Below are 144,179 nucleotides of genomic sequence, written 5' to 3'. Positions count from 1 at the left end.
AACACATAAAAAAACATCAATAACAAGTTTTTCATAAAGAAACACAAAAAACATGCATCTACCGATTTTAGATTCTTCATAAACACATCATATACATGCATATACACATCTAAGCATGCTAAAACACATAGATAAAGTTCATAACATAAATCAAACACAAGATCCAACATATTTATATAAGAAAACATGTTTTTCTTAAAAACCGATTTTCAAAAAAGATTTTGGGTTTATATAAATCTTTCTATGTAACATAATATCAGATCTAGCCTAATATGCATATGAGAATCACCATAGTGCATGTACATGTAGTCTATATGAGTTTTCAGCGATGGACTAGACCCAAGTCTCCAGGAAGGAGGCGTTGGAGAGGGTGAGAGCTCCATCATGTTTGAACCTTGTCACACCACGAGGCTCTGTCAATGAGTCGGGTTGTTTGGAATGCAACCCTAATCGGGCGATAAATTTCGTCCAAGGCTAAATACAGGCGGGAGATCGATAGAGAACACGTACTGTGAGAGAAATATGAAAATGACTTTGAAAAGAGAGTCAAAGAGTGCTTGAAATTGCTGGGAGGGAAGTGGATGGGGGCCAGTGATGCGCCTCGATAGTATGCAGAATGACTCTCAGCCGGTCTGCCAGTCAGCTCATGGTGTGGATCAGTGTGGGTTTCTATGGTGGCTGAAGCCCGGGCGATTGTTACACTCATAGACCATCATCGTTGTGACTGAGGATGCACGACATGCGCCCTTATGGCAGGCTATTTGCAACACCTACGTGCCTGTGGCACCAACCTGCGGGCTCCCCATCCAAACCATCTTGAAACACGAGCCAAGGAGTCTGACATGTGTGTGAGTCAATGGGTGTGGAAACCAGGAAGGTGAAAGGAAGCTGAGTGGCAGGATCCCTTTCGGGGGTGCACCGACCAACCTTGATCTTCTGAGAAGGGTTCGAGTGGGAGCATGCCTGTCGGGACCCGAAAGATGGTGAGCTATGCCTGAGCTTGGTGAAGTCAGAGGAAATTCTGGTGGAGGCCTGCAATGATACTGACGTGAAGATCGTTCGTCTGACTTGGGTATAAGAGCGAAAGACTAATCAAGCTGTCTATTAGCTAGTTTCCTTCGAAGTTTCTCTTAGGGTAGCTGGAGCTCACGAGAGTTCTATCAAGTCAAGCCAATGATTAGAGGCATCGGGTTGCACCGCCCTTGACCTATTCTCAAACTTTAAATAGGTAGGGCGACATGACTGCGTTGTTGAGCCACGCCACAAAATCAAGAGCTCCAAGTGGGACATTTTTGGTAAGTAGAACTGACGATGCAGGATGAATCAGAAGTCGGGTTATGGTGCTGTCTAACTACGCGCTAACCTAGATCCCACAAAGGGTGTTGGTCGATTAAAACAGCAAGACAATGGTCATGAAAGTTGAAATCAGCTAAGGAGTGTGTAACAACTCACCTGCTGAATCAACTAGCCCTGAAAATAGATGGCGCTTAAGCGTGTGACACACACCTGACCGTTGATATGATTGCCAGGCCTCGATGAGTAGGAGGGCGTGACCGTTGTTGCAAAACCCAGGCCATGAGGCTGGGCAGAACGACTGTAGTCTGGGATAAAATTTCAGAAAGTATACCCAGGTGCATGTATTAATCGGACCTTCGGGTCCAGACCCAGGTCTTAATTGTGATTTCTTATTTGATACCTGGACCCTAGGGTTTGGTTCGTTGACACCCCCGAACAGTTTACTACGGTTTATGATGGCCATGTCACCTTCAAAGGCTAAAATTACCAAGTCTCAATGTGTGACAAGGCACCAACCAACTTGGTATCTCTCACCTTCACCACCAGTGTCTGCCTAAAGCTTTGCCATGTTGACAGTAACACATTAATAATCATGTGATTTTCAAATGACATCGATCATTTAGTTTGTTATAGGAATGTTATTTACAACTCTTTTTCTTCCTGAGAGAAAGTTATTAACATCATTATAAGCAATTAATATGCAAAAAAGGGGTTTGAAAACAAGCTCATTATCAGATCAGATAGATTTAATCTGGTTCTCTTATCTTTTTTAATATCTTGTGCGTGCATGAATGCCTTTTCTTTTCTCTATTAGCACGTCGGACACGCGATGACAAAAGCTTTGACACAAAAGCACATTGTTTTAAAACTATTTCCTATTATTTTAATAAAAAACATATTTATTAATATAAAAATATAAAAACTAGTTTTATTTTTACGTGTCACTGTATCCTTGTTTTCAAAGGGCAAGCTCAAAGAGTTTTATGTTGACATGATCATAAATACGTCAGGCAGAGCCAGAGCGGTTAGTTCTATGATCTTAAGGGGCAGTTTCTCCATGTAAATATCAAAAAAAAAAAAATTCCAACTAGCATGTCGGATCATACCCATGTCTTTGTGATGTAGCTTTTGATTGAGACATTCAACCTAGTTTGTTCAAGACATGAGAGTTTTTTTTTGAAAGGCAAGCTGGGGTTAGTCGGACCCCTACCAGAAGCTCCATGTGGCAGAGGGATTCGACCTTGGGCCTTCAGCTTGACACAGGACCCCGCTTACCGCATGTGATACCACCTCGGTGCAAGACATACGACTTGTTTATGCTAAATGAGCTGCTCGTAGCTTGGCTCGCAAAAGCCCTTGCGAACCGAGCTGAACCTAACAGAACCAAAAGCAACACCGTTCTTTTCCCAACTCTAAAAGTTTGTGCCCTGACTTGTTTGTCCTTGTCCAAACCAAACACCCGACTTCCGCGTGACATTTGATGCATGTGGTTCACCCGAAGTTTAATTTTTAAACACGCGCACAATTTAAAAGGAAAAGATAAATGTTTTTTTTTTTTACCCACACAATGATACTGTAGTGATGCCTTGATTGCCGTCCATCTCGCCTATCGCTTTCTTTGGATTGTTCTTAGTAGCGTGAGATGGACGACTGTTGTGTCATCTCTGCAAAAACATGTACCTGTACGAAAGAATTTCTTGATGAATGTTTTGATCTCTCTCTCTCAAGCTTTTCTCATGGATGTCAATATGGCCGGGTCTGGTTGGATCTGATTAGCTCATTACTGATTATCCACATCCAGTGAAGCCTTCCAATATCATGCTTGTATCGTACCTCAAAAATTCAAATAATCTAGGGATCCAAATTCGTTTATAAATGAATATGAAAACCAAATAGAGCAAGAGACCGCAAGGCTTCTCCTCTTCTGGCAGGGGTGACAAGTTGACAGACGTTACAGGGGGCATCCTTTGCCTTAAGGTCGAAGCTGGCTCTACTTCATGATGTCCCAGGGATCAGGACCTCAAGGGTTTTACCAACCAGAGGCCAGCCAATGTGATGGACCATAGGCCAAATTCTTGGACATTCCCTTTAGTGCATCAGTCTGCACATTAACTGAACTGTTGAACAAGGATGATACAGTGGTAGGTTCCTGAAAGGCCCACACCCCTCACTCATGTTTTTGTCTGATGGACTCAATGATGAATCCAAGTGGGGATCCGTAATACATGTGAATGAATGTACATCACATGCATTATTGATTGACCAATTTTATCTTTAAAGGACATGATTGATTGGGTGAAATTTGGAACCTATAGCTCCACAGAAATTGTGGTTCTTAATCACTACAGTGGGGGTACAATCTTTTGAGCTTTTGTGAGAGCAATGTCAGTAAAGTTTTGAAGTGAATTTCAAGCATTTTGCTTAAATTTTATGTCATTTTATTTATAGTTTTCACTGTGTAGGACAATCTGAAATCAAAAGAAATCTAAGAAGATTTTTAATTCCAGATTAGGGTAAAATTTTGTGAATGACAAGGGGCCCTAGAGATACCAGCATCATTAGCACTAAAACACTTGACAGGACAAAAGGGTTGGACTTTCTTAAAATATTTTATATTAATTACAACTTTTGCCTTCATTAAATTAAATAACTTATAGAATGATCTGGGGGTGAATAAGATAGCTAGACCAGTTGGAGCTGCACTATATTAACTATGAGATCTCGGGTTCAAATCCCACTGGAACCAACCCTTAGCCTGAGTATAAAAAAAAATTATTTTAAAAAAAGCGCATAAACTATTGAGAATAATAAATAAACGACCTAAGTTTCTGGAATTGTTGAAAACACACACAATAATTAAGATAACATTTTTGTCATCTTCACTTAGGTTAACCAAGCTGAATTTTGAAGACAAGATAAATATTTTTGCTTTCAAAATTTCTTTGTTAGGCTTCTTTTTTAGGGTGAATTGGTAATTTCACCAGAATTCTAACGATAACTTTGATGGAAGTAAACTTTAGAATCTTTTTAATTAACCATAAAAAAGATTAGACACATTTTTAACAATTTCCAAATTCTAGGTGAGTTATTCATTATCGAATAGGTTAGGTCCATTTCTTTTTTAATTTTTCCAAAAAAAAGAAAAAGAAAGAAAGAAAGAAAGAAAGAAAGAAAGAGTGCAACAAGAGATAAAAGCTTGACACCTTTTTATTTGGATCTAGGTATATGATGTGTGAATTTTCAAGTATGGTGTTCCATATGGAGGGAGTCATATTGAGCTAGTGAATGAGCCTAGACAAGCTCGGATCCACCAGAAGCTCGGTTTCTTCATGAGCCCGACTTCATTACCTTTGTGTAGAGTTTCATTATATGTCACATTTCAATCAACAACTGATCGCCATTAAGTTATAATGAATTGAAAAATGTAAAATTTTACTAAAAGGCTTTTGGGCCATGCAATTATGATGTGCAAGGTTTTACCAACGGCTTAAAAAACCAAATGTCTGCAATGTAAAAAAAAATTGCAGCTCAAAAAAACATATTTCTTTAGCAAATAAGCCATCTGAATGCATCTGTGAGGTCAGATTGGATGAATTGGACGGGTATTCATGGTCTCTAGCTAGATTTAATGGTCACATCCATACTAGAGAGAGATGAAAACCTACAAAATGGTAATGGTACTAAATGAAATATGCTATTGAATTTCTGGTGTGTTTTTTCGAAATTCTGACTATATGTATGTGATCTATATGCTTATTTTTATAGGAATCACTTCATGGAGCATTCGAGTATGCATAGATAGATTTTTATAAGGTTTCAAAAATCAATAACCTAAAATTTTCATAAATTTTCTAGGCTCAAAATACCAAATTTTTAAAAATCCAAAATGCATAATCCTAGCTGAACACATTTATGGGCTTGAAATTTCTGAAAAAAAAACACTGAAAATCCAATAGCATACTCTCTCTCTCTCTCTCTCTCTCTATATATATATATATATATATATATATATATATATAGGATTCATATTTGCTATAATCGAGTTGGAATCTCATGATGCAAATTGTTTTGACACAATCTAACCTCATAGATGTGTTCATCATACTCAAGTTAGTGAGAATCGACTCTTAGATCATGTTTTCGAAAAAAAAACATGTTTTTGTGAGTTGAAAAAATCAATGCATTCATAGCCATTGATTTTTGGATTGCCGAAAAAAACTGTGTACATGTTGGATTCCGGCAATTCAAAAGCTACTTCCCACTAATTAAACTTGTAGATTACATATGTGGTGTTAGATGTGAAAAAAAAAACAAAAAGGGGTTTCAGCCCATTTGTTAGGTTGATTGTATTTACAATTGATTATATATATATATATATATATATATATATATGTCTACTTTCTCGTTTTGAACCCTCAAAAACCATCATTTTTTATATTTTTCTCACATCTAACACCATAGATGTGATCTATAGGTTTGCTTAGTGGGAATCCGCTTTTGGATCACCAGAATTCGACTTGTATTTTCCGGTGATCCAAAATCAATGGCCATGAAGATATTCATTTTTTTGGGCTTATAAAAACATGTTTTTTCGTCGAAAAAACATAATCCAAGAGACGATTCTCACTAAATCGAGCATGCTAAACACATCTAACAGTTCAGTTCTGTCATAAAACACTTTCAAACTATAGGACAGAGCAAGGCAGAACGAGAAATGAGACATAATATGTTCAGTTCTCTCTCTCTCTCTCTCTCTCTCTCTCTCTCTATATATATATATATATATATATATATATATATATATATATAGTAATGCGGTCCTTTTGCCCACTTTCTTGTTTTGCTCATTTCTGCCCCCCCTAAAATATTACAGTTTTTTGTATTTTTCTCACATCTAAGACCATAGATGTGATCTATAGTTTTTGTTTAGTGGAAACGGGCTTTTGGATCAGTGGAATTTGACTTGTATATAGGTTTTTCTGGTGATCCAAAATCAATGGCTACGAAGGTATCACTTTTTCCTGGCTCATAAAAATATATTTTTTTGTTAAAAAAACATGATCCAAGAGTCGATTCTCACTAAATTGAGTGTGCTAAACACATCTAACAGTTCAGATCTATCATTAAACAGTTCAAATGAGGCAGAATGGGACATAACTAGAAATGGGTCATAATATGTTTAGTTCTCATTATATTTATATATATAAGAAAATGCGTAGGTGCACGACCAGTTTCAAACATGACCAAAACAAACTTACGGTGAGCGCGTACATCACCCACGCGATGGATGCTCAGTGCAAGTTTGTATCAAAATACACCTTTAACGGTAACAAAAGTCATTGTTAATTAAAGGTCTCCATTGAGACATTTAGGGGCGACAAAAGTGGCTGCTAAAGCAACGAATTTTGTCACCTAAAAGTCTTTTTGAGGAAACAATGGCTCTGAGCATCCATTACGTATGCGATGGATGCTCATCGCAAGTTTGTTTTGGTCATGTATGCACCTACACATTATTCTCTCTCTCTCTCTATCTATCTATCTATCTATCTATCTATATATATATATATATATATATATATATATATATATATATATATATATATATATATATATATATATATATATATATATATAACAAGCTTATCTGCCTAAGCACTCCCTGTTTGCAGTTGGTTCTTTGTAATTAGGGAATAAACAGTTTGGATTTGAGTCAGCCGTGGCTAATACTGTGTCTAACTAGTCAGATATTGGCTAATTGGAGTCTGAGTCAGATTCAGATTTAGATGGAGAAAAATCTCATGCTGTAATTGAACATAGATATCCATCAAATCGAGATATCCATTACATTCGGTAGTAAAGTCAAAAATTGGATCTGAATTTAGTTATAATTGAACGAAAAATGATAATAATGTATAACAAATATGACACATTTTTTAAAATACCCCATAATTTCCGCTATTCTCCCCATATCCAAAATTGCAAATATCTAGTTTTAAAAAAAAAACTTTTTACCCTTCACACATGTGATTTCCTAAATACATGAAATTTTTCTCTTAAAATATGTGACTATTTTTTTCATCTCTATTCTTAGATCTGTATCTCTCTGATCCGACGTAAAAAAAACTTTCATTTTTATAGTCGTTGGAAAGCTGAGACATAGGTTTGTAACTTTTCTCTTTTGAGTAAGAACCGAAAACCCTTCTAGGGTTTCACTTTATGCATTCCAAGACCGGAATAAGAGCATACTCTGCATTTTCTGTCTATTTTATGTTTTTCTTAGCTAAATACGCTAAAAATTGAGAAAAATAAAAAAGGATAGAGATGTATTAGAACGTCATCTTTTCATTGCTACCAAGATCACCTTGATCTGATGATCGGTTGGGGATAAATGTTCTTTGGAAGATAGACAATTCGATCATTTCAATCTGTAGATCATGCCTTTGTCTAAACTTTCCAATGACTATAAAAATGCAGATTTTCAAAGTCAGAGCGGAGAGATACAAACATGAGAACATAGATTGTTCTGCAGAAAATATATATGCGATTTTTGCATTTATTTTCTCTTAAATATATGCGAAGTTTTCTCCTATATATGTGATTTTCTCCTAAATATATGTGGTTTCTTCTTATATATACGATTTTTCTCCTAAACATGTGATTTTTACATATATTTTATGTGATTTTATATTAAATATATGCAAAGTTTCTCTTATATATGAGTTTTTTTCCAAAATATATACGATTTTCTCTTAAATATATGCAAAGTTTATCTTATATATACTATTTTTTGTTCATAAAATATATATATATATATATATATAAGAAGAAAATCACATATTTAGAGAAAAAATCACATATAAAAGAAAAAAATCTTATATATTTAAGAGAAAAATCACATATATGAGAGAAAAATCACATGTTTATGAGAAGAATCACATATATAGGAGGAAATCACATATATTTAGGAGAAAATCACATATAAAGAAGAAAAATCGCACATATTTAAGAGAAAAATCACATATATAGGAAAAAAATTGCCTATATTTAGAAAAAAATTACATGTTTAAGAAAAACTCATATATATAAGAGGAAATCATATATATTTATGAGAGAATCACATATATAGGAAGAACTTTGCATATATTTAAGAGAAATTTACAAAATATATATATAAAAATCATATTTATATTTTCTACATAGCAATCTATGTTCTTAAGTCTGCTTTGACGTTGAAACCTGCTCTTTTATAGTCATTGTAAAGCTGAGACATAGGTCTATAACTTTTCTGTTTTGAGTGAGATACGAAAACCCCTCCAGGGCTTTCATTTTTTTAGCTTCAAAATCGTAATAAAAGCATACTTTGCAGATTGAAATAACCAAACAGTCTATCTTTCAGAAGATGCTTTTCATCGACTACTCATGAGATCAAGTTGATCTTGGTAGGATTGAAAAGTTAACGTACTGATCTGTTTTTTTTCTTTATTTTTCTCAATTTTTAACACATATGGCTGAAAAATAGCATAGAACAGACAAAAAGGTGCATCTGCCCCTGTTCCAATCTGTATAACATGCTTTTATTTTGGTTTTAGAATGCAGAAGTGAAAATCCTATAGGGGTTTTCAGTTCTAACTCAAAACAGAAAAGTTAAAGGCTTGTGTCTCATCTTCTCAATGACTATCAAAGCATAACTTTTTTATTTTGGATAAGAGAGATACAAATTTGATAACAGAGACTGTTTTGCAAAAATAGTGACATATTTGAGAGAAAATTCATGTATATTAAGAAATCACATGTACAAAGGGTAAAAAAGTCTTTTTAAAACCAAATATTTATGGTTTTGGACATGAAAAGAATAACAAAAATTGTAGGGCATTTCAAAAAATGCATCATATTTGGTGTACAAATCATTTTCTAATAATCAAATATGGTTTTGGTTTACAAATCCGACTAAACTGGACCAGGTTCAGTTAGATATTGGATAAAATGTGATCCGTTGACATCTCTATGTGTGATGCATACAAGCTGAGCTGTGTTTGGCTTATGGGGTTAGTTTTATGAGCTTGAACTGGTTTCTTGGGAGCCAAAACTAGCCAAGCCACAAGCTGCTGGATTCAAACCCACATGGGTAGCACAATCATGTAATCACTTTTTTATACACAGTTGATACACTACTATAATAAACGGAACACATGTAGCTCGTACACTAATCCATGGATTGGACCGGGCCCGTGTTATTGCAAAATGACATTCAAGACTGGGCACGGGCTGGGTACCGGAAGGGCTTTCGAGTACTTGACTTGAAATGGGCGGAGTTTGGGCTGCCATGGTTCAACCTGGCCCACTACTAAATATAAGGTCAGGCTTCGATGGGGCTAGAATACGATTAATTGAGATGGAGCCCACCCCAGCTGATCAGTTGTAGACTGGTCGGTCTTAGAGGGCTCGACCCAACCCACCCAGATACAGCCTGAACCCAACAAGATTTATGCTGCTTTGGGTTTCGGTCAGGCCATAACGGGTGCTGGGTCGGGCCAGGCAAGTCCGACTGCTGCCCACTATAACTTATGGTCCATTACTAAGAAATATTATAAGTTGTAAACAACCTTGATTTTGAATAATGTTTTAAAAGTGTTTCTATTGTGACACTGCACCACTATAACTTATGGTCTTAAAACTCTTGGTTTACATATATCTTATCTTCAAAGTAAAAAATTAACCTTTGAATCATATTTGGTAATTTGATTTACTCTTTTTTGTGTATTAAGGTCGAATCCCAGTGTCGCATTTTAGGTCATTTTGAAACCATTTTTAACTTCACTGATTCATTTTTCACCATCTTAAAAAATTGAATCTTATGATATATTGGCTGCATTAAACCTACTGACATAGTAAATAAAATGCATTAAGCATATATATACATATATATATGGTTAGATCTTACATTTTATCAATTGATCATGCCAACAGGGTAATAGATTTTCTCATGCTCCAACTATTTTAAGAGATTTGAATAAAAATATTGAGCGATTTATATATAAGAACATAAAGTATGGCAAATTTACTTATAAATGCCTTACTTTTCAAATATTTAAGAAAGAACCCCTAGTTTTTAAGAAATTGCTCAAATATGCACTTACATTTTACATCACCTAACTTTTCAAAATAACACAATTAACCTTTTTCTTTCTTTAGATTATCAATGCCACTTCATAGCTCTTCATTTTTGTACCACCGAGTAACGGAAAATAAATAATTGCAAATGGTAAAGCAACTTTCCAAAAAGTGCAACCATTTGTCCTAAATATTTATTAAAAAAATGAGGTGGTTAAATGTAAATTTCCATATCTACATAAATCACTGAAATGACCAAAGTACCGCTGGTGAAAGGGGGAGAAGGGGTGGGCATTGGGCAGGCCCGGTCCTACGGCCCGGCTCATTTACTAATAGGCCGGGTTTTAACCCAGTTCTTAATGGTCTCGGGTTTGAAGATTATCCCATGACCCGGCTGGGCCAATGTGAAGCAGGCTGGGCCAGTCCCGGCTCGGGCGCAAACCTGTTATTTTTTAATTAACAAGTTTCATGTACCCAACTAATTATCTTTTTAGTTTTCATAAAATTAATACAATTAATTAGGTAAATAATAATAATAAGTATCAAGTTACTATGCAATTAATCAATTTTTTAAATTTTATATTATTTAAAACATTAATAAATAGGTCAGGCCCGTAGCGCCCGCCTGGTACCCCACGGCCTGACCCAAACCTGGCCCGCATATATAACAATTCAGGTTTTGGCCCTGTAACTAACGAGCTCAGGCCTAAAACCTTGACCCAAACCCGGCCATGGCAAGCCCAGTTGGCTTGGCCCAACTGGCAGCCTGGCCCCATCGCCCACCCCTAAGGTGAGGTGGGGAAATGCCTTGAGAGTGACAGGAACAAGGGGATACGTTAGTTGGAGTTAATCACCCGGCCGTTGTCCACAAGAAACAAAAGGGTTAGGAGAGAAAAAATGGTGCATTCCTTTACTCACACGCAATGCCGTAATGCAACCACCAAAAGTCTCAACCCCCAAACGCGGCTTTCTTTGAACTTCTTTTTTTTTTTGAAGAAGAAGAAAGTTCAGGTTTTGCCCCTCACCTGTAACTCTTCTTTGAAAAGCTCCTAGGCTCGGTCTTGGTGGTTAGTGGTAGCTTGTTAGGGATGCAAACAGCTCGGATCCCGATTGGGTCGAAACAGCCAAGATTCATAAGAAGTCCATACTGGATCCAATCCGTTTGCATCCTTACTTGTTGGCATGGGTGAGCTAATAGTGACAAATAACGTAATATTTTTAAAATAAAATCATAGAAAATGTCATGCTTCCGCAGAAGCTAATTACATTGAAATATAATGGTATATTGAAATAATCGCAATTTTAATGTTAAACAAATGCAAAAAACGTGATATTCATGTATTCACGGGTAATTTCTTAGGAACATCAATTTGATTTTTGTTTGTTTCTATAATTTTAGGTTACTTAGATATAATTTTTTTATTTGTTCAATGTGATAGGGGACCTCTACATAAATTGTAGAATCAGATAGGCTTGGAAACCAGCGCTGGCCCAGACCCTACTAATGTACCGTGTAGTCTGCTGCATGGAAAATTCACATAACTGGGGGTGTGAATGTGCCGGGTTTATCCGGACCAGACCCAGACCAAACCCTATAGGGTCCGGGTATGATGATAAATAAGAAGACCCAATTATGACCCGGGACTGGACTCGAAGGTTCGATTGATAAATGGATCCAGGTATATTTTGTAAAATTTTATACCAGACAGACCCGACCCGAGTTCCGATTAAGGCTCACAAATTTTCAATGTAAAAATGATAACAAATATTATTTTACCGGGAATGATCCGAGTCTAGTTCATGTAGTTATTATCGGGTCTTAGTATGGTTTCTCTTATAGTGGACCCGAGGTTCTAGACCCAATTACCATAATAAAAAATTGGATCCAGGTCTTGTTCCACAATTGTCCGAACCAAACCCGACCCGTTGACACCCCTACTTGTGTCCCCTATATTATTCTTTTTTTTTTCTTTTTCACTGGTAGTCAAATTGGGAAATAGTCTCTACAGATTTGAACCTAAAACCCCTCAGCTATGATAGTGCAACCTAACCAAAGCCGATGCCTAGCACATGCCCTGGGTACAAGGTTTTTGTTTCAGACAGAGAAAGCTGGGGTTAGGCAGACCGCTACCAGTTAATACAATCATATACCATTGAGATTCGAACTTTCAATGTCCCAACACAAGGTGATGTGCACTAACTGCTCCTGCCATACAAGCGGAGCCCCATTGTCCCTGGGTACAAGGTTCCTAGCCTCAGGGTTTTGTGCTTTTGGGACGCTGATCATGGGCATGACAAGATGAGCCAGCGCAATCAGGCCGCGTCTTCGATCCTATAATAATAATAATAATAATAATAATAATAATAATAATAATAATAATAATCATTCATCTATCACATTTCATGTGTGTGTAAGCAAACTGGGGTTAAGCAAACCACTACCAGAGTACATATTGGGTTAGTTACAAAATTGAACATATTAGATTTGTGTGATGCTGTATTGAACCGCCCACACTAAGATGTATACACCAAGTTCCTGCTGTCTGCAGCAGCACTGCATAAAAAAGAAGGGGCCTAAAAGAGAAGTGTTATTGGGTGTTAATAGGGTGGGTATCCGATCGGACATCAAATGGGCCTTCAGATACTACACACTATATAGACCAGGCTCAATCACAAAGTTGAGGCCTGAGCTAGATCCAGCTAAGCTTGATCCGACATAGAAGCCGGTCTGGATTTTGGTCGCGATGAAATCTTATCTCAGGTTTAAGCTAGGTTTCACCTCTAATTAAGATTTTAACCCAAAATCCCTAGGTTAAGATAGTGCGACTCTAACTGGCACAATGGGCCCAGCTATCTTATTCAACCCACGTTCTTCTGTTGGTTTACCTATCAACAGTATGAAGTATGAAAAGAAAATCCCACAAAGGCTCCACTTATCTAGTAGGGCCAACTTGTGAACGCCACCAAGTTGATAGTTTGAAACTCATGGGTGGCGTCCCTTGCTGTAAGTTGAAGCTAGGTGTACCCTCCTGTGAGTAGGGAACCTCAAGGCTAATAAGAGGGTCTTTCCCTTAGACTATCCAAAAAAAAAAAAAGTATGAAAGGAAACTGCTGCACCATGGAAGTTCTATGTAACTGAGCTGCATAGGTTCTGAACTTAAAATCCTTTTGTTAAAAAAAAGAAGCTCCTTTCTACCATTCAATAAAGATAAAGGTAAATTTTACGCCAATCAATTAATCAAGTAGTGACTACATTTACTGCCAATTTATGGTGAAAAACTGACGATAAGAATGAAGTGACCCCTTAAATTAAGTTGGGATTTATTTTTTACATCATCTTTGGAATTTAACATTCTCACCTTGTCATTAATAGTACATGCCCGTCAATAATGATACATCATTTATGGACAGGGTTGTAAAGTGGGTCTGACCTGAACCAGGTATTAAGCTTACCTAACAAGAATCCAAACTTCTAAAACACATCATGGTCGTCATCAAACCTTATCTCAGCTACATACATAGGGTTCACTATAAACATAAAACACCGCCCTAAGAATTATTTGAGACAGGTTTGAGTTATGATCTTTACTAGAGATCCGACCTGATCCGACTCTATTTAAGTACTTCTATACATTATCTCAAGTAAAAAGGCATATTTTGAGCACCCTTTAAATCATAAGAATTATCTTTGGACTCAAATTTTCTCGTTCCCGCATAGCCCAAACCCGACTGCGTCGGGCGAATCCGAGTGCACTCCAATGGATCGGGCATCCTACTCGTTACCTGCTGAGGTTGAGGTCAGATCAAGTGATATGTCAAAACACAACTTTTTTCTGGACCATTGTTTATACAATGAATGGTAGTGATGAAGGGCATTGGGCGGTGGTGATTCCAAAACACACAAGATTTATGTTTTGATATCTCACCTGATCTGACCTCCGACCTGCTTGCATAGTTGCATTCCTGTGGGATGCTCACAAAAAACAATGATAAGAAAAGTATGTATCATGCATGGCAATGATCCAGTGGACCCATTTTCTGGACCTGGTAGGGAAAATGAGCCAAATCTGGATTCCACATATGGATTCAGGTTTGAACGAATTGTTCTGGCTCCTGCACTGTGTTCATGTACGTTGGATCTAAGTCTCATGACTCTCATCCATCTTTGTCAAGTATTGAAAGAAGCCACATGTAGGTGTAAACGAGCCGAACATGACATGTTCGGGCTTGGCTCGTTTACCAGTAGATTGAGCTCGTGGCTCGGATCGTGTTCATTTTTAGTTGAGTCAAGCTTGAGCTCGACTCATCCTTGAATTATAGGATCTGGCTTGCGTAAAAACTTTTCATGTTATTTATACATGTAATATATAAAAACATATATTTCACTTAAAAATAGATATTAAACTAAATAGTTCATATTCTATACATATTTCATTCATTATTTTATTTTTTATATATTTTATGTATTATTCTTTTTATATATTATACATAAATATATAAATTTTGTATCTATATGAGCCCTCATGAGCGGAACACCGGCCCGGGCTCGACTCGTTGAAGATAAACAAGCGCCTTGTAGCGCGGCTTGCCAGTTATACAAACCGATCATGAACGAGTTCGTGATGAGCTGAACGAAGCCGTCATGAGCTGCTCGGTTCGTTTACCTGATAGCTATGTAGGGCTGGATATGATTACCTGATAGCTAAAAAAAGTCTGATTTGGATCTGGATAACAGGAGCCCAGTCAGTTGGATCCCCAGATAATTAATGGATCAAGAATTTGGATTTCGATCCAAACTCATTAAAAATCCAAATCATACTTGGGGATATACACGTGTGCACGGCGAATGACGTGAAATGAATAAACAATAATTATATGCTTGGGATGCTATATAACTAATTGAGTGTTCAATACCACAAGTTATGTGATAGAAACGGACCGATGTGAATGTTAAGTGTCAAAACGTGTCTGATAAATGTAAAAAATTAGGCATATTTTATAAGTAGATTCAAATCAAATGCATGAACGAAAAGCACGAGTCCTTGTTGCTATGGCAACAAATTTTATGAAAAAATAATCTCTCGTTTTTTAAATAGACATTATATTTTTTTAAATAGACAATATTTTTTTTTATGATAAAAAACCCTTGTCCAAGCGAAGGAAAACCCCAGGTGGGGCCCACGATCACCCTACCTTAAGTGGCCCACCTCTTAAAGCTATGGATACATGTATGTCAGTGGGGTTTGATCTAGGGTCTTCAACTCAACACCTTCACAACCACCCCGCTGGCCATGAATGAGACCCGCGGTGGTTAAATAGACACAATATTAATTATTATACTTTAATGTTTATCTAAAATATTATTATACTTTAAGATATGATAATTTTGTTTAAATTAAAATAATCTCGATATTTACCTTTTAACAGCAAAGTGTCTGACAATAATTATTTTTTTCTATTGTTAAGTTTTACTTTATCTATTTTGTCGATATTTTTCCGATAAGTGTAAAAAATAATCGAGATAACCAGGAAAAAAACGCCTTGCCCACTGAGTTCATTAGCATAAAATGCCAGGTCTCTCTTATCAACTAGTGCATGTATAGTGTTATGTATGTCTTATTTTTTTGGCAAATATTGCTAACAATATTGTGCATCCACACTTCTAAGCCTGAATCTGATCATTTTGCCAGAAGCCTCACTTTCTACAATTTTTAGGTAGTATTTGTTTTAGGCTTCTTTTTTTCACAATCGTCCCTCATATAAGGCAAATCCAAAAACATCCTTCCCTTATTCTGTTTTAAGATCCGAGTTTGGAACCGAAGGTCCGATTAATACATGGACCTGCGTATAGTTTGTAACATTTTATACCAGACCCAGACCCAGTGCCGATTAAGACCCACAAATTTTCAATGTAAAAATGATAAAAAACTATGGTTTTTACCGAGTATGGTTTGGGTCTGGTTCATGTAGTTTTTATTAGGTCCGGGTATGGTTTTTCTTATAGTGGACCCAATTAGACTTGGGTCCAGACCCGATATCATACCCAAAAATCGGGTGGAAGTCTGGTTCCATCAGGGTCCGAAACCAAACCTGACCCGTTGATACCCCTAGTAAGGAGATTGTTGAAAATGCAAGGATGATTCTGGAACATCAAATAAGGTAGGATTGTGTTTGGGTATTGTCCATAAGGGAGGGACGATTACGAAAAAACTCATGGTTTAGCGACTGAGATTAATGTTATGAAGGAGAGAACGCAATTCATCCATCCATCAACCTGATGGACGGTCCTGAGATTCATGCATGGCAGCTCTACTCAACCTCTTCCCTTAAACTGCTGATCATATTTACCATTTTGCCCCTAGGCATCAACTATGAGAACGACCTAAGGAAATTAAAACTTGCACAACCATGCATTTCTAAAACGCTAGCTGATCGATTTACTTGGTTCGAACCAAGTTTGAAGTCTTGACCAAACTGCGAGTTGTCTCTTTTTCATCTTAGTGCGCTCGAGAAAGCCACTCAAACCTTGGACAACTCCATACCTAAGCTTTGGTGAATCTTGAGGCCATTTTTGAGACCTCCAGATTCATGGTCTACTCCATACATGGACCAAAGTTTGGGTCCCGGGGTTCAAACTTTTGTGTGCTAACATTGAGTCAAAAGGCTTGATCATACTTAACTTTATTCCAACCAAAAGAATTTTCCAGCTGAACAAGCCAGGAGCCTAGCCGAGCCGAATAACTAGAAAGTCAAGCCAAAAGATATATAAAACTAGAGGAATGGAGTAAGCGAGAAGGCAACCTCCCCATATTAGATACTTAGGTTATGAATAGTGGGACTAATTGAACCTAACTTTATCCTCCTCCCCCATAGCAGTCATACCCAACTCTCTAAACAACCCAAGTTAGCCTATAACACACTCTTCCTTCTAAGCATGGGGGCCCCACCATGTATTATTCCTCATATAATAGGAATAATTACCTTTTTTCACTCTTCCCTTTTAGGCTTTCTTTACCAAAACATATACAATGACATAAATTTTCAAGAATTAATTGTATTTGACCCATTTTTTTAGAAAAAGGCCAAACACAGAGAACAAAGCAAGAAAAACATGCCAAGATACATGGCCATTCATGGATTTAAATAATTACCATTTATTCCATATAATTACTAAGGGTGAACACATACATGAATCTGGTTTAAACATTGGATTTGAAAACAAAGCACGTAGTGTGTACACTTATAAATGCATGCTTTTATGAATGCGCAGTAATTAGCATTTACAATCACAAGCTCAAAGAAGAAATATTGGCTATTAAAAAAAAGGCATATACTATTTGTTTTTCTATATAGGATTTTAACATCTCTCTCTCTCACTATATATATAATGAAAATAGGCAAGCAAAAAAGTGCTTTTAATATATTGAAAAATTGTTTAATTACTTGGAATTGTATATTAGATGGTGCTTGTGGGAAAAGCTTAGCATTTCCTCATATTATACTATATAATATTTTTCAATGGGTCCATCAAGTGTGCTGCACACTTGCCTTGCATTTCAAGCAACCTTCAGGTTCACCCTCTTCTGCAAACCCCTCATGCCAAAAGGAATGATGATTTCCGCAAGTTGAGATCTCACAGACCGAAAGATCAAAAACCATGTGAGTCTTCTTCCTTTCATTTTCTCTTTTCTTGTTAACTTGTTTTTTTATACTTTTTTTCTATTACAAACTGAGAATTACAGTACCACTAGTGCTTCTGTTGTAGAATTCTTACTGTCATCCATGGGATATGGTACTTTCTACTTTCTTCTATTATAGTGAATTACAGTTTGTGGGTGCTTGTTAAAATTTCAAAACAAATTGTGAAGGGCAGTTTTTTTCTCTCCCTTTTTTGCTTTAGCAGCTAAGGCCTAAAAATAAAACCATTAAAAAAACAATTAGGGTTTCACTGCTATGCAGACTACGTGCATCCTGCTTAATTTTAGCATAAAGGTGAACGCTTGCCGCACCTTTTTCTTTTTCATTTGGCTTCAGTTAAAGTAGAGCGCATTCCCTTCTTCACCTTCTTCCTCTTCTTCTTCCCTTTCACATAGAAGTCTCTCTCTCTCTCTCTCTCTCTCTAACCAAAAACTCGTGCTGGGGTGTTCTTCGATCGATTCTCATTCAAATTCCTCATGTTTGTTCCGGAATCTTTTTCTTTGTCTTCTTCTTTGGTACTTTCAGTTGAAATGAGAAATTCATGTTTGGAAACTAAATTTCTTGATTGTTTATTTCTTTTCTACAGTTCATTTTTCCATTAAAATAGTGCAGAAAAGCGTGAAATTGGACGGTTACACCTGAATTTCGAAGGTGGGTGGTCTCAATTTTTTCTTTTAGTGACCAGTTAGGAATGAACTGGAATTTGGAAGCGCTTTGCAGCAGCTGATGACGGATTTCGCCTGAACTGGAAGCCGGAGAATTTTCCCGGTGAGTTGATTAAGAGAGAACAAGGAATTATGATATGGTGGTTGTGATTAGTTTGGTTAATTTGTCAAAGTATGGACAAGAGCCACCTTCCTGCAGTCAGTAATGCCGATCTGATTGATGCAAAGCTTGAAGAGCATCAGCTGTGTGGATCCAAGCACTGCCCAGGATGTGGGCATAGGCTGCAATGCAAACCAGTATACTCTCTCTCCCTCTCTCTCTCTCTCATGAGCACTCATTTTGATGAGGATGGGGGTCTTAAATTGGGTAGTGAAGATGATGACCGAGTGGTTTGTGGGCTTCTTTCAGGATTGGGTGGGACTTCCTGCAGGTGTGAAATTTGACCCAACTGACCAAGAGCTGATAGAACACCTTGAAGCAAAAGTCCAGTGCGAGCAGTCAAAGGCTCACCCATTGATTGACGAATTCATCCCTACAATTGAAGGAGAAGATGGGATTTGTTACACCCACCCGGAAAAACTCCCCGGTCTCTCTCTCTCTCTCTCTCTCTCTCTCTCTCTAAAACACACACAAGCACTATTATGTTTAACATTGTTTGGGACAAACTGATCCAGGTGTGACAAGGGATGGACTGATCCGGCATTTCTTCCACAGGCCTTCAAAGGCATACACCACAGGAACAAGAAAAAGAAGGAAGATCCAGACAGAATGTGACCTACAAGGAGGGGAAACAAGGTGGCACAAGACAGGCAAGACAAGGCCCGTGATGGTGAATGGGAAACAGAAGGGATGCAAGAAGATCTTGGTACTCTACACAAACTTCGGAAAGCACAGGAAGCCTGAAAAGACCAACTGGGTCATGCACCAGTACCACCTGGGCCAGCATGAGGAGGAGAAGGAAGGGGAGCTTGTGGTCTCCAAGATCTTTTACCAGACCCAGCCCAGGCAATCCAATTTGTCGGAGAGGGCCACTATCAGTGGGGAAAACACCTCATCTGAGAGGCACAAGGCAAACTCACAGTCAAGCACTGAGCATGCTGATCACAGGATCAATGAGGGTGGGAATGGGAGTTCTTCCTCCAAAGAAGCCACACAAAGAGATGAATTCTCAAGGGCTACAATCTCAAGTTACACCTCCTTGGATGTCCAGCAGATGAAAACTGATAGCTTAAACTTTGCACCATTCAGAAAGAGCTTTGATGAGGTACTCAAATCCGCATCTCATAGCCACCACCAAAGTTTTTAGTTTTATGAAGCATTCAATGAATGGAATTTTCCCGGAAGAATTTTAAAATCCCCTTCCCATGTTCTCACTGAGAAAGATAGGAAAGATAATACATATGGTAAGAAAAAAAAAAGGAACCAAGAGAGCGAAAGAAGAAAGATTTTGAATTGCCCATATATGTATAGATTTTCATGATTTTGAAGCAAAGAACATCGAATCTCTTGGACGTTGAATATTTTGACAACATGGCGCACCATACATGTGAAACAGTAAGTCTAACGACCTATTAAAGATTCATCAAGTCCCAACAAAGAATTTCATAAAGAATGAGTTGTTCTTCACATCATGATTTTGATGATAATAATAATGGGAGGTAGCTTGTTTATTTCCATTTTGTAGAGTGCTGAAGTTGCAGATACCTCAACGCATTGCACTCCACGCACGCGTGAAGAGAGTGAGGAGCATGAGAAGAGGGCACTTTGTATGAGTCATGATCAGCATCAGGTGGCAACAACTGCTTACCATATCAGCAGGCCATCTAACCCCATCTCCACCATACTGCCGCCTCCAATGCACCAAACTTCCCTTGTCATGGAGGATTCCTTTCACATGTCGAGATTGTTCCTCCAAAGTGAAAAATTTCAGGTACCCATGTTATTCTTTTCCATAAATAATTATGATGTCCCAAAAATGAAGATGCTCATGTGATTCTCTTATCTGACACCAAGTTGTGTTCATGTCCACATAACAAAATCAGCAGCAGCAGCCAAAGTTGGCAGACAGGCCTGCTTCTACTTCATATAAACTGCCACTGGACGAAATGTTCGACTGCACCCACCAGGATATTAAAGTAAGTAAGACATAAGTAACTTATATTCATCTTCCTAGAAGCAAATGAAAGAAAAATAATTAGGTGCAATTGAATTGCCATTGATTTCTGCCCTCTAATGAGAGAAAAGGAAAAACAAGAGAAACAGTCGCCTATATAATTGTTAAGAATCTGAGGTCTTGAAAGAATAATGAGAAAACCTATAGGAACTCTTGTGGGTGGATCAAACTTCAAAGCATGTCGGTTTCTGAACCATGGGGCTGGTGTTTGAGGAAACAAAATTAGATTTCTGATTGAATGAAATGTTCGAGAGAGAGAGAGAGAGTATCATAATTTACTTAGATTTCTCAAAGAAACAATATCCATACCTGGAAAGGAAACTCCTCGGGGTCTCAAGTAAAAAAGAAAAAACAAAAGGAGCAAAAAGAAAGAGGAGGAACCCCAAGGGTTGCATCAAAAGACACAAGCTTCTGATTGCATGCACTTTGATAAAAGAACTCCCTTTCTGATTTCTGGTCTAACATTGAACGCAGAATCATGGACTATTTCACAGTTTCTTTCTTTTTCCAAACTTGTTTCCCAGAGAAGAAAAAAAAAACTTGTACAGTTTTTTTTTAAGAAGCACACCAGTTCTCTCACACATGTTTCTTTGCGATGGATTCTTGCAGGAATCAACAATAACCAATGGCCAACAAGCAGAGTGGCTAAAGTACTACTGGCAGGACCCTAACCATCCGGATCATCATGGGTAGGATAAAAATCCCGTAAGAAACGGAAACAGAATCATCACTGGAACAGTTGCAACCCCCTGCGACTCCTTTCCTTTCCAAAGAAAAGAGGGTTCTGTCTTACCTTGATTTTTGTTCCATCCAATGCACCCACTAACTGCAAATATGTACAATAATAGTCTATTGTTGAAGTTGAATGAACAAATAGTGGACATATATATATATATATAAGAAGACCAAGAAGAACAAAGCCACTAAAGAAAAGGAAAAAAGCTGCTGCTGTCGCAAGTTAACACCATCAATCTCGTGCCCAGATATCATCATCATTACTTTTTATGCATTTTCTCCTCCATGCTCTCTCCACTTCCCCAAAACACCCTCCGTATGATGTACATGCCAAGAACGAAAAGGAGGCCAAAGTCTCAGTTGTCTTTCTCATATGTGGAAGATGGGTCAAGTTTCTCTCTCTAGAACGGAAGATGGGTGAAGCTTCTGTCTCTAGAATCTTTGTGATATGTCTATTACTCTTGTTTTGTTTGTATGGACATGAATTTATATAAATTTTTTATAATAACTGAAACCACATTCTTTGCCACACACATTCTTTGATGTCCGTTACTGTGGAAAGAGAACCCATCTTTATTGCTTTATTCTAGATGGAGCCTTTTGCAGTATAAGTGGGCCATTGCATTTTCCAAGAGTCTTCTATGTATTTGCGTATATTTATATGTGAATGTGTTAAGACTAACGTGCATGGTTTCTTTCATTGGCTCTTTTTTGTTTTCCTTTTTTTCCCTCTATTCAAGAAGATGATAAAACTTGACGTGCATGAAAGGAAGCTAGTGCGACAGCCTCTAGGCAGCTTCAGTGTAGTTTCTTAGGGAATAAAGAGAAAAAAAAGCTGAGCAAGCAAATCGTCCCTAACATTTTTGCAAATGACTTGCTTTATAGTCAATTAATGTGTTGGCATCACTCTAGGCTCAATTGGTAGCCTAGAAAATGAGAAGATCATTTAGCCAAGGGATGGAATCTAGCTAAGTAACCATGCAAAAGTTAAGCACATGATCTCTTCTTATTTTGTGCGTTGTGCATATATATATATATATATATATATATATATATATATATATATATATATATATATATATATATATATATATATATATATATATATATATATATATATGGACTGTATGATATCATAAAAAAAATGAGCACCCACTTGAGCTTGAAAGGTCAATTGTTTTCTTTCCATTACATGATTAAGGAATTGTTCTTGGATGTTTCTGATGAACAATACAGTGTCCATATTAAAGTTCTACAACATATTGTGCACATTTGTGATTTTGTGGTTGATGTTCTCTTTTAATTTTTATTATTATAGAAGTGGAACGAACGAGTGACATGGCTGAACCTGTAAATAGAGGAGAATGATGATGGTTGAAATGGTGGCAGAGGACATACATGATGTATGGTGGTGCTCGTGTATCTACTTGCACATGATGATTATGGTGGTGGTAATGCCGTACGTCATTATCAATGGTGTTAGAATGTCTAGTTGTGGTGATGATATATAATGGCCATAAAATGATGACGAGGTTTGATGGTAATGGTGAGCTTGGTGTTTGTAGTTTGTACATGAAGATATTGAAGATGGTATGCATGACTCCATGATGGAGGTCGAGGTTGATATGCTAATGATATTCATGGTCTACAGCGATTTTTGTATTATGATAAATGATGATGATCATGGTAACAATAAGGTGTAGTAAAGAACTACATAAGAATATATGGGAAAATATTGGCTACCCTCAAGTGTGCACTCTTCGTAGAAACCACCCTTCACACTTATTTTCTTGATTTTGTTTATAGATCAAACCCTACGTACATATATGATCTATATAATATATTTAGAAAAAAACATGTTTTAGATCATCCGCTCATGTTGTATAACCTGATTTTGTAAAGGCTACAAAATTCAAACGTCGCCAATGTGTCAAAATTTCACTTAAGAAGATCATACTTTACATTAAAATTACATGATCCAAAGTGCATTTCTTAATAAACGGACCATGCTGAATGTATTCATGGGGTCAAGTTAATTGAATAAAGCCTTCACCTATGAGATTCAGCTAGAGAGTACCATCCGTACAATAGTGGTACAACTAGAAATCCAAATTAGGGTGGGTACAAGTGTGAGTATGTGGCACAAAGAGAGAGAGAGAGAGAGAGAGAGAGAGAGAGAGAGAGAGAGAGAGAGAGAGAGAGAGGTGTGGGTGGGCACTTCCTACCTTAACCCAAACCCTTTTATTGGGGATTTTCGGTCGGGGTGGGCACTGGGCTCATATGTAGCTCCACTCCTGCTCTAAAATGTAGCCAATATATAAGTTCCAATTTGCCCTTGGACAGGGAAGAGGTTGCTCCCAAATTGAAATGATATATATATAGCAAATATAGTGCGACCATTTCTTATCCTAGTGTTATTTTGCCTGAAACAAAAATAATAAACAGTATTTCAAACAACCGAAAGTCCAAAATTCAGCTTTAGATGGAGACTATGAATACATATCAATTTTTGGATAGGCTTGAAGACATATCAATGTTCCAAGAACACTAAAATTTGGCTACTTCCAAAACACAAACCACCTAATTGGAAACTCGGCTCCTGCAGTGGGGTTGCCTAGTTGGTTAGGGCAAGCATCAGAACGTTTGGAGGCTCCAGACATCATGAGTTTGATTCTCCTTGAGATCAAACCAGCCATAGGTATGAGTAGCATTATGGGGATGGGATTTATCACCATATATAGGGTGAGGATAATTAGGGCAAAAAAAAAAAAGCAGGCAGGAACTCATGATAGGAAAGAAAAAAAAGAGGAAAGGATGTTTGGAGTTTCATGAAAGCCGAAGGAAGATATCATGGCATTACTTAAGCATTGGTCATCAGTGAGATTACCTTAAAAAGATTTCAGTCACAGTTGGGTTTTTTCGTTCCAACAGGTGATCAGATTTATATGGGAAAAGCTTGTAACGAGGTCATATTTTAGGAGGACGTGGTACGAGTTAACACCCTGGTGGCTTGGATTTTGAGTCGGATTCGTGAACACATTCTGCCTATGATGCATGGGTCCTCACATCCTATTTTGCTGGGATGGATTTATGCTAATAGGTGGCAACGTCCTCCGGCTGGTTGGGTGAAGTTATCGATTCATAGCAAATTCAAGCAAGGGTGGACCATGGGCAAATCATTACAGAATGAAGAAGGTGTCTTCCTTAAGCTGGGATAGATGAATCGATAGGCAGGGATTACCGTTAGAGAATGGCATTGGTGGAGGGAGTTGCTGGAGGAGCTACAACAGACTAATGTCATGATAGAAATCTCTACAAGAGATGTGACCAAAGTGATGAAAAATAGGTTGGAAGAGAGAATTAATAAAAATCTGATAGACCTTAATATCTTGGAGTTCTTTAGTTTTGAGAGTCAAGTGTGCATGGACCTCAAAGGAGCGCATCTATATAGTGGTGCATGTCTGCAATCTTGGGGTCCAGGGTAATGATAGATGTGAGCTAGGATCAGGTGCCATCACATGGCACACTTTGAGTGCGCCTCTGCACCTGGCTGCCCTCCATCTGAGGGCCCCTCCACTGACAGACAGTAAGCTAAAGACAAACCCCAGGATTGGTTTCCGGGGTGTGTACTGCATAACTGACATATTTGATGTAATGGGTAGGGGTCTACCAACCCCAGCTTGTCAATCCACACACACACACCAAAAAAAAAAGAAAAAGCAAAAAGGAGAGAGAGGATGAGAAAAGGAAAATAAAATATAAAATCAGCAGGATAACAATAAACGGAGACATTTGGGACAAGTTTAAACATCAGTATGATAAGGTTGTTGCACAAGAGGAGCGACATTTGGTGGAATGGTTTCCATCCAGTAGCTCACATATCCAATCTGCGAATCCTCACGTTTAGTGCAGAAAAACGGACGTTGAAAGATGGGAACACAATAATTGGAGCAGTATTCAACAATTTATACCAACGTGGGCTCAGCTTGACTGACAGGAGCAGCTAGTGCACGGCACCTTGTTTTGGGACGTTGCAAATTCGAATCCCAATGGTATCGTTGTATAACTGGCAGGGACCTGCCTAACCCCAGTTTGCCTTAAAAAAAATAAAGTGTTCAACAATTTATTCATAATAGTTATACCTTTTTCATACTATCAGTACAGTATCAAACGTGCTACTCTGTCATCAATATATGCACACAAACTCATTACATCGTGGATACCCAATTCGTTTCTCATTTTACAGTAAGCCAAATTGATCGAATGAATCCAAATGTGCATGCTTCTCAAGAATTTAGGGGGACAAGAAATATGAATACTTTAGGGGTAGCTGACCTATTTCAAACCAATGGATATCTGATAGTAGTGCCGATATATAACACAAATATGACCGATATTTGGAAAACATTATGATTTTATCATTATATTTCAAATGCACACATAGGCGAAGAATTATGTGATATTTGCACAATTATTGGCTCCTTTGAAAATATCAATTTAATGCAATTAATAATGTTATAAGAAAATAAATTATATTAATTTTTACATTTTTATGTTTTTTTTTATATCTTTATATGTTTCGATACTCTTGACATTTTCTTGTAAAAAACCATTTTTTTAAAAAAACATGGAAAGTTTTTTTTTTTTCCCTTGGTGAGATTTTCCAGATTTGTGACATTGAGTAGGGGATGGACCACCCAATCAGTTTAGTTCCCTACTTCCAGAAAATCTTTCATAGTTTTTTTAAATTGCAGCATCTTTATGGAAAGTTATCAACACGAGAAGAATGTTGGTCATTTTATATGCTTTTTGGGGATTATTTTGCTCACATGCACTAACATGACAATTTCGTGTCATATCAGAATAGTTGGTTCCCCGGATGATTTATTCTCCTAGGAGAAATCCTTCCAATATTGTCACCAAGGCAATGGAGGATTTTCTCTTTTCACATGCAGCAGGAAAAGAGTGGTGTGTCTTATTCAATAGAAAAAGTTGTTATTCATTTCTTTCACTTTACAATAGATCGGCTGTCGACCAAACTCTAGATGTGGTGGGGGTGGCTAACCAACCCCAAAGGGCCTTGTGCAGACATTGGTCCCATAAAGACATTGCAAGAGGAATTGGGTAGTGGAAGAGAATAAGATAACGTGGCCCTCTTTATGGATTCTGTCTTTGTGGGGTTGCCTTTAAAAACTTGTGGCACTTGCACCAATTTCCAATAGAAGGTGGCCTGACACCATTTTGGGTTGAGTTTGTATCACTAGGGCCTTTAGAGATCAATGACCAACATTATAGTGTGAACAAGCACATTTGTAGGTAAGACCCCACAATTCAAGAGCTTTTGAATTGGCATCAAATATGGGTCACATGGAAACCTACACCCTTTTTATTTTTAGATGACATAGAGGAAGCACTGCTATATATGGTTCAGACATTCTATTATGGGCTTGGAGATGACACGCTTATCGAGCCCCAATTTTGATGTTTGTGGTGTAAAACTTTATGAGTATTCTCTTCCTGCCCTATGGGGATAGTTTCCTGATGGATTCGACCTTGCGGCAAGTGATGCACCCTCTAGGTATTGAACTTGCAACGTTCTTCACTCAAAAGACTTAAGCTAACCTACCTACCCAGGTGTACAGAATCCTTGTGGGTGAAAAACTAGACCCGTAACATTAAGGGGCATGTTTGGTAACCGCTCATGAAATTTGGAATCTCATTCAAATGGGAGAACAAATCTCAAATCTCATATGCACAACAAACCAAACATCAACAAACCAAACATTAGAAAATGAAAATGAGAAACAGAATGTGATTTGAAATCACATTTGGAATGAATCACATTGTGTGATTTTGAGATCACTGACTTCAAACCACATGAGATGCTACAAAACATGCCCCAAGTGTTTGTGAACAAGCTTTGTGATATTATAACCATTCCTATTTATTGTTTGTTTGTAATACCCTCAAAATTTTAACCCAAAAACTATAGATTTTTTTTTCTAATACATAATAATGAAACAATTTTACTAACGGATAAGTTTCAACCATACCAAGTACTAGACGGTTCGTTTGAGCGCAAGCGCGAGTGTGTCTTAGCTTCTTAGTACCAGATCCAGTACAAAACCACCACTATCAAACCGATTGAATACATTACATAAAAGAAACATTAACTTAAATGACTCATCAATGGCATTGCCTTAACCAAATTAAGCTCTAAATAGTCATCTTATGCATGCACCAACTTTTAATAGTTCCTTAAAACAAAGTTTGAGAAAAGCACATCCAATTGACAAAAACCTATTTTTAATTATATTGAAAAATATAATAAAAAATATTAATTTAAAATCAGTTTAACATTCTGTATTTTTGGTTAAACATCTTGGACAAGTTACAATTACGAAATACAACACATTCAACCACCAATATAAAATTAATCTAAATATTAAATAGTTCCACATAAAATATAAAAATTCACATATTCTGTCTTAAACTTAATAATTTAAGTAATTAATTAAAATGTTTAACTAAAAGTCTAAACAGATGTCCCTGGGACCCAAACTATTGGTTTCACACAACACCCCCCCCCCTCGCAGCATTCGACATTCGCTCCAACTTGATCATTCATTACCTAGATTTTTTTTATTTTGAAAACAAGTGTGAGACTTTAAAGAGTCTCAGTAAAATTCACACAAGCATTGCATATATACAAAACACTAAGCCTACATAATCATGCATTAATCGCATTAAACAAGGTATATCACTAAACATTCAACCTATATAATTACACAGTTAAATTCAGAAATACATATCATCAGAATATTTTCCAATCAACCATATATCAACCTAGGCATGCATCAGAAACAATTATGAATAGATAAATGAATGCATAAAAGGAAAGTGAAGTAATTATTTTATTGTTTCTCTTTTTACCAAACTCTATCAGGTATACGTAGGGTATCACAAAATAGACTATATTACTCGGGTGTTTATTATGCTATGTGCTTTGATTTTTTGAGAGATTGATTGAGTCACACCTACAAGAAGCGGTTGCGGACCGAGAGAAAGCGCTCCTGGTGGCTTCGCTACATGCCAAACATGATCGATCCTAACTTCTGCAGAAGACATGGACATACTTCCTAGGACTAAAGTTGGTAGTTCGACCACCTAATTCCTCTAGACTTGTGGACCAACTAAGCTATTGCCACTCAAAGCATTTCTTATACTTTAACGGTTCAGAGAGTTTATAACGCCTACCCTCTTCAAGGTAGACATGGGTCATTCTAGTTAAGCACACATTGGTAAGGCATATCCAGAACCCCACAATCAAATTATCTTTATTAGGCCATGGGTCAATGCATCTACTACATAGAAATAACTCATTGTAATAATCAGATCGTGGTTCTCTTTTGAAACCCCAAATTAACATGCAAATTTTTTAGCACCCATGTGCATGCAACCCTTTGGGTATCTATTACCCTGTAAGCATTTCATACTCACATACTACATGACATAGCACTATATGCATTCATCATAACACATGCTATTCATAAATTAAACATGCAGTATAACATAAAAGCATGCTGAATACAATACATCAAAGCAAGCATAATCATCACACACATATAATTCACCTATGCAAAGTTTTCTAAAATTGTTTCCTTTAAAACCTTAAATTCTAGAATTTTCAAGCCAATAATGAGGCATCCATGAACCATGGCAATCCAATACAGGTCTGGAAATTTTTATACTCACATGTATATGTCTGAAATTATGTCACAAAATTTAAAAATTTTAAGAAACACGGTTTAGGAGAAAAGATTAAATTTTTTGGGTCATGCAACTAAAATAGCCCAAAACTGCATCAAGTTTCGCAAACAAGCCAATATGCTTATCAAATGAAATCTCAGATTCACAATCATATCAAAGACAATATTAGAAAATATCTAATATCAGTTTAAATATCAATTATAATCAATTCATATTGTTATAATTGGATTCAACAATAAAAATAAATCTTGTATCGCGTAAGAGATTATTTCCTAAAAATTGAGCTTTCGTGCACCTAATTCATAGATCACAAGATAGGATTTACTTTTTATTTTATCTCAATCATATATATTTACATCAGGTATGATATGAAATATAAGCTAAGTTTATAAAAATTTAAAAGAAAACCTAAAACCCAAATGGAGGTCATGTAAACTAATTTTCCTGAAAAAAAGACTCCTATAAACCCTAATCATGCTAATCCACACAAATCAACTTATGTATTGGGTTCTAGCCATGTAAAATCACCTCAAACCTGATATAAATATTAATGAACTCAAGCTGAAAAAACAAGAAAAAATTTCAAACAACACATAAATAAAAGCACATAGGACGTTTTCCAAAAAAAGTTCCCATAAACCTTAATCAGTTGACCTATATAAATTTATTTATGTTTTCAGTTTCAACCATGCTTATACAGGGAGTCCATGTTTTACGTGAACCTCAAAAATAATACATAACTGCATATGCATCATAAATTTAATTTTCCAAAAAGAGACTCCAAAACCCTAAATTAGTTTTTGGGAAATTAGGGTTTTATTTTCTTTTGGATAAACCATTTGATTTTAGCCTCATATAACACAATATTCACATGCTTAACATGTACAACATGCTGATAATAACCATCACATAATTCAATTAAATTTATTGAATATGAAAATATGAATTTATACAAGAAAATAATATAATTTATGGTATTTTTCCAAAAGAGACCTCAAAAACTCTAAAAATGATTTGCATAATTTAGGGCATATTTTTATAATCACTCATATGCCTTAGTTAAATTATTTAAACATGCATATTAGACTGATTAACCTTCATAATTTTAATAAATAAAATATTAACAATCAATATGAACATAATCTACACGATTTTCAGATTTTTCCTGCATAGAATGCCAAAAACCTTAAAAAATATTTTACAAATCTGAAGTTTACCTTTCTCACTCAGTTAGGTAATTAATTAACATGATTACAATCCATAACATGCTATTCATAAACATTTTAAAACAACAAACATAGCATTAAAATCATCCAATATGAATTTCAAGATAAAAACAAGGTTTATAGGGTTTTTTCCCAATTTTTTTTGTAAAAACCCTTCTAAGGCTTTACAAAAATATCAGACCATATATTACCAGTTCTAACATGGATTAGGAGTAACACCCAAGTAACATTTATAATCACAATAAATACATTTAGCATGATTTACTTTCATAACATGTTTTTATTTAAGATTTTCTCAAAAATATTTTTTGTAAAAATCCCTTTTTTGTCTTTAGAAAAAATCTCATACCATATGAGATAAGTCCCAACATGATTTAGGGGTAATTTATATGTAAATATATATCTAAAAATATTTCAGCATGCATATGCATACTTGGTGTATACATAATGCCAAAAACTCACGTAAATCTTACCCGAGAAAATCGGCTAAGAAGAAACTCGGCAAAGACTCGATGTAGAATGGATTTACCAACAACAATCCACCTTCCTCACACATGCATCAGAAATGGCAGCCACCATAGTAAGCTCTTTCTTAAAAGGGGCATGAATTGGGGAGGAAGAACAACAAAAACAAAAATGAAATCTAAAAGAGAAAGAGAGATTATGCGAGTTTAGAGAGAGATAGGAGAGGAGTGGTGTGGGAGGCCACTTATAGGCTCTCACACCCTTCTCTCCTAATAGAAGTTGGACTCTATCTCTCTCCCAAAATCGTATGGTTTGGGAGAGTCTAATAAATTTGAAACTCTTGGTTTTTAACTCCTTCCGGCCACTATTTATTTAAGACTCTTGGTTATTTTAAGATTTCACAAATTTTGACTTTTTCACTAATCAATTAACAATTAAATAATTTAATTAAGGATTTGAGAGGTGGGGGGTGTCCCACCCTTTTTGAGTTGTTTATTAACTAATTAATTAATTAAATACTTTAATTACCACTTAATTAATTAGTTTCAAGTAGGGCCCACATAGACTATCTCATATGAGGGTCCAATTCAATAAGATTGGATCCAATTAACCTTCTCAAATTTGATCCAACTCTTTCTTAATTTGGATCTCCATGAATCCACTCAAATGTCCATATCCAATATTTTATTAATTGGACATCTAAAAGTATTTAGTAAGATATTTGAATTCATTTCATCATAATCGGATCCCTTATTGCATTAAATAGGGTTCATATTAGGTCCATTTTAAAATTATTCAAGACCCAAATTAACTACATATTTAATTGCACATCATCAAATAAATTATTATTTGCTTTGCCATTATTTTATAAATAATGTATACTTTATTTTCACACTAAAATGCATAAATTTATTTAAATGAGAACCAAGCTTAAAGAAATAAGACATGCATGCCCAAACATCTAATTTCTTATTTAGTCTATAATTTTGAATTTTATAATTATTCAAATAATGTTATTCATACATTGAAACTAAATTCCACACTAATTCAAAAATCAAGAAAATCAAGAATTTCAAGAATTGCACTCAAGTCATAGATGCACATAAAATTCATCTTTATTTGTTATAATTTCAGAAAAAATCTCAGGTTTTACTTCCTACCCCTTAAAAAAATTTCATCATCGGAATTTAATACAAGCACTACTCAAACAAATGGGGGTACTTATCCCGCATGCTAGCTTTTGGTTCTTAGGTACACTCCTCAATACCATGGTGTTGCCAACACATCTTGACAAGAGGAATGGTCTTCGTCCTCAATACTTGCTCATTTCGATTTATAATCTCTACCGGGCTCTCCTCTATGGTCAAGTCTTCTCTAATATCCACATCCTCATATTGAATCACATGTGATGAATCCGGAATATACTTTCTCAGCATGGACACATGAAAGACATTATATATCTGTGAATACTGAGGAGGTAGAGCCACCTGATATGCGGCCTCGCATATTCTGTAAAACTCGTTAATTCTCAATATTCTATGAGAAATAAAAGTGAATCTTAAAATATTATTTAAAATTAAGATGAGATTTAAGTTGTAATTCAATCTTTAATTTGGATTTAGAATAAATTTCAAATTTGGAATTTATTCTGAATCGAGGTTTTTGTCTTTTAATCAGATTTAATCTAAATTCAGATCATATTCGAATTTAATTTAAATTTAATAAATATGTTTTGAATATTATAATTGGATTTGGGTTTGGTTCAAATCTATATTAAGATTTAATTGAATGTCAATTCAAGTTTGAATCATACAATAATTTGAATCTTTGTCAAAATTAAACTTAGAATTTAAATTGAATTTGAATATAATACCTATAATTTTTTGTAATTAATAAATAAATTAAAATATGAATTTATATTTAAATTAGGTGAAAAGTTAGGAATTTAATTAAATCTAACTTAAGATTTAATTTATATGTTAAAAGAAATCAATATGTAATTAAGGTTTGAAATTTAATTTAAATTATAATTTAATTTAATTTAAGCAAATTTATATTTAGAATTTAATTAAATTTAAGGTAAATTTGGATCTTATTTGGATACGGATTGTAATGGAGTTTTACTGAATTAGAACTGGACCTTGGTTGGATTTGAAATTCAAAATAAAAAATCATTTAGAATTTTAAAATTAGAAATTAACATGGAATGAAAATACAAAATAAATTACAATATATAATGTTGTAGGAGTCTAATGTGCTGGATATCCCCTATGTGGGCCCAACCTAGTGGACATCGTACATTGCCAATAGTGAAAAAAAAATCTGGAAATTTTAATTGTAAAACTTCATAAACCTAAAGTTAAAGAGGATTAGGAAGTTTCCTAAAATGAAATAATCTAGTTAGCAATAAGTGCTAAGTTAGGTATTGTTTTTCTAAAGTTCATTTTTTAGTAATAAGCATCTCTAGGGTGGGACGTCCCACCCTCCCCTTAAAAGGCCCTTTAAGCCCTCAGAAAGGCCCTTAATCAAACACATACAAAAGTGAACAAAGGGGACCAGAAGCCTCGAAGCACTGAAGATCCTTTCTTTTATTTCTAGCTTAGGTTTTCTTTTATTTCAATTAATTTAGGTCTGTAATAAGGCTGCTTAATTATTGTTTAAAGTCCTTCGCAGAGGGCTGCACTCTCTTCTTATTTACTCAATTAATTGATTTTTCTTTTTGACAATAAAGCGTAGTTTCATTGAGTGCTTGAATACTGTTTTCATTGCAAAATTTTACTTTTGCAAGTCAAACTAACCTTTGAAAAAGTTTTAAAAATAACTCGCCTCCATTTTGAAAAATTTGCGGGAAAGGAACTCACGTGTCAGTACGAGGTTCAACCGTTCTTGGTGCCATAACCAGAGGTAATCGAACCTCATGTGCTTTGCTTTACTCAATTGTCTAAACTGTTGTTCTATTTCCTAAATACACAAAAAATGAGGCATGTGCTATGAACTTTGGAAAATTTTGACTGAAAATATGATGTATGCTTGGAATATTTTGAAAATTCTTGAAAAAGGGATGATTGAAAATCATGTTTTAAACTTGAAGAATACTTTTAAAGAAAAGGAAAACCTGCAAAATTGTGAACTGGACTTAGGAAAGACTTGGAAAAAAGGAAAAACCTTGAAAATCAATTTTTGAAGAAAAAAAATCCCGATGCTTTAAGGAAATTGATTTTTCTGAGATGGATTTCTAAGATAGATCAAAAGGGATGGGTGTGTGGCCCTATGAACTCATTTCATGATGTAATCTAAACCTAGATGATGTATGGATGCAGTTTGTGAAAATAATTTCTGATAAATTTGAGAAAAGTATCTGTAAAAAAAGATTTTTGTGCCTTATAGAATTTAAATAAGATAGATCTGCCACATATCCTTGACTATGGCCACAAATATATATTGAATGAATCTCATTTGATTCTAAAAGGAAAAATACTTGAAAAAACTTTGAAAATATGCAATAATTTCTGAAGATAGCCTAAGAGTGTAGGTTGTTGTAACTTGAAAGAAGATAAATCTAGGTATATACCGTTCGTATTTTGACTATGACCGCAAATATGAAATCCATTCATGTTGACCATTGTAGATTTGAAATATGTGCATGAATGATCAAACATAATAGTTAATATTATGAAATAAACTAATTGGAAATGCAGCCTAAGCTAAGAAGGAAGTAAATTCTTATTCCAATATTATAATTTACACCAATAATAAACTGAAGAAAAGAAAAGAAAAGAGAAATAAAGAAAAATACAATCTTGAGCTTCCCTGCAAAGTTAATAAATTTTTTAGTAGACAAATGTTGGCTTTTTGGGATTTATCTAACAATATATGGAAATTAAGGGATTTATCCAGATATATGCCTTTTTCATGCTTTTGTAAAATAAAAATCATTAAATAACATAATGGATGATGTATACTTGAATCAATAATAAAAATAAAAACCTTAAAAATTCAGAATTTAGAAAAAATAACCAAATACCCTTGAAAATTGACATTTATTACAAAATAGGGTTAAAAATAGGGTTTTTTTTAATTTTTTTTTGTAATACGCTTAATTCAGGAATCAAACGGATTCAAAACAATGCAAAATCAGGTGGAGAGCACCCTGATATAATTATGAACATGATCAAACCTTAAAGTCAAGAAAACAATGGATGAAAATAATGAATTATGCAAAAAATATGAAATTTGCCCTTGTTCCGGTTAAATCGGAACTCTACGGGCATCCTGTTTTTATGAAATAACTAAATAACCTATCAAATAAATTATAAAAATTATAAAAATTGACATAGACACTTTTAATAACCCTAAAAATAAGATGCAATCGAAAAATATATTTTTAGGATTATTTTGATATAAATATTAAATAAAAAAGGGGGAAAACATGTTATTTTACCTGCAGTTCTGTATCTATCATAGTGTCAGACTAGAATTAGATATCAAAGAGCAATAAAAATTTATGAAATATAACAAGAAGAAACTAAACAAATTAATGAAACTAACCCTTTTTATAGATCTGAAATACAATCTTCGGTTAGGGAGGAATCATTCCGACAAGTTGAACTAGATCCTGGTTAACATATAACGGTTCAAGAAAAACTAGTTCTGATTTTGTGTTAGAGAAACATAGTAAACATACTTAAAAAATCATAAAAATCATACTGGAGAAACTAGATATGCTGACAAATACGACACTTTTTACAGATCATCGATACATTCTTTGGTTAGAGAGAAATCGCTCGCGCAAGTTGGCTATGACTCTAGGTAATGACTGACAGTGGCAAAAACACAGACCCCAATTTTTACCTAAAATAAAATAGAAATATACCATTGAAATTTATAAAAATTTCACAGAATAAACTAGAGATTCACACAAAAACAACTCTTTTTACAGATCAGAGAGATGATCTCTGGTTAGGGAGAGATCGCTCTGGCAAGATGGCCTAGAGTTTACACATGCTTACTGGTTCCAAAGAAACATGTTTTGGTTTTGATTTAGAGAAAAATAGAAATCAACTATAGAGATTTATGAAATATTTACAAGTTAGATGTATCAAAGATGAAACACAAAGGGTTTTAGTAAAAGATGAGGAGATTAAGGAGAGATGGAAAGATTATTTTGATAAGCTATTTAATGAAAGTCATGCTCAAGATCTTGGAGACTTTTCCATTCCTTTTCATGAGATGAATCGTGACTTCATGCGCAAGATTTGGCGGACAAATAAGATGCCTAATGAGTGGAGGAAGAGTACTTTGGTGCCTCTATATAAGAATAAGGGTGATATACAAGATTGCACAAACTATCGTGGTATAAAACTCAAGAGTCATACTATGAAACTTTGGGAGAGGGTGATTGAGTCTAGGTTGAGGAAGGTTGTCATGATATCGGAGAATCAATTTGGTTTTATGCCTGAAAGATCTACTATGGAAGCTATACATCTTCTTAGACAACTTATTGAGAGAAATAGAGAGAGAAACAAAGATTTGCATATGGTTTTTATTGATTTGGAGAAGGCTTACGATAGAGTACCTAGGGACGTTCTCTGGTGGACAATGATGAAGAAAGGTGTTTCTCTCAAGTACATTAGTATAATTAAAGATATGTATGAAGGAGTAGTAACCAATGTCCGCACTTGTGGAGGGGGTGACAACCAATTTTCCTATAACGGTTGGGTTACATCAAGGATCTGCTTTAAGCCCTTTCCTATTTGCTATAGTGATGGATGAGCTTACGAGATCAATTCAAGAAAATGTGCCGTGGTGTATGTTGTTTGCTGATGATATTGTTTTGATTGATGAGTCTAGAGCTGGGGTTAATGCTAAGTTAGAATTATGGAGACAGACATTGGAAGCAAGAGGTTTTAAGTTGAGTAAGAGTAAGACAGAATACATGGAATATCGATTTAGTAAGCAACGAAATAGAGATGGGAGTGTAGTGAAGCTTGGTGAGAAAGAAATACTGGTGGATGATTCTTTCAAATATTTAGGATCTATCATTCAAAAGTATGGAGAAATTGATGGAGATGTAAATCATAGGATAAAGGTTGGGTGGATGAAATGGAAGAGTGCAACTGGAGTGTTGTGCGATCGTAGAATGCCATTGCGGTTGAAGGAAAAGTTTTATAGGACGACTATTAGCCCCGCTTTACTATATGGTACAGAATGTTGGGCTGCCAAGAGACATCATATTCAAAAAATGAGTGTAGCTGAGATGCGTATGCTGAGATGGATGTGTGGAAATACAATAAAAGATAAGATTCAGAACGAGGAGATACGTAAGAAGGTAGACGTTGCACCCATTGAAAATAAGATGAGAGAGAATCGTTTACGGTGGTTTGGACATATTCGATGAAGGCCTAATGATGCTCCAGTTAGAAGGATGGAGAAATGGGAAAATATATTAGTTAAAAGAGGTCGGGGTAGGCGTAGGAAGACATGGATGGAGGTGATAGGAAAGGATATGAATGCTTTGAACCTCACCGAGGACATGGCATTGGATAGAAATGAATAGAGGAAAAGGATTCATGTGGAAGACCCAAAATGATTTTCTTTGTTGGTTCATATCGCCGACCCCAATTGTTTTAAGATGAAGGCGTAGTTGTTGTTGTTGTTGTTACAAGTTAAACTAGATATGTTGACGAGTATGTTGCCGTTTACGGATCGGAAAAGCGATCTACGATGAGGGTGATATGCCTCCGACGAGATGACCCTGAATTTACACAGCATTTTCTCAGTTCAAAAACAGGTTTCGGTTGGGATTTTTGAAAACAGGGTTGCAGATCTCAAAAAAATCTGATTTTTTTCCTTAAAAATCGTAGGCATATGCATGATTTTACCATAAAAATTTCAAATTTAAATAATAAATATAAACCGGAAAAACATCATTATTAGATGGCCATAATTGCATATCTCAAAAATAAAACCCTAATCATGATATATTCTGATTTATGCATGTAAAAATCATAAAAATATGAGATTAAGGGATCTTGATCATGCTTGTACATATAGATGATGAAAACAACATAAACACAGGATGAAGAAATTAAAAAAAATACTGGAGCATGAATTTGCATTGATCTAGCCATTAAAAGAGGAATTTGACCTATAGAAAGGTCGAATCTCAATCTTTTTCGGGCATTTAGCAAAATAAATGAAATACGAGTATGATTGATGAATTAAAAACATGTAAGAAATCTTAGATAATCAGTAGATCATTTTCTTGGCACATGAAGACATATTCTTAAATTAAAAGAATAAGAAAAAAAAGATGAATCACAAGGGGCGACAATGGTGTAAAGCATAAAAAAAATCGATAAAACTAAAAAAAAAGAGGATCTCACCTTGGGCTGCAACAATGGAGGCTGCTGGAATTGAGGAGCTTGAAGGAGAAGAAGCGCTAATTGAGAGGGAGAGAACACATGTGTGGGTCAAAATCTAGGGTGTACTATTTATAGATTTTTCAAAACTCTTAATTAAGAGTTGGATTAGTTTGAAGAGTTTCAAAAAAATAAAAACTAAGGGGGGCGATTTTCCTTGGGAGTTTTAACCTAACAAAATTCTAATTAATTAAACCTAATTGACTCCTAATTAAAACTCTAAAAATTCTCAAATGTGGCACCACCTATGTGGGCCCACATTTGATTTTTAAAACTTTAAATAAAGGTTTAAAAAAAGATTAAAACTTTAAAATAAAATAGAATTTTAAAATCAGTTAGAATTTGACTTTTCAAACTTCTAACTTAAGTAAAACACTAACTAAATCTAAACTAACCTAAACACTCTTAAATGTGGCGCCACCTAGTGTGGGCCCTATTTGATTTTTCAAAAATGATTTTAAAAAGACGGAAAATAAAGGGGTTAAAAACAAGATTTTCTAAAAGCTTTAAAAAGACACCTACATTTATGATTTTTTTTTGTATTTTTGAAATAAGTAAAATATAAAAATGAAATTGAATAAAGATGAAAAAATTAGGGTTTGGTGCCATTTGCAGGGTGGGCCCCACTTGAAGAAATTGATAAAAATTTAAAATTGATTAAAAATCAAGTTTAAAATGAAAACAGACCATTTTTCTAAGGAAAATACTTTTGAAATAAAGGAATATAAAGCTCTGGGGGCTGGCCAAATGGAAAATGTTGATTTAAAACCTAGGTTTTTGAAATTAATTTTGAAAGAAAAGTTTTTAAACTCGAATCTGGGTTTGAGATTTTGAAAATGAGAGTGTTGGGTCTCGAAAATGACATGCAATGACATGCAATGCGATGAAATGATACGAAATGATATGCCAAATGTAGACCCGGGATGAGGCATTTGAAGTCCCAGACACCTGGCAGGGACAAAGGATTGAAAATTCTTGTCCAAGGATGAAAATTGGGTATTGAATATCAGATCCGATATTGGATCCAATCCAAATGTGAATTGGGTCTCGAATACAGCTAAAATTTTCAGGAAAGGAATTGATCCGAGCCCAGACTGATGTTTGTACCAGCTTGAAAGAATGATAGAACTGAATTTTTAGACAAAATGACCGAGAAATGATTTTGCCCCTGCAGGGCAGAGAGTGACATTGAAAAATGAAGTTTTAACTGGATTGAAGTGTGTTCTAGGGTTTCTAAACTCAAAGGAACTAAAAAGATATTGTCTCAACTAAACTCCTAGACTGGATAATCAAGAGATGACCTAATTCTCAGAGAAATGGTAAGAAATGAACACTGGAGTGAAGTGGGTAACGAGACCGCACTGTGTTTGAGCTGGAATGAAGGTCAGTCATATTGAGGTGAACTAAATCTAGAGCGTAAACACTTGTTGGGTTGACTGGACTTAGCTCAATTTCAGCTGAAATGAGCTGAACTGAGCTAAAATGGGCTAAAGTGAACTCTCAGAGTATGAGAAATAAATTTGAACCGGAACCAGGCCAATTGAACTTTTAGTGAACTCAAGTTAAACTCAGAGGGACAGGATTAACTAGAATTGACAAACTTGAGAACAATTGACTGAAATTCGAGCTAGAAATGAGCTCATTTCTCAAGAAATGAACCAGATTCAACTGAAATGGTCAGAAATGAACAAGATTTACTCATTGTGAGTACAGGGGAGCTAGAAATGACTAACATTCTAACTTTTTTGAACTTAAAAGGAGCTTGACTGGGTCTAACTGACAGGGGTCTAAGGTGACCTAGGGGTAAAATGGGATTTTTGCTGACAAAAGGGCGATCTGACACCTAAACTAGGACAGACTTAAGGTTAGACTCCTAAGGGGATTGGCATCTGCTGAAAGGGGGGTGTCTGAAAATGAATGAGAAAAATTTAGGGTGATTACGAATACAAAGTATTTTACGTTCCCTGAGATCGACCCAGACTCCACCACTCATGTGAGCCAGTTTTATTATTTGGTGTCAGGCTTTTACACTTATTTTCCTTAAAAATATTGCTTTAAAAAATCTGATTCATAAACGCTGGTGCACTAGTGAGCCCAAGTGGAATCACTACGAACTCATACAACCCATATCTCGTTCGAAATGTCATCTTCTAGATATCTTCCTCCTTGATCCAGAGTTGATGATAACCCGATCTGAAGTCGATCTTCACTCTCTGCAACTAATCAAAGAGATCTTCAATTCTCGGTAGCATATATTTATTCTTGATTGTTGTTTGGTTGAGCATTTTGTAGTCGATGTACAACCTCATAGATCCATCTTTCTTCTTCACGAACAAAATCGGTGCACCTCATGGGGATGCACTAGGTCTGATGAAACCTTTCTTCATCAACTCTTCCAACTGTTGCTTTAGTTCTTCAAGTTCTGTTGAAGCCATACGATACAATGCCTTGGAAATTGGGGTAGGTCCAGGCAATAACTCGATGCAAAATTTGATCTCGCGCTTCGGAGGTAATTCAGGTAGTTCCTTAGGAAACACATCAGGAAACTCCCAAACTACATCTAAGTTTTCGATTGGAATTATCTCTGGTTCGATTGGGGTGATACTAACCAAGAATGCAGTACCCCCATTTCGCAGATACTTTTGAGCTTTGAAGGATGAAATCAAATGGTTGTCTCGAATAGGTCGAGAGAGTTTGATTTCCAAAACTGGACGATCAGGCTGATATAAGACCACCTTGCCTTCTCTACAAAGAACTTCAGCGTGATACTCGAATAACCAATCCATGCCTAGAATGACATCAAACTCAGTCATGTCTAGCAAGATTATGTCAACTGGAAAATTCTGACCTGCCACTGACACCTCAAATGCTCGGAATATAGTTAACACACAAGGACTGATCATCGGTCAGAGTACGAACCTCCAACGGGTAATTCAATGGTTTCATGGATATAGGCAATGTTCTAGCAAATCTAACAGAAATAAACGAATGGGAAGCACCGCAATCAAATAAGGTAAAAGTTGCTTGTCCAGCGACTAAGATAGTACATTGGACCAACTCTCCTTTGGTCACTTGCTCGACAGTGGCCACATATGCTCGTCCTGTCACCATTTTCTGACTGCCTGGCTTCTGTTGATGAGATTGTTACTGTTGAGGCGGTCGTTGATATGTCGGATGCGATGTTCCAAGTGTGTTTCTCTTCATGTCATATGACTGCTTGTTCTGACAGTCTTTGATATAGTGGCCCATCTTGCCACAATACAGACACCCTTTAGTGTCGTGAGGACACAGACGACCAGGATGATCAACGAGATATTTTGGGCAACCTGGTGTTGCCGCTAACTGCTTCTGTTGCTGCTGATGATGCAGGTGCTGATGATTCTTATAATGATTATTGTTGTTGCCCTAAGGGCGATATTTCTTCGTTGGTGGATGAAACTTCTTCCCACCAGGGTTCTTCTGGAATTGTCTCTTCTTAGGTCAACTCTTTTGGCCTTGATGTTGGGTTCCTTTGAACGGTTGCTTCTTTTGCGATTTGGACCAATCCTGCTCTAGGAGAGTAGCCGTCTCCAAAGCCTGATCTAGTATCGTAGGGGCATGAGTATAAACTTTTATGCAAAAAGTAGACTTCAAACTGCGAGCAAACTTTATTGCTTGGTCCTTCTTGATAACATAAACGTTAGGACAGTAGCGTTTCAGACTTCTCAACTTTGTAACATATTCTGCCAGTGTAGAGCTCCCTTATTGAAGGTCTAGGAACTCTTGCATCTTTCAACTTCGTGTGTGCATTGGAAAGTACGCGACATAGAAAACCTTGACGAATTGCTCTCACGTGACTACTTCATTCATGAATTTGACTTCTAAGGTAGTCGCCCACCACCTTTTTACATCTTTATAAAGTTTGTACATTCTAATGTCTACTTTTCGATCGTCGTTGACTTGTAGTACACAGAAGATTCGCTCGATCTCTCAGACCCAATCTTTTGCTGCTTCGGGAGTCAAATTTTCATCGAATGACAGAGGGTTCATACTCATGAACTGCTTATATAGTATTGTCGTAGTTGAAGTCTGAGCAGGTGTCTTGCATCCCTGGGTGGTTTGCTGAAGATTATCGCCCATTATACGCATACTCTCTGCCTGACGACTGACAACCTCGATAAGGTTGTTGAGAGACTTCATTAGGTCATCACATCGACCTCACCATGCCATCTTGAACAAGAAAAAACTTGTATAAGTGAAAGTACAACTTCTAAAAAGCACAAATTCTATTCATAAGCAAATGATTCATGCCTTTTGCAATATATTCAAGCCCAAAAATATTCTTTCGCTAAGACAAGGTTACAAAACATATCCAACTACGTTGGAAAACAAAAATGAAACACTGGCTCAGTGTTTCCACAAAATGTTCATAATCAAACAACTATCTTCATTTCTGATTGGTGTGACAATCTCGATAATCTTTTCGGTTCCCGCACTGTCTCCACTTAGGATGAGGAGGAGATGCTAGTGTGTACTGAGAGAAATTCGGTGGAGTGCGCCAAGCTATCTCAGAGCCTACGTCAGGAACTTCATTCCGCACTGGAGATAGAGGAGGAGCTGGCATGTATTTAGGGAAAATTGAGTAAGAGTAGGATGTTGGCGAGTACTAGGGAGAATTTGGCGAAGTGCACAAATCTCCCATAGGGTCAACTCCTAGCAGTGCCGGACCGGTCTCAGAAGCTATGTCTTCTATGGTCTCAACATTACCTTTCCAGACTTTGTCTCCCAATTTACGCTGACACACAATCTCAATATGCCCTCTAAGACCATAGTAAGGGCAATCACTCAATTCACGTGGACAAATTTGTCCCACGTGTTTCATCGGATATCTGGCACAAGGAGGTGCCTAATTCGCAATCACTTAGGCACTTCATACTATCTACTAAACTGCCTGATCAAGGGCTTCTACGCCTCAAACCAAGTCATGCAGGGCTTCAAGAATCCTTTCATGACTCGTTCCCAACGACATCTAACAAACATATATCTAACTATGCATAAAGTCTTAAACAAAGCAGTAATCAAGCGGAAAATACTAAAACTTCTAAGTGAAGCATACTTATAGTGCGATGGATGATGCATGCTGAAGTCTTGGACCATACTTAGAACACGACTCTGATGCCAACAACTGTAACGCCCAAACCCCAACCAAGGGAAAACCTTAGGATTTTTTTAGAGTTAATTTTTTTTTAAAAGGTTTTAAATGAGCAACGAAAAACAAGAGGAAACTATGGTTGCAAGTTTGGACAAGTTACAAATAATAACAATTACCAAAAGTCACTATATAAAAGTTCTTTACAAAATGAGACTATGAATACATCATAATACAAAGTCTCCCAAAAAGTCGAAGAAAATCCCCTCAAAACCAAAAGCCAAGACCGCGAGTCCAAGTGTGGGTCCCAAGCCTCCCACCGTGCAGCCGTCATATCACAACTAGTCTAGTCATCACCTGCATCCCCATGAAACGGGGTTAGTACTCTTGCGAGTTGGTGAGATAATATCCATAACATCCATTTATGTAAAACACAAGCATTCATATTATGATATGCAATACTTAACATGGTTGAAGAGGATAATAGCACAAGTAGATCTAATATGCTGGAACAGTTAGAAACAATTACAATAATACACAAGTGTATCTAAGTAAAGAACAGTAAGCAAGATATAAGTTGAGCAATGAGTATCACATTAAGTAATGAAAATGCTTCAGACAGTGAAATTAAATAATTAAGCAAGTAAGGAAAATTAAACAACTAAGTTAATAATCTACAACATCAACATCAACTCATAAGTCAGTAGTTAGCGAGTTAGTTTAACTGTTTTGTCTTGATTACTCCTTCGGGTATGCAAAGGAACCTCACATTCTGTGAAAAATATCGTCTATGTTTATTATTCTATGTTATGTGATAACCGAGGTACCTACAGACTGAGTAAAACCTCATGCAGGCAGCCCATAACTAAGGGAAAACCTCACATAGGTGACGAATTGCAATCCACACTACTGCAATAGCTGAGGCACCTCAATAGGTCATCTCGACCTCCCTAACTCTGAGTGACTGGAGGCCAAATGATACTTTTGCTCCTGAAAACATGTTGTAAAATCGATCGATCACTCAGGGCTGTACCATCCACCCTCTTCAAGGTGAACCATTTTGTGAATGGGAGACTGAGCATTTTATCTTTTTAGGGCTACAGTTAGTACACATTCCCTCATTTCGAAGTACTTAGGCCCATCTGGCCTGGTGTTCATTGCGGGGCAACACGAACAACACACCAGGGTCTAGCCCACCCATTCACGCGCTCAAGCCTCACACGGCCTCAAAGAGCACTTCGTCCGTGAAGGCAACATCACATATTCATTAATTAGGGGTTTATGACACAACTAGTACAAGTGAGCTCTACTCACGAAATGGGCACATCACCCAACACAACTTGCCATGGAGTTTCAAAGTGCACACAGAGATACACAACAAGTGTAATAACCCTACTTGTGATGTTCATGTCTCCTTGTTATTTGGGATGAGTCAAGTGTCAAGTGTTCATCATGTGTTAAATATAAACACACATAAAGTCACTAAACATTCATTGCATGATAAGAACATCGCTAAGAATAAGACACTTGATGTATAAACATGCTTAACTCAACATATTTTAGTTCCGTGACAAGATGTGCCAAAGTGCACGTGAAACTATCAATAAGCATGTTGTCATTTTCTATAATTCATAAGACATGATATGAAAACTTACGAAACTTGAATCATCATGCTTATAATATAAAATTTGTAACTATGACATGTAAGGCACTTTATTAAGCATAATTCAAAAACATCACGATGTTTGAATATCATGCATATGATAGAAATCTCACAGTCGTGTCAAGTAGTGCACGTGATATGGCATAATCGCGTGTATTGCAAAAAAAGTATTAGTTTCATTTACACCATTCATGAACCAAGTGCTTGTGTAAGTGTATCGATTTCATTGACATGCTTTTGACAATCTCTTAAACATATTCAACGAATTGTACCAACTAAGCACGCATACGTGTTTCGCATCAAGATCATGCCAAAATGTGAAACGTAACTTAGCAACCAACCCGTTGCACAAACAACCACAAAATTTCTTTGCATAGGATCTTTGCCACACACCATAAAGCCCATTTCACGTGCTAAAGTGAGAGGTCAAGATATGGAGCACACAGGGTGCTACCATGGTGGTTGGAAGGAAGGTCAACCGAATCCTTAGCCTACGTAGCTCGCAATGGGACAGTTTGGTGCCACATAACCTAGTGGTTGCAGCAAGGAGGGGCAGACCTCCGTTCGATATAACCAACTGGTCTGAGCTCACCTGCTCAACCAATAAAATAAAAACACCATGAATCCAAAGCTACAAATCAGTTTGCATGCAAACAGATTTGCCTAAGCCTACCCGATTTTTCCCCTTTCCATTTTAATTTTGCATTTCATATCTTTTTTCTTTTTTTTTTAAACACCCGCTTGCAGCCTACTCCCACTGGCAGGCCTCCGGACTGAGCACGTCTCCTAGGTGCTGGGCTGCCCGAGGGATAGCATGCTGGTACACCCAACTCAGCCCAGCCAAGTGGTGCACTTGCCATGTGGCAACTGCCCCAACCAATTCAACCATGCACCCTGGTCTGAACCGAATGGGTTCAGATCAGGGTTTTGCTGGTCCAACGAACTGACCAGGTCTGAAACACATGGTTCAAACCCTGGTCTGAGTCTCCCAAATGAGACTCAAGGTCTGGGAATGCAAGAAAAATGACACCCCGAAATGCATGTCTATTTTTTTCTGAAGAAAGTTGAACGATATACGCTGATTCATATCTGTATGTTCTCTTTTTCTTCTTTTTTGCAGGTAACTTCGTAGCTGAGCAGACCCCAGAGTGATGGGCAGCTAGGGGTCCCAGCTGGGCTGCACCCAACTTGGCCCAGCCAAGTGGGTGCACCCTCTATGCGACAGCCGCTCGACGGCAGAGTGAGATGCGACTGAGCAAAACCATCACCCATGTCTGATCTGAATGGACCAGACCATGGGTTTACTGGTCTGGGCACTAGGTCCAGGTCTGAACCTGGTTAGGGTCTTCTAACAGTTGAAACCCAAAACAAAAAAAAAAGAAGAAGAAGGAAGGATAGGCGCCACAAGCACTTTGTATCATTTGTTTATTTATTTTTAATGTTGGGTGCCGGAATGACACCCCTTGCATTTATGGCTGAAGAAGGTGCGGTCCAGCCGCCACACTGTCAAGCTACCTAGGCTTGGGGTCCACATGACCATGAAGAGGTCATGGGTCACCCAGCCAAAGTGTGCCAAACTACAAAAGTGCAAAAATGAAATATAACATCATGTGGTGTGTGTGTGGCAAGCTTGGTGTAGCATCCAAAGAAAACTCAAAACAAAGTTTCATGTACATTTTAATCCACCAAAATCCATCATTCATTTCAGAACAATGCATTGTTGGAATCGGTTTCATGCGTGGAAAGAGAAAATGAACATGCTTTATTCGAAAACAAGAATGGAGATGTTAGATACATTCTCACCTTAATGTTGAAGCGGAGTAAGAAGGAGATGAAGACCTTCAAAGGCTTGCAGTGTAGAGGAGAGTCCCACGGGCACGATACCCTCCACTATACACCCAAGCACAAGGAAGAAGGTGTAAATGGAGGTATGGTTGGCGCACAAGGTAGGGACCCTCTAGGATCCACGGTTTGGAGAGAGAGAAGAGAGTAGAGAGAGAGGGAAGAGAAAATCTCCCTTTTTCGATTATCTTTCTCTTTCTTCTCAAATGTTCTTAAATGATAGGGTTTTAACATGAATGGTTGAGATTATATCTTAGAAAAATGAATGGCTAGGGGTTGTTTCACGCCCATCTAGGCCATGTCAAAGTTGTTATTTATCACACCTCCCACGCCCCCAATGAGCTTCCTCCATTTGAATTTCTTCAAAACTTTTCAAAAATGCCATTGTCCAAAGTCTTAAATGCCCTCTTGGTTTTAGAAAAAATTCAAAAGATGTTACTGGGCTGCTGCCCCTAGGGACCAATAGGCATTCAACCTACTTTTAAGTTTTAAAATTATTCCAAAAGTGCCATGGGGCTGCCACCCCCATGGCCAATAAGCTTCAAGCTCCTTTTATAAACTTTAAAGAAATTATAGCTGGGCCACCGCCCAGCTAGTCAAACACACCCAGTTGGGGTCTGGTTCGGCCCTCCAAGTCGAACCCAACAGCCTACCAAAACCGATTTTTGGTTTCATACAAAATTACACTTTAAAATTAATATATCTATACATACATTTTTTTTTGAAGTGCTTAAATTTCAATTTTGATAAAACCCATATTCTTTTAAAAACACATTCATTGCCAAAATTATATGAAATGAAAGGGGTACTAAATCGTTTAAGCTCTTTGATTTGCAATTCCATTGATCTTATGCAATTTGAATAAACTTAGGGTTTCGATGAAAAAATGCACTGCACTATGCATACATATGCATTTGTTTCAACACACACACACACACACACACATATATATGTATATATATATATATATGCAAAGATCCTCGTAGATAAACAAAAGCAATTTTCTAAAAATTCTTATTATGCATTGATTTTTTTCAGAAAATTCGCGGGCTCCTATTTTTTCTTCCATAGTACATTGCCACTTCAGTTCTTGTCTAGCTTGGTTGAAACCATAAGGTTTATTTTCTTCTTGTAACACTTCATTCAAGAGGCCAAGATTGATAGGATATTTCATTGCAGTAAAGAGTCTTGGTTTCAATGCACTATCTTGGGATCTGGTTAACATATGATGTTTGCAGACATGACCTTGATTATTAACTACATGATTTTCTTTAAGGGGTTCAGGATTAGGCACAGTCGCAGGTTTACTTTGAGAACCAGAAAAAGCTGGGGAATAAGGACTTGCAGTTTCTTTGTTTTCACCCTGGTTGATTGGATCTTGTGGTACCACATGATTGAAATTTGGAAATATGACCCTAGGAAGTTCAATTCTAATGGGTGTTTCGGGTATGGCTCTGATAGGTTTTGTTTGAGGTAACTGGATTTTGTGTTGTTCCTAGGTCTATGACATGACATCTTTGTCTAATACAGGATCTTTTGTTCAAACATATAAAAATTTTGACTCATCAAATAAAACATGTCTAGAGACAAAAACTTGATTGGTTACATGATTATAACACATATATCCTTTATAGTTTGTTCTATATCCTATGAAAACTTTGACTTTAGATCTGGGCATTAATTTTGAGTAGACATATGGTCTCAAATATGGGTACCACGTGCACCCAAAGACAGTTTAGAAGTTCATATGAAGACTTTTGGTTTATGACAAGGCTAGAGAGATGATTAATTAGGTAAACCGCAGTGCGAAAAACATCAACCCAAAATTTGTAACTTAAATAAACATATACCAGAATACTCATACATGTCTCTCGAATGTGTCTGTGTTTTTTTCCCTACCCTGCCATTATGATGAGGTGTATGAGGACAGAACAACCACCCTTTTAGTCCATATTTATTCAAAAAATTAGAAAATTCACCACTAACAAACTCATTGCCCCCACCACTATTAAATTTTTTATCTTCTTCCCAATTCGATTTTCAATAATAGTTTTGAAATTTTCAAAACATGACAAGGCATTCGATTTTTTGTATAAAGGAAAAATATATGAAAATCTGGAAAAATTATCAATAAGCATCAGGTAATACACATCCGTTCCCCACAGGTCAGCATGAATCACTTTCAATGGTGAGTATGTAGAGAAATCAACATTTTCAAATGATAATTTATGAATTTTATTCACAGCACAACTAGAACATAATCGATCATCATAAGCATTAACACCATCACATGCAATCATTTTATTTTGTTTAAGCAAATTTAAAGTTCCAGAATTAACATGTCCCAAACAATAGTGCCAAACATCCTTAGAAAATTTGTGTGAAACTTTAGCAAAACTCGATCCACCTTGAATGACTTTTTGATTCATCTGTTCACCTGAGATTTGGGATGGTCAGGGGTATAATCATATTCTATTTAGTCATCTTAGGAGAGTAGTCCTACTCTTCCTATCATTAATAGAAAAAACATCAATATTGTACTCGAAAACACAATTATTATCTAAAAAAACTTTAGCAACTGATAATAAAATTTGTATCATAGTGAGAACATGTAACACATCCAAAAGATCAATCCATTTTTTGTTAGTGGGCAAATAAACAATACCTATGCTTGTTATTGATAAGTTTGCACCATTGCCAACTATGACTCTTTCTGTGTCAAGATATTCTGTCTTGTTTAACATATTCTGATCATCTGTAATCATGTGATGGGTAGCACCTGTGTCTAGATACCAAAAAATGTCTTTCATACTATTCAAAGCCATGTCTATGAATGCTTTGGGAATATCATAGCACATATGAGTTGTATGATTCTTACAGCCACAAAACTGACATGTGACCTGACCATCCTTTTGGCCAACCTCACATTGAGGTGCCCTTGACCGTCCCTATTTATCTCTTGCACCAAAATTTTGAAAACTTTGAAAGAAGGGGTTAAACCAACCAACCCATCTTCTATGCCCACGATAGCCACTGTCACCTCGACCACACCCCCTTTGAGAAAATAAGGTGGTGGCAGACATTTTGTCTACTGAGGGGATTTGGCATTAAACATTTGAAGTCACTTTTCTTGATTGAGCAATAGATCAGAGATTTCAGAGAATCTAAGGAGCTTGTTGAAAGAAGTGATTATTGTTGTAATAAAGCTCTCATAATCATGGGTTAACCCGTTCAGGGTGTATTGGACCAGATCCCCACAGAGACAGGTTCATCAACTGCACATAATGAGTATGCAAGAAACTTAACATGATTTAAATATTCTACCATGGTCTTTCATTTCTTTTTCACATTTTAGCTAGATGATCTTCACACTTGAATGAGGCACATAGGTCTGCTCTAATGCAATTCATGCCTCTTTAACAGATAGAACACAAATAATTTATCCCAATACGACCTTTGTAATAGTGGTCATGATCCAACTAAAAGCAAGTTGGTTAGCATGCTTCTATGTAATGAAATCAGGATTTGGTTTTAGCTGCTCACCTTCTCGAACAAATGAAGTAGGCACATGATGGCAACCATCTACGTACTTTATGAGGTCCTGACTGTACATGAAAGATTATATCTAAGAGCGCCACAACAAGTAATTGTCCCTGCTGAATTTCACCGGCGGAAAATATATTCCACTGAACTGTTGAATTGGGCGATAGGGAGGACAAGCTTGACGCCATTGCAGAAGAGGGACAATAATAAACTGGACCAGCTACACAAACCTATAGGAGTCTGTAGCTTTGATACCATGTAAAAGATTAGACGAGGCTGTGATGTTTTTCAAATAGGATCACACACACAGAAAAACACAGAATTTTATAGTGGTTCAGTCAATGTGGCCTACGGCCACTATTGGGTCTCTCTCTCTCTCTGACTTAGATGATAGAGAGGATGATGCACCCTCCCTTTTTATATATATTTTCAAGATTATAGTGTAGGACTCTTTAAATGCAAGAAGTTCAGATTAAGGTTGGACTCCTTATTACAAACTTGCTCTAATATATGACTTAACAAGTTTGGTATCTTTATAAGACTGATTCTCTTGTAAGGGACGACCACCAGAATGAGGACACTCCTCTCCAACGTGTGGGGCTTCCTCAGGAGAGTCTTTCTCAATGTTGAGACCAACTGGACAATGGATTCTTGCTTTGTTTGGACCTGGATGTGCACTTGTTGGATTTGGACTTATCTTCACACATTCATGTAGCCGTGCAACTTGAAAAACTTGGGGTCTTGGACTTGATTGATGTTGGAAGGACAAACCAATAGATTGATTTCCCTTATCATGTAATCTGATTTTTATTTTTTATTGTTTATTTTTATCTATTCTTTTACTGGTAAGGGTTTGCCTAACTCCAACTTGCTAATCCAAAAAAAAAAACTCTAATTAAACTCCTAGATACCCCAGCTACTTATAGAAACAAGTTTCTTAACCCTAAAGAAACAAAAATATCTATTTTGATAACTTTCTCAAAAGACAAATTCCATCCTATATCATTCTCACCCAGTTGGAAAAGACTTTCCCTCAAGTTCGGATTCTACTTGCATTTCTTCCAATTTCATTCTACCTTATCAGTTATGGGCCTACATTATGAATCTCAGTCTTTGTGTTGTTTTATGAACTAAACAAACTAAGCCGGATCCACCCAAACATGCATATTAAAACCAGAAACATTCTTTACAAATCAACTAAGGTCACGTAATATGCCTTTAAAGTGAAACAAGTTAAATGAATTTGGAAGGTGGCAGGATTGTTCCTTGATCTAACTGAGGTTAAGACCATGCTCTAATATCAACTGATGCAAATCGGTTGTCTGATTCGAAAAAATCTACCAAACTACAAAAAATTATTTAAAAAAAGCAAAGAAATACTGAAAATTACATTACAAGAAAAATGTTAATTAGCGATGAAAATTTGTCGGATTTTTTTCGTCGCAAATTTGCGATGAATTAGCTAGAGAAAACTAGTTGTCACCAAAATTAAAATTCGCGATGGAATTAACGCTAGCATTTTTTTGTCGCAAAAATCGTGATTGATTCACGCATCAATATTTCATCCCAAAAACTATCGCATAATAGGTATAGATTAGCGACAAAAATTGGCAGTCGCTAATCCGTCGCTAGTTTGTGATATAGTTTAGGGCACGATCTCTCCCTCTTCCCTCCTCACCCTCCTTTCTCCTCGCAACCTCCACTCATGGACGGACGTCTCTCTCTCTCTCTCTCTCTCTCTCTCTCTCTCTCTCTCTCTCTCTCTCTCTCTCTCTGTGTGTGTGTGTGTGTGTGTGTGTACAAGGGCTCCGCTGGAGCGGCGGATGGTGGCACCACCGCCTCCGACACCAAGAGGCGGCGTCGCTTTGACAACACAACGGGTGGCTCTTCCTCCTCGTCTGCCACGGGCCACGGCGACTTTGTCGCCCCATCGACGCCCCTCGGCCCCTCCCTCCACGTCCAGAGCTCCTTTGCAGGGGCACTTCAATGCCTTTCAGCTCCGTGTCCCCCCTTCCTTTGGGGTGCAGACCCTCCTCCATTCTCTCTACTCCTTCTGGGTTTTCGTTAGGGTAGAGTACATTGCTCCTCCCCTTCAGCTTCTCGCTCTCTTCCACCTCAGCCTGGTACGGTGAACATCAAAGATGGTAAGTCGGTATTAATTACCTTGGAAGAGTTTTCCAATTGAATTCTTTGATGCGATTTGCCTTCTTCTTTTTTGGTTCAAGGATTAGGGTAAGGTTTCACGAAGAATCGGGGATTAAGAGGCTAGGGTGTGTTTTTCTTGAATGTGTTGCCATATGTGTGGGATGAGTGGGATTGCAGGGAATTAGGGTTGGGAAACATTGGGGATCCTTGGGTTTGTTGATTAAGATTTTCGCGGATCGGATAGCGGAGGGATAGCAGATCCTTGTGACCTGATGTTGCTTTTTGTCCATCTTTTGCTATTTGTTGATGGCCAGCCTGAGTGAGTCAGTAAGCATTTTATCTAAACCATTTTCTCCATAGCCTCTGTAGCATATGAATTATATCACCTACTGTTGTATCTTTTAAATGTTGTACCAGATATGTGCATGATCTATGAAAATTGGTGCTTCAAGATGTCATGATATTATTGAAGATAGGCGAGGGTGGTTCTGCAACTGTATACAGGGGTCTGCTGCAAGATGGTCGTGTTGTGGCTGTTAAACGGGCAAGGCAGGTAGTTGTTTTTTGTGGCTGTTACCTACAAAAATATAACTGGTTTTATATTTTAAAGAGTATTGTGAAAATAAGATTTACCATTATTAATTGTGACTGCTTAAAATATGTCACTTTTGTTTTAATTTCTATGTTCTTTAAAAAAATCGTGTGCTAATAAATTAGGTAATTTTAACTGCATGTCGTGAAGAAAGAGGTAACAAACTTGTACTTGGGGGGGATTGCAATATCCTGTGTCCTTTACAAAGTAATGACCATGTCAGAATTGTGTATTTTTATTCTTTTGCAAATGACCATTTTGAAGCCACTAAGGAGGGCGGAGAGAGAGAGTATAGTGGGGGGATATCTGAGATAGCAGAAAGTTGATGTTCCAATATTTCCCTGGTTCTGGATTACCATAGACAGCAGACATGAGCCATCTAATATGCTAGGGAAAACTGACTCATGGGTCATGGGTCAGTCTATAATAGAGAACCTGGTCACTCTAGGCTGAGCATCCCATCTTTACGTTACAGTCTTTGCGGTACACTGCTATTGTGTTTCGACCCCTTTGAATAACTGTATTATACATGTAGAAATGACAAAGAAAAGAATAATATATGCAGAGTGTCACGGTAATGATGCAGATAGATAATAACATCTTTGCCTGGCCCCACCACCTGCATCAACTTGATGTTGAAAGAGATTAATGGTTTAGAGTTTATAAGCTAAGGATGTCGAATGTGAGAGCTTTAAGAGATGCACCACATAAGTTTGGTGCTAACAAACCTGGGTTCTATTTCTGGATACTCAACTTTCCCCTGTACATAATGTCAATCTGTATAAATATGTTGGCTGTTATCCTGTTGAACAGTATCAAGTGATGAAGCTATAACATTTTGAATGTGTAACAGAGGAGTGATCTTGATATTGCAATTTATATATCAGTGTGTATCTGATAGATCCTAGAGATCTCTAAGACATATTCCAGGCTTCATAATCAGCTTGTGCTGGACCAAGCTACCATTTCTTTTTATAGCTGCTCCTTGGTATTAGACGATATCCCAGAAAAGCACAACCTCATTTTGGGTGCCATGTGTCCAGACTACATCTATACGTTCAGCAATGAGCATAGTGCTCATTTAAATGTATGTTCAGAATGGAAATAAATCTTTCCATTTATGATAGTTATTTGATGTATTGGGTATCAAGTTTGATTAACTTTTTAAGCCACACGTGACCTATTAAAAACTATAGCAATGAGGAGTTATGTCTAATTGCACCATTGTTCAGAAGTACAGCAGGCAGGCAGATTATATATATTTGTATCAAGCTGAAGTGTATCTGCAGACAGTGGCATCCATAATGTTTTGGTAGCTTGTCATGTCTGTGCATTGTAGTGTTCCAAGGGTACAACTGTACTTGTTCTGTTACGGAAACCTTAGGGTAGATGCTTTTGCTCTTGTTTCTTGAGAAGGCATTTCTTCTTAAGGTCACATTCTGTCTTGGTATTAGTTCTATGTGTAATTAGTTGGAAAAAATCTCTGAGATAGCCATTATTCACGATCACTTTTTTATCTCTGGTTCAACAATTTCACCGTTTACATCTTGTTTCATTTCCAGCCAAGGAGTTGTCCTTAAATAAGTTTTGAAGCCTGGGAGATGTCAAGAGAACCAATGCAATGGTTTCTTTACCATGATTAATTGACAAACATTTTTGTTAGTAATGGACTGGATTAAAATATGCTCAAAACTCACATGGTTTATGTTAGAGATTCATCGATTATAACTAACAGAACATTGTGTCTTGTCACAATTTCAGATTTCGTCAATAGAACACCATGTCTTCTAACACACAATTTCGGGGGTAGTTTTGTCTTCCTATCCCACCACTTTGTAATCGTGGTATTTATATCCTTCTGCAAAGCCTTCTCTCAAGCAACTTATTATAAAAATACTTGTTCAAGTCGAAAGTCCCACGCAATTGGCACAACCAAATTAAAGTATGTTAAAAACCCACATGCATTATGCAGTTTGAGTTTCACTGATTATAACTAACAAAACATTGTCTTGTTACACACAATTTCATATTCCGTTAATAGAACATCGTGTCATGTAACACATAATTTCACATTCTGTCTTGTTGAAGATGATATCATGAATACTGTATCATTGTTTTCTAACGTAGGTTTAGGTTTGTCTTTCTACCCCGCATTCGTGTAGCCACTTTATTTCTCTCATTTCGCCCGGTCAATCACTAACACGAACCATCAACAAAATACTTGTTCTCGAACATCATCTCCTATAATTCACACTTTTACACTTTATATTGTTGAATATGCCGTCATGTAAACATCAACATCGTTTTTTCGTTTGGGGGAAGTTTTGTATTTTTACACCACCGGTGTATAGACTTGTTGTTTATCACTTTTCGCATGTTTTTTCGCATGCTAGTCAACAATAAGACTACTTGTTGGAAACAATCGCATCAGAATTAAAGTACGATGAATACCCACGTGTTATATTGTTAAAGTTTCAAGTTATAAGTAACTTAACATGGTACCTTGTCAATGACACTTCTATATTTCATCTAGTCGCACATGGCATTATGAATGCCTTTCTTATTGTTTTGTCATACAGGGATTGGTTTGTGTTTTTACCCTGGCACCATGTACCATTCTAATTTCGCTCAATTGATTCGGTCAAACTCTAACAATATCCATCACCAACGTACGTGTTGGTCAACATCATAGCGTGCCATCCATATTTTCAAACTTTTTCTTGTTGACCACAACACCTTGTATACCTCAACATAGATATCTACTTCAAGGGTAATTTTCGCTTTTTATCCTCACTATCATGAAGTCCTTGTAGGAGACAATAGACCTGCTTAGTTCGCTAATGATAATTAAAGTTGGTGAAAACCCACTGTGAACACTCCAAATTTTTCAAAGATTTACAAAATGACCTTTTTGCCCCTAACTCTATTTTCGGAGAAGATCAAAGTGATTTCAAAGCTAAATTTCAGTCTTTCTTCAGATTTCTGGATTAAATTCCACATTGATATATTTAATTTCAACTCCGAGTCTGGACTAGGTATTTTAAATCCAAATCTGAACCCCGTTGTCCGATTTCCAAAATAAAATCGCAAAAATACCAAAAAAATGATTTTGAAAGGCTCGGGCGGCTCATTCGGCACTCTGTTGGATCGCCGGCCCTATATTTCTCAGTTCGAGGCTGTAAACCTCGAATATGTCTCAAAAATTCGGACATAAACCCGTTTTTTGAAGAAATTTTCTCAAAATAACTCAGAAAAAATCCCCTTTGTAAATATTCTACAAAAACACAAAAAATTAGTTTTAAATCTTTGATTTCTCGTAAAGCTCTAGGATTTTATTCTAAAAATACAAAAAAATAGAAAAATAACATAAAAACCCAAAAATTGAGAAAAAGCTACAAGAAAAACGAAGGATTTCCAAGCTTCTTGAAGCCCCTTTTTCCAAAAACCTCATTTCTTAACCATTTTTCAAAAAAAAAAATCCTAAAAAGGGGTCCTCTTTCTGGAAAACTTAAAAATATGTAACGACCCCTCTCCCGCACGTTCTTCCCTTCTCTCACCACCGTCCGATTGGCAACAAACCCATCTTCTCCACACCGTTGATCTTCAACCAATTCTTCTTCCCGAACCCTCCATTTCCCTTTAAGAATGAGCCTCCATCGCTTCGGTAGAGGATCGATCTTTTTTTTGCAATCCATCCACGTCGCCCATCATCAGCATCTTCGTTGCTGAGAGCTACTCTGCAAGACCCCATCCCCTTTTCTTCACACATCACCCATCGTTCGCTTCATTCCATCCATTGCCTCTTCCCTTCTTTAAAATTGCTGCAAGCAAAGGGATCTCAATCCTGAAGGATCCCCTCACACTTCTCCACTGCCATCGGTTTCCTACCTCTCCAGAAGCATCCATTAGCGCCATCCAGCGTTCGTAATCCACCATTGGCTTTCCGATTGCACTCCTCCCTCATCCTTCAGCCAAAACGCAAAGAAATTGGTAAGAGTCTTATTCTTTTTTTTTTATCTTTAACTCCTTAGATTCCTCTGTTTTACCCCATTAATGCATTATCGAGGGTGTTGGGTTGCTTAGAGCAATCCCAACCCCCCCTTCTGTGCTACAGCAAACGGAACTATCGTTCCAACATATTTCTCGTCGGTTTTACTTCATTTCATTTTTTTTTAATCGGAATCTTATTTCGACCCGATGAAGCAATATAGATTTTGAATTTTTTTTTTTATTGATATTGAATTCGTTATTCTCATTTCTGTATGCTTGATGGCTCAAAATGCCACCTCCTTTATAATCTCTGCGTCCTATTGATACTTCCAGTTTCTTTCTTTCTTTTTTTTATTTACTTAGCATGTTTAATTTCTACTTGTGGCATGATCGATTTAGCGTGACACCCTTGTATTTTACATCTGATGGTTTAGTTGAATACCATTCTGCTCATCCATTTCTGGATGCTTCAAAGTTTTGTGTAATTATCGATGGGATTCACGATTCAGCTGCCAAGTTTATCCCTCTTTTCTTTTTTTTTTATTTATAATCAGTGAAATCTTCTCTTAGATCATTCCCATATTGCTTGTTATTCTGCATTTCGGGTTTTTTTTTTTTTAGTTCATCATGCTGACAGATGACGTGATCATAAGGTTATTTGATTGCATTGCTGTGTGAATGGTTCAGAGATTTGTGGGTTATACAGATTGTATGACTGATTTGTGTTTTAGTAAAGATGGAAAATGGCTTTCTTACCTGCCAGTATGGATGGAAGTCTCAGATTATGGGATGTTATCCTGGCCAGACAGGTAGATGCGATGCACGTTGATGTGTCTATTGCTGCATTGTCATTGTCTCCTAACATGGATATTTTGGCAACCTCTCATGTTGATCAAAATGGTATCTATCTCTGGTGAGTTAGGTAGCATGAGCCATCTTGTGAATTCCTGTATTTTGCTCCAAGGCTTGCTTTGGTAACAATCCAAATACTTTTATTTGGATTTGGGAGATCGTTATTGCTTATTGATGATCAGTAAGTACCCTATAAATCTGTGTATTCCAATAATTAAATTCATTCATGAAAATTCACAGTTTAATGTGCTTCCTCTCTGAGAAGTTGAGCTGACCATAAGTCTCTGTTAAATGTGTTTGCAATTTGCATCTTCTATTCTGCTATCTATTCTGTCTTCTGATATGAGCTTGGTCCTGAAACATATTTTTAGATACCCTGCACCCCACTTCAGATATGCTTAACCGTCTGTAGCTTCCTCCTTGGGTTATCAGCTAATACATGGAAACCACATCGAGGAGAAGAGTCATTTTTTTCCTTCTCTCTTAATCAACTGGGTTACCTACATAAATGTCATAACGATGGTAACTTCCATGTTTGGTACAGCTGGGAGCATGAAGCGAGTTTACTGTACAGAAAATTTTGAGCTCATTATTAAGGTTGTAGCAAAGCTGGCTTCTGCAGCTGTCGCCATAACAACCACTATTCCAGCTGCAAGAGCAACGACTGCAGTAGCTAAGGCTGCTTCGGATGATTGAAAAGATTAATAAAATTCTGGAAGGGTTCCTCACCTCCCTTCTTTAGTGTGTTTCTGTAGCTTTTTGCCAACATATTTTTTTTTCTTTTTGCAAATTTTGTACATAGTATGCTTCGTAGCTCTTTACATGGAATAGCTTATTAGGTTTTCTGTAAAATGTTGTATAAAATTCTGTGAGGTGTCACCACAGGAAGCCACAACAGATGGCATTCTAATCTATGGTTGGTCTCCAACAGCATCCACTCCAATTCCACTCATACCCAGCCACATAGTTCTCTATGAGCTGTTCAAATTCGGGTACATGTATGGTACCCCCATCTTACATTATCTTTTATACCTGTCATGAACATATCAATAAACCATTTGTACATAACCTGTTATATATACTTTACCTGTCAAAATGTATAATATCCATATCTTCTTTTGATGAGTAAACTCCATGGGTGCCAACAAACACCCAATATGGTGTATTGTTACCCTAATCATCTACAATCACTTATGTCCCTGGCACTTAAGTACACATCATCCTGTCTTTACATCATTAGGTATAGGTGCATCTTTTCCTACACTTGCACAGTTGTCTTCTCTCAACAGCCCTCTGATTTGCCATCAACAATACCTCATCCTGCCCTACTGCCATCCATAACCCCTTCTGTATACCAATAAGAGGCTACCTTTAGTCCTCACATCATAATTTAGCTTATGTAGCTCCAATATAGTGTGCGCACCTGCTTAGTCCCACCCTGAGTATATCTTTTCCCTTGAAATGCAACAACTCTGTCATCAGCTACATTCAGCTCCTATCAGCCATAGGTCATTTCAGCCAATACGACTGTGTTGCGTTAGGTGCATATCAGTTAGGTCATTTTCAACAGCAATATTTTCGATATCTGCTGTCCATGTATCCATTCTTCCCGCCCCAACCCATCTACTCTATATTCATTCCATATATATATATATATATATATATATATATATATATATATATATATATATATATACATGTATAAATTCATTAGGGGTTATCCTTTCATACCTAGATTATCAAGGTTATTTCATCAAACATTAAGTATAAAGTAGGTATATGAATGTCTTATTCCTTATAGTTTTGAAATCAATGTGATTTCTCTATTGATCAAGTGTTTTGCAGGATATATGTGGGAAGCATCCTCATTGGGAGTTGTAAATTCCATCTTGTGTATATTGTAATAGCTAGATATAAATGAAGAATTTACATTTCTTGCTTTAGGTAGAATGAATGAGCATCATAGAATACCATGAATTGTTTATTCCATGCATTTTTTTCTTTATTTCTCAAATTCTCACAATGGTGAAACACAAATGGCACGTGCACCATTCATAAAAGGTAAGTTAATTCTAAGTTGATGATTTACACCAACGGCCATAGTCGGGGTGTAAACAAGACTTAGTATTCTTATCTTTTATGAAATAATACTGGATCCACACTGGATCCTCTTTCAAAAATCATCATATTCTTCAAATATTTTACCTTTTATTAGAGTTTAACTTAGAATTAATTCAATATATATACCAATGGCCATAGTCAGGGTATATTGAGAGTTAATTCCATTCTAAACTCTATAAAAGCACCAAAATGTATTACATTCTTCACTTGAATTTAAATGTGGTTATTATATAATATATCCAATGACCATAGTCAGGGATATATTATATCTTCAATCTCATTCTTAATTCATTTAAAGAATGAAATAGCTTTTCAAAATCCAATTTCAAACTTATTCAAATTCATTTCATCATTTAGGATAGAATTGCATCATATTTTTCAAAATTCTTTTTCAAAAACCCAAGTGATTTTGAACATCTTTTCTATTTCAAATTCCAAACCTATCTCAATTCCAAAGTCCAAATTTGACTTTGAAATTTCAAAATCATTTCATATTCAAACTTCAAATTTCCAAACACAATTCAAAATTCAATTTCAAAGTTCAAATTAACTTTGAAGTTTCTAAATTCATCTTCTGATTCAAAATCCAGTTTTTCTTCAAAGTTTTAAATCAAAGTTGAGATTGACTTTGAATCTCAAAAACCCAAACCTTCTCAAGTTCAAATCTGGATCTTCAAAAACCCAGATCATCTTTAAAAGTCCTATTTGGACTTCTCAAAACCCAAATCCAAAATCAAATCCTAGTCTCAACTTGGATCCAGATTTCCAAGTATAAAACTCCATTCCACTTTGGATCTCCAATTACAGATCCAAATTCCATTTAGGATCCAAATCCTTATTCCATTTTGGATCTCCAGTCACAGATCCAAACTCCATTTAGGATCTAGATCCTCATTCCATTTTTGGATCTCCAAATCCAAAATCCATTTAGGATCCAGATCCCATTCTACCATTGGATCTCAGATTCAGATCCAAGTTTCAATTCTTAGGATCCAGAATCCAACTCTACTTTGGATCTCAGACTTCAGATCCAAAATCCATTCTGTAGGATCCAAAATCCAATTCCACTTTGGATCTCAGACTTCAGATCCAATTCCATCTTAGGATCCAGAGTCCAACCCTATCTCGGATCTCAGATTTCAGATCCAAATACCATCTTGGATTCCAAATCTTGAATCCAATTCCATTCAAAATTCCAAGTCCAAATTCCACTTTAAATTCCAATTCTCAAAGCCAGTCCCATTTTCATTCAAACCAAAGTTCCTATTTCAGATCCTAAATCCAAAAATCAACTCAAAACTCTATTCAAAATCCAGAATTTGGATTCGGATTTCATCTTGAAATTCCAACTGTTCCAAATCCCATCCCTCAAATTCCTTTAGATCCCCCACATTTCCTTCTAACTTCAAAACTTCAAAGTTAGAATTCAATTCCATTCCAAATATTCATCCAAGTTCAAAATTCCAAATTCAAAGTCCATTTATGACTTTGAAATTTTCTTTCTTTCAGCTTCAAGATCATTTCTATCAAAGATCCAAAATTCATTTTCCTAAGCTCTGATTATTCTAAAAACTTAGAACTTCAAATCTTAAGTTCTAAGTTAAAAACATCTCTTCACTTTATCAATTTCACTTGAAAATTCTTCAAAACATTTTCAAAAAGAGCATACATCTTTGCATTTGCACAAGCATGATTCATTGTGCATTTAGACATCTGATAAAAACTTAGATAAATTCTTTGCAAAACAAAAGGCATAGATTCGACCCTTGGTTCGATTACCCCTGGTAAAGGTGTCAGGAACGGTCGAACCTCGTACCGACGAGCGGATCCCGTCTCCCAGTTTTCCCGCAAATATTTCAAAAACGGAGGCGAGTTATTTCAAAAATTTTCAAAAATTAAGGTCAAGTGAGACCCCGCAAAAGAATTCCTCTTCTCTCCTCTTCTCTTCTTTTTCTCTTTGTCTCTTTTCTTTCCATCTTTTATCTTTCTCCCATCAAAAAGGAGGAAAATAAAAGGTTGGAAAGGAAAAGAGAAGGAAGAGAGAAAACATTATGAGAGGAAAAATTTTGCGATGATCACAAGTTTGGCGACCGAGATGGGACTCATCTTCGTTCGATCGAATTTAATGCCTTTTCTTTTGCTTTGACATTATCTAAGTCTTTATTCTTCAAAATGTCAGCTACATTTTCATGCAAACCTTAGGAGCCTAGATTTTGTCCTAAGTTGACATCATTGCATATAGGATTTAAGTATGGCTTGGTAGGACTATATTGAGGAGATTATTCATGTTCACATTAGACTTAGGTCTTAAATTCAACTCTCCTCAATTTTAGGGATTGAATGCAAAACAATGTATGCAAGTGTATGCTTCTCTTTATTTTAAATCTATCTCTTTAGGATTTGCATTAGAGCCATCTGATTTCTTGCATGAGCATATTTTGAAAACCTCCTTACCTATATTGTCCCGGTCTTTCCATCTTTTATCTTTCTCCCATCAAAAAGGAGGAAAATAAAAGGTTGGAAAGGAAAAGAGAAGGAAGAGAGAAAACATTATGAGAGGAAAAATTTTGCGATGATCACACCCACAAACATCGTATAGTTAGAGTTACAACGATAATAAGTAATTGAACATCGTATCTTGTCACACACACTTTCATATTCCATCTGGTTGAAGATGGCACTATGAATGGCTTTATGTTGATTTCTCATATAAGGATAGGTTTGTCAATGTCCTGTTGCTTAAAAACATATTGTGTCATCAACATTTTCACAATTGTTCTTGTTGCCGACAATTTTGGTCGTGCTGAAGATGACATCATGAATACCCTATCATCGTTTTCTCACACAGGGGTACGTTTGTATTTCTACCCCACCTTCGTGTAGCCAACTTATTTCTCTTATTTCGCCGGGTCAATCACTAACTACAACGATAACCAAAAGATTTGTTCCCGAACATCATCCCCTATCATGTAGATTTCCAATTTCTCTTACTGAATATTGTCACTCACAGTTTCAAATTCCATCTTGTTGAAGAAGGTATTATGGATGTCTTGTTGTTTTCTCACGTAAGGGTAGGTTCATCTTTCTACCCCGCCATCGTGTTGCTCTCCTATTTTTTTATTTCATATGGTCAAGCTCTTGTTGTAGCCATCACCAGAATACTAGCTGTTGAACATCTTTTCTTGTGATTCACACTTCCACACGATCTTGTTGAACACGACACCATATATGCATCAACATACATATTTATTTCAGGGGAAGATTTGTCTTCCTACACCTCCACTATGTAGTCATGGTATTTATATATTTTCGCAGACCCTTTTCTCATGCAACTTATTATAAAAGTACTTGTAAGAATCAAATGTCACACACAATTCGCATTACCAAATTAAAGTATGCTCAAAACCCACATGGTTTATGGTGTTAGAGTTTCATTGATTATAACTAATAGAACATTGTGTCTTGTCACACAATTTCAGATTTCATCCATAAAACATTATGTCGTGTCACACACAATTTCACATTCTGTCGTGTTGAAGATGACATCATGAATACCCTATTGTTGTTTTCCCACACAAGGGTACGTTTGTCCTTCTAGACTACCTTCGTGTACCTACCTTATTTCTCTCGCTTCGTCCGGTTAATCACTAACAGCAGCCATCACCAAAATACTTGTTTTCGAACATCATCTCCTATCATTCACACTTTTACGATTTATCATGTTGAACATGACGTCACCCAATACTTGTAGCCTTGTTATTACGTTGTCATACCGGGATAGGTTCGTCTTCTTACCCAGCAAACATGTAGCTTTCCAATTTCTCTAATTTCATAGGGTCAATCTATAACAATATCCAACAACCACATAATTGTTGTTTAACATTATATCGTGTCATCCACATTTTCAAAATGGTTCTTACTGAACACAATCACAATAAAAATCTACTTTTGGGGTTGTTTTGACTTTTTGCCCAAACTACCATGTAGTCCTTGTTAGAGACGAGAGACCCTGGAGGTTCGCTAATGATAATTAAAGTTTGGTGAAAACCCACAAACATTATATAGTTAATGTGTTAAGGATAATAACTAATTGAACATCCTATCTTGAGACTCACAGCTTCATATTCCATCTTTTTGAAGATAGAATTATGATTGTTTTATTGTTCTTTTCTCATGTAAGGGTAGGTTTGTTTTTATACCCCGCCATCGTGTAGATATCTTACCTTTCTTATTTCATATGGTCATCATCTTATTCTAGTCATCATGAAAGTTACAATTATTGAACATCGTACCTTGTGATTCATATTTCCACATGATCTTGTTGAACACGACACCATGTATAGATCAACATATATATCTATTTCAAGGGTAGTTTTGTCTTTCTACCCCTCCACTTTGTAGCCATAGTATTTATATCTTTTTGCAGACCGTTTACTCATGAAACTTATTATAAAAGTACTTGTTGAAGTCGAAAGTCTCACTCAATTCGAAGTACAAGATTAAAATATGTTCAAAACCCACATAGGTTATGTTGTAAGAGTTTCATTGATTATAACTAACAGAACATTGTTTCTTGTCACACACAATTTCACACTCCGTCTTATTGAAGATGATATCATCAATACCCTATCATTGTTTTCTCAGATAAGAGTATGTTTGTCTTTCTACATCGCAGTGGTGTAGCCACCTTATTTCTCTCATTTCGCCCGATTAATCACTAACAGCAGCCATCACCATAATACTTGTTCTTGAACATCATCTCCTACCATTCACACTTTTACGCCTTATCTTGTTGAACATGGTGTCATATAAACATGAGCATCATTTTTCAGCTCGGAGCAGTTTTGTATCTTGTTGAACCGGTATGTAGACTTGCTGTTTATCACATTTTGCATATTAGCCATCAATAAAAGTACTCGTTGGAAATGATAGCATCAAAATTGAAGTATCATGAATACCCACATGCGTTATATTGCTAAAGTTTCAAGTTATAGGTAATTGAACATCGTACCTTGTCAATGACACTTCCACATTTCATCTTGTTGTACATGAGATTATGAATGCCTACCTTAATGTTTTGTCATACAAGGATAGGTTTGTCTTTTGACCCTGCCATCATGTACTTTTTCAGTTTCTCTGATTTCATGTGATCAATCTCTAACAATATTCATCACCAACATATGTGTTGCTTAACATCGTATCGTGTAATCCACATTTTCAAACTTGTTCTTGTTGACAACAATGCCTTGTATACATCGAAATAGATATCTACTTGAGGGATAGTTTTGTCTTTTTACACTCACTATAATGAAGTCCTTGTTGGAGACGATAGACCCGCCTAGTTCGCTAATGACAATTAAAATTTGGTGAAAACCCACAAACATCGTTCAGTTTCTCGGTTCGTTTTTCTACCCCGCCATCGTGTTGCTCTCCTATTTTACTTATTTCATATGGACAAATTTTTATTGTAGCCATCACGAGAGTACTACCTATTGAACATCTTATCTTCTGATTCACACTTCCACATCATCTTGTTGAACACGACACCATCTATGCATCAACATACATATTTATTTCATGGGTAGTTTTGTCTTCCTAGCCCAAAACTCGGTAGTCGTGGTATTGTAAACTTTATTAGAGACGAGAGACCCACTAAGTTTGGTAATGATGTGAAAACTCGCAAACATCATATAGATAGAGTTTCAAGGATAACAAGTAACTTAACATCAAAACCTGTCATTGACACTTTTATATTTCATATTGTTGAAGATGACATTACGAGTGGCTTGTTGTTTTCTTATGTAAGGGTAGGTTTGTCATTCTACACCACCACCGTATAGCTCTCCAAATTTTTTAATTATAAATGGTCACATAATTGTCAATGGCATTTGCATTTCATATTGTGTAAGGGTTGGTCAAAATCTTATTGAAGATGGCATTATGAATGGCTTGTTGTTTTATCACATAAGGGTAGGTTTGTCTTTCTAACCAGCCATCGTATAACTTTCCTATTTTTTTTATTTCATATGATCAACCTCTTATTGTAGCCATCACCAGAGTAATGGTCGTTGAACATCGTATCTTGTGATTCACACTTCCACACGATCTTGTTGAACACGACACAATGTATGCATCAACATATATATTTACTTTTGGGATTGTTTTGTCTTCCTATACCTCAACTCTGTAGTCGTGGTATTTATACATTTTCGCAGACCCTTTTCTCATGCAACTTATTATAAAAGTACTTGGAGTCGAAAGTCACACTCAATTCGCATTACCAGATTAAAATATGCTCAAAACCCACATGGTTTATATTGTTAGTTTCATTGATTATAACTAACAGAACATTGTGTCTTGTCACACAATTTCAGATTTCGTCAACAGAACATCGTGTCTTGTAACACACAATTTCAGGGGCAGTTTTGTCTTCCTATCCCACCACTCTGTAATCGTGGTATTTATACCTTTCTGCAAACCCTTCTCTCATGCAACTTATTCGAGTACTTGTTCGAGTCCAAAGTCCCACGCAATTGGTAATACCAAATTAAAGCATCTTAAAAACCCACATGCGTTATGTAGTTCGAGTTTCACAGAATATAACTAACCGAACATTGTGTCTTGTCACACAATTTCAGATTTCATCCACAGAACATCGTGTCTTGTCACACAATTTCACATTCCGTCGTGTTGAAGATGACACCATGAATACACCTTTATTGTTTTGTCCTTCTAGCCTACCTTCCTATAGCCACCTTATTTCTCTCATTTCGCCTAGTTAATCACTAACAACAGCCATCACCAAAATACTTGTTTTCGAACATCATCTCCTATCATTCACACTTTTAAGATTTATCTTGTTGAACATAACGTCACCCAATACTTGTAGCCTTGTTATTACGTTGTCATACCGGGATAGGTTCGTCTTCTTACCCAACTAACATGTAGCTTTCCAATTTCTCTAATTTCATCGGGTCAATCTATAACAATATCCAACAACCACGTAATTCTTGTTTAACATTATATCGTGTCATCCACATTTTCAAACTGGTTCTTACTGACCACAACACCATGTATACATCAAAATAGAAATCTACTTTTGGGGTAGTTTTGTCTTTTTGCCCAAATCATCGTGTAGTCCTTGTTAGAGACGACAGACCCAGGAGGTTCGCTAATGATAATTAAAGTTTGGTAAAAACCCAAAAACATTATATAGTTAATGTTTCAAGGATAATAACTAATTGAACATCCTATTTTGAGAGTCACGACTCCATATTACATCTTGTTGAAGATAGAATTATGAATGTTTTATTCTTGTTTTCTCATGTAAGGGTTGGTTTGTTTTTATACCCCACCATCGTGTAGATCTCTTATTTTTCTTATTTCATATGGTCATAATCTTATTGTAGTCCTCATGAGAGTACTAGTTGTTGAACATCATACCTTGTGATTCAGATTTTCACATGATCTTGTTGAACACGACACCATGTATACATCAACATATATAACTATTTCAAGGGTAGTTTTGTTTTCCTACCCCTCCACTTTATAGTCATGGTATTTATATCTTTCGGCGGACCGTTTACTCATAAAACTTATTATAAAAGTACTTGTTGTAGTCGAAAGTCTCACTCAATTCGCACTACCAGATTAAAGTATGTTCAAAACCCACATGGGTTATGTTGTTAGAGTTTTTTTTATTATAACTCACAGAACATTGTTTTGTGACACATACAATTTCACATTATGTCAATAGAACATCGTGTCTTGTCACACACAATTGCATAATCTGTCTTGTTGAAGATCATATCATCAATACCCTATCATTGTTTTCTCACATAAGGGTATGTTTGTCTTTCTACACCGCATTCGTGCAGCCACCTTATTTCTCTCATTTCGCCTGGTCAGTCGCTAACAGCCATCACCAAAATACTTGTTCTTGAACTTCATCTCCAATCATTCACACTTTTACGCTTTATCTTGTTGAACATGGCATCATATAAACATCAACATCCTTTTTTAATTTGGGTGTATTGTATTTTTACCCCACCAGTTTATAGACTTGCTATTTATCACTTTTTGCATACTAGCCATCAATAAAAGTACTCGTTGGAAATTATCGCATCAAAATTAAAGTATCATGAATACCCACATGCATTATATTGTTAAAGTGTCAAGTTATAGGTAATTGAACATCGTACCTTGTCAATGACACTTCCACATTTCATCTTGTTGTACATGGGATTATGAATGCCTTCCTTAATGTTTTGTCATACACGGATAGGTTTGTCTTCTTACCCTGCCATCATGTACTTTTCCAATTTCTCTGATTTCATGTGATCAATCTCTAACAATATTCATCACCAACATATGTGTTGCTTAACATCATATCGTGTAATCCACATTTTCAAACTTGTCCTTGTTGACAACAATGCCTTGTATACATCGAAATAGATATCCACTTGAGGGATAGATTGGTAGTTTTATACTCACTATCGTGAAGTCCTTGTTGAAGACGATAGAAACGCCTAGTTCACTAATGATAATTAAAATTTGGTGACAACCCACAAACATCGTTTAGTTAAAGTCACTAGGATAATAGGTAATTGGTCATCGTATCTTGTCACACATTTTCATATTCCATCTGGTTGGAGAGCACTACGAATGACTCGTTATTTTCTCATGTAATGATAGGTTTGTCTTTTTACACCACCACCATAAGGGTAGGTTTGTCTTCCTACGCCACCAATGTTCTTGTTGGTTAATATCATATTGTGTCATCCACATTTTCAAACTTGTTCTTGTTGATCACAACACCGTGTATACATCGACACAGAAATCAAATTCAGGGGTAGTTTTATCTTTTTACCCTGACCATCGTATAGCCCTTGTTGGAGACGAGAGACCCGCTAGCTTCCCTAATGATATAAAGTTTAGTTAAAACCCACAAACATTATATAGTTAAAGAATTAAGGACAATAACTAAATGAACATCGTATCTTGTCACTCACAGTTTCATATTCCATCTTGTTGAAGATGGCATTATGAATGTCTTGTTTTCTCACGTTAGGGTAGCGTTGTCTTTCTACGCCGTCATCGTGTTGCTCTCCTATTTTTCTTATTTCATATGGACAAGCTCTTATTTTAGCCATCACAAGTACTAATTGTTGAACATCTTATCTTTTCATTCACACTTCCACACCATCGTCTTCAACACGACACCATCTATGCATCAAAACAAATATTTATTTCACGGGTAGTTTTGTCTAACTACCCCCAAAACACTGCATGCGTGGTATTTATATCTTTTCGCAGACCCTTTTCTCATGCAACTTATAATAAAAGTACTTGTTGGAGTCTAAAGTCCCACTCAATTCGGATTACCAAATTAAAATATGGCCAAAACCCACAAGTGTTATGTAGTTAGAGTTTCATTAATTACAACTAACAGAACAATGTGTCTTGTCACACACAATCTCACATTTTGACAACAGAACATCGTATCTTGTCATATACAATTTCACATTACGTCTTGTTCAATATCACGTCATGAATACCCTATCATTGTTTTCTCAGAAAGGGGTATGTTTGTCTGTCTACCCCGCCTTCGTGCAACCACCTTATTTTTCTCATTTCACCTGGTCAATCACCAACATCACCAAAATACTTGTTCACGAACATCATCACCTATCATTCACACTTTTACGCCTTATATTGTTGAACATGGCATCATGTAAACATCAACATCCTTTTTCAGTTCGGGGCTGGTTCTGTGTTTCTACCCCACCGATGTGTAGGCTTGTTATTTATTATTTTCCGCATGTTTTTTCGCGTATTAGCCATAAACAAAAGTACTCGTTGAAAACGATCACAACAAAATTAAAGTATGGAGAATACCCAAATGCATTGTATTATTCGAGTTTCAAGTTATAGTATCTGAACATCGTACCTTGTCAATGACGCTTTCACATTTCATCTTGTTGTACATGGGATTATGAATGCCCTTCTTATTGTTTTGTCATAGAGGGATAGGTTTGTCTTTTTACCCTCCCACTGTGTACTTTTCTAGTTTCTCTCATTTAATCTGAGCAATCTCTATCAATATTCATCACCAACGTACGTGTTGCTTAACAACATATCGTGTCATGGACATTTTCAAACTTTTTGTTGTTAAAGTTACAATGATTATAACTATCATACACAATTTCATATTTCGGCAACAAAACATTGTCTGATCACACACAATTTCAAATTTTGTCTTCTTGAAAATGACATCATAAATGCCCTACCATTGTTTTTTAACATAGGGCTACGGTTGTCTTTCTACCCCGCCTTTCAGATAGATACCTTGTTTCTCTCGTTTCGGCTGGTCAATCACTAACAACACCCATCACCAAAATACTTGTTCTCGAACATCAACTCATATCATTTACACTTTTACGCTTTATCTTGTTGAACATGGCATCACCCAATAATTGTTAACTAGTTATTGTCTTGTTATATCGGGATAGGTTTGTCTTCTTACCCTACCAACGTATAGCTTTTCAATTTCTCTCATTTCATCTAGTCGATCTCTAACAATATCCATCAACCACAAAATTGTTGCTTATCATTATATCGTGTCATCCACACTCTCAAACTTGTTCTTATTGACCACAACAATATGTATACATCGAAATGAAATCGACTTCAGGGGTAGTTTTGTCATTTTACCCCAACTATTGTTTAGTCCTTGTTTGAGACGAAAGACCCTCGAGGTTTCACTAATAATAATTAAAGTTTGGTGAAAACCCACAAACATTATGTAGTTAAAGTGTTAAGGACAACAGCTAATTGAACATCCTATCTTGACACTCAGAGTTTCATATTCCATCTTGTTGAATATTAGAATTAGGAATGTCTTGTTGTTGTTTTCTCACGTAGGGGTAAATTTGTCTTTCTACTCTGCCATCGTGTAGCTCTCTTATTTTTTTTATTTCATATGGTCAAGATCTTATTGTAGACAAGACAACAGAAATAGTCGTTGAACATCCTATTGAGTGATTCACACTTTCTCACAATCTTGTTCAATACGACACCAAGTATACATCAACACACATGTATTTCACGGGTTGTTTTGTCTTCCCACCCCTCCACTGTGTAGTCGTGGTATTTATATCTTTTCGCATACCCTTTTCTCGTGCAACTTATTATAAAAGTACTTTTGGAGTCGAAAGCCCCACTCAATTCGCACTACAAGATTAAAAAATATTCAAAACCCACATGGGTTATGTTGTTAGAGTTTCATTGATTATAACAAACAGAACATCGTGCATTGTCATACACATTTTCAAATTCCGTCATCAGAACATCTTGACTTGTCACACAATTTTATATTCCGTCTTGTTGAAGATGACATCATGAACACCCTATCATTGTTTTCTCACAAAGGGGTATGTTTGTCTTTCTACTCCCCCTTAGTGTAGCCACCTTATTTCTCTCTTTTCGGCCGGTCAACCAACAACAACAACCATCAAACATCATCTCCTATCCATTCACACATGTACGTTTTATCTAGTTGAATATGGCGTCAAATAAACAGCAACATCCTTTTTCAGTTCGGGGGTAGTTTTGTGTTTCTACCCCACCGATGTGTAGACTTGCTATTTATTATTTTTTGCATGTTTTTTCGCATACTAGCCATCAATAAAAGTACCGGTTGGAAACTATCACATCAAAATTAAAGTGTGGTGAATACCCACATGGGTTGTGTTGTTAAAGTTTCATTTATTATAACTAACAGAACATTGTGTCTTGTTGAAGATGACATCATGAATAGCCTATCATTGCTTTCCCACATAAGGGCATGTTTGTCTTTTTGCCCCACATTCGTGTAGCCACCTTATTTCTCTCATTTCGCTGAATCAATCACCAATAGCCATCACCAAAATACATGTTCTCGAACATCATCTGCCATCACCACTTTATATTGTAAGAGTTTCAAGTTATAAGTAACTTAATATCATACCTTGTCAATGATACTTCCACATTTCATCTTGTCATAAATGGCATTATGAATGCCTTTCTTATTGTTTTGTCATACAGGGATAGGTTTATCTTTTTACCCTGCCACCATGTACCTTTCCAATTTCTCTCATTTCATCCGGTCAATCTCTAACAATATCCATCACCATATGTATGTCTTGCTTAACATCATGTCGTGTTATACACATTTTCAAACTTGTTCTTGGTGACCACAATACCTTGTATACATCGACATAGATATCTACTTCAGGGGTGGTATTTTCTTTTAAACCCCACCATCGTGAAGTCCTTAATGGAGAAGATAGACCTGCTTAGTTCGCTAATAATAATTAAAGTTCGGTAAAAACACCCAAACATTATATAGTTAGAGTAATAAGTAACTAAACATCGTATCTTGTCACTCACACTTTCATATTTCATCTGATTGAAGATGGCAATATGAATGGCTTCATGTTTTCTCATGTAAGGATAGGTTTGTCTTTTTACAACATCACCATCAGGGTAGTTTGTCAATGTTCTTGTTGCTTCATATCATATTGTGTTATCAATATTCTCACACTTGTTCTTGTTGACCACAACAATGTGTATACGTCGACATAGATATCTAGTTCAAAGGTATTTTGTTTTTTTACCCCTAACATCTTGTAGTCTTTATTGGACACGAGAGACCCGCTAAGTTTGCTAATGATGTGAAAACTCACAAACATCATATAGATAGAGTTTCAAGTAATATAAGTAACTTAACATCATATCTTATCATTCACACTTTTATATTTCATATTGTTGAAGAGGGCATTATGAGTAGCTTGTTGTTTTCTTACGTAAGGGTAGGTTTGACATTTTGCCCCACCACCGTATAGTACTCCTATTTTTCTTATTTTATATGGTCACATAATTATCAAAGACATTTTCATTTCATCTTATCGTAAACTGCATTATTAATGCACGTTATTGTTTTTTTATACAGGGACAGGATTGTCATTTTACCCAGATGTCGTGTAGCACTCGCATTTCTCTCATTTCATTTATTTAATCTCTAACAAAATCCACAACCAATGTACTTCTTGCTCAACAATATATAGTATCATCCACATTTTCACACTTGTTCTTGTTAATCACAACAACATGCATATATCGACATAGATATCTCTTCCAGGGGTAGTTTTACCATTTTACCCCAACCATCATGTAGTGCTCGTTGGAGATGAGAGACAGACTAAATTCATTAATAAAAATTAAAGCTTGGTGAAAATCCCCAAACATATTATATAGTTAGAGTTTAAAAGATAATAAATAACTTATCGTATCTTGTCACTCACACTTTCATATTTCTTCTTGTTGGTTCAAAGATGGCATTATGAATGTGTTGTTTTCAAACATAATGATTGGTTAGTCATTTTACCCCGCCATCGTGTAGCTTACCTATTTTTCTTATTTCATATGATCAACCTCTTATTGTAGTTATCACGAGAGTACTAGTCGTTGAACATCATACCTTGTGATTCACACTTCCACATGATCATGTTGAACACGACTCCAATGAATACAGCAACATACATATCTAATTTCAAGGGGAGTTTTGTCTTCCAATCCCACAACACTATACTCATGGTATTTATATCTTTCTGCAAACCCATCTCTCATGCAACTTATTATAAAAGTACTTGTTCAAGGCGAAAGTCCCACGCAATTGGCAGCACCAAATTAAAGTATGTTAAAAACCCACATGCGTTAGGTAGTTTGAGTTTCACTGATTATAATTAACAGAACATTGTGTCTTGTCATACATAATTTCAAATTCCGTCAATAGAACATCGTGTCTTTTAACAGACAATTTCACATTCTGTCTTGTTGAAGGTGATATCATGAATACCCTATCATTGTTTTCTCACATAAGGTTAGGTTTGTCAATCTACCAAGCATTAGTGTAGCCACCTTATTTCTCTCATTTCGCTCAGTCAATCACTAACACCAACCATCAACAAAATACTTGTTCTCGAACATCATCTCCTATCATTCACACTTTTATGCTTTATCTTGTTGAACATGGCGTCATGTAAACATCAACATCGTTTTACAGTTCGGGGGTAGTTTTGTATTTTTACCCCACCGGTGTATAGACTTGTTTATCACTTTTTGCATGTTTTTTTTGCATACTAGTCATCAATAAGAGTACTCCTTGGAAACGATCGCATCAAAATTAAGGTATGGTGAATACCCACACGCGTTATATTGTTAAAGTTTCAGGTTATAAGTAACTTAACATGGTACCTTGTCAATGACACTTCCATATTTCATCTTCTTGCTGGTTAATATCATATTGTGTCGTCCACATTTTCAAACATGTTGTTGACCATAACACCATGTATACATCGACATAGAAATCAAATTCAAAGGTAGTGTTGTCTTTTTACCCCGACAATCGTATAGTCCTTATTGGAGACGAGAGACCCACTAGGTTCGCTAATAATAATTAAAGTTTAGTGAAAGTCCACAAATATTATATAGTTAAAGTTTTTAGGACAATAACTAAATGAACATCGTAGCTAGCCACTCAGTTTCATATTTCATCTTGTTGAAGATGGCATTATGAATGTCTTGTTGTTTTCTCACGAAAGGGTATGTTTGTCTTTCTACCCAACCATCGTGTAGCTATCTTATTTTTCTTATTTCATATGTACAAGCTCTTATTATAGCTATCACGAGAGTACTAGTTGTTAAACATCTTATCTTGTGATTTACACTTCCACACCATCTTGTTGAACACGACACCATCTATGCATCAAAATACATATTTATTTCACGGGTAGTTTTGTCTTCCAACCCCAAAACTCTGTAGTCATTGTATTTATATTTTTTTGCAGACCCTTTTCAATGACATTTGCATTTCATCTTGTCGTAAACTGCATTATGAAAGCACGTTATTATTTTTTCATACAGGGATAGGTTTGTCATTTTACTGTGCCGCCGTGTAGCTCTCCCATTTCTCACACTTCATTTGTTTAATCTCTAACAAAATCCACAACCAATGTACTTCTTGCTCAACAATATATGGTATCATCCACATTTTCACACTGGTTCTTGTTGACCAAGACATGTATACATCAACATAGATATCTCTTTCAGGGGTAGTTTTGTCTTTTTGCCCCTACCATCATATAGTCTTTGTTGGAGACGAGAGACAGACAAAATTCGCTAATGACAATTAAAGGTTGGTGAAAACCTAAAGACATCATATATAGTTAGAGTTTCAAAGATAATAAATAACTGACTATCGTATCTTGTCACTAACTTTCATATTTCATCGTGTTGAAGATGGTATTATCAATGTCTTTTTGTTTTCGCACGTAACGGTTGGTTTGTCATTTTAATCCGCCATCGTGTAGCTCTCATATTTTTCTTATTTCATATGGAAAACCTCCTATTGTAGTTATCACCAGAGTACTAGTCGTTAAACATCATACCTTGTGATTCACACTTCCGCATGATCCTGTTGAACGCGACATCATGCATACATCAACATACATATCTAACTTCAAGGATAGTTTTGTCTTCCTACCCCACCACTCTGTAGTCGTGATATTTATATATTTCTGCATGTTTTTTCGCATGCTAGCCATCAGTAAAGGTACTCGTTGGAAACGATCGCATCAAAATTAAAGTATGGTAAATACCCACGAGTTATATTGTTAGAGTTTCAAGTTATAAGTAACTGACCATCGTACCTTATCAATGACACTTCCACATTTCAGGGATAGGTTTGTCTTTTTACCCTGTCACTGTGTACCTTTATAATTTCATTCAAATCATCCGCTCAATCTCTAACAATATCCATCACCAAACATATGTGTTGCTTAACATCATATTGTGTCATCCACATTTTCAAACTTGTTCTTGTTGACCACAATGCCATGTATACATCGACCTAGATATCATCTTAAGGGGTAGTTTTGTGTTTTTACCCACACCATCATTAAGTCCGAATTGGAGACGATAGAACTGCTTAGTGCGCTAATGATCATTAAAGTTTGGTAAAAAGCCACAAACATCGTATAGTTAGAGTTACAAGGATAATACGTAACTGAACATCGTATCTTGTGACTCACACTTTCATATTCCTTCTGGTTGAAGATGGTACTATGAATGGCTTGTTGTTGTTTTCTTATGTAAGGATAGGTTTGTCTTTTTACACTAACACCATAAGGGTAGGCTCTTCAATGTTCTTGTTACTTAATACCATATTGTGTCAACAACATTTTCACACTTGTTCTTGTTGACCACAACTTCGGTCTTGTTGAAGATGACATCATGAATACCCTATCGTTGTTTTCTCTCACACGGTTACATTTTTCTTTTTGCCCCGCCTTAGTGTAGCCGACTTATTTCTCTTATTTCGCCTGGTCAATCACTAACCGCAGCCATCACCAAAAGATTTGTTTCCGAACATCTTATATCATATTGTTTTCCAATTTCTCTAACTGAGCATTGTCACTCAGAGTTTCATATTCCATCTTATTGAAGATGGCATTATGAATGTCTTGTTGTTTTATCACATAAGGGTAGGTTTGTCGTTCTACCCCGCCATTGTGTAACTTTCCTATTTTTTTTATTTCATATGATAAACCTCTTATTGTAGCGATCACCAGAGTATTGGCCGTTGAACATCATATCTTGTTATTTACACTTCCACACAATCTTGTTGAACACGATGAAATGAAATGGGGATCTTCGAAACACGAGCTTTGATTAACAAGAGCAAGTGTCAAGAATGACACTAAAGCATAACCCTTAAAAAGGGTATAACTGGAAACAAAATAAAAATAAAAATGTATTCTTTATTGATATGAAAAACCAATTGCTTAAGAAGCATTGGAGTAAAATACAAGAGGGGCTGCACCCCTTTATATACACAGCTGAAAGAGGACTCAATAGAGCTGTTGGGCACAGTCCAACAGCTCTATTTAGAGCTGTTGGAATGTGTCAGTCCAACAGCTCTATTAAGAGCTGTTGGACTGTGTCAGTCCAACAGCTCTATTGCTAGTCAAGTCTGGACAGGACTTGACTAGCAACAGTCATTCTAGTTCAAACTGAACTAGATGACATAAAAACAAAAAATAAAAATAAAGGAAAAAAATACAGAAAAGAAAGAAATTAAAAATGTATTTATATATATATATATATATATAATAATATAATATTATTATATATAGATATATGTACAGTTTTACATTTTAACACTCCCCCTCAAACTTACGGTACAATGAGCGAAAGTTTGTCTAAGAGAAAATGAAATCGGGGAGCAGCGAGAGGCTTTGTAAAGAAGTCTGCTAACTGATATTCTGAAGTGACATATGGCAGATCAATTATCCCGTGTAGATATTCCTCTCTGACGTAGTGACAATCCATTTCGATGTGTTTGGTGCGTTCGTGGAATGTTCTGTTACTGGCAATGTAGATCGCACTTTTGTTGTCACAACACATTTGTGAAGCCTTTGTTGCTTCAACTCCCATGTCAGCAAGCAGTCGTCGGAGCCAAACTACTTCCATGGTCGTGGTTGCCATGGCTCTGTATTCAGCTTCGGTGGATGAGAGAGATACCTTCTGCTGCTTTTTACACCTCCACGAGATTAATGATTCCCCTAAAAAGACACAAAAGCCAGTGGTTGAGTGTCTGTTATTGGGATCACCTCCCCAATCAGCATCAATATATGCAATTAAATCAAGAGAAGAGGAGGAAGATAAGAAAAGTCCTCGTGAAAGAGAGGACTTGATGTATCTGATAATACGCATGACTGCTCCCATATGAACAGAAGTAGGAGCATGTTGAAATTGACTTGCTGTATGAACAGCATGTGCTATATCTGGTCTGGTAATGGATAGATAGGAAAGTGCCCCGACAAGCTGTCTGTAAGGAGTAGGGTCTGCAAGAAGTTCTCCATCATCAATCTTCATTTTAACATTAACAACTTCTGGAGTGTCAACTTTCTTATCATCAGTAATACCAGACCTGAAAACAATATCAAAAGCAAATTTAGTCTGAGATAATAAATATCCTCTAGGAGAATAAGCAACTTCAATGCCTAAAAAATATCTCAACAAGCCCAAATCAGTCATTTCAAAATGAGATTTAAGAAGTGTTTTGATTGTTGCAACTCCCTGTTTATCGCTTTCGGTGATGATCATATCATCCACATAGAGAAGAAGCACAATGATCCCTGCATCAGAATTCTTAATAAACAAAGCAGTGTCAGTTAAACAGAATTGAAAACCAATATCAATCATAACACGACTAAACCTATCATACCAAGCTTTTGGTGCTTGTTTAAGTCCATAAAGAGCTTTTTCTAAGCGAAGGACTTTACCCTTAGGAATACTTAGACCAGGAGGGGGTTCCATATATACTTCTTCAACTAGCTTTCCATTTAAAAAAGCATTTTTGACATCCATTTGAAAAATAGACCATTTTTTGATAGAAGCTAAGGCAATTAAGGTTCGGACAGTAGTCATACGAGCCACCGGAGCAAAGGTTTCTTCATAATCAATCCCATATTCTTGGGCATAACCTTTGGCTACTAAACGGGCTTTATATCTTTCAAGAGTACCATCACTCTTGGTTTTAATTTTATAAACCCATCGACATCCTATAGTTTTCTTCCCTGGAGGAAGATCTTGAATATTCCATGTAGAAGCCTTTTCAAGTGCATCTAATTCAGCTTTCATGGCTTCTATCCATTTGATATCATTTTTTGCTTGAAAATATGTGGATGGTTCTTCATATGAGTGAATTAATGCAATAACTGCCCTATATGTGGGTGAGAAAGACTCGTATGATACAAACTTTTCTGGAGGCCTCGAGATTCGGGATGATTGTCTAGTTGGAATGTTAGAATATTTCTCAAGTGCACATGGAGTATTAGACTCTTGTCGCCTGGAATATTGAATACTAGTATCTCTATGAACTTCTTCATTTTCAACATTAAGATCAATAATTCTGTGATCATCATCAAAGTTACAATCAAGGTCATATTCATCAGATGTTGATGTTAGATCTAGCAAAAAAGGAGTACTCAGTGACGTCTTTTAATTTTCTAAAATCAAAGAAGCTCTCCTTTTCAAGAAAGGAAACATTTCTAGACACATATAGTTTATTATTTTTGAAGTCAAAACATCTATAACCTTTCTGGTTTTCAGCATATCCTAAAAAGGCACAGGGAATCGCACGAGGGGAAAGTTTATCATTTTTGTCAGTAAATATGAAACATTTGCACCCAAATATTCTTAATCTAGAGTAGTCTGGAGAAATGTTCATAAGTTTTTCAATGGGAGTGATATTTTGTAACGAAGAAGATGGCATCCTATTAATGAGATAGGTGGCAGTTAAGGCAGCTTCTGCCCAAAAGTCTTTAGGGACTTGATTTGCTATTAATAAAGTTCTAGTGGTTTCTATAATATGGCGATGTTTTCGTTCTGCCAGTCCATTTTGTTGAGGTGTATAAGGACAAGATCTTTGATGTGTGATGCCATGCAATTTAAGATAATTTTGAAAATCTGTGGATAAAAACTCTCCCCCTGAATCTGTGCGAAAAATAGTAATATCATTTTGAAACTTGTTTTTAACCATATTATGAAAAGTTTGAAAGTATGAAAATACTTCAGACTTATGTTTGAGAAAGTACATCCACGTATGTCGGGAGAAATCATCGACAAAAATAACATAGTAAACAAATCCTCCTTTAGAAATTACTGGTGCAGGACCCCAAACATCCGAGTGTATTAATTCAAGTGGTCTTGAAGAGAAAAAGGTTCTGTTCTGAAATGGTAATTTTTTCATTTTGCCGAGAATACAATCTTTACAATCAAATGATTCAGAGTTACAAAATTTCCCTAGATTTGGAAAATGTTGGATTTTGGCTATATGTGGGTGACCAAGTCTCTTATGCCACAGTTCCAACTCTATTTTTTGAATATTATAACAAAAAGCTTTCTTCGGCATTTCCAAAAAATCCATGTAATAGAGCCCTCCTTCTCTATGGCCTTCCCCAATCAGCTTGCCTGACTGGCGATCCTGTACCCAACAACCATGAGAAGAAAAAGAAATATTACACCCATAATCAGAAATTTGAGATACAGATAAAAGATTTAAATTTAATTTGGGAACATGTCTAATTTCTGGAATAAAAAAATTTTTTGTTTTATAAATTTTTTCAAAATTTCCTATTCCTTCTATTTCAAGAGAAGTCCCATCAGCAGTAAAGACCTTTGACACACTTGTTTTATTTTTAACACATTTGGATAGACTTTGATTATTTGGGGTCATATGAAAAGATGCACCAGAGTCAAGAAGCCAAGAAATTTTACCTAAATCAGAAAAAGATGAGGCTGCTGCGCCGGTTGAAGCTTCAGATGAGGAAGAGGCACCTTTGATGAGAGGCTGAAGAATCTCCATTAGTTGGGCCAGGGAAACTGGTGCATCCTGATCTTTAGGCTCCGATCCAGCAATTGCAGCTCTTTTTTCTCTCAATTCCTTAAGTTTGGGACATTGTGGCCTGTAGTGTCCCGATTCATGACAGTGATGACAAATAACTTTCTTCTTATCATAGTCACCATTTTGTCGGTTAAAGTGAGGAGGCCTATATGATCGAACATGATTCTCTGGTCTAGACACGGCTAAAACGGAATCATCTTCAATTTTTAAAGAACCTTTCCGGAGACGATTTTCTTCCATTGTTAACTCTTCAATAGTTTCAACAATAGAAGGAATTTTTCCCCGGTGAAGTAGGGCCGATTTAGTGGTTTCAAATTCCGGCCTTAATCCAGTGATAAACTGGTAAAAATGTTCAGCATCGAGTTGTTTCTGACGAAGCTCGATGTCTTCGGCACAATGCCACTTTGGTTCTAAAAGGGAAAGTTCTTCCCAAAGTTCGGACAACCCATTGTAATATTCACGAATAGTTTTGTCTCCTTGTGTCATCATTCGAACTTTTTCTTGGAGGTTGCACACGTGTGCAATATCTTTAAGGGAATACATATTCTTAAGGTATTCCCATGCCTTATCGGCATGATCAAATTTGGCAAGACTTGAGCATTTTTTAATGTCAACGCTATTGATAAGCCATGACATTATCTTCGCATGAGATATTCTCCATTCTTTCCATTTCTTCTCGTATGAGGCAATAGCCTTGATTTTCTCTTCTTCCGATAGAGGGACCTCTTTATCTCCCTCCTTTTTAGTAAGAGATAGCTTAGGTTCCGAATCGGAACCATCCACAATCCCCCATAAGCCTTTTCCCCATATATGGTGCTTCATGATTGAAGCCCATGTTACATAGTTCGTATCGCTTAGTTTCATAGGCATGATGGTGACTTTATCATTGTCATCCATCGATTACAAGGAGAGAAAGAATAGGGATAGAAGAGAAACAAGAAGAAAAATGAGAAAGAAAGAAAAAAAAAAAAAAACAATACAACAAGATGTGAAATCTTCTCCAATGAAGTGATAAAACACTTCTCTTCAAGTGGCGAACACTTTTGCAAACGGGCACGGAAACCGAGGCAGCTTTTCCTCAAGATTTAGTACTTCCGCGGCTCTAATACCATGAAATGAAATGGGGATCTTCGAAACACGAGCTTTGATTAACAAGAGCAAGTGTCAAGAATGACACTAAAGCATAACCCTTAAAAAGGGTATAACTGGAAACAAAATAAAAATAAAAATGTATTCTTTATTGATATGAAAAACCAATTGCTTAAGAAGCATTGGAGTAAAATACAAGAGGGGCTGCACCCCTTTATATACACAGCTGAAAGAGGACTCAATAGAGCTGTTGGGCACAGTCCAACAGCTCTATTTAGAGCTGTTGGAATGTGTCAGTCCAACAGCTCTATTGCTAGTCAAGTCTGGACAGGACTTGACTAGCAACAGTCATTCTAGTTCAAACTGAACTAGATGACATAAAAACAAAAAATAAAAATAAAGGAAAAAAATACAGAAAAGAAAGAAATTAAAAATGTATTTATATATATATATATAATAATATAATATTATTATATATACATATATGTACAGTTTTACATTTTAACACACGACACCACGTATGCATCAACATATATGTTTATTTTGGGGGTTGTTTTGTCTTCCTATACCTCAACTCCGTAGTCGTGGTATTTACACATTTTTGCATACCCTTTTCTAATGCAACTTATTATAAAAGTACTTGTTGGAGCCAAAAGTCACACTCAATTCGCATTACCGGATTAAAATACGCTCAAAACTCACATGGTTTATGTTAGAGATTCATCGATTATAACTAACAGAACATTGTGTCTTGTCACAATTTCAGATTTCGTCAATAGAACATCATGTCTTCTAACACAATTTCGGGGGTAGTTTTGTCTTCCTATCCCACCACTCTGTAATCGTAGTATTTATATCCTTCTGCAAACCCTTCTCTCAAGCAACTTATTACAAAAATACTTGTTTGAGTCGAAAGTCCCACGCAATTGGCACAACCAAACTAAAGTATGTTAAAAACCCACATGCATTATGGAGTTTGAGTTTCACTGATTATAACTAACAAAACATTGTGTCTTGTCACACACAATTTCATATTCCGTTAATAGAACGTTGTGTCATGTAACACACAATTTCACATTCTGTCTTGTTGAAGATGATATCATGAATACCGTATCATTGTTTTCTAGCGTAGGTTTAGGTTTGTCTTTCTACCCCGCATTAGTGTAGCCACTTTATTTCTCTCTTTTCGCCCAGTCAATCACTAACACGAACCATCAACAAAATACTTGTTCTCAAACATCATCTCCTATAATTCACACTTTTACACTTTATATTGTTGAATATGTCGTCATGTAAACATCAACATCGTTTTTTCGTTTGGGAAAAGTTTTGTATTTTTACACCATCGGTGTATAGACTTGTTATCACTTTTCGCATGTTTTTTCGCATGCTAGTCAACAATAAGAGTACTCGTTGGAAACGATCACATCAAAATTAAAGTACGATGAATACCCACATGTGTTATATTGTTAAAGTTTCAAGTTATAAGTAACTTAACATGGTACCTTGTCAATGACACTTCCATATTTCATCTAGTCGCACATGGCATTATGAATGCCTTTCTTATTGTTTTGTCATACAGGGATTGGTTTGTGTATTTACCCTGGCACCATGTACCATTCTAATTTCACTCAATTGATTCGGTCAAACTCTAACAATATCCATCACCAACGTACGTGTTGGTCAACATCATATCGTGCCATCCATATTTTCAAACTTTTTCTTGTTGACCACAACGCCTTGTATACCTCGACATAGATATCTACTTCAAGGGTAATTTTCGCTTTTTATCCTCACTATCGTGAAGTCCTTGTAGGAGACAATAGACCTGCTTAGTTCGCTAATGATAATTAAAGTTGGTGAAAACCCACAAACAACGTATAGTTAGAGTTACAACGATAATAAGTAGTTGAACATCGTATCTTGTCACACACACTTTCATATTCCATCTGGTTGAAGATGGCACTATGAATGGCTTTATGTTGATTTCTCATATAAGGATAGGTTCGTCTTTTTACACTACCACCATAAGGTTAGGTTTGTCAATGTCATGTTGCTTAAAATCATATTGTGTCATCAACATTTTCACAATTGTTCTTGTTGCCGACAATTTTGGTCGTGGTGAAGATGACATCATGAATACCCTATCACCGTTTTCTCACACAGGGGTACGTTTGTATTTCTATCCCACCTTCGTGTAGCCAACTTATTTCTCTTATTTCGCCTGGTCAATCACTAACTACAGCGATCATTATATAGTTAATGTATTATCCTTAACAAACATTATATAGTTAATGTGTTAAGGATAATAACTAATTGAACATCCTATCTTGAGACTCACAGCTTCATATTCCATCTTTTTGAAGATAGAATTATGAATGTTTTATTGTTCTTTTCTAATATAAGGGTAGGTTTTTTTTATACCCCGCCATCGTGTAGATATCTTACCTTTCTTATTTCATATGGTCATCATCTTATTTTAGTCATCATGAAAGTTATAGTTATTGAACATCATACCTTGTGATTCATATTTCCACATGATCTTGTTGAACACGACACCATGTATAGATCAACATATATATCTATTTCAAGGGTAGTTTTGTCTTTCTACCCCTCCACTTTGTAGCCATAGTATTTATATCTTTTTGCAGACCGTTTACTCATGAAACTTATTATAAAAGTACTTGTTGAAGTCGAAAGTCTCACTCAATTCGAACTACGAGATTAAAATATGTTCAAAACCCACATAGGTTATGTTGTAAGAGTTTCATTGATTATAACTAACAGAACATTGTTTCTTGTCACACACAATTTCACACTCTGTCTTATTGAAGATGATATCATCAATACCCTATCATTGTTTTCTCATATAAGATTACGTTTGTCTTTCTACATCGCATTGGTGTAGCCACCTTATTTCTCTCATTTCGCCCCAATTAATCACTAACAGCAGCCATCACCATAATACTTGTTCTTGAACATCATCTCCTACCATTCACACTTTTACGCTTTATCTTTTTGAACATGGCGTCATATAAACATGAGCATCATTTTTCAGCTCGGGGCAATTTTGTATTTTTACCCCACCGGTATGTAGACTTGCTATTTATCACTTTTTGCATACTAGCCATCAATAAAAGTACTCGTTGGAAAGGATAGCATCAAAATTAAAGTATCGTGAATACCCATATGAGTTATATTGCTAAAGTTTCAAGTTATAGGTAATTGAACATCGTACCTTGTCAATGACACTTCCACATTTCATCTTGTTGTACATGAGATTATGAATGCCTACGTTAATGTTTTGTCATACAAGGATAGGTTTGTCTTTTTACTGTGCCATCATGTACTTTTTCAGTTTCTCTGATTTCATGTGATCAATCTCTAACAATATTCATCACCAACGTACGTGTTGCTTAACATCATATCGTGTAATCCACATTTTCAAACTTATTCTTGTTGACAACAATGCCTTGTATACATCGAAATAGATATCTACTTGAGGGATAGTTTTGTCTTTTTACACTCACTATAATGAAGTCCTTGTTGGAGACGATAGACCCGCCTAGTTCGCTAATGACAATTAAAATTTGGTGAAAACCCACAAACATCGTTTAGTTAGAGTTATAAGGATAATAAGTAATTGAACATCGTATCTTGTCACACAGTTTCAAATTTCATCTTGTTGAAGAAGATATTATGGATGTCTTGTTGTTTTCTCACGTAAGGGTAGGTTCGTCTTTCTACCCCGCCATCGTGTTGCTCTCCTATTTTACTTATTTCATATGGACAAATTTTTATTGTAGCCATCACGAGAGTACTACCTATTGAACATCTTATCTTCTGATTCACACTTCCACAGCATCTTGTTGAACACGACACCATCTATGCATCAACATACATATTTATTTCATGGGTAGTTTTGTCTTCTTACCGCAAAACTCGGTAGTCGTGGTATTGTAAACTTTATTGGAGACGAGAGACCCACTAAGTTTGGTAATGATGTGAAAACTCACAAACATCATATAGATAGAGTTTCAAGGATAAGTAACTTAACATCAAAACCTGTCATTCACACTTTTATATTTCATATACTTGTAGATGACATTACAAGTGGCTTGTTGTTTTCTTACATAAGGGTAGGTTTGACATTTTACACCACCACCGTATAGCTCTCCAGTTTTTTTTATTTTATATGGTCACATAATTGTCAATGACATTTGCATTTTATATTGTGTAAGGGTTGGTCAAAATCTTATTGAAGATGGCATTATGAATGTCTTGTTGTTTTATCACATAAGGGTAGGCTTGTCTTTCTACCCCGCCATCGTATAACTTTCCTATTTTTTTTATTTCATATGATCAACCTCTTATTGTAGCCATCACCAGAGTAATGGTCGTTGAACATCGTATCTTGTGATTCACACTTCCACACGATCTTGTTGAACAAGACACCATGTATGCATCAACATATATATTTATTTTGGGGGTTGTTTTGTCTTCCTATACCTCAACTTTGTAGTCGTGGTATTTATACATTTTCGCAGACCCTTTTCTCATGCAACTTATTATAAAAGTACTTGTTGGAGTCGAAAGTCACACTCAATTCACATTACCAGATTAAAATATGCTCAAAACCCACATGGTTTATATTGTTAGTTTCATTGATTATAACTAACAGAACATTGTGTCTTGTCACACAATTTCAGATTTCGTCAACAGAACATCGTGTCTTGTAACACAATTTCAGGGGCAGTTTTGTCTTCCTATCCCACCACTCTGTAATCGTGGTATTTATACCTTTCTGCAAACCCTTCCCTCATGCAACTTATTATAAAAGTAATTGTTCGAGTCCAAAGTCCCACGCAATTGGCACTACCAAATTAAAGCATGTAAAAAACCCACATGCATTATGTAGTTTGAGTTTCACTGATTATAACTAACAGAACATTGTGTCTTGTCACACAATTTCATATTTCATCGACAGAACATCGTGTCTTGTCACACACAATTTCACATTCCGTCTTGTTGAAGATGACACCATGAATACACTATTACTGTTTTTTCACACAGGGGTACGTTTGTCTTTCTAGCCAACCTTCCTATAGCCACCTTATTTCTCTCGTTTCGCCCAGTTAATCACTAACAGCAGCCATCACCAAAATACTTGTTTTCGAACATCATCTCCTATCATTCACACTTTTACGCTTTATCTTGTTGAACATGACGTCACCCAATACTTGTAGCCTTGTTATTACATTGTCATACAGGGATAGGTTTGTCTTCTTACCCTGCTAACATGTAGCTTTCCAATTTCTCTAATTTCATCGGGTCAATCTATAACAATATCAAACAACCACGTAACTGTTGTTTAACATTATATCGTGTCTTCCACATTTTCAAACTGGTTCTTACTGACCACAACACCATGTATACGTCAAAATAAAAATCTACTTTCGGGGTAGTTTTGTCTTTTTGCCCAAACAATCGTGTAGTCTTTATTAGAGATGAGAGACCCTGGAGGTTCGCTAATGATAATTAAAGTTTGGTGAAAACCCACAAAGATTATATAGTTAATGTTTTAAGGATAATAACTAATTGAACATCCTATTTTGAGAGTCACAGCTTCATATTCCATCTCGTTGAAGATAGAATTATGAATGTTTTATTGTTGTATTCTGATGTAAGGGTAGGTTTGTTTTTATACCCCACCATCGTGTAGATCTATTATTTTTCTTATTTCTTATGGTCATCATCTAATTGTAGTCCTCATGAGAGTACTAGTTGTTGAACATCATACCATGTGATTCAGATTTTCACATGATCTTGTTGAAAAAGACACCATGTATACATCAACATATACATCTATTTCAAGGGTAGTTTTGTCTTCCTACCCCTCCACTTTATAGTCGTGGTATTTATATCTTTCTGCGGACCGTTTACTCATAAAACTTATTACAAAAGTACTTGTTGTAGTCGAAAGTCTCACTCAATTCGCACTACCAGATTAAAGTATGTTCAAAATCCACATGGGTCACATAATTATTAAAGACATTTGCATTTCATCTTATCGTAAACTGCATTATTAATGCACGTTATTGTTTTTTCATACAGGGATAGGATTGTCATTTAACTCGGATGTCGTGTAGCACTCGCATTTCTCTCATTTCATTTATTTAATCTCTAACAAAATCCACAACCAATGTACTTCTTGCTCAACAATATAGAGTATCATCCACATTTTCACACTTGTTCCTGTTGACCACAACAACATGCATATATCGACATAGATATCTCTTCCAGGGGTAGTTTTGCCATTTTACCCCTACCATCATGTAGTGCTCGTTGAAGATGAGAGACAGACAAAATTCGTTAATGAAAATTAAAGCTTGGTGAAAATCCACAAACATATTATATAGTTAGAGTTTAAAAGATAATAAATAACTTATAGTATCTTGTTACTCACACTTTCATATTTCATCTTGTTGGTTCAAAGATGGCATTATGAATGTGTTGTTTTCAAACATAACGATCGGTTAGTCATTTTATCGTGCCATCGTGTAGCTCTCCTATTTTTCTTATTTCATATGATGAACCTCTTATTGTAGTTATCACGAGAGTACTAGTCATTGAACAACATACCTTGTGATTCACACTTCCACATGATCATGTTGAACACGACTCCAATGAAAATAGCAACATACATATCTAATTTCAAGGATAGTTTTGTCTTCCTATCCCACCACTCTTTACTCATGGTATTTATATCTTTCTGCAAACCCTTCTCTCATGCAACTTATTATAAAAGTATTTGTTCGAGTCAAAAGTCCCACGCAATTGGCAGCACCAAATTAAAGTATGTTAAAACCCACATGCGTTAGGTAGTTTGAGTTTCACTGACTATAATTAACAGAACATTGTGTCTTGTCATACACAATTTCAAATTCCGTCAATAGAATATTGTGTCTTGTCACACAATTTCACATTCCGTCTTGTTGAAAATGACATCATGAATACTCTATTCTTGTTTTCTTACAGATGGATACCTTTTTTTTTCTATCACGCCTTCGAGTATCCACCTTATTTCTCTCATTTCGCCTGATCAATCACTAACAGCAGCCATCACCATAATACTTGTTTTCGAACACCATCTCTTATTATTCACACTTTTACGCTTTATCTTGTTGAAAATGATGACACACAATACATGTTGACTTGTTATTGTGTTGTCACATCGGGATATGTTTGTCTTCTTACCAAACCAACATGTAGCTTTCCAATTTCTCTAATTTCAAGTGGTCAATCTCTAACAATATCAAACAACCACGTAATTGTTGTTTAACATTATATCGTGCCATCAACATTTTCAAACTGGTTCTTACTGACCACAACACCATGTATACGTCAAAATAGAAATCTACTTTTGGGGTAGTTTTGTCTTTTTGCCCCAACAATTGTGTAGTCTTTATTAGAGAAGACAGACCCTGGAGGTTCGCAAATGATAATTAAAGTTTGGCGAAAACCCACAAACATTATATAGTTAATGTTTTAAGGATAACAACTAATTGAACATCCTATTTTGAGAGTCACAGTTTCATAATCCATCTTGTTGAAGATAGAATGATGAATGTTTTATTGTTGTTTTCTCATGTAAGGGTAGGCTTGTTTTTATACCCCCACCATCATGTAGATCTCTTATTTCTCTTATTTCATACGGTCATCATTTCATTGTAGTTCTCATGAGAGTACTAGCTGTTGAACATCCTACCTTGTGATTCAGATTTTCACATGAGGTAATTGAACATCGTACCTTGTCAATGACACTTCCACATTTCATCTTGTTGTACATGGGATTATGAATGCCTTCCTTAATGTTTTGTCATACACGGATAGGTTTGTCTTCTTACCCTGCCATCATGTACTTTTCCAATTTCTCTGATTTCATGTGATCAATCTCTAACAATATTCATCACCAACATATGTGTTGCTTAACATCATATCGTGTAATCCACATTTTCAAACTTGTCCTTGTTGACAACAATGCCTTGTATACATCGAAATAGATATCCACTTGAGGGATAGATTGGTAGTTTTATACTCACTATCGTGAAGTCCTTGTTGAAGACGATAGAAACGCCTAGTTCACTAATGATAATTAAAATTTGGTGACAACCCACAAACATCGTTTAGTTAAAGTCACTAGGATAATAAGTAATTGGTCATCGTATCTTGTCACACATTTTCATATTCCATCTGGTTGGAGAGCACTACGAATGACTCGTTATTTTCTCATGTAATGATAGGTTTGTCTTTTTACACCACCACCATAAGGGTAGGTTTGTCTTCCTACACCACCAATGTTCTTGTTGGTTAATATCATATTGTGTCATCCACATTTCCAAACTTGTTCTTGTTGATCACAACACCGTGTATACATCGACACAGAAATCAAATTCAGGGGTAGTTTTATCTTTTTACCCTGACCATCGTATAGCCCTTGTTGGAGACGAGAGACCCGCTAGCTTCCCTAATGATATAAAGTTTAGTTAAAACCCACAAACATTATATAGTTAAAGAATTAAGGACAATAACTAAATGAACATCGTATCTTGTCACTCACAGTTTCATATTCCATCTTGTTGAAGATGGCATTATGAATGTCTTGTTTTCTCACGTTAGGGTAGCGTTGTCTTTCTACGCCGTCATCGTGTTGCTCTCCTATTTTTCTTATTTCATATGGACAAGCTCTTATTTTAGCCATCACAAGTACTAATTGTTGAACATCTTATCTTTTCATTCACACTTCCACACCATCGTCTTCAACACGACACCATCTATGCATCAAAACAAATATTTATTTCACGGGTAGTTTTGTCTTCCTACCCCCTTTACCCTGCCACCATGTACCTTTCCAATTTCTCTCATTTCATCCGGTCAATCTCTAACAATATCCATCACCATACGTACGTCTTACTTAACATCATGTCGTGTTATACACATTTTCAAACTTGTTCTTGGTGACCACAATACCCTGTATACATCGACATAGATATCTACTTCAGGGGTGGTATTTTCTTTTAAACCCCACCATCGTGAAGTCCTTAATGGAGAAGATAGACCTGCTTAGTTCGCTAATAATAATTAAAGTTCGGTAAAAACACCCAAACATTATATAGTTAGAGTAATAAGTAACTAAACATCGTATCTTGTCACTCACACTTTCATATTTCATCTGATTGAAGATGGCAATATGAATGGCTTCATGTTTTCTCATGTAAGGATAGGTTTGTCTTTTTACAACATCACCATCAGGGTAGTTTGTCAATGTTCTTGTTGCTTCATATCATATTGTGTTATCAATATTCTCACACTTGTTCTTGTTGACCACAACAATGTGTATACGTCGACATAGATATCTAGTTCAAAGGTATTTTGTTTTTTTACCCCTAACATCTTGTAGTCTTTATTGGACACGAGAGACCCGCTAAGTTTGCTAATGATGTGAAAACTCACAAACATCATATAGATAGAGTTTCAAGTAATATAAGTAACTTAACATCATATCTTATCATTCACACTTTTATATTTCATATTGTTGAAGAGGGCATTATGAGTAGCTTGTTGTTTTCTTACGTAAGGGTAGGTTTGACATTTTGCCCCACCACCGTATAGTACTCCTATTTTTCTTATTTTATATGGTCACATAATTATCAAAGACATTTTCATTTCATCTTATCGTAAACTGCATTATTAATGCACGTTATTGTTTTTTTATACAGGGACAGGATTGTCATTTTACCCAGATGTCGTGTAGCACTCGCATTTCTCTCATTTCATTTATTTAATCTCTAACAAAATCCACAATCAATGTACTTCTTGCTCAACAATATATAGTATCATCCACATTTTCACACTTGTTCTTGTTAACCACAACAACATGCATATATCGACATAGATATCTCTTCCAGGGGTAGTTTTACCATTTTACCCCAACCATCATGTAGTGCTCGTTGGAGATGAGAGACAGACTAAATTCATTAATAAAAATTAAAGCTTGGTGAAAATCCCCAAACATATTATATAGTTAGAGTTTAAAAGATAATAAATAACTTATCGTATCTTGTCACTCACACTTTCATATTTCTTCTTGTTGGTTCAAAGATGGCATTATGAATGTGTTGTTTTCAAACATAATGATTGGTTAGTCATTTTACCCCGCCATCGTGTAGCTTACCTATTTTTCTTATTTCATATGATCAACCTCTTATTGTAGTTATCACGAGAGTACTAGTCGTTGAACATCATACCTTGTGATTCACACTTCCACATGATCATGTTGAACACGACTCCAATGAATACAGCAACATACATATCTAATTTCAAGGGGAGTTTTGTCTTCCAATCCCACAACACTATACTCATGGTATTTATATCTTTCTGCAAACCCATCTCTCATGCAACTTATTATAAAAGTACTTGTTCAAGGCGAAAGTCCCACGCAATTGGCAGCACCAAATTAAAGTATGTTAAAAACCCACATGCGTTAGGTAGTTTGAGTTTCACTGATTATAATTAACAGAACATTGTGTCTTGTCATACATAATTTCAAATTCCGTCAATAGAACATCGTGTCTTTTAACAAACAATTTCACATTCTGTCTTGTTGAAGGTGATATCATGAATACCCTATCATTGTTTTCTCACATAAGGTTAGGTTTGTCATTCTACCAAGCATTAGTGTAGCCACCTTATTTCTCTTATTTCGCTCAGTCAATCACTAACACCAACCATCAACAAAATACTTGTTCTTGGACATCATCTCCTATCATTCACACTTTTATGCTTTATCTTGTTGAACATGGCGTCATGTAAACATCAACATCGTTTTACAGTTCGGGGGTAGTTTTGTATTTTTACCCCACCGGTGTATAGACTTGTTTATCACTTTTTGCATGTTTTTTTTGCATACTAGTCATCAATAAGAGTACTCCTTGGAAACGATCGCATCAAAATTAAGGTATGGTGAATACCCACACGCGTTATATTGTTAAAGTTTCAGGTTATAAGTAACTTAACATGGTACCTTGTCAATGACACTTCCATATTTCATCTTGTGGTACATGGCATTATGAATGCCTTATTGTTTTGCATACAAGGATAGGTTTCTGTTTTTACCCTGCCACCGTGTACATTTCTAATTTCCCTCAATTCATTTGGTCAATCTCTAACAATATCAATCACAAACGTAAGTGTTGGTTAACATCATATCGTGAAATCCACATTTTCAAACTTTTTCTTGTTGACCACAACGCCTTTTATACCTCGACATAGATATCTACTTCAAGGAAAGTTTTCGCTTTTTATCCCCACCATCGTGAAGTCCTTGTTGGAGACAATAGACCTGCTTGGTTCGCTAATGATAATTAAAGTTTGCTGAAAACCCACAAACATCGTATAGTTAGAGTTACAACGATAATAAGCAACTGAACATCGTATCTTGTCACTCACACTTTCATATTCCACCTAGTTGAATATGCAATTATAAATGGCTTTATGTTGATTTCTCATATAAGGATAGATTCGTCTTTTTACACTACCACCATAAGGTTGGGTTTGTCGATGTCTTGTTGCTTAAATAATAGTGTCATCAACATTTTCACAATTGTTCTTGTTGACGACAATTTTGGTGTTTGTGAAATTGACATCATGAATACCTTATCATTGTTTTCTCACACAGGGGTATGTTTGTCTTTCTACCCCACCTCTGTGTAGCCAACTTATTTTTCTCATTTCACCTAGTCAATCACTAACTAGAGCGATCACCAAAAGATTTGTTCTCGAGCATCATCCCCTACCATGTAGGTTTCCGATTTCTCGTACTGAACATTGTCACTCACAGTTTCATATTTCATCTTGTTGAAGATGGCATTATGAATGTCTTGTCGTTTTCTCACATAAGGGTAGGTTTGTCATTCTACCCTGCCATCGTTTAGCTCACCTGTTTTTTTATTTCATAAGGCCAAGCTCTTATTGTAGCCATGACCAGAGTACTAGTTGTTGAACATCTTATCTTGTGATTCACGCTTCTACACGATCTTGCTGAACACGAAAACATGTATGCATCAACAGACACATCTATTTCAAGGGTAGTTTTATCTTCTTATACCTCCACTCTGTAGTTGTGGTATTTATATCTTTTCGCAGACCCTTTTCGCTTGCAACTTATTATAAGAGTACTTGTTGGAGTCGAAAGTCATACTCAATTCGCATTACCAAATTAAAGTATGCTCAAAATCCACATGGTTTATGTTGTTAGTGTTTCATTGATTACAACTAACAGAACATTGTGTCTTGTCACAAACTTTCAGATTTTGTCAACAGAATATCGTGTCTTGTCACACAATTTCACATTCCGTCTTGTTGAAGATGACATCATAAATACCCTATTATTGTTTTCTCACACATGGATACCTTTGCTATTCTATCACGCCTTCGAGTATCCACCTTATTTCTCTCGTTTCGCCTGATCAATCACCAACAACAGCCATCACCATAATGCTTCTTTTCGAACACCATCTCTTATCACTCACACTTTTACGCTTTATCTTGTTGAAAATGATGACACGCAATACATGTTGCCTTGTTATTGTGTTGTCACATCGGGATATGTTTGTCTTCTTACCAAACCAACATGTAGCTTTCCAATTTCTCTAATTTCATCGGATCAATCTCTAACAATATCCAACAACCATGTAATTGTTGTTTAACATTATATCGTGTCATCAACATTTTCAAGCTGGTTTTTACTGACCACAACACCATGTATACATCGAAATAAAAAACTACTTTTGGGGTAGTATTGTCTTTTTATGCAGACCATCGTGTAGTCCTTGTTGGAGATGAGAGACCCTAGAGGTTCGCTAATGATAATTAAAATTCGGTGAAAACCCACAAACATTATATAGTTAATGTGTTTGGCAATAATAACTAATTGAACATCCTATCTTGACACTCACAACTTCATATTCCATCATGTTAAGATAGAATTATGAAAGTCTTATTGTTGTTTTCTCACGTAAGGATAGGTTTGTCTTTATACCCCGCCATCGTGTCAATCTTTTATTTTTCATATGGTCATCCTCTTATTGTAGTCATCACGAGAGTACTAAGTGTTGAACATCATACCATGTGATTCATACTTCAATATGATCTTGTTGAATACAACACCATGTATACATCAGCATAGATATCTATTTTAAGGGTAGCTTTGTCTTCCTACCCCTCCACTTTGTAGTCGTCGTATTTATATCTTTCTGCAGACCCTTTTCTCATGAAACGTATTACAAAAGTACTTGTTGAAGTCGAAAGTCCAACTCAATTCGCACTACCAAATTAAAGTATGCTCAAAACCCATATGGGTTATTTTGATAGAGTTGCATTGATTATAACAAACAGAACATTGTTTCTTGTTACACACAATTTCATGTTCCATTAAAAGAACATCGTGTCTGGTCACACACAATTTAATATTTTGTCTTGTTAAAGATAACATCATGAATACCCTATCATTGTTTTCTCACCTAAGAGTCGGTTTGTCTTTCAACCCCGCCTTCATGTAGCCACCTTATTTCTCTCATTTCACCCGATTAATCACTAACAGCAGCCATCACCATAATATGTGGTCTTGAACATCTCCTACAATTCACACTTTTACGTTTTATCTTGTTAAACATGGCATCATATAAACATGAGCATCCTTTTTCAGTTCGGTGTAGTTTTATGTTTTTACCCCACCAGTGTGTAGACTTGCTATTTATCACTTTTTGCATACTAGCCATCAATAAAAGTACTCATAAAAAATTATCGCATCAAAATTAAAGTATAGTGAATACCCACATGGGTTATATTGCTAAAGTTTCAAGTAATAGGTAAGCGTACCTTGTCAATGACACTTCTATATTTCAACTTGTTTTACATGGGATTATGAATGCCTTTGTTATTGTTTTGTCATATAGGGATTGGTTTGTCTTTTTACCCTACCACCAGGTACTTTTCCAATTTCTCTCATTTCATCTTATAAATTTATAACAATATTCATCACCAACGTACATGTTGCCTAACATCATATCGTGTCACCCAAATTTTAAAACTTGTTCTTGTTGACCACAATGCCTTGTATACATCGAAATAGATATCTACTTGAGGGGTAGTTTTATCCTTTTTACCCTCACTATTGTGAAGTCCTTGTTGGAGACGATAGACCCGCTTAGTTCACTATGATAATTAAAATTTGGTAAAAACCCACAAACAAGGTTTGGTTAGAGTTAGAAGGATAATAAGTAATTGAACATCGTATCTTATCACACAATTTCATATTTCATCTGGTTGAAGATGGCACAATGAATGACTTGTTATTTTTTCAAGTGGGGATAGGTTTGTCTTTTACACCACCACCATAAGTGTAGGATTGTCTTTCTATACCACCAATGTTCTTGTTGGTTAATATTATATGGTGTCATCAACATTTTCAAACTTGTTCTTGTCATCACGAAAATACTTGTTCTCGAACATCATCTCCTATCATTCACACTTTAATGCTTTATCTTGTTAAACATGGCATCATATAAATATCAACATCCTTTTTGAGTTTGGGTGTAGTTTTGTGTTTTTACCCCACCGGTGTGTACACTTGCTATATATCACTTTTGCACACTAGCCATCAATAAAAGTACTTTGTGGAAACGATCACATCAAAATTAAAGTATGGTGAATACCCACATGCGTTATATTGTTAAAGCTTCAAGTTATAGGTAACTGAACGTCGTACCTTGTCAATGACACTTCCACATTTCATCTTGTTGTAGATGAGATTATGAATGCCTTTCTTATTGTTTTGTCATACATGGATAGGTTTGCCTTTTTACCCTGCCATCGTGTACTTTTCCAATTTCTCTCATTTCATCTGATCAATCTCTAACAATATTCATCACCAACGTACGTGTTGCTTAATATTATATCGTGTCATCCACATTTTCAAACATCTTGTTGACCGCAATGCCTGGTATACATCAAAATAAATATCTACTTGAGGGGTAGTTTTGTCTTTTTACCCTCACTATTATGAAGTCCTTGTTGGAGACGATAGATTCGCTTAGTTCCCTAATGATAATTAAAATTTGGAGAAAACCCACAAACATCGTTTAGTTAGATTTATAAGGATAGTAAGTAATTGAACATCGTATCTTGTCACACATTTTCATATTCCATCTGGTTGAAGATGACACTATGAATGACTTGTTATTTTTTCAAGTGATGATAGGTTTGTCTTTTACACCACCACCATAAGGGTAGGCTTGTCTTTCTACACGACCAATGTTCTTGTTGATTAATATTATATTGTGTCATCAACATTTGCAAACTTGTTCTTGTTGACCACAATAGCATGTACACATCGTCATAGAAATCATATTTAGGGGTAGTTTTGTCTTTTTACCCAGACCATCGTATAGTCCTTGTCGAAGACGAGACATCGGCTAGGTTCGCTAATGATAATTAAAGTTTAGTTAAAACTTACAAACATTATATCGTTAAAGTTTCAAGGACAATACCTAAATGAACAGCGTATCTTGTCACTCACAATTTGATAATCCATCTTGTTGAAGATGGCATTATGAATGTCTTGTTGTTTTCTCACGCATGGTTTTAAAACTCGCCAAGTCAACTCGGTGACTCGGTTGACTCGGCTCGGCCCTCCAGCGAGTCAACCCTACAGGGTAAACTCGGCTTGCCTTGACTCAGCCTTGACTCGGTTTGACTCGGCCGTGTTCTGGGATATTTGAAAATTGATTTTTTGGGTATTTCAAAATAACAGTTTAATAATAAATAATAAATTACAAGACAAACCAGTTCAAAGATACAATAACCTATCAATCTTTATGTGTTGATTAAACATATTGGCAAAAAAAATGATTCAAAGATCTAACAAAAAAAGTGAAGCATACACGTATCGGTGCTTGTACTTCATGTTCTGGTGTTGGGTGCCTTTGAGTGTTGTTTTATGAACACATATCATATCCTTCATTGTATATAAAAATACATTTTTGTACAAAGTCTGTATCACACCTGTGCATAACAATCTGTACCCTGTCATCCTTATTTTTTGACAGAAACACCCATATCATACCAGTTGTGCTGATCTTGTACAGTATGCCTGTACATGTATCCATGTGACAGCATTTCCCTTGGTCATAATTGGAATTTCTTCTGGTGATTCATTCTCTTATTGTTGTTTTACCTTGTTGCAACTAATTCAATCTGGCTTTTTATGCAAGATGATGTGTTGTTGTTCTCAATGAGGTGAGATCACTAGAAAGGAAAGCTAACAAAAGCTAGGGTGTCTTCTGGAGAAGTTTAGCTGAAATTCCTAAACCATTCTATTTAGAAACTTGAGTTTAAGTATGTTTCTAGACTCAGTTACAAGGGACCTTCATTGAATACCAAAGACATGCTTGTCATGAAGAAGTTTCTTCATGTAACTTGATCTTTCCATGTGACCTTGTTATGAAGAAGTTTGTACTTTTTCTACTCTGAACTTGCAATTTTTTATTGTCAACTCTTTAGACTATATGTTTACTGAAAAACATGGTTTGAGACAAATTATATATTGTTTTTCTTTTAAAATCAAAAGTTAATAAAACCCGGTCCGAGTTACCGAGTTGACCCGCCGAGTCACGGGTTTTAAAACCTTGTTCTCACGTAAAGGTTACGCTTGTCTTTCTACCCCGCCATCATGTAGCCACCTTATTTCTCTCATTCTGCCCGATCAATCACCATCAGCAGTCATCACTGAAATGCTTATTCTCGAATATCATCTTCTATCATTCACACTTTTAAGCTTTACCTTGTTGAACATGGTGTCATGTAAACCAGCATCATTTTTCTGTTTTGGGTTAGTTTTCTGTTTTAATCACACCGATGTGTGGACTTGCCATTTATTACTTTTTGCATGTTTTTCACATACTAGACATCAATAAAAGTACTGGTTGGAAACGATCACATCAAAATTAAAGTATGGTGAATACCACATGGGTTATCTTGTTAGCATTTCATTGATTATAACAAAAAAAACATTGTGTCTCGTCACACAATTTCACATTCAATCAACAGAACATGGTGTCTTATCACACACTTTCACATTCCGTCTTGCTAAAATGACATCAAGAATACCCTACAATTGTTTTCTCACATAGGGGTATGTTTGTCTTTCTACCCCGCATTCGTGTAGCCACCTTATTTTTCTCATTACAACTGGTCAATCACCAACAACAGCAATCACCAAAATACTTGTTCTCGAACAAGATCTCCTATCATTCACAATTTTACGCTTTATATTGTTGAACATGGCGTCATGTAAACATCAATATCCTTTATAGGTTCGAGGGTGGTTTTGGGTTTTTACCTCACCGATATGTAAACTTGTTACTTATTACTTTTCGCATGTTTTTTCGCAAACTAACCATCAACAAAAGTACTGGTTGGAAACGATCGCATCAAAATTAAAGTATGGTGAATACCCACATGTGTTATATTGTTAAAGTTTCAAGTTATTGGTAATTGAACATCGTACCTGGTCAATGACACTTCCACATTTCATCTTGTTGTACATGGAATTATGAATAACTTTCTTATTGTTATGTCATACAGGGATAGGTTTGTCTTTTTACCCTGCCACCGTATGCTTTTCCAATTTCTCTTATTTCATCTAATCAATCTCTAACAATATTCATCACCAACATACGTCTTGCTTAACATCACATCGTGTCATCCAAATTTTTAAACTTGTTCTTGTTGACCATAATGTGTTATATACATCCAAATAAATATCTACTTGAGGGATACTTTTTGTCTTTTTACCTTCACTATCGTGAAGTCCTTGTTGGAGACAATAGACCCGCTTAGTTCGCTAATGATAATTAAAATTTGGTGAAAACCCACAAACATTGTTTAGTTGGAGTTACAAGGATAATAAGTAATTGAACATCGTATCTTGCCACACATTTTCATATTTCATCTCATTGAAGACGACACTAAGAAGGACTTGTTGTTTTTTCAAGTAACGACGGGTTAGTCTTTTTACACCACGACCATAAGGGTAGGTTTGTCTTTCTACACCACCAATGTTCTTGCTGGTTAATATCATATTGTGTCGTCCACATTTTCAAACATGTTGTTGACCATAACACCATGTATACATCGACATAGATGGGTTTTTTTCCCATTTTGTACGATAAATCTTTAAAAATGGCTATCACCAACATAGTTGTTGTTGAACATCATATAGTGTCATTCACACTTTTGCGCATGTTCTAATTGAACACAACAGGGGCAAAGAAAACACAATTAGTATTCTTAGAAATTCTAAACAATGACTAAACATCAGTCAAAATCAAATTGCAGCCCTTTTAGATTCAGTGCAATAAAGTGTATTGCTAACATTTCCAATAATCTTCTTTAGAAAACTAAGAATTGCAGTTTAACCATCTGCCTGGCCTCCACTTCTGACCCATAACAATCATTAACCGTAATGATATGATATTCTTCTACTCCAAATTGTCTTTATATCGGGCTAGAAAATATTTGATCAATAGATACCTATAGTTAAAAACAACTACATAATATTCTTCTACTCCAAGTAGTCCTTATATAGGACTTGAAAATATCCAATCTACAGAAATCCCTGCCTTTGACAAACAAAAACTTGCTACATCATGCACATGCTTTACTAGAATTGGAATTGGGGTATTGTAAACTTTATTGGAGACGAGAGACCCACTAAGTTTGGTAATGATGTGAAAACTCACAAACATCATATAGATAGAGTTTCAAGGATAACAAGTAACTTGACATCAAAACTTGTCATTCACACTTTTATATTTCGTATTGTTGAAGATGACTTTACGAGTGGCTTGTTGTTTTCTTACGCAAGCGTAGCTTTGTCATTTTACACCACTACCGTATAGCTCTCCTATTTTTCTTATTTTATATGGTCACATAATTGTCAATGACATTTGCATTTCATCTTGTCGTAAACTGCATTATGAAAGCACGCTATTATTTTTTCATACAAGGATAGGTTTGTCATTTTACTGTGCCGCCGTGTAGCTCTCCCATTTCTCCCACTTCATTTGTTTAATCTCTAACAAAATCCACAACCAATGTACTTCTTGCTCAACAATATATGGTATCATCCACATTTTCACACTGGTTCTTGTTGACCAAGACATGTATACATCAACATAGATATCTCTTTCAGGGGTAGTTTTGTCTTTTTGCCCCTACCATCATATAGTCTTTGTTGGAGACGAGAGACAGACAAAATTCGCTAATGACAATTAAAGGTTGGTGAAAACCTAAAGACATCATATATAGTTAGAGTTTCAAAGATAATAAATAACTGACTATCGTATCTTGTCACTAACTTTCATATTTCATCGTGTTGAAGATGGTATTATCAATGTCGTTTTGTTTTCGCACGTAACGGTTGGTTTGTCATTTTAATCCGCCATCGTGTAGCTCTCATATTTTTCTTATTTCATATGGAAAACCTCCTATTGTAGTTATCACCAGAGTACTAGTCGTTAAACATCATACCTTGTGATTCACACTTCCGCATGATCCTGTTGAACGCGACATCATGCATACATCAACATACATATCTAACTTCAAGGATAGTTTTGTCTTCCTACCCCGCCACTCTGTAGTAGTGATATTTATATATTTCTGCATGTTTTTTCGCATGCTAGCCATCAGTAAAGGTACTCGTTGGAAACGATCGCATCAAAATTAAAGTATGGTAAATACCCACGAGTTATATTGTTAGAGTTTCAAGTTATAAGTAACTGACCATCGTACCTTATCAATGACACTTCCACATTTCAGGGATAGGTTTGTCTTTTTACCCTGTCACTGTATACCTTTATAATTTCATTCAAATCATCCGCTCAATCTCTAACAATATCCATCACCAAACATATGTGTTGCTTAACATCATATTGTGTCATCCACATTTTCAAACTTGTTCTTGTTGACCACAATGCCATGTATACATCGACCTAGATATCATCTTAAGGGGTAGTTTTGTGTTTTTACCCACACCATCATTAAGTCCGAATTGGAGACGATAGAAATGCTTAGTGCGCTAATGATCATTAAAGTTTGATAAAAAGCCACAAACATCGTATAGTTAGAGTTACAAGGATAATACGTAACTGAACATCGTATCTTGTGACTCACACTTTCATATTCCTTCTGGTTGAAGATGGTACTATGAATGGCTTGTTGTTGTTTTCTTATGTAAGGATAGGTTTGTCTTTTTACACTAACACCATAAGGGTAGGCTCTTCAATGTTCTTGTTACTTAATACCATTTTGTGTCAACAACATTTTCACACTTGTTCTTGTTGACCACAACTTCGGTCTTGTTGAAGATGACATCATGAATACCCTATCGTTGTTTTCTCTCACACGGTTACATTTTTCTTTTTGCCCCACCTTAGTGTAGCCGACTTATTTCTCTTATTTCGCCTGGTCAATCACTAACCGCAGCCATCACCAAAAGATTTGTTTCCGAACATCTTATATCATATTGTTTTCCAATTTCTCTTACTGAGCATTGTCACTCAGAGTTTGATATTCCATCTTATTGAAGATGGCATTATGAATGTCTTGTTGTTTTATCACATAAGGGTAGGTTTGTCGTTCTACCCCGCCATTGTGTAACTTTCCTATTTTTTTTATTTCATATGATCAACCTCTTATTGTAGCGATCACCAGAGTATTGGCCGTTGAACATCATATCTAGTTATTTACACTTCCACACAATCTTGTTGAACACGACACCACGTATGCATCAACATATATGCTTATTTTGGGGGTTGTTTTGTCTTCCTATACCTCAACTCCGTAGTCGTGGTATTTACATATTTTTGCATACACTTTTCTAATGCAACTTCTTATAAAAGTACTTGTTGGAGCCAAAAGTCACACTCAATTCGCATTACCGGATTAAAATACGCTCAAAACTCACATGGTTTATGTTAGAGATTCATCGATTATAACTAACAGAACATTGTGTCTCGTCACAATTTCAGATTTCGTCAATAGAACATCATGTCTTCTAACACAATTTCGGGGGTAGTTTTGTCTTCCTATCCCACCACTCTGTAATCGTAGTATTTATATCCTTCTGCAAACCCTTCTTTCAAGCAGCTTATTACAAAAATACTTGTTTGAGTCGAAAGTCCCACGCAATTGGCACAACCAAACTAAAGTACGTTAAAAACCCACATGCATTATGCAGTTTGAGTTTCACTGATTATAACTAACGAAACATTGTGTCTTGTCACACACAAATTCATATTCCGTTAATAGAACGTTGTGTCATGTAACACACAATTTCACATTCTGTCTTGTTGAAGATGATATCATGAATACCGTATCATTGTTTTCTAGCGTAGGTTTAGGTTTGTCTTTCTACCCCGCATTCGTGTAGCCACTTTATTTCACTCTTTTCGCCTAGTCAATCACTAGCACGAACCATCAACAAAATACTTGTTATCAAACATCATCTCCTATAATTCACACTTTTACACTTCATATTGTTGAATATGTCGTCATGTAAACATCAACATCGTTTTTTCGTTTGGGAAAAGTTTTGTATTTTTACACCATCGGTGTATAGACTTGTTGTTATCACTTTTCGCATGTTTTTTCGCATGCTAGTCAACAATAAGAGTACTCATTGGAAACGATCACATCAGAATTAAAGTACGATGAATACCCACATGTGTTATATTGTTAAAGTTTCAAGCTATAAGTAACTTAACATGGTACCTTGTCAATGACACTTCCATATTTCATCTAGTCGCACATGGCATTATGAATGCCTTTCTTATTGTTTTGTCATACAGGGATTGGTTTGTGTTTTTACCCTGGCACCATGTACCATTCTAATTTCGCTCAATTGATTCGGTCAAACTCTAACAATATCCATCACCAACGTACGTGTTGGTCAACATCATATCGTGCCATCCATATTTTCAAACTTTTTCTTGTTGACCACAACACCTTGTATACCTCAACATAGATATCTACTTCAAGGGTAATTTTCGCTTTTTATCCTCACTATCGTGAAGTCCTTGTAGGAGACAATAGACCTGCTTAGTTCGCTAATGATAATTAAAGTTGGTGAAAACCCACAAACATCGTATAGTTAGAGTTACAACGATAATAAGTAATTGAACATCGTATCTTGTCACACACACTTTCATATTCCATCTGGTTGAAGATGGCACTATGAATGGCTTTATGTTGATTTCTCATATAAGGATAGGTTCGTCTTTTTACACTACCACCATAAGGTTAGGTTTGTCAATGTCATGTTGCTTAAAATCATATTGTGTCATCAACATTTTCACAATTGTTCTTGTTGCCGACAATTTTGGTCGTGCTGAAGATGACATCATGAATACCCTATCACCGTTTTCTCACACAGGGGTACGTTTGTATTTCTACCCCCACCTTCGTGTAGCCAACTTATTTCTCTTATTTCGTCTGGTCAATCACTAACTACAGCGATCACCAAAAGATTTGTTCTCGAACATCATCCCCTATCATGTAGGTTTCCAATTTCTCTTACTGAATATTGTCACTCACAGTTTCAAATTCCATCTTGTTGAAGAAGGTATTATGGATGTCTTGTTGTTTTCTCACGTAAGGGTAGGTTCATCTTTCTACCCCGCCATCGTGTTGCTCTCCTATTTTTTTTATTTCATATGGTCAAGCTCTTGTTGTAGCCATCACCAGAGTACTGGCCGTTGAACATCTTTTCTTGAGATTCACACTTACAATAAACATCTTATCTTGTGATTCACACTTCCACACGATCTTGTTGAACACGACACCATATATGCATCAACATACATATTTATTTCAGGGGTAGTTTTGTCTTCCTACACATCCACTCCGTAGTCATGGTATTTATATATTTTAGCAGACCCTTTACTCATGCAACTTATTATAAAAGTACTTGTAAGAATCGAATGTCACACACAATTCGCATTACCAAATTAAAGTATGCTCAAAACCCACATGGTTTATGTTGTTAGAGTTTCATTGATTATAACTAATAGAACATTGTGTCTTGTCACACAATTTCAGAATTCATCCATAAAACATTATGTCGTGTCACACACAATTTCACATTCTGTCGTGTTGAAGATGACATCATGAATACCCTATTGTTGTTTTCCCACACAGGGTTATGTTTGTCTTTCTATTCTACCTTCGTGTACCTACCTTATTTCTCTCGCTTCGTCCGGTTAATCACTAACAGCAGCCATCACCAAAATACTTGTTTTCGAACAGCATCTCCTATCATCCACACTTTTACGCTTTATCTTGTTGAACATGACGTCACCCAATACTTGTTGCCTTGTTATTGTGTTGTCATACCGAGATAGGTTTGTCTTCCTACCCAGCTAACATGTAGCTTTCCAATTTCTCTAATTTCATCGGGTCAATCTATAACAATATCCAACAACCACATAATTGTCGTTTAACATTATATCGTGTCATCCACATTTTCAAAATGGTTCTTATTGACCAAAATCAAAATAGAAATCTACTTTTGGGGTTGTTTTGTCTTTTTGCCCAAACTATCGTGTAGTCCTTGTTAGAGACGAGAGACCCTGGAGGTTCGCTAATGATAATTAAAGTTTGGTGAAAACCCACAAACATTATATAGTTAATGTGTTAAGGATAATAACTAATTGAACATCCTATCTTGAGACTCACAGCTTCATATTCCATCTTTTTGAAGATAGAATTATGAATGTTTTATTGTTCTTTTCTCATGTAAGGGTAGGTTTTTTTTATACCCCGCCATCGTGTAGATATCTTACCTTTCTTATTTCATATGGTCATCATCTTATTCTAGTCATCATGAAAGTTATAGTTATTGAACATCATACCTTGTGATTCATATTTCCACATGATCTTGTTGAACACGACACCATGTATAGATCAACATATATATCTATTTCAAGGGTAGTATTGTCTTTCTACCCCTCCACTTTGTAGCCATAGTATTTATATCTTTTTGCAGACCGTTTACTCATGAAACTTATTATAAAAGTACTTGTTGAAGTCGAAAGTCTCACTCAATTCGAAGTACAAGATTAAAATATGTTCAAAACCCACATAGGTTATGTTGTAAGAGTTTCATTGATTATAACTAACAGAACATTATTTCTTGTCACACACAATTTCACACTCCGTCTTATTGAAGATGATATCATCAATACCCTATCATTGTTTTCTCAGATAAGAGTATGTTTGTCTTTCTACATCGCAGTGGTGTAGCCACCTTATTTCTCTCATTTCGCCCGATTAATCACTAACAGCAGCCATCACCATAATACTTGTTCTTGAACATCATCTCCTACCATTCACACTTTTACGCCTTATCTTGTTGAACATGGTGTCATATAAACATGAGCATCATTTTTCAGCTCGGAGCAGTTTTGTATTTTTAGCCCACAGGTATGTAGACTTGATGTTTATCACTTTTTGCATACTAGCCATCAATAAAAGTACTCGTTGGAAAGGATAGCATCAAAATTAAAGTAGTCCGTGTATACGTCAAAATAGAAATCTACTTTTGGGGTAGTTTTGTCTTTTTGCCCAAACCATCGTGTAGTCCGTGTTAGAGACGACAGACCCTGGAGGTTCGCTAATGATAATTAAAGTTTGGTGAAAACCCAAAAACATTATATAGTTAATGATTTAAAGATAATAACTAATTGAACATCCTATTTTGAGAGTCACAGCTTCATATTCCACCTTTTTGAAAATAGAATTATGAATGTTTTATTGTTGTTTTCTCATTTAAGGGTAGGTTTGTTTTTATACCCCACCATCGTTTAGATCTCTTATTTTTCTTATTTCATATGGTCATCATCTTATTGTAGTCCTCATGAGAGTACTAGTTGTTGAACATCATACCTTGTGATTCAGATTTTCACATGATCTTGTTGAACATGACACCATGTATACATCAACATATATATCAATTTCAAGGGTAGTTTTGTCTTCCTACCCCTCCACTTTATAGTCATGGTATTTATATCTTTCGGCGGACCGTTTACTCATAAAACTTATTATAAAAGTACTTGTTGTAGTCGAAAGTCTCACTCAATTCGCACTACCAGAATAAAGTATGTTCAAAACCCACATGGGTTATGTTGTTAGAGTTTTTTTTATTATAACTCACAGAACATTGTTTTGTGACACATACAATTTCAAATTCTGTCAATAGCACATCGTGTCTTGTCACACACAATTTCATATTTTGTCTTATTGAAGATCATATCATCAATACCCTATCATTGTTTTCTCACATAAGGGTACGTTTGTCTTTCTGTACCGCATTCGTGTAGCCACCTTATTTCTCTCATTTCGACTGGTCAATCGCTAACAACAGCCATGACCAAAATACTTATTCTCGAACTTCATCTTCAATCATTCACACTTTTACGCTTTATCTTGTTGAACATGGCATCATATAAACATCAACATCCTTTTTGAATTTGGGTGTAGTTTTGTATTTTTACCCCACCAATTTATAGACTTGCTATTTATCACTTTTTGCATACTAGCCGTCAATAAAAGTACTGGTTGGAAATGATCACTTCAAAATTAAAGTAGCTTGCATACCCACATGCATTATATTGTTAAATTGTCAAGTTAAAGGTAACTGAATATCGTACCTTGTCAATGACACTTCCACATTTCATCTTGTTGTACATGGGATTATGAATGCCTTCCTTAATGTTTTGTCATACACTGATAGGTTTGTCTTTTTACCCTGCCATCGTGTACTTTTCCAATTTCTCTGATTTCATGTGATCAATCTCTAACAATATTCATCCCCAACATACGTGTTGCTTAACATCATATCGTGTAATCCACATTTTCAAACTTGTTCTTGTTGACAACAACGCCTTATATACATCGAAATAGATATCCACTTGAGGGATAGTTTGGTCTTTTTACACTCACTATCGTGAAGTCCTTGTTGAAGACGATCGACACACCTAGTTCGCTAATGATAATTAAAATTTGGTGAAAACCCACAAACATCGTTTAGTCAAAGTCACAAGGATAATAAGTAATTGATCATCGTATCTTGTCACATTTTCATATTCCATCTGGTTGGAGACAGCACTACGAATGACTTGTTATTTTTTTATGTAACGATAGGTTTGTCTTTTTACACCACCACCATAAGGGTAGGTTTGTCTTCCTACACCACCAATGTTCTTGTTGGTTAATATCATATTGTGTCATCCACATTTTCAAACTTGTTCTTGTTGATCACAACACCGTGTATACATCGACATAGATTTCAAATTCAAGGGTAGTTTTGTCTTTTTACCGCATCCATCGTATAGCCCTTGTTGGAGACGAGAGACTCGCTAGGTTCACTAATGATAATTAAAGTTTAGTGAAAACTCACAAACATTATATAGTTAAAGAATTAAGGACAATAACTAAATGAACATCGTATCTTGTCACTCACAGTTTCATATTCCATCTTGTTGAAGATGGCATTATGAATGTCTTGTTCTTTTCTCACGTTAGGGTAGGTTTGTCTTTCTACGCCGTCATCGTGTTGCTCTCCTATTTTTCTTATTTTATATGGACAAGCTCTTATTTTAGCCATCACGAGAGTACTAATTGTTGAACATCTTATCTTTTCATTCACACTTCCACACCATCGTGTTCAACACGACACCATCTATACATCAAAACAAATATTTATTTCACGGGTAGTTTTGCCTTCCTACCCCAAAACACTGTAGTTGTGGTATTTATAACTTTTCGCAAACCCTTTTCTCATGCAACTTTTAATAAAAGTACTTGTTGGAGTCTAGAGTCCCACTCAAATCGGATTACCAAATTAAAATATGGTCAAAACCCACAAGTGTTGTGTAGTTAGAGTTTCATTAATTACAACTAACAGAACAATGTGTCTTGTCACACACAATCTCACATTTTGTCAATAGAACATCGTATCTTGTCATATACAATTTCACATTATGTCTTGTTCAAGATCACATCATGAATATCCTATCATTGTTTTCTCACAAAGGGGTACGTTTGTCTGTCTACTCCGCCTTCGTGCAACCACCTTATTTTTCTCATTTCACATGGTCAATCACCAACATCACCAAAATACTTGTTCACGAACATCATCACCTATCATTCACACTTTTACGCCTTATATTGTTGAACATGGCATCATGTAAACATCAACATCCTTTTTCAGTCTGGATAGGTTTGTCTTTTTACCCTCCCACCGTGTACTTTTCTAATTTCTCTAATTTCATTTGATCAATGTCTAACAATATTCATCACCAACGTACGTGTAGCTTTGTGTCATAGACATTTTCAAACTTTTTTGTTAAAGTTTCAATTATTATAACTATCAGAACAATGTCGTATCATACACAATTTCATATTCCATCAACAAAAGATTGTCGTATTAAACACAATTTCACATTTTTTCTTCTTGAAAATGACATCATGAATGCCCTACCATTGTTTTCTAACACAAGGCTACGGTTGTCTTTCTACCCCGCCTTTCAGATAGATACCTTGTTTCTCTCGTTTCGACTGGTCAATCACTAACAGCACCCATCACCAAAATACTTGTTCTCGAACATCAACTCATATCATTTACACTTTTCCGCTTTATCGTGTTGAACATGGCGTCACAGAATAATTGTTAACTAGTTATTGTCTTGTCATACCGGGATAGGTTTGTCTTCTTACCCTACCAACGTATAGCTTTTCAATTTCTCTCATTTCATCTAGTCGATCTCTAACAATATCCATCAACCACAAAATTGTTGTCGATCATTATATCGTGTCATCCAAATTCTCAAACTTGTTCTTATTGACCACAACACCATGTATACATCGAAATAGAAATCTACTTCAAAGGTAGTTTTGTCATTTTACCCCGACTATCGTTTAGTCCTTGTTTGAGACGAGAGACCCTCGAGGTTTCACTAATAATAATTAAAGTTTGGTGAAAACCCACAAACATTATATAGTTAAAGTGTTAAGGACAATAGCTAATTGAACATCCTATCTTGACACTCAGAGTTTCATATTCCATCTTGTTGAACATTAGAATTAGGAATGTCTTGTTGTTTTCTCGCGTAAGGGCAAATTTGTCTTTCTACCCCCGCCATCGTGCAACTCTCTTGTTTTTTTTATTTCATATGGTCAAGATCTTATTGTAGACAAGACCAGAGAAATAGTTGTTGAACATCCTATCGAGGGATTCACACTTCCTCACAATCTTGTTCAAGACGACACCAAGTGTACATCAATACACATGTATTTCACGGGTAGTTTTGTCTTCCCACCCCTCCATTGAGTAGTCGTGGTATTTATATCTTTTTGCAGATCCTTTTCTCGTGCAACTTATTATAAAAGTACTTTTGGAGTCGAAAGCCCCACTCAATTCGCACTACCAGATTAAAGTATACTCAAAACCCACATGGGTTATGTTGTTAGAGTTTCATTGATTATAACTAACGGAACATTATGCCTTGTCATACACAACTTTAAATTCCGTCATCAGAACATCCTGACTTGTCACACACAATTTTACATTCCGGCTTGTTGAAGATAACATCATGAATACCCATCATTGTTTTCTCACAAAGGGGTATGTTTGTCTTCCTACTTCCCCTTAGTGTAGCCACCTTATTTCTCTCTTTTCGGCCGATCAACCACCAACAACAACCATCAAACATCATCTCCTATCATTCACACTTGTACGTTTTATCTTGTTGAATATGGCGTCGAATAAACAGCATCATCCTTTTTCAGTTTGGGGGTAGTTTTGTGTTTCTACCCCACCGATGTGTAGACTTGCTATTTATTATTTTTCTCATATTTTTTCGCATACTAGCCATCAATAAAAGTATTGGTTGGAAACTATCACATCAAAATTAAAGTGTTGTGAATACCCACATGGGTTGTGTTGTTAGAGTTCCATTTATTATAACTAACAGAACATTGTGTCTTGCTGAAGATGACATCATGAATAGCCTATCATTGCTTTCTCACAAAAGGGCATGTTTGTATTTTTACCCACACCTTCGTGTAGCCACCTTATTTCTCTCATTTCGCCGAAACAATCGCCAACAAAAGCCATCACCAAAATACATGTTCTCGAACATCATCTCCCATCACCACTTTATATTGTAAGAGTTTCAAGTTATAAGTAACTTAATATCATACCTTGTCAATGATACTTCCACATTTCATCTTGTCATAAATGGCATTATGAATGCCTTTCTTATTGTTTTGTCATACAGGGATAGGTTTGTCTTTTTACCCTGCCACCATGTACCTTTCCAATTTCTCTCATTTCATCCGGTCAATCTCTAACAATATCCATCACCAAACGTACGTCTTGCTTAACATCATGTCGTGTTATACACATTTTCAAACTTGTTCTTGTTATCCACAACACCATGTATACATCGACAAAGATATCTACTTCAGGGGTGAAACTTTCTTTTAAACCATCGTGAAGTCCTTAATGGAGAAGATAGACTTGCTTAGTTCGCTAATAATAATTAAAGTTCGGTAAAAACACGCAAACATTATATAGTTAGAGTAATAAGTAACTGAACATCGTATCTTGTCACTCACACTTTCATATTCCATCTGATTGAAGATGGCAACATGAATGGCTTCTTGTTGTTTTCTCATGTAAGGATAGGTATGCCTTTTTACACCACCACCATAAGGGTAGTTTGTCAATGTTCTTGTTGCTTCATATCATATTGTGTTATCAATATTCTCACACTTGTTCTTGTTGACCACAACACCGTGTATACATCGACATAGATATCTACTTCAAAGGTATTTTATTTTTTTTCCCCTAACATCATGTAGTCTTTACAGGACACGAGAGACCCGCTAAGTTTGCTAATGATGTGAAAACTCACAAACATCATATAGATAGAGTTTCAAGCATAATAAGTAACTTAACATCATATCTTATCATTCACACTTTTATATATCATATTGTTGAGGATGGCAAATTTGTCTTTCTACCCCCGCCATCGTGCAACTCTCTTGTTTTTTTTATTTCATATGGTCAAGATCTTATTGTAGACAAGACCAGAGAAATAGTTGTTGAACATCCTATCGAGGGATTCACACTTCCTCACAATCTTGTTCAAGACGACACCAAGTGTACATCAATACACATGTATTTCACGGGTAGTTTTGTCTTCCCACCCCTCCATTGAGTAGTCGTGGTATTTATATCTTTTTGCAGATCCTTTTCTCGTGCAACTTATTATAAAAGTACTTTTGGAGTCGAAAGCCCCACTCAATTCGCACTACCAGATTAAAGTATACTCAAAACCCACATGGGTTATGTTGTTAGAGTTTCATTGATTATAACTAACGGAACATTATGCCTTGTCATACACAACTTTAAATTCCGTCATCAGAACATCCTGACTTGTCACACACAATTTTACATTCCGGCTTGTTGAAGATAACATCATGAATACCCATCATTGTTTTCTCACAAAGGGGTATGTTTGTCTTCCTACTTCCCCTTAGTGTAGCCACCTTATTTCTCTCTTTTCGGCCGATCAACCACCAACAACAACCATCAAACATCATCTCCTATCATTCACACTTGTACGTTTTATCTTGTTGAATATGGCGTCGAATAAACAGCATCATCCTTTTTCAGTTTGGGGGTAGTTTTGTGTTTCTACCCCACCGATGTGTAGACTTGCTATTTATTATTTTTCTCATATTTTTTCGCATACTAGCCATCAATAAAAGTATTGGTTGGAAACTATCACATCAAAATTAAAGTGTTGTGAATACCCACATGGGTTGTGTTGTTAGAGTTCCATTTATTATAACTAACAGAACATTGTGTCTTGCTGAAGATGACATCATGAATAGCCTATCATTGCTTTCTCACAAAAGGGCATGTTTGTATTTTTACCCACACCTTCGTGTAGCCACCTTATTTCTCTCATTTCGCCGAAACAATCGCCAACAAAAGCCATCACCAAAATACATGTTCTCGAACATCATCTCCCATCACCACTTTATATTGTAAGAGTTTCAAGTTATAAGTAACTTAATATCATACCTTGTCAATGATACTTCCACATTTCATCTTGTCATAAATGGCATTATGAATGCCTTTCTTATTGTTTTGTCATACAGGGATAGGTTTGTCTTTTTACCCTGCCACCATGTACCTTTCCAATTTCTCTCATTTCATCCGGTCAATCTCTAACAATATCCATCACCAAACGTACGTCTTGCTTAACATCATGTCGTGTTATACACATTTTCAAACTTGTTCTTGTTATCCACAACACCATGTATACATCGACAAAGATATCTACTTCAGGGGTGAAACTTTCTTTTAAACCATCGTGAAGTCCTTAATGGAGAAGATAGACTTGCTTAGTTCGCTAATAATAATTAAAGTTCGGTAAAAACACGCAAACATTATATAGTTAGAGTAATAAGTAACTGAACATCGTATCTTGTCACTCACACTTTCATATTCCATCTGATTGAAGATGGCAACATGAATGGCTTCTTGTTGTTTTCTCATGTAAGGATAGGTATGCCTTTTTACACCACCACCATAAGGGTAGTTTGTCAATGTTCTTGTTGCTTCATATCATATTGTGTTATCAATATTCTCACACTTGTTCTTGTTGACCACAACACCGTGTATACATCGACATAGATATCTACTTCAAAGGTATTTTATTTTTTTTCCCCTAACATCATGTAGTCTTTACAGGACACGAGAGACCCGCTAAGTTTGCTAATGATGTGAAAACTCACAAACATCATATAGATAGAGTTTCAAGCATAATAAGTAACTTAACATCATATCTTATCATTCACACTTTTATATATCATATTGTTGAGGATGGCATTATGAGTAGCTTCTTGTTTTCTTACATAAGGGTAGGTTTGTCAGTTTACCCCACCACCGTATAGTTCACCTATTTTTCTTATTTTATATGGTCACATAGTTATCAAAGACATTTTCATTTCATCTTATCGTAAACTGCATTATTAATGCACGTTATTGTTTTTTCATACAGGGATAGGATTGTCATTTTACCCGAATGCCGTGTAGCGCTCGCATTTCTCTCATTTCATTTATTTAATCTCTAACAAAATCCACAACCAATGTACTTCTTGCTCAACAATATAGAGTATCATCCACATTTTCACACTTGTTCCTGTTGACCACAACAACATGCATATATCGACAAAGATATCTCTTCTGGGGGTAGTTTTGCCATTTTACCCCTACCATCATGTAGTGCTCGTTGGAGATGAGAGACAGACAAAATTCATTAATGAAAATTAAAGCTTGGTGAAAATCCACAAACATATTATATACTTAGAGTTTAAAAGATAATAAATAACTTATAGTATCTTGTCACTCACACTTTCATATTTCATCTTGTTGGTTCAAAGATGGCATTATGAATGTGTTGTTTTCAAACATAACGATTGGTTAGTCATTTTACCCCGCCATGGTGTAGCTCTCCTATTTTTCTTATTTCATATGATCAACCTCTTATTGTAGTTATCATGAGAGTACTAGTCATTGAACATCATACCTTGTGATTCACACTTCCACATGATCATGTTGAACAAGACTCAAATGAATATAGTAACAGACATATCTAATTTCAAGGGTAGTTTTGTCTTCCTATCCCAACACTCTTTACTCATGGTATTTATATCTTTCTGCAAACCCTTCTCTCATGCAACTTATTATAAAAGTATTTGTTCGAGTCGAAAGTCCCACGCAATTGGCAGCACCAAATTAAAGTATGTTAAAAACCCACATGTGTTAGGTAGTTTGAGTTTCATTGACTATAATTAACAGAACAATGTGTCTTGTCATACACAATTTCAAATTTCGTCAATAGAACATCGTGTCTTTTAACAGACAATTTCACATTCTGTCTTGTTGAAGAGGATATCATGAATACCCTATCATTGTTTTCTCACATAAGGTTAGGTTTTGTCTTTCGAGCAAGCATTAGTGTAGCCACCTTATTTCTCTCATTTCGCCTGGTCAATCACTAACACCACCCATCAACAAAATACTTGTTCTCGGACATCATCTCTTATTATTCACACTTTTATGCTTTATCTTGTTGAACTTGGCGTCATGTAAACATCGGCATCGTTTTACAGTTCGTGGGTAGTTTTGTATTTTTACCCCACCGGTGTATAGACTTGTTGTTTATCACTTTTTGCATGTTTTTTCGCATACTAGTCATCAATAAGAGTACTCGTTGGAAACGATCGCATCAAAATTAAGGTATGGTGAATACCCACACACGTTATATTGTTAAAGTTTCAGGTTATAAGTAACTTAACATGGTACCTTGTCAATGACACTTCCATATTTCATCTTGTGGTACATGGCATTATGAATGCCTTATTGTTTTGTCATACAAGGATAGGTTTGTGTTTTCACCTTGCCACCGTGTACATTTCTAATTTCCCTCAATTCATTTGGTCAATCTCTAACAATATCAATCACAAACGTAAGTGTTGGTTAACATCATATCGTGAAATCCACATTTTCAAACTTTTTCTTGTTGACCACAACGCCTTTTATACCTCGACATAGATATCTACTTCAAGGAAAGTTTTCGCTTTTTATCCCCACCATCGTGAAGTCCTTGTTGGAGACAATAGACCTGCTTGGTTCGCTAATGATAATTAAAGTTTGCTGAAAACCCACAAACATCGTATAGTTAGAGTTACAACGATAATAAGCAACTGAACATCGTATCTTGTCACTCACACTTTCATATTCCACCTAGTTGAATATGCAATTATAAATGGCTTTATGTTGATTTCTCATATAAGGATAGATTCGTCTTTTTACACTACCACCATAAGGTTGGGTTTGTCGATGTCTTGTTGCTTAAATAATAGTGTCATCAACATTTTCACAATTGTTCTTGTTGACGACAATTTTGGTGTTTGTGAAATTGACATCATGAATACCTTATCATTGTTTTCTCACACAGGGGTATGTTTGTCTTTCTACCCCACCTCTGTGTAGCCAACTTATTTTTCTCATTTCACCTAGTCAATCACTAACTAGAGCGATCACCAAAAGATTTGTTCTCGAGCATCATCCCCTACCATGTAGGTTTCCGATTTCTCGTACTGAACATTGTCACTCACAGTTTCATATTTCATCTTGTTGAAGATGGCATTATGAATGTCTTGTCGTTTTCTCACATAAGGGTAGGTTTGTCATTCTACCCTGCCATCGTTTAGCTCACCTGTTTTTTTATTTCATAAGGCCAAGCTCTTATTGTAGCCATGACCAAAGTACTAGTCGTTGAACATCTTATCTTGTGATTCACGCTTCTACACGATCTTGCTGAACACGAAAACATGTATGCATCAACAGACATATCTATTTCAAGGGTGGTTTTATCTTCTTATACCTCCACTCTGTAGTCGTGGTATTTATATCTTTTCGCAGACCCTTTTGTCTTGCAACTTATTATAAGAGTACTTGTTGGAGTCGAAAGTCACACTCAATTCGCATTACCAAATTAAAGTATGCTCAAAACCCACATGGTTTATGTTGTTAGTGTTTCATTGATTAAAACTAACAGAACATTGTGTCTTGTCACAAACTTTCAGATTTTGTCAACAGAATATCGTGTCTTGTCACACAATTTCACATTCCGTCTTGTTGAAGATGACATCATGAATACCCTATTATTGTTTTCTCACACATGGATACCTTTGTTATTCTATCACGCCTTCGAGTATCCACCTTATTTCTCTCGTTTCGCCTGATCAATCACCAACAACAGCCATCACCATAATGATTGTTTTCGAACACCATCTCTTATCACTCACACTTTTACGCTTTATCTTGTTGAAAATGATGACACGCAATACATGTTGCCTTGTTATTGTGTTGTCACATCGGGATATGTTTGTCTTCTTACCAAACCAACATGTAGCTTTCCAATTTCTCTAATTTCATCGGGTCAATCTCTAACAATATCCAACAACCATGTAATTGTTGTTTAACATTATATTGTGTCATCAACATTTTCAAACTGGTTCTTACTGACCACAACACCATGTATACATCGAAATAAAAATCTACTTTTGGGGTAGTTTTGTCTTTTTACGCAAACCATCATGTAGTCCTTGTTGGAGACGAGAGACCCTAGAGGTTCGCTAATGATAATTAAAATTCGGTGAAAACCCACAAACATTATATAGTTAATGTGTTTGGCAATAATAACTAATTGAACGTCCTATCTTGACACTCACAACTTCATATTCCAACATGTTAAGATAGAATTATGAAAGTCTTATTGTTGTTTTCTCACGTAAGGATAGGTTTGTCTTTATACCCTGCCATCGTGTCGATCTTTTATTTTTCATATGGCCATCCTCTTATTGTAGTCATCACGAGAGTACTAAGTGTTGAACATCATACCATGTGATTCATACTTCAATATGATCTTGTTGAATACAACACCATGTATACATCAGCATAGATATCTATTTTAAAGGTAGCTTTGTCTTCCTACCCCTCCACTTTGTAGTCGTCGTATTTATATCTTTCTGCAGACCCTTTTCTCATGAAACGTATTACAAAAGTACTTGTTGAAATCGAAAGTCCAACTCAATTCGCACTACCCGAATAAAGTATGCTCAAAACTCATGGTTATTTTGATAGAGTTGCATTGATTATAACAAACAGAACATTATTTCTTGTTACACACAATTTCACATTCCATTAACAGAACATCGTGTCTGGTCACACACAATTTAATATTTTGTCTTGTTAAAGATAACATCATGAATACCCTATCATTGTTTTCTCACAAAAGAGTAGGTTTGTCTTTCAACCCCGCCTTCGTGTAGCCACCTTATTTCTCTCATTTCGCCTGATTAATCACTAACAGCAGCCATCACCATAATACGTGTTCTTGAACATCATCTCCTACCATTCACACTTTTACGCTTTATCTTGTTAAACATGGCGCCATATAAACAAGAGCATCCTTTTTCAGTTCGGGGTAGTTTTATGTTTTTACCCCACCGGTGTGTAGACTTGCTATTTATCACTTTTTGCATAATAGCCATCAATAAAAGTACTCATAAAAAATGATCGCATCAAAATTAAAGTATAGTGAATACACACATGGGTTATATTGCTAAAGTTTCAAGTAATAGGTAATCGTACCTTGTCAATGACACTTCTATATTTCATCTTGCTTTACATGGGATTATGAATGCCTTTCTTATTGTTTTGTCATACAAGGACAGATTTGTCTTTTTACCCTACCACCAGGTACTTTTCCAATTTCTATCATTTCATCTGATAAATTTATAACAGTATTCATCACCAACGTACGTGTTGCTTAACATCATATTGTGTCATCCAAATTTTAAAACTTGTTCTTGTTGACCACAATGTCGTGTATACATCGAAATAGATATCTACTTGGGGGTAGTTTTGTCTTTTTTACCCTCACTATTGTGAAGTCCTTGTTGGAGATGATAGACCCGCTTAGTTCGCTAATGATAATTAAAATTTGGTGAAAACCCACAAACAAGGTTTGGTTAGAGTTAGAAGGATACTAAGTAATTGAACATCGTATCTTATCACACAATTTCATATTCCATCTGGTTGAAGATGGCACTATGAATGACTTGTTATTTTTTCAAGTGGTGATAGGTTTGTCGTTTACACCACCACCATAAGAGTAGGATTGTCTTTCTACACCACCAATGTTCTTTTTGGTTAATATTATATTGTGTCATCAACATTTTCAAACTTGTTCTTGTCATCACGAAAATACTTGTTCTTGAACATCATCTCCTATCATTCACACTTTTACGCTTTATCTTGTTAAACATTGCGTCATATAAACATCGACATCCTTTTTGAGTTTGGATGTAGTTTTATGTTTTTACCCCATCGGTGTGTACACTTGCTATATATCGCTTTTGCATACTAGCCATCAATAAAAGTACTCCGTGGAAACGATCACATCAAAATTAAAATATGGTGAATACCCACATGCGTTATATTGTTAAAGTTTCAAGTTATAGTTAACTGAACGTCGTACCTTGTCAATCACACTTCCACATTTCATCTTGTTGTAGATGAGATTATGAATGCCTTTCTTATTGTTTTGTCATACATGGATAGGTTTGTCTTTTTACCCTGCCATCGTGTACTTTTCCAATTTCTCTTATTTCATCTGATCAATCTCTAACAATATTCATCACCAACGTATGTGTTGCTTAACATCATATTGTGTCATCCACATTTTCAAACATCTTGTTGACCGCAATGCCTGGTATACATCAAAATAAATATCTACTTGAGGGGTAGTTTTGTCTTTTTACCCTCACTATTGTGAAGTCCTTGTTGGAGACGATAGACTCGCTTAGTTCCCTAATGATAATTAAAAATTGGAGAAAACCCACAAACATCGTTTAGTTAGATTTACAAGGATAATAAGTAATTGAACATCGTATCTTGTCACACATTTTCATATTCCATCTGGTTGAAGATGGCACTATAAATGCCTTGTTATTTTTTCAAGTGAAGATAGGTTTGTCTTTTACACCACCACCATAAGGATAGGATTGTCTTTCTACACGACCAATGTTCTTGTTGGTTAATATTATATTGTGCCATCAACATTTTCAAACTTGTTCTTGTTGACCACAACAACATGTAAACATCGTCATAGAAATCATATTCAGGTGTAGTTTTGTCTTTTTACCCAGACCATCATATAGTCCTTGTCGACGACTAGACATCGGCTAGGTTCGCTAATGATAATTAAAGTTTAGTTAAAACTTACAAACATTATATAGTTAAAGTTTCAAGGACAATAACTAAATGAACATCGTAGCTTGTCACACACAGTTTTATAATCCATCTTGTTGAAGATGGCATTATGAATGTCTTGTTGTTTTCTCACGTAAAGGTTATGCTTGTCTTTCTACCCTGCAATCGTGTAGCCACCTTATTTCTCTCATTCTGCCCGATCAATCACCATCAACAGCCATCACCAAAATGCTTATTCTCGAATATCATCTTCTATCATTCACACTTTTAAGCTTTACCTTATTGAACATGGCGTCATGTAAACCAGCATCAGTTTTCTGTTCTGGGTTAATTTTCCGTTTTAATCACACCAATGTGTGGACTTGCTATTTATTACTTTTCGCATGTTTTTCGCATACTAGACGTCAATAAAAGTAGTCGTTGGAAACGATCGCATCAAAATTAAAGTATGGTGAATACCCACATGGGTTATGTTGTTAGCATTTCATTGATTATAACTAAAAGAACATTGTGTCTCGTCACACAATTTTACATTCAATCAACAGAACATCGTGTCTTATCACACACTCTTTCATATTCCGTCTTGCTGAAATGACATCATGAATACCCTACAATTGTTTTCTCACATAGAGGTACGTTTGTCTTTCTATCCGCCTTCGTGTAGCCACCTTATTTTTTAATTACAACTGGTCAATCACCAACAGCAGCAAGCACCAAAATACTTGTTCTCGAACATCATCTCCTATCGTTCACACTTTTATGTTTTATATTGTTGAACATGGCGTCATATAAACATCAATATCCCTTTTAGGTTCAGGGATGGTTTTGTGTTTTTACCTCACCGATACGTAGATTTGTTACTTATTACTTTTCGTATGTTTTTTTCACAAACTAACCATCAACAAAAGTACTGGTTGGAAACGATTGCAAAAAAAATTAAAGTATGGCGAATACCCACATGTGTTATATTGTTAGAGTTTCAAGTTATTGGTAACTGAACATCGTACCTGGTCAATGACACTTCCACATTTCTTCTTGTTGTACATAGAATTATGAATAACTTTCTTATTGTTATGTCATACAGGGATAGGTTTGTCTTTTCACCCTACCACCGTATGCTTTTCCAATTTCTCTCATTTTATTTGATCAATCTCTAACAATATTCATCACCAACATACGTCTTGCTTAACATCACATCGTGTCATCCACATTTTCAAACTTGTTCTTGTTGACCATAATATGTTATATACATCGAAATAGATATCTACTTGAGGGGTACTTTTGTCTTTTTACCTTCACTATCATGAAGTCCTTGTTGGAGACAATAGACCCGCTTAGTTCGCTAATGATAATTAAAATTTGGTGAAAACCCACAAACATCATTTAGTTGGAGTTACAAGGATAATAAGTAATTGAACATCGTATCTTGCCACACATTTTCATATTTCATCTCATTGAAGACGGCACTAAGAAGGACTTGTTATTTTTTCATGTAACGATGGGTTAGTCTTTTTACACCACGACCATAAGGGTAGGTTTGTCTTTCTACACCACCAATCTTCTTGCTGGTTAATATCATATTGTGTCGTCCACATTTTCAAACATGTTGTTGACCATAACACCATGTATACATCGACATAGAAATCAAATTCAGGGGTAGTGTTGTCTTTTTACTCCGACAATCGTATAGTCCTTATTGGAGACGAGAGACCCACTAGGTTCGCTAATAATAATTAAAGTTTAGTGAAAGTCCACAAATATTATATAGTTAAAGTTTTTAGGACAATAACTAAATGAACATCGTAGCTAGCCACTCAGTTTCATATTTCATCTTGTTGAAGATGGCATTATGAATGTCTTGTTGTTTTCTCACGAAAGGGTATGTTTGTCTTTCTACCTAGCCATCGTGTAGCTATCTTATTTTTCTTATTTCATATGTACAAACTCTTATTGCAGCTATCACGAGAGTACTAGTTGTTAAACATCTTATCTTGTGATTTACACTTCCACACGATCTTGTTGAACCCGACACCATCTATGCATCAAAATACATATTTATTTCACGGGTAGTTTTGTCTTCCTGCCCCAAAACTTTGTAGTCATTGTATTTATATTTTTTGGCAGACCCTTTTCTCATGCAACTTATAATAAAAGTACTTGTTGGAGTCGAAAATCAAAACTCAATATGCATTACCAAATTAAAATATCCTCAAAACCCACATATTATGTTGTTAGAGTTTCATTAATTATAACTACCAGAACATTGTCTTGTCATACACAATTTCACATTCCGTCAACAGAACATTGTGTTTTCTCACACAATTTCACATTTTGTCTTGTTGAAGATGACATCATGAATACCCTATCATTGTTTTCTGACACAGGGCTACAGTTGTCTTACTACCCCGCCTTCATGTAGATGCCTTATTTCTCTCATTCCGCCTAGTCAATCACGAACAACAACCATCACCAAAATATTTGTTCTCGAACATCAATTCCCATCATTCACACTTTTACGCTTTATCTTGTTGAACATGGCGTCACCCAATAATTGTTGTCTTGTTAAAAGTACTTGTCATACCGGGATAGGTTTGTCTTCTTACCCTGCCAACGTGTAGCTTTCCAATTTCTCTCATTTCATCATGTCGATCTCTAACAATATCCATCAACCACGGAATTGTAGCTTAACATTATATCATGTCATCCACATTTCAAACTTGTTCTTATTGACCACAACACCGTGTATACATCAACATATAAATCAAATTCAGGAGTACTTTTGTCTTTTTACTGCAACCATCGTATAGTCCGTGTTGGAGACAAGAGACCCGCTAAGTTCGCTAATGATAATTAAAGTTTAGTGAAAACCCACAAACATTATATAGATAAAGTGTTAAGGACAATAACTACTTGAGCATCAAATAAACATCAGCATCATTTTTCAGTTCGGGGGTAGTTTTGTGTTTTTACCCCACCGATGTGTAGACTTGCTATTTATTACTTTTCGCATGTTTTTTCGCATACTAGCCATCAATAAGAGTACTCGTTGAAAACGATCGCATCAAAATTAAGGTATGGTTAATACCCACATGGGATATTTTTCTCATTTTGTACGATAAATCTTTAAAAATGGCTATCACCAACATAGTTGTTGTTGAACATCATATTGTGTCATTCACACCTTCGCGCATGTTCTAATTGAACACAACACAGTGTACACACCGACATAGTTTTGTATCTCATGGGTAGTTTTCTTTTTTTACCCCATAATTGTATAGTTGTACTACTTATAAAAGTACTTGTTGGATGAGGGGCAAAGAAAACACAATTAGTATTCTTAGAAATACTAAACAATGACTAAACATCAGTCAAAATCAAATTGCAGCCCTTTTAGATTCAGTGTAATAAATTGTATTGTTAACATTTCCAATAATCTTCTTTAGGAAACAAAGAATTGCAGTTTAACCATCCGCCTTGCCTCCATCACTTCTGACCCATAACAATCATTAACCGTAATGATATGATATTCTTCTACTCCAAATTGTCTTTATATCGGGCTAGAAAATATTTGATCAATAGATACCTATTGTTAAAAACAACTACATAATATTCTTCTACTCCAAGTAGTCCTTATATGGGGCTTGAAAATATCCAATCTACACAAATCCCTGCCTCAGACTAACAAAAACTTCCTACATCATGCACATGCTTTACTAGAATTGGAATTGGGGTACTGTGCAGATAGTCAAGGGCAACTAAAGATGACCTGCATGACCCTGGAGTATGAGTTGTAGCTGGCGTACGTGCATGGTATGTGGTGTTATGTATGTTTTGCTCTGTGCATAAGATCAACTTGCATTATATTTGAAATTTGATACTTTGGCAGCAACCAATCCTTGATAAAATGCACAACATATAAATCAGGAAAAAGCACCTTCTTTTTAACAAAGAAGTAAGCTTAACTGTCATGAGCTGCGTATTTTACACGCTCATACAACTTCAGTTTCTTGGAAATGCCCAAGCATGTGTATTCTCATAGCAGGCAGAAAAATATTCTGTGCACATAATGACCGGGCATCTCAGACATAATCAGCCAACTCAGCAACCACTAACCATGCAATCAAAATGATAACGTATAACCTGGTTTAGAGCAGGTCAAGCACAGAGCCAATTCAGACTGATCAAGCCTTAAGGCTACACACTCTTGCACGTAAAGCTACCAGATAAAAGGTACTTTGATTTGCTTTCTCAAACAGGCTTGCCAAATGGACATGCACCAGACACTATTATAACAGATAATACCATGAGAATGGTAAAGACTAACATGATTTATTTGTGATGTTGGGTGCAAATCACAAGTGTACCACTTTTTTAATGCAAACCGTGCCCCTTTTTTTTCTTTTGATGGCCAAGCTGGACCCTTCAGCTGATAGCAGTTTTACTGACCATGATATCACATTCAATCCAATAAATATCATTCTTAGTATAGATAAATAGAACATTTGATAAAGGCACTCATAATAGTGTAATAAAATGAAGTTAGACAATGATGTGTTAAACACTAGGTAGAGAATTTGATCTCCAATGACCAAAATTTTCAGAAAAAAAACCTGATAAGCTTTCCTGTTTAAGAAAATCAAGCTTAAGAGGCAAGGGTAAACTATAAACAACCCAATAAAATCATGTTAAACATAGATTGAATGAAAAGATTCCAATAGCATGCATGTGAATAAGCAATTCTGCAGAACCCAGAAAATTATAATTCAAAAAGGAAACTAATTTTGAGTTTCACTGACATACCAACTGGTGCTAATAAGGAATAGTGTGAAACTTACGACCATTTCGGCATGCATTTCACAACCTAGTTGTCATATTGTATGACTGCATAAAGATCGCTTGTTCCTGGAAATTTTGTATCAGTAAGTGGCATTATTTTCAAAATGGAACATTACTGGAACTGCCAATGAGTGTAAAAAATGCATTTGTTAGAAACTATTTTCACATGATAGCTTTTTCTTGAGAAAAAACATTATATAGCCCAGAGCCACCCAGAATTTCCATATAAATTGGTCAAAAAGACTGTGACCAAAAAGCCTCACCCAAACAGTGTTAATGGCTTATTCTTCTCTAATGATCAAGAGATGAACCAGAATTTACAAACCCATATTTCAATCTCACATGGCTAAAATGCCTAGGGTTAGCTAACCACACCAAACAAGGATTCAGACAAAAATACAAAAAAGATAATAAAGATAATGGCACATACATACATACGTGGATACATACATGCATACATACACATATATACATATATATACAAACTCCACATGAGGCCATGATAAAAAGAAACGAGCATCTCATCTTCATGACCATGCAAAGGTGTCTGAGTGCCTTACTGAAGTTACCCTAGATGGCAAAGATTCCTTTTCATCTTCTATCACTCCATCCAAAGTGATTTTCTATGTCCAAAGACCGAGTAGGTGTTAATGTGCATTGTGGTAGATAATTCTATTTGTTTGGGATATCAAAATGCAGATGTTGACCCAGGTTAACTAGAAGGGACCACTGTCTAGTTTGTCAGGATCATCGGGTTTCACAACAGTTTTAACACTTCTCATCCAATATTCACTCAAATTACTAACGCAATCATATTGGTCAACTCAAAATCAGTTTCAACATAAAAGAAAGATGGAAAACGTTTTAGACCAGTCTACATTCTCCAAATCCATTAGGCAGCAAACTCAGATTCAACAAAATGAATCAATAAAGATAAAAGAGAAAAGGAACCGACCTAAGGATCCATGGCAGGCAAATCCACACCCTTCTTCAAATTGATAAATAGCTGCCCATCATAAACGTCACGAAAGAACTGCCTGGTCAGATAAATATTTTGAAGGGTTAGAATCGACAAACAAGAAAGCATCCAAGACTATCTTAACAACTAAATGAATTTACAAAAGCGTGTCAACTTCACAGACAACACATACATCACTTAACCCAGAACTTCTTTGAAGAGAACATGCAAAATCTAAAACACAAAGAACCCTACAATTCACCAATGGAAACAACCTCGCTTGAGTACAAATCATTCCAAAAGAAGATGACACAATAGATCATGAATTTCCTACACGAATTTGACTACAATCAAGAAAGGCGTTTGGGGGTGCGTATGCTAAAAACAAATGGATCGGGAAAAAAGAAAATAGCAAACGATCAAACCGTCTTACTCGGAGAGATACACCGTCTGGCACTCCGCTACGGCACTCCGCTGCACCAATCTCACGCGTCCCCGCGTTCTCCTGCCTCAACTTGGCACCAATCTCATGCGTCCCCGTGTCCTCCTGCCTCAACGAGCAAGAAACCACGCTGAGATCAAAACCATCGCACACTAGATCCACAAAAACCAAAACCGGAGTAAGAAAAAATGAAAATCGAAATAAAAAGGCAGGCAAACGCAGCTAAACTCATAAGCGGGCTCGTGTACGCTCAGAAGGCGAACCCAGAGAGAACGACGAAGATGTTGAGATCAAACGGGACGCGATCGACCTCCCTCTCTGCACATTCCCAGGAATCCTCCGTCCGATCGGGTTCCTTTCGCAAGAAGAAACACACCACGCATCTCCGCAGCCTAGAACTCGCGTACAACGAAGGAGATCTCGAGACGAATCGCCTCGATTCGACGATCATCGCCGAGCTCTGAGCGTGGAGAGGGGAGCGGAAGGGAAGCAGAAGCCTCGCGGGAACGGCGACGAGAGTCGGCAGACGACGAAGGACGCAGACGGCGAGATTAGGGCTTCGAATGGACCGAGAAACTCAGATCGTCTCTGGTTCTCAAGGGGAAAGGGGGAGGACGACGATGCGCTCAGCGGGAGCTTCCAGAGACGCCGATGTTCTGGTTCTTGTTCTTGGATTAGAGAGTGAAAGAGGTAACGTAACGAGTTTTAAATCTGGCTTGCGGATGGCGGGAGTACTTGCTTAATAAAGGCTTTTAATTGGGCGGAATTTATAATTTTGTCATTATCAAGAAAACCCGTAGGCGGTGCGTAATTGCGTATCGAATACGCTTTAGGTGTAAACTCTGGTGCGGGTATGGATCGAATGAAATCGGTACTAATGTCGGTTGAAGAAAGCCTTTTTTAGGCCTGTCTCAGACGGATCCAATCAGATTTGGATCGGATCAGGACAGAAAATAATGGTGCTGAGCATAGTGACTAAACGTTTTTTTGGGTAAATATCGGCAGCCACTTTCTCGTGATAAAAATCAACTTTTCTTCCTTACATTTTTTGAAAAAAAATGGTAATTTTTTTTACTTAAAAATTAAAAGCCAGTTTTTTTATTGCAAAGAATACGATATATGACAATTTTAGTTTATGGAGTTTTGATCATAAAATATTAGTCAGCCTCACAAATTTTTTATTGCATAATTAGTAATTTAGTTTTTTTCAAGTCATTTCGTACTGTACAATTCTTTGGTCGTGCGATCATTTACCTGCGGCAATCAGAAATGACACATGTTAAAGCTATTAAAATAATATTAAAAACTAATTTTAAGCATTCTTTTTATATTTATTTAAAATAGCCGATTCAGGCGTCAAGCATATCAATTTTATGCCGATAAGAATAAGCACTAGTATTGAACTCTTTACCCGTCCTGACCAATTGCTATTGAGCAACTACAATAAAATATTTTACCGTTAGAATAACAAAACAACCATCATGCTGAGCTCATTAGAAAAAAGTACTGGTTGAAGTTGATCGCATCAAAATTAAAGTACGGTGAATACCCACATACCTTATATTGTTAAAGTTACAAGTTGTAGGTATACCTTGTCAATGACACTTTCACATTTCATCTTGTTTTACATGGAATTATTAATGACTTTCTTATTCTTTTGTCGTACACGGATAGGTTTGTCTTTTTACCCTGCCACTGTGTACTTTTCAATTTCTCTCATTTTATCTAATCAATCTCAAACAATATTCATCACCAACATACATATTGCTTAACATCATTTAGTTAGAATTACAAGGATAATAAGTAATTGGACATCGTATCTTGTCACACATTTTCATATTTCATCTGGTTGAAAATGGCAGTCTGAACGACTTTTTATTTTTTCAAGTAATGATAGGTTTGTCTTTTACACCACCACCATATGGGTAGGATTGTCTTTCTACACTGTCAATGTTCTTGTTGGTTAATATTATATTGTGTCTTCCACATTTTCAAACTTGTTCTTGTTGACCACAACACCATTTATACATCGACTTAGAAATCATATTCAGGTATCGTCTTGTCTTTTTACCTAGACCATCATATAGTTCTTGTTGGAGAAGAGAGACCCGCTAGGTTTGCTAATGATAATTAAAGCTTAGTTAAAACCCACAAACATTATATAGTAAAAGTTTTAAGGACAATAACTAAATGAACATCGTATCTTGTCGCTCACGGTTTCATATTCCATCTTTTTGAAGATGGCATTATGAATGTCTTGTTGTTTTTTCATGTAAGGGTAGGTTTGTCTTTCTACACCAACATCGTGCAACCTCAAATTTTTCTTCTTTTATATAGACAAGTTGTTATTGTAGCCATCGCGAGAGTACTAACTGTTCAACATCTTATCTTGTGATTCATACTTCCACACCATTTTGTTGAACACGACACCATCTATGCATCAACATACATATTTTTTCATGGATAGTTTTGTCTTCCTACCCTAAAAATCTGTAGTTGTGCTATTTATATCTTTTTACACAACCATTTATCATGCAACTTATAATAAAAGTACTTGTTGGAGTCGAACGTCACTCAAATCGCATTACCAAATTAAATGTACTCAAATCCCACATGGGTTATGTTGTTAGAGTTTCATTAATTATAACTAACAGAACACTATGTCTTGTCACACACAATTTCACATTCCGTCAATAGAACATCATATCGTGTCACACACAATTTCAAATTTCGTTTTGTTCAAGATCACATCATGAATATCCTATCATTGTTTTCTCACATAGGGTTATGTTAGTCTTTCTACCCCGCCTTCGTCTAGCTACCTCATTTCTCTCTTTTCGCTCGGTCAATCACCAACCGCAGCTACCATCAAAATACATGTTCTCAAACATCATCTCATATCATTCACACTTTTACAATTTCTATTATTGAACATGGTGTCTTGTAAACCAGCATTCTTTTTCAGTTTCGGGATAGTTTTGTGTTTTTACCCCACCGATGTGTAGACTTGGTATTTATTGTTTTTCGCATATTAGACATCAATGAAACTACGCATTAGAAACGATCGCATCAAAATTAAAGTATGGTGAATACCCATGTGAGTTGTGTTATTAGAATTTCCTTAATTATAACTAACGAAACATTGTGCCTTGTCACGCACAATTTCACATTCTGTCAACAGAACATCATATCTTGTCACACACAATTTCACTTTCTATCTTGCTAAAGATGACATCATCAATACCCTATCATTGTTTTCTCACATAGGGGTATGTTTGCCTTTCTACCCCGCCTTCGTGTAACCACCTTATTTTTCTCATTTCACCTAGTCAAAAACCAACAAGATCCATCACCAAAATACTTGTTCTCGAACATCATCTCCTATCATTCACACTTTCACGCTTTATCTTGTTGAACATAGTGTCACGTAACATCAACATCCTTTTTTCGTTCGGGGGTGGTTTTGTGTTTTTACCCCACTTATGTGTACACTTGTTATTTATCACTTTTTGCATGTATTTTCACATACTTGCCATCAATAAAAGTACTCATTGGAAACGATCACATCAAAATTAAAGTATGGTGAATAAACACATGCATTATATTGTTAGAGTTTTAAGTTATATGTAACTGAACATCATACCTTGTCAATGACACTTCCACAATTCATCTTGTTGTACATGGGATTATGAATGTCTTTCCTAATGTTTTGTCATACAAGGATAAGTTTGCCTTTTTACACTGCCATCATATACTTTTCCAATTTCTCTCATTTAATCTAAGCAATCTCTAACAATATTCATCACCAACGTATATGTTGCTTAACATCATATCGTGTCATCCATATTTTTAAACTTGTTCTTGTTGACCACAATGCCTTATATACATTGAAATAGATATCTACTTGAGTGGTAGTTTTGTCTTTTTACCCTCACCATCATGAAGTCCTTGTTGGAGATGATAGACCTGCTTAGTTCGCTAATGACAATTAAAATTTGGTGAAAACCCACAAACATTGTTTGGTTAGAATTACAAGGATAATAAGTAATTGAACATCATCTCTTGTTCCACATTTTCATATTCCACGTGGTTGATAAAAGTGTTGTAAGATCGAGGCAACGAGCACTAGAGGGGGGTGAATAGTGCTTTTAAATAACGTCTTTAGAATTTTGAAGGATTTTGAGATTCGCAAAGCAATTACACAAAGAACACAAGAATTTATCCTGGTTCGGTCTTCCAGACCTACATCAAGTCTCAAAGCAAAACTCACTTGAGATTTTCACTATTAACCTTGTGTAATCACAAGAACAAACAGACAAAATTCGGTCTCACTTTCAGTAACAACCCTATTGAAAGCAAATAACTTCTTTAAACCAAGGAGTCCTTTCCTTTTACAGAAAAATATAAGTAAGCAAATTTACAATCAACTTACGAGTCTTTCTTATAAATGCAGATGAAATACAGTTGGCTTATGAGGTTGTTGAAATACGCACCTCACGAATTTGCTATCTCTCAAAGTAATTTGAGTGAAAAACTGGAGTGAAAATATCAAGTTTGTGAGAAAATGGATACTTGAATAAATAGGAGTGAAAAATAAAGAATTTGATCTTTGTAATTCAATATAATTCGATATGATTCCATGGTTTTTAATGTAGAATGCACTCATATTTATAGTTGAAAGATTTCATATGTTGAGGGTATGAATGGGTGTTAAAACAGTCACTTTTGAACGATCAATTCGTTTGAAAAATGAAAAGACATGCCTTTTAAAAGTTTCAGGAAAAACAACAAAATTAGTCGATTGGAATAGTAGCTAGTCGACTGAAATAAAAAATTAGCAGACTAACAGTTATCGTCAGTCGACTAATGTGTTTAACAGAGCCATTTGTAAATCTGAAGTTTGAAACTTAGTCGAGTAAAGAAAAAGTTAGTCGATTGATAATATCATCAATATACTGAAAAACCTTTCAGTCGACTGCTGCTAATTTTTTTTCTGAAAACAAACATTTTGTTCTTTCGACTGATAAAACCTTCAGTCGACTGAGACTAAATTTTCTAGAAAACAGACATTATGTCTGGTCGACTAAGAGTCAATTAGTCGACTAATTCAAAAAGTTGATGTTTTAGCTTAGAAAAATTTGACGCGAAAAAGTTGGTCGACTGGTGAGTCTGTTGGTCGACTAATAAACATAAAAAAATAAGTAAAGAGTTTCTAAAATGATTTTCATGAAGGGTTCTTTTAGAAAAAGTTTTTCTAAAGACTTTTTAGGTCAAATGCAATCGAAATATGCACTCTAGGTAAGGCTCTTACAAGATTCTAAGACATTTAATCAATTTTACATTTCCACACTAGTCTTCAAAGATTCTTTATTGAATTCTTCAATTATTGTCATCTTTCTTTATTGCTTTAGCTGAAATACAGTTGATTCACTTGTTCATCATCAAAACCTTTTACTTGAAGTATCATGTACGGCTTCATTGTCGTAACAATCACCCCCTTTTTTATGATGACAAACTAGTCAAATATGGAGCATTTAGATGTATAGATGAAGAATTTACTACCCCTATCAATATGATGCAAAACATAAGAAATCAGTACAATCAAAGTATATATATATCACATATTGATTGTTTTGCATTTCCATCATTACTTCATGCATTTCTATTTCTTTTTCATGAAATTGGTATCAAGTTCTTATGCAATTTTCAATGCTTTCTCATGCAATTTTCATGTTTGTCTTTTTCTCCCCCTTTATCATAATCAAAAGGAATAAGTGCAATCATAGCATAAGCAAAATGCAAACTCAAGTTCAAAATATTACAACCCATAAATTATCAAAGTTCATGAAAAGTAATGTTGTTTTATCAAAGCAAAAACATTAAACAAAGTTCAAGAAAAATGTTTGTCTTAAAAGTTTTCAAGTAAAACAAAATTTTCAAAAAAAAATTATGAGTCTAATAATGAGCAAATGCTTAGTTCTTCAGACATGACCAAAAGCCAAAATTCATCATCACAAGCCTCATTGATATTCTTTGGTTCTATTTTAGATATGAAAGCAATATTTGCAATATAATTTTTCAATTGCCTTCTAATTTGGACACCACTTTTCATTTCTCCAATAATCTGCTCATGTGGATGATTGAAAACTTCTTTTCAAACTGATGGAAGCGGAATATTTTCTTGAGAAGTGCTCTCTATCAAAGATTCTCCTTGAAGTATGACTTTTTCTTCTTCACTTAGAGGTACAACTTGCTCACAATTCTCATCAAATGCAATATGTAAAGATTATTCAATGCAAAATGTTCTTTTATTAAACACACGATATGCTTTGCTTCTAAAAGAATATCCAAGAAATATTGCTTCATCTGATTTTGAATCATTCTTATCAAGATTATCTTTGGTATTTAACAAGAAGCATTTACTACCAAAATTTTTGAAATATGAGATCTTTGGTATACGATTTATGTTTTATGTAAGAATAGTCAAATGAGAACACAGTTTAGAACATAACATGCTGTATTTACTGCTTCAGCCCAAAAGTATTTTGGTAAATTTTTATCTTGAAGCATGGTTCTAGCACATTCTTGCAAAGTTCTATTCTTTCTTTCAACAATTCCATTTTGTAGAGTTGCTCTAGGAAAAGCAAAGTTATGAGATATACCATGTAAATCACAAAACTTTAGAAAAGATTTATTTTCAAATTCACCACCATGATCACTACGAATTGTAATAATAGATGTAGATTTTTCATTTGCAATTCTTCTACAAAGTTTAGAAAATTCAGAAAAAATATCATTTTTGCTTTTTAGAAAAAATACCCAAGTAAATCGAGAATAATCATTGACTATTACAAAAACATACTTACTGCCATTCAAACTTTGAATTCTAGATGGTTCAAATAGATCTAAATGTAAAAGTTCAAGATGACGTTTTGTTGAAATTATATATTTTGCTTTGAAAGAACTCTTGATTTGTTTACCCATTTGGCAAGCAGCACATAAGTGGTCCTTTTTATATGGTATTCTAGGTAGGCCTCTAACAATATCATTCTTGGATAACTTAGAAATTAATTTAAAGTTAATGTGTCCAAGTCTCTTATGCCATAACCATTGAATTTCATTTAAAGCGATAAAACATTTTTCATTAAAAGTGGGTAACTCATATAGATAAAGTTTATATACATTATTCCTTCTTTTACCTTTAAAAATGATATTTTTAGATTGAAAATCAGAAATTAAGCATAAATCATGTTCAAAAGAAATGAGAAAACCTTGATCATATAATTGACTAATGGATAATAAATTATGCATTAAACCATCTACTAAAAGAACATTTTCTATCAAAGGAAATTTTGGATTACCAATGTTACAAATACCGATTACTTTTCCCTTGTTATTGTCACCAAAGGTGACGGTTCCTCCATCCTTACTTTGGAGGGTAAAAAATAAATGCGGCCTTCCAGTTATATGTTTGGAACAACTGCTATCCAAGATCCACTTTCTCCTTATTTTGTGTACCAACAACAAAACTGGAAGACAAAGCTTTTGACCCTTTTTTATTTTTGGGTCTATGAGCGTTAGTCTTAGGAACCCATATCCATTTGGATTTTTGTTTCCATTGAGAGTAAATATTCTTTTTATAAAATATTTAGCATTTATAAAGTAATCATGTCTAGGCTTATAAGTTTTATAAGTACCATGATTAGATGTATTTCTATTATGACTAGAAAATTGAGTTCTTTGAATCAATGATTGAGAATTTTGTCATTGATTCTTCACCATATAGTTTGGTCTATTTTGAGTATCAAAGAAGCTATATCCCAATCCGGTTTTGTTAACCGAGCATCTTTGAGAACCAAGAATTCTTGCTAGATTTTCTTGTCCATTAGTGAACTTGGTCACTATAGAAAGAAGTTCATTTGATTTTTCTTTTAGACTTGATATTTCTTTTTTTAAGACATTGGTTTTAATTCCAATTTCTTTTATCTCAGATGCTTGACAAGAGTTTTCCTTCTTGAGATCTTCTATCTCTTGAAGTAACACTTTGTTTTGAGATTTAAGAGTTGAATTTTTAGTTTTTAACTCTTTATTTTTAGAACTTAGACTCTTAAATTTAGCATATAAATCATTAAATGCTTCTAACAAATCATTATACTCAAATTGACTTACCGAGTTTTCTTGTACTACAAAGCACATGTTGGTGACTTTTTCATTTGATTCTTCATCTGAAGATGAGTCACTATCATCCCAACTTGCTTGAAATGCCTTTTTCTTCTTGAATTGATTTTTGAACTTGATTTTGAGAAGAAGACAATCTTTCTTGACGTGTCCTGCCTTTTTGCAGTTAAAGCACTTGACTTCATTAGGATTAGAAGAATCAGTTTTCTTTACCTTCCTTTGAAATATTTCATTTTTGATGAATCTTTTGAATTGCCTAGTGATGAGGGCAATATCTTCATCTTCTTTTGAATCTTCAGAGTCAGAAATATCCTTGAAAGCAAGAGATTTCTTCTTGAGTTCTTCTTCTTGTCTATCATGGAGTTGAACTTCATATGCCATTAAGTTACCAACCAAATCTTCAAGAGAAAGGGTATTTAATTCATTTGCTTTCTCTATTGGTGTGGTTTTTCTCTCCCATTTGGGAGTTAAACACCTTAAGATTTTTCTAACTAAATCTACTTGCGAATATTCTTTTCTAAGGGATTTTAGAGTGTTAGTAATATTAATCATTCTTGTTACCATGTCCGATATAGACTCATTTTGCTTCATTTTAAACAATTCAAATTTATGAACTAAAGAAGCAATCTTAGATTCATTTACCTTTGACGTATCTTCATGAGTAACGAGAACAGTATGCCAAATTTTATTTGCTGCAGAACATTAAGAGATGCAATTGAACTCTACCTTGTCCACTGCACAATACAATGCATTCATAGCTTTGGCATTGAGTGAAGCAGTGTTCTTTTCTTTATCGGTCCAAAGGCTGAAATCAGTTGATAGTGTTTGGTATTTTTCTGAAATAACTATCCAAATTTTGAGATCCATGAATTGTAGGAATATTGTCATTCTTACTTTCCAATATTCGCAGTTTGTTACGTCGAAGAGAAGAGGACGAACAAAGGAGCATCATTCTTTGTGCTGAGATGATGTTGTTGCCATGCTAGATGATTGTAAGATCAAAATATAGCAAACTTGCTCTGATACCAAATGAAAGTGTTGTAAGATTGAGGCAACGAGCACTAGAGGGGGGTGAATAGTGTATTTAAATAACGTCTTTAAAATTTTGAAGGATTTTGAGATTCGCAAAGCAATCACACAAAAACACAAGAATTTATCCTGGTTCGGTCTTCTAGACCAATATCCAGTCCCCAAGCAAAACCCGCTTGAGATTTCCACTATCAACCTTGTGTAATCACAAGAACATACAGATCAAATTCGGTCTCACTTTCAGTAACAACCATACTGAAAGCAAACAACTCCTTTAAACCAAGGAGCCATTTCCTTTTACAGAAAAATATAAGCAAACTTACAATCAACCTATGAGCCTTTCTTATAAAATGCAATTGGCTTCGGAGGTTGTTGAAATACTCAACTCATGAATTCACTATCTCTCAAATGAATTTGAGTGAAAAACTGGAGTAAAAATATCAAGTGAGTGAGAAAATGAATACTTAAATGAATAGGAATGAAAAGCAAAGAATTCAATCTTTGTAATTCAATGTAATTCGATATGATTCAATGCTTTTGAGTGTAGAATATACTCATATTTATAGTTGAAAGATTTTATACGTTGAGGGTATGAAGGGGTGTCAAAACAATCACTTTTGAATGATCAATTCGTTTGAAAAATGAAAAGACATGTCTTTTAAAAGTTTCAGGAAAAACAACAAAATTAGTCGACTGAAATAAAAAATTAGCAGACTGACAGTTATCGTTAGTCAACTAATGTGTTTAACGGAGCCATTTGAAAATCTGAAGTTTGAAACTTAGTCCACTAAAGAAAAGTTAGTCGACTGATAATAACATCAGTAGACTGAAAAACCTTTCAGTCGACTGCTGCTAAATTTTTTTTCTGAAAACAAACATTCTATCTGGTTGTTTTACCATGTAAGGGTAGGTTTGTCTTTCTACCCCACCATCGTATAACTCTCTTATTTTACTTATTTCATATGGACAAGCTCTTATTGTAGCCATCACGAGAGTATTAGTTGTTGAACGTCTTATCTTCTAATTCACACTTCCACACCATGTTATTGAACACAACACCATCTATGCATCAACATATATATTTATTTTAAGGGTAGTTTTGTCTTCCTACCCAAAATTCTGTAGTCGTGGTATTTATATCTTTTCTCAGACCCTTTCCTTATGCAACTTATAATAAAAGTACTTCATCGGGTCGAAAACCACACTCAATTTGCATTACCAAATTAAAATATTCTCAAAACCCACGTGTTATGTTGTTAGAGTTCAAGTAATAACAAATACAGAAAAATGTCTTGTCATACATAATTTCACATTCCATCAACAAAACACTGTCTTGTCACACACAAATTTCACATTTCGTCTTGTTGAAGATGATATCATGAATACCCTATCATTGTTTTCTCACACAAGACTACGTTTGTCTTTCGATCCCACCTTCGTGTAGATATCTTATTTCTCTTATTTCGCTCGGTTAATCACTAACAACAGCCATCACCAAAATACTTGTTCTCGAACATCAACTCCTATCATTCACACTTTTACGCTTTATCTTGTTGAACATGGAGTCACCCAATAATTGTTGCCTTGCTATTGTTTTGTCATACCGGGATAGGTTTGTCTTCTTACCCTACCAACAAGTAGCTTTTCAATTTCTCTCATTCATTAAGTCAATCTTTAACAATATCTAACAACCACGGAATTGTTGCTAAACATTATATCATGTCATCCACATTTTCAAACTTGTTCTTATTGACCACTACACCATGTATACATCGACATATAAATCAAATTCAGGGGTACTTTTATCTTTTATCCCGACCATTGTATAGTCCTAGTTGGAGACGGGAGACCCGCTAGATTTGCGAATGATAATTAAAGTTTAGTAAGAACCCACAAACATTATATAGTTAAAGTGTTAATGATAATAACTAATTGAACATCTTATCTTGACACTCACAGTTTCATAATCCATATGGTTGAAGGTAGAATTAGATATGTTTTGTTGTTTTCTCACGTAAGCGTAGGTTTGTCTTTCTACCCCGCCATCGTGTAGCTCTCTTATTTTTTTTATTTCATATGGTCAAGGTCTTATTGTAGACATGACCAATGAAATAGTTGTTGAACATCCTATCGAGTGATTCACACTTCCTGACAATCTTGTTGAACACGACACCAATTATACATCAACAAAAACATATGTATTTCAGAGGTAGTTTTGTCTTTCCATCCTTCCATTGTGTCATCGTGGTATTTATATCTTTTAGCAGACCCTTTTATCATGCAACTTATTATAAAAGTACTTTTGGAGTCAAAAGCCCCACTCAATTCGCACTACCAGATTAAAGTATACTCAAAACACACATGAGTTACGTTGTTAGAGTTTCATTGACTATAACAAACAAAACATTGTGTCTTGTCATACACAATTTTACATTCTGTCAATGGAACATCCTGACTAGTCACACACAATTTTACATTTTGTCTTGTTGAAGATGACATCATGAATACCCTATCATTATTTTCTCACAAAGGGGTATGTTTGTTTTTCTACTCTGCCTTCGTATAACCAACTTATTTCTCTCATTTCGGCTGATCAACCATCAACATCATTCATCAAACATCATCTTCTACTATTCACACTTGTACGTTTTATCTTGTTGAACATGATGTCAAATAAACATCAACAACCTTTTTCAGTTTGAAGGTAGTTTTGTGTTTTTACCCCACCGATTCGTAGACTTGATATTTATTACTATTCGTCCGGTTAGTTACCTGCGGATACACCAAACGGGTAACATCCCTGAGGTCAAGTTTGGTTCACAAGGTAGATTAGCACAATTTGTATTTTATTACTGGATTTAAAACTTAGCCCTCGACCGAAACAACTTTCAAAACATTAGACCCCCCATCTAATGTCGGGGACACCAGAGACCACTCATCCACAAATATCACTTTTCTTGGTATACCAAAACAACAGTTGTATCTACACATCGCCTCCAGACAAAGTGATAGACTCTTCCTAAAACCGTGGACAAGAGAAAGAACCTCAATATCGGGTTCAAGAGCAACAACAATGCCCACTGAGTTTTTTGTATCCTCGTCGTTTCCCCAAAACCGCAACTCCAAGAGTCCTGTACTTCGAACGAGACATGTTAGAAAGTACATTACAAAATTTCAGGGCATAATTTTTGACTTTGTACCATCCACTTAATTATATTGGGAATCCAGAGATAGTGACAATTTCTAGTTTGGCTACTATCACGGTGATGTACTACTTTGGTGAATCTTAGGTTATGATACATAACTTTCTTTGTATTATCGAAAAGAAATTTGATGAGAGAAAACCATGGGTCAAACCCGAACTCTACTTTTTCTCCCCCTCAAAATTTCCATCTCACCTAATCAATGATGTTGCTGTCGTTGTGAAGAGAGACCCAATTTGATACAGAGTTTAGATATTTGGGTTGGATAAGTTGGACTCATGTTACGGATTCCCAAGCCTCCTCATTCATGTGGCTTGCAGACTTTTTCCCAACACTCATAAAAATTGAATCTTGACTGCCTGTCTAGCGGGTAAGGCCTCACCCCATTACAACTCCCCTAGGGGTCTCTCTCTGTTTTATCTTTTGGCAGTATCTTCAAAATATCATCAAAATTTGCCACCATGATATGAATATGACCCAACTTTTAAACTTGTACTTGATCATATATACCAACTTAGGTTGTGTTAAATTGAATCAACCAATTGGGTTCATGAGTCAGGTTGGTTTTCTAACTGCCCTCCTCGTGAACATCAATAGAAGTAGCTGGATTGAATATGAAAGCAAAATATCAAGCAACAATTTCTCTCTACCATTTGCACCAAATTCGGGTTTGTTTTGGAATACCAAAAATGAAAGCTTTTATAAAAAAGGTTCCCACAACAAGGAGACCCACTGATAGCTCCTGCCAACCACGCGGAGCTGACAACTCCTACAAACCACGCGGAGCGCCCGTTGGTCCATATTGACAACTTAACACATGTTAGCAATCAAAAACCTATATTTTTTAACATAGATATTTGCCTTTTGTTTGTCTATTTGTGTTTCCTTTTTTTGCATGGTGGTGGCAATTGGGCATCATGCATGAGGGATTCTTGCACTCATTGGTAGTTAACGAACAAGACCAAGAGTGTTTAATATTTAAAACCCTAATCAACATAAGGGTATTTTTTACTTTAGCTAAGCCGCCTCATCAAGTAACTTGAGATAATTTGTTTTTAAAAGTTGGGCAAAGCAGAGAGAAATTATCCTTTTATTAAGAAAAAAAAGTTGCAATCTCCGAGACCCGACCTTTTATCCATTTTTTTCCCACGCATTTAACAGGTTTTAATATTTAAAACATATGGGTATTTTTTTGTTTTAGTTAAGCCGCCTCATCAAGTAACTTGAGATAATTTCTATTTAAAAGTAGGGCAAATCCGAGAGAAATTATCCTCTTAGTAAGAAAAAAAGGTTGGAATCTCCAAGATCCGACCTTTTATCCATTTTCTCCCCACGCATTAAACAGGTCTTCTCGAGATTCTTCCGATGAAAGAGCATTTTTTCAAAATCTCAAGATATTTTCTCTCGTCAACATTTTCCCGAGAACCAGGTTTGTGACTTTGCACATACATATGGCAAGTAAAGCTGGAATTTCTCATAGTTTTATTGGACTACTGGTTAAGTTTTGATCTGGGTAGACCAGGTTCTCACACAATTGAGGATTCTTTAAGCTAAAGATAAAAAACCAGTGGAATACAAACCTATTGGCTTTGCGACGTGCTCTTTTCTATTCTAGCTAAATTACGAGCTATTTGATTTCAACTATAGTTAAATTTTTGTACATCAAATTTTTTGCAACTATACAAAAAAAATTTCTCATACCTAGAGGAATGTCAAGGCCTTGGCTTCTTCCAGGTTGGAATCATTTTTTTTTCTTTTGAAAATCTGAGTTCCAACTCAGGTCTTCTTTAATTTATTTTCTTTTAAAGATCTGGGTTCCGACTCGGACTTCTTTTTGGATCCAATGCCTGTATTGGACCAATCGTTGCTTTGGAGATTCAAGTTCCAAAACTGGGGTTTTTCTTGTATCTTTTCTTTTAAAGATCCGAGTTCTGACTCGGGTCTCCTTTTTATCTTCGATTTTTGAAGCTCCGAGTTTCGACTCAAACTTTCTTTTGGATCCAATGCTTGTATTGTACCAATCGTTGCTTTTGAAATTCGAGTTCCAAAACTTGGGTTTTCCTTCTATCTTTTCTTTTAAAGATCCGAGTTCCGACTCAGGTCTCCTTCTATCTTCTATTTTTGAAGCTCTGAGTTCCGACTCGAACTTCCTTTTGGATTCAATGCTAGTGTTGGACCAATCGTTTCTTTGAAAATTCGAGTTCTGAACTTGAGTTTTCCTTTTTTATCTTTTCGTTTGAAATTTCGGGTTCCGACTCAGACTTCTTTTTGGATCTGATGCTCATGTTGGACCAATCGTTTCTTTGAGAATTCGAGTTCTAAACTCGGGTTTTCCTTTTTATCTTTTCGTTTGAAGTTTCGAGTTTCAACTCGAACTTCCTTTTGGATCCAATGCTCGTGTTGGACCAATCATTTCTTTGGAAACTCGAGTTTCGAACTTAGGTTTTCCTTTCAAATTTCTTATGTTGGAGTTTCGAGTTTCGAGTCTGACTACGCCATTAGATCCAATGCTCAAGTTGGACTAATTTTTCTTTTGAAGATCAAGGTTTTGACTCGGGCTTTTCATTCTCTCTCAGGTTAAGGGATAAACCTGAACCTCATCCTTTGAGGTATTTCTTACCCCCTTTAGGATAAAGGATAATCCTGATACCCCGACAATCATGTCCCACCATTGTTTTTTCTGAAACGACTGCATTCTGCATAAATGTGGCTAAATGAGCCTTTTGATTGCCTGTTCCGTCAAATTTGATGTTCAATTTTTTTTTGTTTTCCTTTTTCTCTTTCCTTTCTAGCCTCTTTTCCCTTTTTGAAGGAAAAATAGAAGATAGAAAAGAAGAGTGAAGAGAAAAGAAAGAACGAAGAGAGAAACTCTTTTGCAAGGTCTCACCTGACCTTTATTTGAAAATATTTTGAAATTAACTCGCCTCCATTTTGAAATATTTGCAGAAAAATGATACTGAGACGGGATTCACTCGTCGGTATGAGGTTCAATCATTCTTGGCGCCTTTACCAGGGGTAATTGAACCAAGGATCGAATAAATGCCTTTTCTTTGCCTAAATATTGTCTAAAAAATTATTCTAAGTCTAAAATGCACATTGAATCATGCATGTGCAATGCGAATGCAAAGATGTATACTTTTGGGAAAGAAATTTTTGGGTTTCCAAGTGATTCTTGAAATAAGTTTGAAAAAACTTTGGAAGAAATGGTTCAAAAAGTTTGAATTTGATATGGAAAACTGGAGTTTGAGTCTAAACTTAGAACTTGAAGTGAAATAGAGATCGAAAATGAGAGTTTGAAATTCTGAAGTTGAAATCATAACTGGAATAGATTAAAGATTAGAAATAGATTAAAACTTGAATTGGAGAAGGAAGATTTGAAATTGAAAGTGAATTTGGAAGTTGAAAATGAATTTAGACTTTAAATTTGAAAATCAGAATTGAATTTGGGAATTGAAGTTGAATTTTGAAATAAGATAGAATTGAGAATAAAAGATGAAATTAAATTTGTAAATAAGAGTTGAAAATGACTTTTGAAATGAAAAATATAATTGAAATTTTATCTCAGAGCTCACTTGGAATTTGGAAAATAAATCATTCCACGCATAGAATTCATTTCCTGCACAGTACTTCACTTTCCTCTGCACATTTCCTGCAACCGCATTCACATTGCATCACACCTCACTAATAACACTCACACAGTAACACATGCATACTTCACACTTGCTCCCAGCACTTCACGCCTCCTTCATTAGCACCTGTATACACCCAATTTAGTCCTCATTCAATACACATATATCATGATATCATTTAAGCATTACATATGCATTGCAACATGTGTCTCCTTATTAAGGTAGTGCATTATATATACATCTTAGAATTTACTTTCTTATTAGTTTAGGATATGACATATGCATCTAACATCTATTTTATCATTTAGTTTAATGCATTAAACCTATTCCAACATATATTTTCTCATCAAGCATGATGCATTGAGTTTTCATTAGCATAAAGTAGATATATGAACATTCCATCATTTGCATCCTAAGTTCAATATGACATTTTTTTCTATATACATCTTTTACCTTGTGCTAACTTAGTTTTTGCAGGAAATAGGTGAAAAATGCCATTTTACTTTCTAGATTAGGATTTTAATTTCAATTTCAATTTCATTTCAAAGTTGTAATAATTAGATATTAATGAGAATTTTTATTTTCCTGTATTAGATTAGAATGTATGAGCATGCAAATCTCATAAATTACTTGTTTCATCTCATTTTTTCTTTTATTTAAAAAAAACCCACAAGTGGTGAAACACGAATAGCACGTGCATCTTTCTAATAAGAGGTAATTAATCCTAAGTAAATGATTCACATTTATGGCCATAGTAAAAATGTGAACAATACTTAGGATTTTCATCTTTTATGGAATAACATTTGACCCCCACTTGGGTCTCTTTTGAAAATCATCATATTTCTTTGAAATTTTCTTCCAGGTTGGAATCATTTTTTTTGCAATTCTCATCAATTTCTATTCAACTTTCTCTTCAGGATAAGGGATAATCCTAAAACCATCGTAAACAATTCAAATCTTTGACCATCTTGTGCCAAGAATTTTGAATGAATATCTCATCTTCTTCATGATCGTCGGAGTCAATTCATAACTTTTTGTCGATCCCTCCAAAATCCGACTTCCAAGTTGGAATTATCTTTTTTTCCTCATCTGAGTTCCGACTCAGGTTTTTGTTTTTCCTTTTATCTTTTCTTTTAAAGATCCGAGTTTTGACTCAGGTCTCCTTTTTTCTATTTTTGAAGCTTTGAGTTTCAACTCGGGCTTTCTTTTTTATCCAATGCCCGTATTGAACCAATTGTTGCTTTGAAAATTTGAGTTCCAAAACTCGGGTTTTCCTTTTATCTTTTCTTTTAAAGATCTGAGTTACGACTCGGGTCATCTTTTTATCTTCTATTTTTGAAGCTCCGAGTTCCTACTCAGACTTCATTTTCTATCCAATGCTCGTATTGGACCAATCGTTGCATTGAAAATTCGAGTTCCAAAACTCAGACTTTTCTTGTATCTTTTCTTTTAAAGATATCTTTTCTTTTAAAGATCTGAGTTTTGACTTGGGTCTCATTTTTATCTTCTATTTTTGAAGCTCCGAGTTCTGACTCAGACTTCCTTTTTTATCCAATGCCCGTATTGGACCAATCGTTGATTTGAAAATTCGAGTTCCAAAACTCGGGTTTTCCTTTTATCTTTTCTATTAAAGATCTGAGTTTTGACTCGGGTCCCCTTTTTATCTTATATTTTTGAAGCTCCGAGTTCTAACTCGAACTTCCTTTTGGATCCAATGCCCGTATTGGACCAATCGTTACTTTGGAAATTCGAGTTCCAAAACTCGGATTTTCCTTGTATCTTTTCTTTTAAAGATCTAAGTTCCGACTCAGTCTCCTTTTTATCTTTT

The 144,179-nt window shown here is 35.7% G+C and overlaps 2 protein-coding genes, 1 long non-coding RNA gene and 1 pseudogene across 6 annotated transcripts; 2 read left to right on the top strand and 2 right to left on the bottom strand.

The window, feature by feature from the left end:
- The first annotated feature begins 199 nt into the window (after positions 1-199).
- On the top strand, positions 200-1,633 carry LOC149820221 (25S ribosomal RNA; annotated as a pseudogene).
- A 17,046-nt stretch (positions 1,634-18,679) lies between these two features.
- Positions 18,680-21,637, top strand: LOC149820220 (NAC domain-containing protein 75-like). Its single transcript, XM_089981770.1, has 6 exons — positions 18,680-19,067; positions 19,180-19,357; positions 19,446-20,035; positions 20,456-20,701; positions 20,814-20,906; positions 21,554-21,637. Exons 1-6 carry the CDS (start codon positions 18,945-18,947, stop codon positions 21,635-21,637), a joined length of 1,314 nt encoding a protein of 437 aa, XP_089837896.1. The 5' UTR covers positions 18,680-18,944.
- Positions 21,638-40,909: 19,272 nt separating this feature from the next.
- On the bottom strand, positions 40,910-41,347 carry LOC149820219 (uncharacterized). Its single transcript, XM_089981769.1, has one exon. It carries the CDS (start codon positions 41,345-41,347, stop codon positions 40,910-40,912), a length of 438 nt encoding a protein of 145 aa, XP_089837895.1.
- A 2,501-nt stretch (positions 41,348-43,848) lies between these two features.
- LOC149820218 (uncharacterized) lies at positions 43,849-127,035 on the bottom strand. 4 transcript variants are annotated; one of them, XR_016426766.1, is made up of 5 exons: positions 126,541-127,035; positions 126,304-126,417; positions 125,868-125,949; positions 124,877-124,978; positions 43,849-44,046 (listed from the first exon to the last, which is right to left on the bottom strand). It is a non-coding gene; the product is annotated as an uncharacterized LOC149820218 (long non-coding RNA). The 4 variants fall into 4 exon arrangements; XR_016426765.1 differs by having other exon boundaries at positions 126,304-126,464; positions 126,576-127,035; XR_016426767.1 differs by having other exon boundaries at positions 126,576-127,035.
- Between the last annotated feature and the right edge of the window lie 17,144 nt (positions 127,036-144,179).

This window comes from Nuphar pumila, chromosome 12, assembly GCF_984573655.1.
Source record: "Nuphar pumila chromosome 12, dmNupPumi1.hap1.1, whole genome shotgun sequence".
Lineage (NCBI taxonomy): Eukaryota > Viridiplantae > Streptophyta > Magnoliopsida > Nymphaeales > Nymphaeaceae > Nuphar > Nuphar pumila.
Note: the sequence above shows the minus strand (reverse complement) of the source record. Positions and strands in the feature narration are given on the sequence as shown.

Excerpts from the sequence above, each read along its gene's own strand:
- LOC149820220 (XM_089981770.1), top strand. The coding sequence starts at position 18,945 with ATGGACAAGAGCCACCTTCCTGCAGTCAGTAATGCCGATCTGATTGAT. Across the intron at positions 19,068-19,179 it reads ATAGGCTGCAATGCAAACCA|GATTGGGTGGGACTTCCTGC; the intron begins GTATACTCTCTC and ends GGCTTCTTTCAG. Across the intron at positions 20,702-20,813 it reads TCCAAAGTGAAAAATTTCAG|CAGCAGCAGCCAAAGTTGGC; the intron begins GTACCCATGTTA and ends TAACAAAATCAG.
- LOC149820219 (XM_089981769.1), bottom strand. The coding sequence starts at position 41,347 with ATGGATTGGTTATTCGAGTATCACGCTGAAGTTCTTTGTAGAGAAGGC.